Below are 138015 nucleotides of genomic sequence, written 5' to 3'. Positions count from 1 at the left end.
ACCTCCATTGGCCCGAATACCAGGAAGATGATCGAACCGGTGAACAATGGATCCTGATATATTCAGGGAGTGTTCAGGTCGGAGGTGTGTCTCCTGTAGACATAAAATAGCAGGGTTCTCATGATAGATCCATTGTTGTATTTCTGTATATCTGCTGCATACACCGTTCACATTCCGAGTAAATTATGAGTCATTATGTCGAACTAAATCATCATGATGGCTTTACAGGTGATTTTCTCTTGTTATCTTTTCTATGATTTGGTGCCGTTGACTGAGACTGCTTTGCCTTCGACCGGAGGGACTCACTCGCAGATCGTCGCACACCTGATCGTGATCATGATCGAGGACGTGATCGAGACCGTGATCTCGACCCGTCACCCGAACAAGGAGTGCGACTTCGCGGCGATCTACCAGGACTTGAATCTTTCTCTGTCGCCACGGTAGTCATCTTTTTTGGAATGCAAGGCCTAATATCAAGGCCACACGAGTCGTCTGACTTAGCAGTCTGAGTGGCAACATCTACATATGTTTGAATTGCGGTCTCAAAACCCTTCCCTCGTATACTTGCAAGAGGTGGCGTTTGCGTTGATGCATCAATTGCCTCTGTTGCCTTCTACAATACTGCTGCATAGGACTTTTTCGTCGCCTTTTTCTGTTGATATAAAATACGCTTACGCGCCTCGAAAAACGTAATGTTTTCTTGGACTCTTAGTTCTTGAATATCCTTCTCTACCATATACTTGAAGGCAATTTTTAGAGTATGCGGCGTGGTCCCCAGAACAATTCACACAGTGCTCGGCGTCGGTATACATGGGGAATCACTATGGTCGGCACCGCCGCACTTTGCACATATAATATTGTTAGTGCAACGTTTTTGCGTATGTCCGCACCGTTGGCACCTAAAGCACCGCATTGGGTTCGGCACATACGAACGAACTGGGACACGCCCGACAAGAATGTATTCTGGTAGGACAGGCTTTTCGAAGGTCAAAAAGACAGTGCTCAGGGGAACAGCCTGTCCGTCCCACTTACGTAATAAACGGTAAGCCTTGGACACAGACTGCTCCGCCAGTTCTAGTTGGATCTCTTCATCAGTCATATCGTCCAGAGATTCCATATGCGCTACTGCCGCGTGGTGTTCAGCGAGGAGTGCCGTTCATTTTAAAAGGGTAAGACCCTAGCAACTTCGCTTTCAACAGCGTCTCACTCTGCTTTGGAGATATAGTCTCGATGAGGAGACTACCTTTGCGTAGTCGATTTGCATTTTCGACCTTGCCGATCCGTCGAGTGCATGTCTCACTTAAAATGGACTGACGTTCTTCATTGTCTTTTCTTTTCCCTCCAAGGTGATACTAATAAACTTTGGAGGCGGCACTTTAACAGTTACTTTCTCAGGGTCCAATTCAATTGCAATGTTCGTCATATGACCATTAGTCGTGTCTATTCCTGCCTTTTGTTTTTTGTTATTTTTTCTGGGGGAGGGGGATAAGAGCGAGAGGACATTTAAACTGCCCCCCCACCTACGGAACCGTCGACGTCAGCCTGCCACCGGGGAGCGAAAGAAAAAGACACCTAAAAAATTCTCCACGGTCTGTGCCAGCTATGAGGACCCCCCCCCCCCAGTCCTATCCCAAGCAACCCACCTCACGCAAGTTACCATTAAAACTGGACATTACCCACCAAATGGCAGGTCTAACACCAGAGGCGTGTCGCAGTTTCATGCCCCTACCACGGGAATAACCGCCCGTGGCTCCCCACTACGCTGAACAATCCCAGGACTATCCAGCTTCAGGGGACTTGTGGTTGATTACACTGCGTCACCCATAATTCAGCGGTAACACATCGGAGCGAAATATCCGCCCCAGCGAGGAGAGTCGGTCACCGGGACGTCTAAATCGCCCCGGGGCCCCATTGGGGCTCTACGTGAGTGTACTTGACGTCTGGTCCGGGCTCGCCACCTAAACTTACATATAGGGGCAGTATGAATGTTCCAATATTGCTTCGTTGCTGGGTGCCCTAACGGGCTACACAATGCGGAAGTCGCGCTCGAAACCGTGGGACAGGGCCACGGAGGTAGGAAAGATCCTCGCTGGTGAGACGGGAGTTATAAGCCTAAGAACCTTAACCTAACAATGAATATAATGAACTAGAAGAGGAAGAATAATGTAGCCTCACCAGGCATTCTTATCAAATCCCGTCATGTAGGCGGACGTGGCAAGAACAAAACAGCGGGGATGGAGAGTTGAAAATGGCTGCGATGATGTGGTTGGCGTTCCGCATGCAATGGTGGCCGGCGAGGAGAAGTAGAGGGATGAAAAAGACGAGAGAACGAAAAGGGCTAGGTGGTGATAAGTCGATTAATGTTCGATAAGGAAAGCACGAGAGCCACCATTGCATCCCCCAGTCACCAACTTGGCGGAACCGACTTCGACCGGGAAACCGAGGATCTTCCAAGGGAAGTCACTCAAGCCAGGAAAACTAATACGATAGGAAATTTCGCGAAAGAATGTTCCACGCCAGTATGTGACTATTGCAAGCGTATAGGGCACAATACAATGGATTGTAGAGCAAATTGGGGTGAATAAGAGGAAACCGAGGATCTTCCAAGGGAAGTCACTCAAGTCAGGGAAACTAGATATCGACACACCTGAGCAGTCGAGGTTATGTTGTTGTACTACCCAAGGCTGTCAACAACAACACGAATTTCTAATGAAGTTAGCAAATAAGGACATAAAGGAGATATGCACTGCATTAATTGATACAGGATCTGGCCTTTCATTCATACTAGCTGTCAAAGTACATTCACATATTTCAATTAACGTTGAATTCATAGAAGTGAAAGGTATTACGGGTAGAACTATGAAAATAAAATGATGGGTTAGTATGGAAATAGCGGGAGTTGAGACAAAATTATATGTTATACCAAAATTACCAAATTCAAACATTCATATGATATTAGGTAAAGATTGGAAAGAATTCCACAAACATTCCTAGTACCTAAACTGAGTGAAACTATTATCGTATTTGCTACCCAAGAAATAGGAAACACATGTTGTCCAAAACAACAATTAAATGAAAGAGTGTATGTCGCGGAAGGTAAAGCATCTTATATGGATAATAAACTTAGGGTATCTGTAATTAAATTGTCACAAAGTCATGAAACAGTAACGGTTGTTCCAGTACTAGAGAAATTATTGCGTAATACTCGTCTTAAATCGCTATATGGAAATGACCGACTAAAACATTTACAGCGAACTATCAGACTACGTAGCACACGTGAAAGAAGGAAAGGAAGAATATTATATTTATGTCAAGAGTATAATGATATATTTAAATTGCCAGGAGATAGAATAACTGAAGTAAAAGGTTTGGCACATACTATTCCAACTCCTCATATTAATCCGCATAAACCTCTAATATTAAATAATTATAGATTACCAAAAGCCTATCAGGATGAAGTACAAAAACAAGTAGAAGTTATGTTAGAAAAGGACATAATCCAACCAAGTCAAAGTCCATGGAATTTTCCACTGTTAGTAGTACCGAAGAAAGTAGATGCGTCGGGAGAAAGAAAATGGCGTATCTGTGTTGACTTTAGACAATTAAATAATTAAATAATATGGGATAGTTTCCCACTGCAAAATATTCAAGTTATATTAGGGCACGATACTTTTCTGCCTTAGATTGTGCTAACAGATATTGGCAAATTCCTTTAGCAGAACAAGATCAGTGCAAATTAGCATTTAGTACAACTAGAGGACACTTTGAATTTAAGAGAATGCCATTTGGATTAAAATCAGCTTCAGCCATATTATAATGCTTTATGAACAGTATTCTCTCACATGATAGGGACACGCTGTTTTGTTTATTCATATTACGTAATTATATTTGGAGAAACATTAGAGGAACACCATACACGATTGCGATCTGTATTTGACCTATTTCGACAGCATCAAGTTCAGAGAGAACCAGAGAAATGCGAATTTCTGAAAGAAGAATAAGAAATATTTGCAACATATTATAAATAAGGAAGGGATTGGCTCCGATAATGATAAAGTAAAAGCAATTCAAGAATTCCCTACACTTAAAAATGGTAAAGATGTAAAGTCATTCTTAGGACTAGCTGGATATTATGGAAAATTTATAGTTAATTTTAGTAACATTTCCAAACCTTTAAATGATCTATTAAAGAAAAACAAATCATGGCAATGGTCTGAAGAAGAATACAAAATTTTTCAAAGACTGAAACAAGCACTATCAGAAGACCCAGTTCTTCAATTTCCTAATTTTACAAATCCATTTGCAGTAACTACAGGTGCTAGTAACATGGCAATAGGTGCTATATTAAGTCAAGGAATAATTGGAAAAGATAAACCGATAGCTTATGCATCTAGGACTTTGAATGGAGCAGAATTAAATTACAGTACAATAGATAAAGAGTTATTAGCCATAATATGGGCTTGTAAAGATCCAGGTTCAAGAATATTACGATGGAGACTTTTGTTAGAGTAATAGTAGAATAACTTTCAATGTAGACATAGAAAAGATAATTTTGGAAATTGATGAGGACAGAAAATACAGAATAATGAAATGAATGCACGAATGTCCGATTGGAGGTCATCAAGGAGTTCAAAGAGGTTATGAACGATTTAAGTTATATTGTAATTGGTCTGATATGTTAATAGATATTACTAACTATATCAGAAATTGTAAAACATGTCAAGTTAATAAATAAAACGCAACAGGTTTTCCTAAGGCACCAATGCAAATAACAAACACTTCAGAAAACGTTGGGGATAACATAGCACTAGATATTGTGGGTCCTTTAACACAATCACTGGATGGTAATAAATATACATTAACATGTAAGGACATGTTAATTAGATATATTATAGCAGTACCAGTACCCATGATAGACTTGACAGTAGAATCTGTAACTCAAGCTTTTGTAAATAATATAATTTTACAATTTGGAATATGTCATGTAATTTTAACAGATCAAGGAAGCCAGTTTATGAATAAAGTCTTTATGAAATATGTAACCTCCTTAACATTGATAAAATTCATACCAGTGCATATCACCCTGAGACAAATGGAAGTCTGGAAAGAGCTCACAAAGTGATGGTCGAATATTTGAGACGCTACTGTACTAAGAAGATTAATGAGACAAGTGGTCGCAGTATTTACTTATAACACTACGCCCCATAGTAGTACGAAATATACCTTCTATAAATTAATGTATGGAAGAGTAGCAAATATCCCAGGAAAGTTACAGAAAAAACAGGAATTCTGTACAACTATGATGACTTGTTGGAACATTTAAACAGAGAATGAGAATAACATGGAAAGAAATCAGAGAGTTATTAATACAGAATAAAGAACATAGAGTTCAAGAATTCAATGAGAAACTAAAGGAAATAAAGATAAAAGTAGGCATGAAGGCCTACGTTAGGAAAGAAACAGGAAAAAATTGGATCCTTTATGGGAGAGACCATATGAAATATTGAGTTTAACTTACAAGAAGTAAACGTGGAACTATATAAAGTACGTGGAATAAACCACACCTGTGGAGTAACGGTCAGCGCGTCTGGCTGCGAAACCAGGTGGCCCGGGTTCGAATCCCGGTTGGGGCAAGTTACCTGGTTGAGGTTTTTTCCGGGGTTTTCCCTCAACCCAATACGAGCAAATGCTGGGTAACTTTCGGTGCTGGACCCCGGACTCATTTCACCGGCATTATCACCTTCATATCATTCAGACGTTAAATAACCTAGATGTTGATACAGCGTCGTAAAATAACCCAATTAAAATAAAAAAATAATAAAAAAATACGTGGAATATGTCGTAATAAAGAACACAGAGTTCAAGAATTCAAGAGAAACTAAAGGAAATAAAGATAAAAGTAGGCATAAAGGCCTACATTAGGAAAGAAAACAGGAAAAAAATTAATCCTTTGTCGGAGGGACCATGAAGTAATGGGTTTACAAGGAGTAAACGTGAAACTATGTAAAATAGGTGGAATATGTCGTAATCAAAGACGTAATATAGTATACGGTCGTAATAAAGGACATAGAGTTCAAGAACTCAATGAGAAACAAAAGAAAACAAAGATAAAAGTAGGCATAAAGGTCTATGTTAGGAAAGAAAACAGGAAAAAATTAGATCCTTTGTGGGATGGACCATATGAAGTAATGGGTTTACAAGGAGTAAACGTAAAACTATGTAAAAATATGTGGAATAGGTCGTAAGAGATCTACGTCATATTAACAGAATAAAAATATGTAAAGAATAAAACAATGTTGTTTTGTTGTTGGAGAGCATCATGCAGATGACTCTCTATATACCTACAGTATTAATGATTCAAAGATACATAGGAACAAGTGAAAGTATTCTAATACAGAATGATCAGATTTCAGGGTAAGCAGGATTATATTTTGATCATGTAAATGATATGTGGTTTACGCCATATTCTTTGGATGTAGTCACGTATGTAGATTTAAAACCTGTACAACATTTGTATGACACATGCGAAAAGGTATTGTAAGATTAGAACAAGAATGTAAAGCCATACAGGATTTTACATGGTTTCATAAGACCGATTGTGAACAAGGGTTAACTTACATAAGATCGAGGAAATTTGGAGTCCAACGATTGAAAGCCACTTTAGATTAAATTATTGGTACTAATAACCAGCAGAGACGCAAGAGATCAGTGTTAGGTTTTGTAAGCGAAATATCTTGTATTTTGTTTGGAACCGCAATAGAAGCTGAAATTGAAACCTATAAATAGAAAATGGATCAACTGCAGAAGAAACAATTAAAGTTTTTGTAATTAAACTGAGAACAATTACCAATATTGAAGTCTAGTTTGAGCAGTATGAATGAAAGAGTCACGAAAGTAACGTTAAATAAAAAAGAGATAATAAAAATGTTTTGAGACATTTACTAATACGTGGCGAAAGGAATGGAAAGAAAAATTGCATGGAAATAATATGATACCTAAAATCAATTTGATAATAAAACATATAGCATTAGGATATCATGATTGCTATGTATATTACACAGTGGTGATAAGAATGGTAGTAAATGGTAGACAAGGAATAATTCAGTCGCAAATAATAACTTACGTAAAAATTAAAAATCTTTTGACTAATGCAATTCCCCATAATTGCAATTACCACCTTTTCCAAACGATCAAGTTCACCAAACTCTCAACTGCAACAATTTTCAAATCTTCTACGTCGTTTGTTTATAGAATAAAGGTAGCGTTTGTACAAAGAGAAAAATTCAGTCTATATGATATGATTCAATTTCGAATAAAATTACCAAATAAGCAAACTTCAAAATTTATTTAACCCCAGACGGAATACATAGGTACAAACGCTATAAAGACAAAATATGCTTACCTAAATTAACGACAAATAGATCAATGTAAGAAGGCAGGATTAAAATGAACTATGCACTCAAAATATATCCATTAACTTATTTAATACACCAGACTATATTACAGGCCTCATACATCCCTCGACTCAAATTTATCCTCAGGAATGTATAAATCTAGAACAATATATGGCGTTAAGCAAAACCATTTGGGTTCCTTTGGCACAAAGTAATGAATGTTTGTATGTACCTCACAAGTATTGATATAGGCTAACATTTGTGTGTGACGATGAAGTGAAGGAAAAAGTGAAATTGTATAGCAAATTCGTATACTTCCCATACAGTGTAAAGGAATAACTTCAGTTGGAATGCTATTTCCATTAAAACATGAAGTAATGAACCACTCAACAACAGACATTATTCCTCTTGTACCAATGGATATAGATTGTCTTACGAAAACGGAAGAAGAGGTTATTACAAAAATAAAAAGTCACTTCTTTATCCAAATATCCTTTCATCAACATCAGAATTTAAGTATATGGGAATAAGAATAGATGACATTCAACAGCAAATTAAAAAGGAGGAAGATAAAATAGAATATCAATCATTCTGGTACTCATATTCTACTTGACTTTACTTTAGTATTGTGTTTGGAATTGCTATTGCATTATGCTTGTGGTGTTGTTGTTATTGTTCTAGTTGCCGTAAATATGGTTTATGGATATTAAGACAATGTAATTGTCAAGATACATTAGAGATTGTAAGAAAGGTTGTTCGTCATGCTGTAGGCCTATTATAATTAAAAATCAACAGTATGGACAAAAACTATTGTTCGTAAGAATTATTCAGATAGTAGTTCGGAAGATGAACATGAAAATATAAAATTAGGACTAACACCAAAATAAAAAAGGCCAGATCCCGTACTAATGCAACCAATTCGAAACGAAGAAGTATCAGAAATATTAGAACAGATTAAAGCTCAATCATTAGAATCACTGTCTTCAAAAACTCGGTCACGTAGGATGATAAAATCACTTCAAGATCCAATTCACTGGACAAAAAGAGAAGATTAACTTCACAAAGATTGTAAAACTTTTAATAAGGAAGGGCGCGTTATATATAAAGGGATACCCAGGTATGGTTTACCTATATTTCGAATTAAAATTATATTATATTAATGTGTATTATATTCCTGGATGAAGTTGAGACTATTTGTATCAATATCACGAGAAAATGAAATCGCCTGAATGAGTAGTCTGTAGTGCACGTGCATAATCAACCTCAAATTACGCGCATAGGGTCACCATAACATGAACTCTCACATCACAAGTAAGATGGTCATGAGTAAATAGCACACATGTGACAAAATTATAAGACGTAATTTATACACATTATTGGATATTAATGACCGCATGGTTCAAAGTACATCTGCACCTAATTGGATGCTAATGACCACATGGTTCTGCATCTAATTGGCTGCTGATAAACTTATACGGTAGAGTTTTCATTTCCTCGGGTAATATAATCCTGAAATTCATTACCAGGAACGTCTTTTTTAGTACTGGAAGCTCTACAGTTATTATCTTCCATCAGCATTAATACACTTTTGCCAGTGACTTTAAATAATACTATAATACCATTCAGTACTACTGTTAAAACCTTAGATTCCCATTTCAACTCGAATCTCAGCTGGAATGCACAGGTAAAATATGTCTGTAAGAAAACTTTCTCAATCTTGCATTCCCTGAAAAGACTGAAAAATTTATTTCCTTCTAAACTGAAACAGATCTTGATACAGACCCTGGTGATGCCTTACTTTGACTATTGCAACGTTTTGTATAGTGATCTTAGTGTTGAATTGTCATTGAGGCTTCTGCGTGTTCATAATGCTTGTGATCGTTTCATTTTTAACAGCCGTCGCTATGATCATGTCTCCGAGTATTTCTTTCAATTATCTTGGCTTCGTTTACGGGAGAGACGTTCAGTTCATTCACTCTGTTTGCTGTATCAGATTTTAAATAATTCCACACCTATTTACCTAGTTCCTCGCTTCACACTTTTAGCATCCCACCACAACTGTGATACACGTTCACAGCATAACCATGTTCTATCAATTCCATTCCATCAAACATCTCTCTACTCTGCTTCCTTCACAATACATACAGCTCGTTCCTGGAATTCCTTGTCACAGGAAATCAGGAGCAGTCGGAGTCTAAAATCTTTTAAGTACACTCTACACTGGTGGCCATAATTCTGGAAACTTTTTGTTTTTGTACAGAATTATTATAACATCTGCATTGATTCACAGACTTGTACAATTGAAAATGTTACTCGTGACTGATTCGTTAATTATGGGGTTATAATAAAGGTATTATATTAAATCCTGAATATTTTAACAATAAATAATCATTACTGTGTGGGAAATTATGTTCTTGTCGTTTAAGATCTAAATATTAATTTCAGATTTCATTATAATTTTCCATTATTTACTGCAATAAAATCTAGTCCATTGTTGATTTTAAGATTATTGTTGATTGGTAGAAGCATTGTTGAGCACTGTTAGCATAAAATGTGGACATTATTAGTGTGTTTCTATCATTTGTCTGACTTAAGATTTCGTTAGGTTAACACTTGATTGCTTTACAACAAACTGTATTGATCATTTATCATAGTAATGATTATTTATTGTTAAAATATTCAGGATTTCATATAATACCTTTATTATAATTAACGAATCAGTCACGAGTAACATTTTCAATTGTACAAATCTGTGAATCAATGCAGATGTTATAATAATTCAGTACAAAAGCAAAAAGTTTCCAGAATTATGGCCACCAGTGTACTTAGAAATGTTTTTAATGAACAGAACTAGACTCTTGCGGAAGTTTCTAAATAGTCTTAAATGACCAAGTTGTTATTTTTTTCTCCTCTCTCCCTTCTTATTTTTTTTCTCTTTTTTCTTTTTTATTATCTTGATATATTACTTAATCATTTGTGTTTGTATGCCATTTAGTACGACTTTGCTAATCAACATTTTATGTATTGTAACCCATATGTATTCTTCTATTAGTATATTAATTGTATAATATATCTCAAGTGAATTAATCGTCGAATTTATCTCGGGCATTTTAGGTCTTATAAATTGTGTGTTTGTGTGTGTGTGTGTGTATTCCCCTTATGTTATGTAACTGATTTTGATTATGTGTAATTTTATACTTTATTTTATATATTATGCAACCGATCTTGACTATTTGTAATTTTATATTATGTAACTGATCTTGACTATTGTAATTTTCTACTATATTTTATGTAATTTCTAAGGTATTTTGTTTTGTGTTGTTTTGTAATCTAATTTTGTATTTCATGTATATTATTGAAACCTGGTTGAGTGGAAGAGAAGGCCTCATGGCCTTAACTCTGCCAGGCAAAATAAACCTACTACTACTACTACTACTACTACTACTACTACTACTACTACTACAGTTGAGTTCGGTATTTGTATTCTGTATATAGGCTATTATAATAAATATATTCTACAATTTCTTCGACTCATCATTTTGGGACTTAGGACCCGAACGAACCCGAACATTTACAGTTTATGTGACTACACCACAATATAGACTGTATATCAGCCAGAACCTGAATCAGAGGATCCTATCCAGATTAACATATTTTTTAAGTGCGAAATTGGTTTCGTTGATCAAATCTGATATTTTATTTTATACTCGATTTCCCAAGACATTGCAGACTCGTATAATTCTAGCGAGATGATGAGCAGACATAATGATCACCATAGAATGTCTAATGCACAAAAATGTCCACACCAATTATTGTCCTGCACTATATCGTCCAACCCAAAAGGTCCATTGCCGGAAACGTCCACAAGGCAAGTAGTCCATGTCCACATAGTAATGCAATTCCAAACAGTGTTGCCAACCAAGGAACAGGAAATGCCGCTATATCATATTAAAAATCCCCCTAAAATTCAGAGAAGCCACCTATTTTTTTTAATTTGTACTTTGAAAAATGAAACATAAAAATTAGCAAATGTGATTATACAACACAATTGAATAGAAAAAATATTCACACATCATGACATTGACATACAACAGAACAGAATAGAATAGAATAGAATAGAATAGAATACTCACAGCACAATCCTGAATGTAATTGCACTGGAAGACGATTTGATGAGAATTTGATTTTTAAGTGTTTCGTTTGCATTAGTTGCATAGGTATTGTGTTCAAATATGGCTTTGAAGGAAAAGAGGAAGATATGTTCAAAAATATTCAAAGCTCTGGGAGACAAATCCAACATTGAAAGGTAAGTTAATATTTTGTATCGACTTATGTTAACAGAGTTGATACAAAAAAAAATTCTTATGTGCAAAGATTTTTAATTATTAAAATAAGATATTTATTCCAAAGGTACATATCCTTGAAATTGCTTTATAAATAAATGCATAGTCCAAAAAATACTAATATAAAAACATATATTAATTTTAATATTTTATTATTCATAGCTCACGTGCGTGACTGGCAATTGTTGCGTATAATATTTAATGTAAAATGAATTCTAATCAAGAAATAATAAATGTAGAATGTAAAAGAAATGAAAATCAGTTGTATCAAAAGCATATATTTAGATTGGGGAAATTGTTTTACTGCAGACACTATTGTTATGTAGGTCATGACTTAAGCAAGACTAGGAGAATACGTGTGCAATGCGAAGACGAGGGGAAGAGAGCATTATAATATAATATGAGTAATAGAGCAAATGATAAAACAAGCTTACAAGATATTGTGATATTGGCCGAGGAGAGGATTCATGATCATATTCATTGTTCAATTACACAAAGCAATAGTTTCACTATAATTAATTTTAAAAATAGATCCTAAAGACGTAGACCCCCTCTGAATTTTATCTTTCTCCTGAAAATCCCCCTAAAATTGTTATCCCACCCAAACCTCCCCCTGTAAAAGTGTTTTCCTCCAAATACCACCAAGTTGGCAACACTGATACCAGTATGATACCACCAACGAGTTAGAAAGAAAATATAGAGCAGGGGGGGTTTAACTTGAATGATAAATGTTGGATGCTCATAGCTCATAGATGTTCCTTAGTTTGCCGCAGTGGTCGGGACAGCGCTACCTGTGTTTCGATCAAAGAATTTGTAAGGTTAGAAATACAAAACTCTTTGGTTTCGTAAGTTCCGTGGTTATAAATTTCGCCGAGATGTAAAATTCCATCTAGTTGGTGCTATTTTTGGGAGTTTCTTTTTCATAAATTCCTTGAGTTTTTCTGATCTTTTAGGAGATGATGAGAAAAATGCAGCTAAACCCGACAGTGTTTTGAAAAAAATGCGGCATTCTGGAATGGATGAAGTAGTTTGTTGCAAAACTAAATTGAGAACATGGCTGTAACAATGGACAAATAGTGCTTGAGGATACTTTTCTTGAACTTTTGTTTTTAACCCATTAATATTTCCCGCCATAACTGAAGCACCATCGTATGTCTGTGCAATTAACTTATTGCCGACATTGTATTCCGCTATAACACCTTCCACATGCTGAAACAAAGCAGCAGCAGTTTTGTCCGAACTGACATTTGTGAATCCTATAAACCATTCTTGAACATTGGCAGTACTGTCGACGTATCTTAAAACAGTGGACAATTGACTCTGATCACTTGTCAATCAACAACAATGGCCACAAAAGGTGCTTCTTCTATTTCAGATTTTATGTTCTTTATCATAACCCCACTTATAGCAAATATTAAGTCATTCTGAATTGCGGGAGAAGTACCACGAAATACTGTTGAACTCTCAAGATGATTGGCCAATAAATGGTCAAATTCACTTAAGGAACTTGAATATTCAATATAATTTCCTCTATTGTCTGATTCCACACTCTCATTATGATCCCGAAAAGCCAATTCTTGTTTTCCTAGAAAGCAGACTGCGTTAATAAGACGCAGTAAAATCTCCCAATATTTTTTTTTTTTTTTCACAAGAGCATTGTGTTGGTTGATGTGTAGAGCTTTTTGTTTATCTAGCTGTAAATCAATTCTTGTCTTCCCAAAGTTTGGAAAGTTCATGCTACTACAAATATGAGCTTTTGATTTGTCGTGTTTTAGGACTGCCGTTCGAAGGGAGTTCATATTAGGAAACCCCTCTTTTGACCACACATTAGTTTCGCGGCTAAATAACAAACATGGCCAGCAAAATAGTTTAGACAGTTTAGAACTACCTCACAACCAATTCCACTTACCATATGATGTTGAAGTGAAATGGCGTGTGTACTCACGCTGTTTTTCTTTTACGTTCATGGACAAATTTAACTCAGGAGTTGGTCTTTCCATTTTCACAATTTCAACTTTCTCGTTGTTATGTACGACGGTTAAAAGGCACTTTTAATAAACCTTCTATTACACTGTCATTTTCAACACAAACCTCTCCAGAAACTTGTTCTGCCATATTTTTCACAATATCACTTAATTGGGAAATTAAAAACTTAATAATTCACAATTAATATAACTCTTAGACACTCGAACAAATCACAAATTTAAAATACTGAACTGCAAGAACACAATCACATTCATGAGCTAGCGTACTAAGCGTATTGTTGCTTCGCGCCTTCGAAGAAACCGATCACGAGAGCGGCAACTCACCCGGCCTACATGCACGATAGAAACAGAAGGGAGCGGGGGACGGGCAGTTGTGCGACAGGACAGCGTGAGCGGAACGGTCATAGGCTACCCCTCGTAGCAGCGGTTTCTCCAGCGATGCCGCCTTGACAACTTGTTTCTTTTCGAGAGCAGAGAGCGCATATAAATCTAACAATTAGTTTAATTTTAATTACTGTGGTAAAACTAATAGGATAATACAAAATTATTACATTATGTTATATTATAAACTTTTTCTTTTGTAATTTCCTTGGGCTACCGCCGGTAGCCCCGGTAGTCCGCAAAATACGCCCCTGATATACTTAGTCTTTTCGGGATTTACTTCCAACCCTATCTCTTTACTTGCTTCAAGTAGAATTTCCGCGTTTTCCCTAATCGTTTGTGGATTTTCTCCTAACATATTCATGTCATCTGCATAGACAAGAAGCTGATGTAACCCGTTCAATTCCAAACCCTCTGTGTTATTCTAAACTTTCCTAATGGCATATTCTAGAGCGAAGTTAAAAAGTAAAGGTGATAGTGCATCTCCCTGCTTTAGCCCGCAGTGAATTGGAAAAGCATCAGATAGAAACTGGCCTATACGGACTCTGCTGTAAGTTTCACTAAGACACATTTTAATTAATCGAACTAGTTTCTTGAGAATACCAAATTCAATGAAAATATTATATAAAACTTCTCTCTTAACCGAGTCATACACCTTTTTGAAATCTATGAATAACTGATGTACTGTACCCTTATACTCCCATTTTTTCTCCAATATCTGTCAAATACAAAAAATCTTATTATATTATTATTATTATTATTATTATTATTATTATTATTATTATTGTATAGCCGATTTACATTTTTAGGAATCAATGATCATTAATTATCCCAGTGGGGTTAAAATTATGTGCAAGTGAAGATATTTTCTTTAAGTATTATTTTTGTGGTGCAAGCAGACCTTTTCGGAAAACAAATGTAAAAGTGGCGGCAAACATTTTTTGAACTAGACCTATACAAAAATGAATTTCCAGTGTAAGTGCAGGAAAAAAGAAACAAAATTACAGACTTGCAACTAGGCAGAAATGCAGAAAATTCGTAAGGAATTTCCATTTGTATTTTTTTAAATAATTCGATTAGGGAAAATTATTTCCGATTTAGAAACTATCATTGAATGAAACCATTATCATATGCTAGACGGAATAACATTATATATATATTCCAATATTTTAAGTACCGGTAAGAAATAGTTGTATTTAAAAATAATTAATAGTTTCGATTATTTTAATGTAATAAATGATCAATTTGAATGTATTTGAGTGACAATTTGCTTCTTATCCTCTTGTAATTGCGAAATGGCAACTATTACGTTCGGCAGTGTGTTGTGACGTCACCAATTAAGCCTTCGGGCTTGTTAGATACTGAGGGCCTGGGTTGAATCCAATACTTTTCCTGTTAATCGCTTTTAACTCTTAGCAGCCTCAACTGAGAGCGTTAACATCATTTCTTTCCAACATTTCGCCATCCCAGAAGTCTATCCTGTAAATGTGGAATTAACATAGATGCTATTGGTTTGTTGTTAGTCCTGGAAATAGTACATTTTGAATTTTAGTTACAGAATTCTTGTTTATGTCTGTTATTTTGCAATGGTTGCACGTAATAAATGCGAATATCCCGAGTGCAGAAATAGTAGGAGTAGTAACCCCATAAAATATTTCTTCAAAATACCGGGAGATAGTGAAAGGTGAATTTTCATTTACAGTAGTACATAGCAATATTATTACATAAAAATAATTAGTTATACTGGTAGATTTTCCTAGTCACGTGCATCATTATAAATCATATGTTACCGGAAATAGGAAACAGTTAATTGCAATAAAGATATTTGTATGCTTATGTACGAAATAAAATATTGTTACTAAATAAACTGATCCATTGAAACACAACAGAATTGGTTGGTCATGTCTAAATCACTTCAAATAACACAGCCCATTTCCTATCTCTCCTTTTTGGGATATCACCACAGTCTACTATATACAGTCGCGAAGCTTGAGGTGTTTTTTTGCAAATCTCGTGATAAAGCGCTCCAAGCGGTTAGCAACTAGAAACAATACACTGTCCATGGTCGACTTTGGACTGTGTCGTATTTCTATCGAGTGCTAGCTCGTTGCGTATTTCACATTGATGCTTGTGAAATGTTCGTTATTGGTTGTAATGAAAATGTTAATGGCTAAAATATAATAATTTGAATAATAATATGGGACAAGGAGGAGACGTTTGTAGTGCTATAAATTGTAGCAACAGTAAGAGAAAGAGGCCAGAGTTATCCTTTTTCCGATTTCCGAAAGATTCAGATAGGTTCCTGGGTTTCCACAAGAATGCTGTGCAGAAACAAAACTCTTAATTTTGAAGTTCTTTGCGACTGTAGAATACATTATATCCTTAAATTTCACAATGAAATGTTTCAGTCTAACCGAAAGGACATTAGATACCGGTTAAAGTTCTGTCACTTGGTCTGCTAAATTTCAAGAGAAATAAAGGTTAGGTCTACTTTTTTTTTTTTCAGAGGATATATTTTTAATTGTACCCATTAATTTTGTTATTATTTTTATGTGTTATTTTACTAAAGACGCAGAAAAATTAAGTTTGTTTTAATGAAATTTATCACGTTTTATTTTCAATTCTGGTGGGATTATTATTGCTTAGGCCTACTTTTTTTTTTCAAAGGACATGTTTTTAATTATAGCTGTTAATTTTGTTGTTATTTTTATTTGTTGCTTTACTAGAGACGTAGAAAAAGTCTGTTACAATAACATTTATTGATCACGTTTTATTTCCAATTCTGGTGTGATTATTATTGCTTAACCTCATCCCACTTTGTTAACTACTTAAGCCTACACTACAAGTACCGGTACACGTAAGTTACTCCATTAATTCATATTTCCATTATTATTGTTGTAAAGGGAAATGCAAATTAATATCTATTGGTTTCATAGTTAATTATCGCTATAATCTTGTATGAGTGAAGCTATTATAGTAAATTTCAGTTCGTTTTGCACAAACAAAAATTATATTAACTTATTTCTTGCAGGTATCTTCGAGTTTATGGTGGAATTTAATATACTTCTTTAAAATAATAAGTTAACTTTATGCATTTAATATTTCAATAATGGAAGGAAGATGTTAATTTTTACAAAAGAACACGACAACGAAAGTGTAACATATTTTGTCGTCTACTAGGAGAGAGATCTGCGATGATGAGGCGATAGCAGCGATCCTAGTGGTGGGCAACTACCCATGTTTGCATTTTTACTGCATATTGAGCTTCGCGACTGTATATAGTAGACTGTGATATCACGTTCTGGAAATGCTGATGGTATTGGCTCATAATTTTTTTTTGCAAGAAAGGGAGAAGAAGGCAAAAAATTATAATAGGGATGGTTACATTGATAGAAAATGAATATAACAGGGACGTGTAGAGAAATCGTTTGAAATTCCCGCAATTTTTTGTGCATATGGGGCTCCAATCGTGGCTGCGAGAAACTTCATGACAGATTACACTTAATCCGGCTCATGAGCCCCTCTCTCCTATTATAGACTTCTTTTTCAAAGGTATGTATTGTAATGGATGAAGCCACAACTATATCCAAGAAGAGTGCTCTGGTGTTATTTCTAGGATGTGAAATAAACACAGTAAAAAAACCAGTATTTGTTTTTATTGATCTGGTGGTACTGCAATCTCCTACATCAACTAACAAACTCAATGTTACTGTTGATACAATGATATCTCATGGATTTATTGATGAATATATACAACAAAATTTGACTGGAGCAGCACTATGTTTGGAAGAAAGTATGGAGTGTCAAGAAGGCTGTTAGAAAAGTACCTTGATATAGATGTATGGCACTGCTTGAGCCATAGGCTTGAGCTTGCCTTGGATGTTGCGATAAAATCATAACATCAATCACAAACACAGCTTAATCTTTAATGTGAACAATGGAGCTGGTTATGAAAAATTATCTCTGCAATGTTGGGTTTAATATTTGTTAATTTCAACAGTAAGTCACTCCCAACTCGAAGTTTAGATGAAAGATGAGTGGAACAGAGAAAAATTCTCTCCAGCACCGGGATTTGAACCTAGGTTTTCAGCTCTACGTGCTGATGCTCTATCCACTAAGCCACACCGGAGTCCTACCCCGATGTCGGATCGAATCCTCTAAGTTTAAGTTCCACCTCTTGGGTTCCCTCTAGTGGCCTAGCCTCATGCACTACGTTATAGATGTATGACAGTGGGACAATGTCCACATCCCGGTGCCAGAGAGAATTTTTCTCTGTTCCACTCATCTTTCATCACATGATGACGCAGAATATCTGCACGGAAATATCATGTGTACTTCAGTACATCATCATAATATAATAATATATAAAACATATCGAAGTTTAGAATTTAACTTTGATTTCAAATACATGAGATGGGAAAATGCGTTTCACACAAATAAATAGTGAGGAGCATTATTAAGCACTTCAAAACCAGAGTTCAGGATAGTCAGTCAGGACATATAACCGAAAGTCAGTTGTAATTGTGAAAACTGTAATTTCAATAAACTGTTAATTGAAAGTTCTACCAAGAATCTTCTTCTTGTGGCATGGGAGACAGATTGGTTGATAGCTCTCGAACCTGGAAAATAATGATACTGGAGTCTTGCAGGCTTTAAATTTAGTGTATTCAGAAGCTTGAAGATATGAGGAAAGCATGATAGCTTCAAAATCCAGTTAAAGTCATGGAATCTGTCTTTCAGGTCGGACTTCAAATAATACAAAAAGAGCTTCACTTCATCTTTCAGTTCAACTAATCTGCTCAGTACCCTCTTACTTCACAGTGTATTAATAGTTGCTTATGACCAATCTCCATTTGTTCACAGAATATACCAAATATCCGAGAATTCAACGGGCGTGATTTAATAAAATTCAAACCTGAACCACTTAAGTCAAGGAAATTCTTTAATTAAGGTGGCATTTTTTTTTTTCCTTTTGCTGCGAAGACCTCTCTGTGGATACAGCAATGACTCCACACTATAAAATAGTACTATAGCTTTCATCATAGTAATCAGTCCACTTTTTATTTCACATATCGCTCTTGTTCCATCAGTCTAACACCCACACAATTATTGCAATTAATACCACTGTCAACTATGAACTTGTTCATAATGCTGAACAGTTCTTCTGATGTGTAATGCGTTGGTAGACTTTCACAAAAAAGAAAATCCTCGTGCAATTTATTTTCATAATCATAGCGGATGAAAGCAATTAAATTTGCATTATTCTCAAAGTCAGTGCTTTCATCTAACTGCATAGCATAAAATGTAAAATTTTTAATAGCATTATTTGATAACGAAACTGAACTTAAAGACTAGCCCAGAACTGCCGAGGCCATCAGTTGAGCAGCAGGTTTTATTAATTCCTCGCCAATAGCAGATGGTTTTCCCTTTTCAGCGATGAGTAGACACTCTTCATAAGAACGATCAACACTTTCAATACTGCCACGACCAAAGGAATACATACTCTTTCGTTCCTAATGCAACACGTCAGCTCTTGCTTAAAAAAAATTGGTGGATTTATTAACACGATCTGGGTGTTTTATCTGCATATTTCGAGAGAGTTTTGCCGGTTTCATGCTTCCATTGGATAGAACTTGGTAACAATTAAGGCATTACGGACACAATACTTCTTCTTTTGGAATGGAAATAAACCCGAGATTGATGTACGTATCAGAATATTTACGAATCTTACTTCTGTTACCTCCATTGAGGGCTTGGAACATTTTCAATACTTGAAGAACTTACCTTTGTGATACTGGTGCCACTACTTTAAACATTTTCAGTTTCAGTTGAACTACAATGTTGCTGTACTTCCACAATATGCAGCCGCGCTCAGGCAGTCCATTAATGAAAACATTCTCAACGTACATGTGTACTGATATTATAACTTCCTAATTTTCCAGCAAAAAGGTATATTCAAGAAATATAAATTTACATAGATCTGAGTGTAAATACATGCCTTATTAGCTTATTTTTACACGTGAAACATTTTCCGGATTTCCCGGTGTCTGTCCTGCGTCCGGCCAGGCATTGTAGAAAGTCGTACATTGTCCTGATTTTTAATGCTACTGGACATAAAAGTACAAATTTTCGCGCGATGTACCTTATAACGTAAGTGATGCACTTTATCACTTATCACACTCGAATCTACAGAATGACCAAAGAACATCAAGTGATAACCGTAATCTAGCAGGCGGTGGTGGTTCGATCATGGAAAAATATCCATTACAGGATGCAGAAACAGATTTCGATTATCGCTTAATGTACTTCCTGAACTTTCGTTTCATCTAAGCATGTGTTTCATTTGATGCAGCGAATCTCTGTAGTGTATGTGTTTAAATTATCCTTGTAATATTGTGCAATCTTCAACTCTTTTAATATGTCGTAGTCAGCTGAAATTATATCTTTGAGCAACAATAACAAATATAAATGACACTCGGGAGGAAATTAAACGCAGAATAAATATGGGAAATGCCGGGTATTATTCGGTTGAGAAGCTTTCGTCATCTAGTCTGCTGTCAAACAATCTGAAAGTTACAATTTATAAAACAGTTATATTACCGGTTGTTCTGTATGGTTGTGAAACTTGGACTCTTACTTTGAGAGAGGAACAGAGATTAAGGGTGTTTGAGAATAAGGTTCTCAGGAAAATATTTGGGGCTAAGAGGGGTGAAGTTACAGGACAATGGAGAAAGTTACACAACGGAGAACTTCATGCATTGTATTCTTCACCTGACATAATTAGGAACATTAAATCCAGACGTTTGAGATGGGCAGGGCATGTAGCACGTATGGGCGAATCCAGAAATGCATATAGAGTGTTAGTTGGGAGGCCGGAGGGAAAAAGACCTTTTGGGAGGCCGAGACGTAGATGGGAGGATATTAAAACGGATTTGAGGGAGATGGGATATGATGATAGTGGATTAATCTTGCACAGGATAAGGACCGATGGCGGCCTTATGTGAGGGCGGCAATGAACCTTCGGGTAGCTTAAAATCCATTTGTAGGTAAGTCAGCTGAAATTAGTAAAAGAAAATGTAAATTTTCTGAAAATTTAAAATTTAATTATCCTTATTTTTTCGAGGGGAGGGCTGAAAATGAAGCAAAATGTACAAACTGTGATTGTTCTGTGAATTTTGGACACAAGGGTGCCGGAGATTTGCAGAGACATATCACATAGATACAAAAGAATGCGATAAAAATTCGTAATAAAAAAATTAATGAATTTCTTAGTCCGAAAGTTACCTAACTGGACAAGAAGTTTAAGGCAGGCGAGGAAACTTCCGCACTTCACACGATTTCGCATAATCAATTATACAGTTGCATGGACTATACCCGGAAAGTGATCTAAACTATATATCCTGATTCTGACATTGCCAGAAATATTAAGTGCATCTGGAGTAAAACAGGAGATATTTTTAACAGTGTTCTTGCCCCTCATGCTTTGGATATATTGACTGAAAATTTTCCAAGAGGTGCCTTGTTTTGGAATCGTCACAGATGTTAGCAATCATGGAATATTAAAACTATTTCTGTTAATAGTGCAGTACTTCGATAAGGATGAGGGAATTCAAGTAAAGTTACTTGAACTAAAAACCTGTGCCAACGAAACTGCAGGGACAGTCTCATCTGATCTAATATACACATTAGAAAAACATGACTTATCCAATAAATGTAATACATGTTCTGCAGATAACGCCAAGGTGAATTTTGGAGATCTGTGACGCAATATAGCGATTTTATATACGATGTCTTCATCATCGTGCAGAGTGTCTAAATGTTTACATACAAAGTGTAGTATTGAAAATATTTCAGTTTTCCATATTAATACCATGATGACGGAAAAGTTGAAAGAATTCTATCTTCGTTAAAATACAATATGAAGAATTTCGTCACACAAAAACAAGATGATTGACACACTTCCTTGCTATTGAGCAGGTCAAAAAATGTTTCCTGCATTGAAAGCATATTTCCTTACACAAAAAAAAAAGTGTTTTGTCAACAATAAATAATTTTTCTGAAGACGAACTAGCAGGATTGAACTTGTGGTTTCTACAGTTTAATATGTTTAATTTACATGTTAATATATATATATATATATATATATATATATATATATATATATATATATATATATATGAACTTGAAAGGGAGAACGTCTACCACAGAAGTTATTGAAATAACTGATTTTGTATCAACGTCACTGAGGAATAGACTTGAGAAAGAGTTCTTGCATATGAATGTTGAAGAGGTATAGAAATCCGTGGAAGGAAAATGCATAGGCTTTAAAGAAAAGAGTAACAAATTTTACAACACTTGCAATGAATATCTGCACAAATTGACTTTACCACTGGCAGAACTGAAACGTTTCCAGTGAATGAAATTGTAAAATATTGACACTAATAAGTTTGATTTCATCCGTGTGTAAAATACTTGCAATGCAAACACGTGGATATTCAAGATTCTAAACTGTTTTATCAGTTCTGCAAACTAAAATTTTATGTAGTTAATGAGATGTAGAGCATAAATATCCCTTAGACAGAAAATGGCTAACTTCCTCAAGAAGCATTGAAATTCCGAGTTGAGATGAGAAAATTTTGAGATTCACAATTTTTAATTTGCTATAACAAGCCACAATGTACGTGGGGAAAGTATATTCGCCAATCAATTCTCAGTGCTCCAGGGAGAGAAACCATCTTTATGTGGAGACCATCAAGGATTTGTATAATTGTGAAGTGTAATAATTTGAAATATCACTATGGAAAGATTTTCAGTAATTTACTGGACGACAAACAACACTCATTGTTGTAGCAACCAACTAATTAAAAAAGGTAAATTCATAATCTACATACTTTTAGTAAGTCTTGTATGAATTCTAGTGTACACCAAATTCAACAATTTACATTGGTATCAGTACTACTGAAAATTACTGTCACTTTTTTTTTATGGAGAATCCTGCTTCTTTTTTTTAAACCAAAAATGACCTGCTTTTCATTTCTTAACATCTTATAACTCTATGTATGTAGTTCATTTATTGTATACCTCCTCATTCACAATAATACTTTCCATGTTTATCTCATTTCAGTGGTTCCTTCACTGTGTGTAGACGGGAGTGAATCTTGAGATTATGGGATTCTGAGAAACGCTTTCCACAGATATCACATTTGAATGGCCTTTCGCCCAAGTGTTTGAGTATATGCCTTTTTAAAACTACTTTCATTGCGAACCACATTCCACATTCTTCGCAATTAAAGGGCCTCTCTCCCGTGTGAAGACGGGAGTGAATCTTAAGGTGCCCCGAAAGTAAAAAAGACTTTCCACAGACATTACATTTGAATGGCCTTTCGCCTGTGTGTATACGTACGTGACTCTTTAAAACTGCCTTCTTTGCAAAACACTTTCCACAATCATCACATTTAAATGGTCTCTCGCCTGTGTGTATGCGAACGTGAATCTTGAGGTTAGCGGATTCTGAGAAACGCTTTCCACAGACATCACATTTGAATGGCTTCTCACCTGTATGTATAAGGGCATGTCTTTGTAAAACCGCCTTCTTTGAGAAACACTTTTCACATTCATCACACTTAAATGGTCTCTCGCCCGTGTGTAGCCGAGAGTGAATCTTGAGGTTACCCGCTTCTGAGAAACACTTTCCACAAACATTGCATTTGAATGGCCTTTCGCCTGTGTGTATGCGTGCATGTCTGTTTAAAACTGAAGATTCTGTGAAACACCTACCACAGAGATCACATTTGAATGGCCTTTCGTCTTTGTGTATAAGCGCATGTCTTTTTAAAATTGCCTTCTTTGAGAAACATTTTCCACATTCATCACATTTAAATGGTCTATTGTCCGTGTGTAGCCGAGAGTGAATCTTGAGGTTACTCGATACTGAAAAACATTTTCCACAAACACTGCATTTGAATGGCCTTTCGCCTGTGTGTATGCGTGCATGTATCTTCAAATTCCATGATTTTGTGAAAGACTTCCCACACACGTTGCAATGAAAAGGTATTTCGTCTGTGTGTAGGAGTTCATGTTTCTTTATATCACTCAAATTCAAGAAACACTTCCCACAGACGTCGCATTTAAATGACTTTTTGGTTGTGCGTATATGGAAATGATGTTTCAAAGATTCCGGTGTTACGAAAACTTCGTTGCATATATTACACTTGAAAGAATTAGATCTTCGGTCACTAATATTTGAACCGTGTGATCTGTGGCTACCACACTGTGTCAATGCGTCCTCTTCACAATCAGTGCTGGTGCACTCTTCTGATACAATCTTCTGAAAACCATTCCCGATGCTGAAATGAATATAACAATGTATTAGTCTCTACAAGCGTCTATATAGTCAGATAAAAATATAATAAGCGTTATATGTATTTACAAACATATTTATAAAATTATATTTATATATTATTTTTTACTTGGCTATTTAACGACGCTGTATTAACTACAAGGTTATTTAGCGTCAATGACATTGGTGATAGCGAGATATCTGGCAAGACGAGGCCGATGATTCGCCATTTGCTTCATTATAGCTGCAGCACTAAAAGATAATGACTTCAAGGTTTTCGAAGTCCACGGCCTAGAGGAAAATGGAAACCACAGAAGAATCGATATAATTGCCATTAATAACAAAAGCAGAGGTTACATTACTGACCCAACCATCAGGTTTGAAAGCCATCAGTCCCAGACTTCAAAAGTCCACCAAGAAAAGCAGAGCAATTATACACCTACCATTCCATATTATAAAGAAAAATACGAACTCGAAGATATACAGACAGTGGGTCTACTCATTGGTGCTGGAGGAACAATTCCAGGATGCCTAGCAAAATTTTGGAAATCTCTTGCTCTTCCAAGATCTATTTTGAAAGAAATACCTATTGCCACTATCAGGGGCCCCTAAAAAATAAAAAAAGATTAAAAAAAAATAAAAATTGCTACTATCTACCTTAATTATTTAACTTTTCAGGATTTTTCACTGTTGCATACTTGAAGAATTTTTTTTAACTGAACATTATATTTAATGCATTATATACATTTATTATTACCTGGTATGCTTTGTCTACGGGCAACCTCAAAGTTTGAGGAAGCAATAAAATAAATAAATAAACCAAGGCCACGAAGATTCTTCCGAGAACATAGCGTATCATTCGGACAATCATGCGGTAAACTCATAATTTCCTTAGTTCCTGTTAGGATAATTTTATAAATATCATGTAAGAAAGATTTTGGAATCTTATTCAATGGTGTACTTTGGTGCGAATAAATGATCTTGGACTATACATACAGGTCATAATATTCGGTTTTTCATCAGCTTTGAGTAAATTAATGGTGATTAACTTGTCAATATTCTTACCAAAAGTTCGAATAATACTTGGCTGATAAAATACAATTTCTGCAGAACATATAATTCTTAAATACTGTATTTGACGATATCACCTGGTACAATATAATTAATTGTATTTCCAAAATTCGACGATAGTGAGAGATCCATGTTTAATGTGAATGAGTATACACTTTTTGGGGGTTAATATTCAAACAAATTGTTTATAAATTTTGATTCGTCAAATCTATTAATATAGAAACTGACTCAAGATCGTTACTAATGAGGGCCAAATCATCGGCAAAGGCAAGAATTTGAGACATGACTAACAGTAGGAGATAATTGTTAATAGTATTTCTGGGCTATTTCAGGTTCAGTAAATTATTTAAGAATATTATTAATAGCCAAATTAAGAGAACTGGGGATAAAGGAGAACTCTGACCTGCTCCTTTATAAAAGTATATGTCACCACTTTTATTTAAGCCTGTTTCTATTTTGACAACGTTATTTTATATCAAATGCACTAATATGTCTCTAAGATTGTATAGCATATCCGTATGGTAGAGAGACCGTTTTAAATGCTCATCTGCTATAATATCATATGCTTTACTTATATCAAGGAAAGCTACGCAACAGTTTTTCTTCTCTGAATTTTGCATCCTGAATACATCCATTAATAAGTGATGAATTTATATGAGTGGCGGGTATAGATATAAACCTCTGGTTGCAGATTTCAGAGGTTAACGAAACTGTGGAAATATTTATCAAGAAGTTTCTCTTTAGTTCCTTGATTGGTCTCATGATTACACTATCGAAGCCAGAAGATGTATCAACTTTAATCTTTGAAACAGCCATATTTATATCATGTTCAGATATCTCAATATCCTCTTTTGAAGATACAGGTTCAATAAGTTCTGGTGGTATTAAATCATTTTTTTTACCAAACCTATTTGTAAAATATTCAGAAATATTACGAATAGAAATATTAAAAATTTCATTGACTATTCATTGATCTCCACTACTTTACGCCATTGCGCAGTGGTCCAAAATCCATATTTAGGAGGACAAAAGTAGAAAAAGGACATAACAAAAATGAAATAAACCCCTAAAATTGCTCCTATAAAGCTGAGTAACACTCAGTTGATTATCTTAATCAGCGGAAGTGGCTGCAGAGCGAGATAAGAGGCTGGTAACATGCCACATTTTGCCATCCAGCATTCTTACTCTGCAAGTGCCGTGAGTCTTCCGTTTTCTTTGTGCTATAACTCTGTTGTAAGTGGTCGATCCTCTTCATATTTGGTATCAACATGTCAAGTAGTTCTTTAAGTATGTAACACTGTTTGTTTTTGTTACTTTAATGTTGTTATAGCATGTCAAATTAGCATGAATGGGCATGGAACAAAATATGAATATAACCACTGAGTGCAGACTTGGGTAAGGTAAAGAAAAAAACACCCTTTGTTCCGTCCCAAAATGATTTTCTTTCACTTTCTCGAGTTTTATTTCTATTTTAAATGAAGCTTTAAGATGCGCAGATTTGCGGAAGTAATAAATTATGCGCACTATTCTGTCCAGAGACAGTAGTGCAATTTTTCTCGACTGCAGTCATTTAAATATCTGGGAACCGAATCTGCTTCCGAAGTACAATTCAGGGAATACAAGGTGACAGTTTGTTGATTATTTATCAAAAAAGCTTCCCGAGTGGCCAAAAGGTGCAATAGTAGCTACCTAAAATGTTACATTTTCCCGCAAGATAATTTATCGTTGGACAGCAAGAGAATAAAGAATATAACTTTTCTTAACGAAATGAACATTGGCTTACTGAGCTACTTATTAAATTAAGTTCTCACCTTGATATTAATGGAAATTTAGAAAAACTTACCCCTCGAATAAGTCGTGGCTGTCCAAGAAAGCTTTTCCATTACAGCAAATATGAGGTCGAAACAAAGACAATCCAGAGAATTAGAGCTTGTATACAAAACAAATGTACTACCTGTAACTACTGTGTAAAGTTTCATGAAAATCTGTTAGACAGGAGAAAAGTTACTAATTTTGTCCAAATGAATCCCCCTATAAGGGGCAATTTCCCTTATACCAACGTAATCAGAGTTTGAATACAAAACAAATGTAATACCTGTACTTACTGTATAACATTTCATGAAAATCTGTTAGATAGGAGAAAAGTTACTAATTTTGTTTAACTGAACCCCCCTATAAGGATTAGTTTGCTTTATACCAACGTAATAAAAGTTTTTACACAAAACAATGTACTACCTGTAAATACTGTATAAGATTCCTTGAATATCAGTTATATAGGAGAAAAGTTACTAATTTTGTCTAAATACGCCCCTGTAAGTGTAGTTACCCATATACAAACGTAATGAGAGCTTGTATACAAAACATATGAGGGGTTCAAAGCAACAGTGGCGTAAGTCAGTTTTTTTTTTTATTTTGACCTACACCTCACATAATATAGTGGAACCTCGTCTCTTTCATTTGCAACATCGGCATATGTCATATTTCTTAAGGTTACATGTAGATGGCAGTTGAAAGCAGAGGCATATGCAGGAATCTCTGGCATAAGTCAGCGCGTCAAGTGAGCCATTGTCCACGTGCTCACGCATAAGAGCAGTATCTGTTTCGTTCATTAATGTTCGTGATAATGGACAGTGATTGTGATGATCCAGACTATTACGTTAATGGCGAATCTTTTACACCATCAGGTGAGTCCTAGAGCAAAGGTAAACTTATAGTTACTACTACTTTTACCGTAATAATAATATATTTTACAATGAAAAATAATGCACAATGTGGGAAGGATACCGTTGATGAATACCATGTTTTTTCAGTTGATCTACAAAAAGCACTTGAATTTCCAATATTCATGGCCTCAGTCGCATACTACAAACGTAACTTGTACTATTTCAATTTCGGTTGTCATGATTTATCCAGTGGCGGATCTTTCATGTATGTTTGGGATGAAATCCAAGGATCCAGAGGATCTCAAGAGATATCTTCGATCATCTGCTTGGTACAATACAATTAAACAAGTTCGAAAAAGAAATGTATTTATGGTCTATGAGATGAACCAGGATGATTTCAAGACAACTAAAGAATTCGAAAAGAGTATCACATGAAGGAAGAGGAATACAGATGGAGAAAACATAAATTGGTTTAAAATTCAGTGAATCAGCTTTGACCATTCCAAACCATATACTATATTTTACAAGACTACCTTAAATGGTGACATACCAATCAGTCAGCTCGACTTGAAACCAGTAAGGAAGGAGTGCCCAAAATATTTCTCGACTGTGATAGTCACAATTATACGGTAACAGGAGTTCCATTAGTGTCCAAAAGAAGAAATATATGCTGGATTTTTTGAAGTTCATATCACCCCAACACCACCAATATTTCACTTTATTATAGACGAATAACAGGGAACACTAGGGTTCATTTGAATCACTGTCTGATGATGATAATGAATAGTCTGGATCTTTAACAGTTCTTTGCTCATTTGAAAACTATTGTAATGATAATGTTAACGAGTATCAGAGGTTTTCAATATTTTGCTTATTCATATAAAGTGTTTATTTGTCTATTGCCAGTAAGTTTTTATTTATTTAAGGTCATTTTGTTTAATTTTAATGTGTGTTTGAACTCGTCTTTATACCTCATAGTAACATTGATGACAATTTTTAATACGACTTTCACATTCTAGGTCCAGTTACAAAAAGCAAAGTTTACAATATCTAGGGTGACCAGACGTCCTCTTTTGTCCGGACATGTACTCCTTCTTAGGCCTTTGTTCGGGGTCTGGGCGGATTCTAAAAAATCTAGAAATGCCCTCCTTTTCATAACTTGTATGCCTCATAATTTGAAATTATCTGATTTGAGGCCTTTTTCAAGTAATTTGCCTGTAGATGGCAGCAGCATCGACGGAATATACTCTTTTTGTTCTCTTTAATTTGACTTTCATATATAGCTAACTGTAAAATCATAATTATTAAGTTTTATTATAATTATTGTTTCTTCTGAGAATGAAGAGTAAGTAAAATCTCCTCAGAATCTCCTTGTTTATTTAATATATATATTAATGCACTTATTAAGGAATGGGAAATTGATTTGGCCACACATTTTATGATCGATAACAAACCCCTTAACACTCTGCTCTACGCAGATGATGTAATTATATTAGCTAACACCGAATACAACTTACAAATGGCAATTCATAGGTTATATCAAAAAGCAAAAGAGTACAATTTAGAAATTTCTATACACAAAACAAAAACCATGGCCTTTATTGGTAAAAATTCTATAAGAACTAAAATAGTTATCAATAACTCTGGAGTAGAGCAAGTAAATGCTTTTACTTACCTTGGCTGTAATCTCTCCTATATTCATTCTCGAGATATAGATAATAAATTAGCCAAATTTCAACAGCTGCTAAGAACAATTAGAAATACACTGTTTAAGAAGGTCCGGGAAGACACAATTTTGAAATTCTACAAAACAATGGCCATTCCAACTTTGCTATATGGATCAGAAACTTGGACTCTAACAACTAGTCAACTGAAGAGAATAGAAGCAGCTGAGATGAGATTACTAAGACCACTAACAGGCTACACTCTCTATGACCATAAATATAATGAAGACATCCGACAAGAACTAAATATCGCAGCCATTACAGAGACAATCCACAAGTATCGGAGCAACTGGCATGAGCGTGTTCTACGGATGCCAAATGATAGACTACCCAGGAGATTATTAAATTACAGACCCCTTGGATACCGAGATCGTGGACGCCCAAAGAAGCGATGGAGGGACCAGCTTTTCACCTGAGACGGAATAGGCCAAATGGCCTAAACCCTGATAGCTATTGATGATGATGATGATGATCATAATTATTTTGTAATGAAATAGATATTAACATACTTTGAAGTATGGTATAAGCCTAAATCTGTACTGTAAATATTTTGTAATAAAATAGATACTGACTTAATTTAAAATACAATATAGGCCTAAGCCTAAATCTAAATAGCCACCAGCGTAGCTCAGTCGGTTAAGGCGCAGGTTCGATCCCCACTTGGGTTGATTACCTGGTTGGGTATTTTTCGAGGTTTTTTCTAACCGTAAGACAAATGTCAGGTAATCTATGGCGAATCCTGAGCCTCATGTCGCCAAATATCATCTCGTTATCACCAATCTCATCGACGCTAAATAGTCTAGTAGTTGATACAGCATCGTTAAATAACCAAGTGTCCCCACCTGTGGAGTAACGGTCAGCACGTCTGGCCGCGAAACCAGGTGGCCTGGGTTCGAATCCCGGTCAGGGCAAGTTACCTGGTTGAGGTTTTTTCCGGGGTTTTCCCTCAACACAATACGAGCAAATTCTGGGTAACTTTCGGTGCTGGACCCCGGACTCATTTCACTGGCATTATCACCTTCATATTATTCAGACGCTAAATAACCTAGATGTTGATACAGCGTCGTAAAATAAAATAAAAACAAAAAAAAAACAAATAACCAAGTAAAAATAAGTAAATAAATAAAAGTACATAACATCTTCTGTTCTCTTTTTTCGAACAATGTCCTGGTTTTTGAACCTTTGTGTCCTCTTTTTATCGATGTGAATCTGGTCACCCTAACATCATATTTTGTTCTTTATTAATTTCATTATGTATGAAGTTTCCGATAAGCAAGTTATAATCTTTAGTATATTGAATAAATTAAACAGTCTATGCTTATCTAGTATTACAATTTATAGCATTAACGTTTTCAGTACGTGTGTACCATTTTCAAATGCGAATGCCTGTTACATTTAAATAGATCTGCTTAACTGTGGAATTGGAACATTCATGAACATCATTGATACTGTTAATAAACTACATAAAATACAACTTAAGGATAAAATAGATAAAATACATATGTTAAACATAGTTCACATGATCACTTCAATGACATGTTGTTAGAGTAGTCTTCTCTTAATGTGGATCATCGTGGTTAAATATTATAAAATATCCAATAAAATGGTAAATGTTAAAATTAACTTGCACTGATAATCACTATAAAATACTGTAGTCATGTTGAGTTGTTTTAATATTCATTTATGTTCATATATGCTATATGTTGCACTATGTCCCATTAGATACGTCGTACATAATGTAGGTGTTGTATTACCTGGTTGTAGCTTGGTGGGAGAGTTGTTAAACAAGTACAGAATTCTTAGTGACCTCGTGCGGTTTTCAGTCTAGCCATTGTGCGCTGTGAGCATTAAATTTGATATTGCAATTTACATTTAATAAATGCTAATGTTGAAATGCAAAGATAGAGTTGATGACTTACGTGCATGGTCTGGGTATGATGTTTGTTTCCCGATGGCTTGGTTATGACTGAGAAGCGCTCAAGGTGTACATTAGCTCTTAACCTAATGTGTGTCCGGCAGAACCGGAAGTGACACAGGGGTGGGGGGACCTGCCGTCGGAAGTGGAGGTGGTATGGTTCGATTGTTCGATATTAATTTGAATAGATTAAATAACGGGTTATTAGGATTGATTATTTGTTCATTTAGTAATTTGTTCCCTTGATTAAAACTTTTTGCAATGTGGTACTGTTCTATTATATCTATTGCGGGGCTATTGGTGGCTTTTATAATCTTTAGTGTATCTTTTATATTGTGTAACTCATGACCTTCCTCAATAAGATGATAGGCAAACTTTGATTTATTCCTGTTATATTTGAAGTCTGTGGCATGTTCCTTATATCTTATTTTGAAATTGCGGCGAGTTTGACCAATGTATATTTTAGGACAGTTGTTGCATTGTAGTTGATATATACCACTATTTAAATATGGTTCATTATTGTTTGTTTTGTTGGGGATTATATTGTGTAATTTATTATTAGTTTTAAAGGCAATGTTGATGTTTATTTTTTTGAAAAAATTATTAATTTGGTTGGAGATTTTTCCATAGTAAGTCATGGTTTTCCATTTTATGTTTGGTTTTTCTCTTTCTGGTTCCAGTGTGGTTTGTTTTCTCTTGGATAATTTAACTTTCCTGTTTTTCAATAATTTATGGATTAAGTGTTTGTCATAACCGTTTTCTATGGCAAGGTTTTCGATATAATTTAATTCTTTTTTATAATTCTCTTTACTTAATGGTTTCATGATTAACCGGTCTATTAAATATCTGAATTTATTAAATTCTTCAAGAATTAATGTATCCTGGTTGGTTCTATTTTCGTAAATGATTAGAGTGTCGTCAACATATCTGGTGTATGCGGCGAACGTACGACGTATCTAATGGGACATAGTGCAACATATAGCATATATGAACATAAATGAATATTAAAACAACTCAACATGACTACAGTGTTTTATAGTGATTATCAGTGCAAGTTAATTTTAAAATTTACCATTTTATTGGATATTTTATAATATTTAACCACGATGATCCACATTAAGAGAAGACTACTCTAACAACATGTCATCGAAGTGATCATGTGAACTATGTTTGACATATGTATTTTATCTATTTTATCCTTAAGTTGTATTTTATGTAGTTTATTAACAGTATCAATGATGTTCATGAATGTTCCAATTCCACAGTTAAGCAGACCTATTTAAATGTAACAGGCATTCGCATTTGAAAATGGTACACACGTACTGAAAACGTTAATGCTATAAATTGTAATACTAAGCATAGACTGTTTAATTTATTCAATATACTAAAGATTGTTCTTTATTGTATTAGTGAATTATTATAATGTAATATAAATGTGAAATATAATACCAGAATTATATAATAAAGCCTTTCTTTCATTTCTTATATGAAAGTTCATTCCTTTATTCATTTGTTAACACAGAGAACATTCCGTCATAATGTATCTAGATTTTTCAGTACTATGAAACTCAAACATTTCAATATCACAGTTCTTACAATTAGTGACTTACGCCACTGTTGCTTTGAACCCCTCATATATACTACCTGTAACTACTGTGTAAAATTTCATAAAAATCTGTTAGGTAGGCGAAAAGTTACTAATTTTGTCTAATTGGGCCCCCCTGTAAGGAGTAGTTTCACTTATACTAACGTAATGAGAGCTTGTATACAAAACATATATGCTACCTGTAACTACAGTGTAAAATTTCATCAAAATCTCTTGGGTAGTTATTAATTTATCCTGCTAAATTTTTTCATTTTGGACAACTGTGCACTGGTTAAAATGCTGGTACTGACTGTCACGTCATACTGATATCGTTCTTTATTTCGTTTTCGTTTCCTTGCAGATAATCTACAAGGATTTTTCCTAGATAAGTAGGTAATATGCCTTGTTTCCTTATGGGCTTTACATTTGTTGTAATAGCATACCACAGGATTTCTAGGACCTGGCAAGGTGTTAGCAGCATTTGTCAAATATGGCAATGAAATCAACGACGATTTTCTCAAATTCCTCTCCGTCACCATTATTTATAACACCAGCAAATTTATTTTCAAATTCTACAATACGTTGAGATTTACCATCTGTTGGACTTCTGTGTGGAGATTATGAATCAGAATTCCATTTTCCACCCTCCCAGGAATAGACTGAAATGCCTCTTCAATTGGTAAATACTTTTGTTCAGATCACTTTTAGATATCACAGAGTTAACTCTGTGGCAGCGTGTTCACTTTCCGACTAGCTGATTCGGGTTCAATTCCCAGCCCTCTAGTCACTAAATTGTGCACTAATATGCCTGGGTTAAATCCCAAATTTCTCTGCAGTGCTTATGAAGAGAAGGCATGGGTCACCACTGATACAGATTCGTCTGTCAGAAGGGGATGTTAAGCCTGGTGGCCTCCATGGTGCTATTCGACAGGAGTAGGCCATGTGCCAGCATCGGGTTTCCCCTTCTTCTCACTCAGCTTCATCATCATCCCCACCCAGTTCCTACACTACACTCATCCTAGTATACGACATAACTCTCCACCAATGCACATCTTGCATAGTGTGGCCCGCTGAAGTGGTGTGCAACTTGAAAATGGGTCACAATCCTGCTAACTAATGTGTGGGACCCGAATCACGTAAGTGAAGTGGGTAGGCATTAGACACGCATATTTAGATATAATGACCTTGTGATCAACATCAGGGTGCGCTATACTTATACCAATGGTTACACATTGGAAAAATTTACCACAATATTCACAGTGCTGAGTATTTTGACTAATATTCATTAGTATGAATGTGCAGGGTATGTAACATGTATGGGTAACACAAAACTGCATAATTATAAAGTGCTAGTTGAAAGGCCTGAGGGAAAAAAACCTTTGGGAAGGCCCAGAAGTATATGGGAAGATAATATTAAAATGGATTTGAGGGAGATGGGATATGATACTAGGGACTGGATTAATCTTGCTCAGGATAGGGACCAATGGCGGGCTTTTGTGAGGACGGAAATCAACTTCTGGGTTCCTTAAAAACCATTTCCAAGTAAGTATTCATTAGTATGATTTATATGGTTGATAATAAGTTCTGAAACTTGGACTCTCATTTTGAGAGAGGAACAGAAGAGAAGAGAATAAGGTGCTTAGGAAAATAATTGGGGCTAAGAGGTATGAAGTTACAGGACAATGGAGAAAGTTACACAACGATGAACTGCACGCATTGTATTAATCACCTGACATAATTAGGAACATTAAATCCAGATGTTTGAGATGGGCAGGGCATGTAGAATGTATGAAAGAATCCAGAAGTGCATATACAGTGTTAGTTGGGAGGCTGGAGGGAGAAAGACCTTTGGGGAGGGCGAGACTAGATGGAAGGATAATATAAAAATTGATTTGAGAGAACTGGGATATGATGGTAGAGAGTGGATAATCTTGCTCAGGACAGGGACCGATGGCGGACTTATGTGAGGGTGGTAATGAACCTCCAGGTTCTTTAAAGCCATTTGTAAGTAAGTACGTAAACTGTTTACAAATAAATTAAAGTTATCTATGAAGCCTGTCACACTATAAAATTTCACATTTAGTATCTTGGTGAGTAAAAAGTTTTGATTCATACATAGGCTAACTGTATATGTGGAAACAAAATAAACAAATAACTAGGCGTCATAAGAACCATTATTTCTGTCATAAATTTTATTCCGAAACAAACGTTAAATTTCTTTATATTAAAATTACGTAGTTAACTCTTTAAGCAAATACAGAAATATATTACTCCCGAGAATGTCAGTTGTACTAAAAATAACATGCTTGTACATGTATTACATAATTTTACTCTCAAGGCCTCCTATTAGTCTCAAAAAAAAAAAAAAAAAAAAAAAAAAGTAAGATAAGGTAACATAAAAGCTCACCAGCATTATGGCGACAAAGGGAATCAGTGGTGCAGCATATATATATATATATATATATATATATATATATATATACGCTACTGTCTGTGTAAAATAGTGCAACACTATGAAGTAATATAGATAGGCATGTGAAAATTATACTAAATGTAACGCAGGGTATGACAACCAAGTAATAAGAATTTCAAAATGATTTTGCACCCCTGAACCCAGCAGTGCCCTCTGAATTGTCTTAGTAGGCGCATAAATCGAGGACTATAATGGAGCCAGACGAGCAGTGTATTAGAGTCAAGAGGCAGTAAACCTTTCTCTAAGAGTCATTATGCTCATCGTGCTAGAAGGGCGCAGTATAAACAACAACAGAGTTTGAACGGGGATGAACGATTGGCCTGCGTGACGGTGGATTTTCTTAACGCGATACTGCTGCTCGTGTGGGACATCATGTCACTGCAATGATGCGAGTGTGGAAGCAGTGGACCGAAGAGAATCGGACACTTCGAAAATCCGGCAGTGGATCACGATCTGTGACGACACCATGGGATGACAGACATCTCATCCGCATTGTAGTAACGGATCATTCAGCTTTACCACAAGTGTTAGCACAACGGTGAATTTGTGTCGATTACAATAAAATTATTATTTAAATTTTTAATTTGAACATTAAAGTTATTTAGATAAATCAAGGAAGTGTTCTTAGTTAAGTTCCCAATCAAGTAATATGCTTGACTATATGAAAGTAAGATGAAAGAGGAGTGGAACGGAGAAAAATTCTCTCCGGCACTGGGATTTGATCTCGGGTTTTCAGCTCTACGTGCTGATGCTTTATCCACTAAGCCACACCGGATTCCTATCGCGATGTCGGATCGAATCCTCTCAGTTTAAGTTCCACCTCTTTTTTTAATAATAATAATAATAATAATAATAATAATAAAATCTATTTATTTATTCTGGCGAAGTTAAGGCCATCAGGCCTTCTCTTCCACTTAGCCAGAAACAAAAGAAGCTGATACAATTTTACAGATTAATATTTAAAGAACACTAATAAAAATTTATATAGTTATACAAGCACAAGTCGAGTAAAATAATGCGAACATACTAAATAATAATTACAAAATACGGTAATATAAGGCTAGAAGTTACACTCAATGAATAGGCAAGCGGTAAGTGAACCAATATTACAAATTACAAGAATAACAAATTCAAATGTAAATTATAACTATACAACACTGAGGAAAACTACATATATATACACATATACACACAAAGGAGAATTAAACCTGAATACTGGTCACGTGTTTAAACAATTCACTTTTAAATTGCAATATCGTTCGACAGTTCCTTTGGGAGCTGGGTAGGGAGTTCCAGAAACGAATTGCTGATACTGTGAAAGAGGAAGAATAGTGAGCTGTTTTATGACAAGGTATAGATAATAGGAACCTCTTGGGTTCCCTCTAGTGGCCTACCCTCTGCACTATGTCATAGATGTAGCCTATGACAGTGGGACAATGTCCACATATGTGCGGAGGTGCACTCGTTATAAGTGACTAATTGGCTGGGATCCGACGGAATAAGAGTTATCTTAAATCACTAAGTGATTTTACGCATATCATATATTATATATTCGATCCGATATCGGGATAGGAATCTGGTGTGGCTTAGTGGATAAAGCATCAGCACGTAGAGCTGAAAACCCGGGTTCAAATCCTGGTGCCGGAGAGAATTTTTCTCCATTCCACTCCTCTTTTATCTTACAATGACGCAGAATATCTGCATGGAAATATCATATGTACTTCAGTACATTAAAATAATATATAATATATACGAAAGTAGTTAGACCTTCCTCCCCTAGAACGAATTTCTGGTTGTGCTACTGGTATTGATGCATTGGGTGCTACATTTGAAATTATACAGCAAGCATCATCTATGACCACAATAACATTTGTTTACACAACTTATGTAGATGTGTGAATATTTTCGCTATGAGACTATGGAGGTAATTTAGACTTATGAAAGATAAGCTATTTTTGCATATCACGATAGCAATAGACCTATTGTGGCTCACAATCTGACCCATTTCTGGAAGATATTTATATCTGAAACAGCAAAAGAAACCTTTTCCCAAAGTTATCACCTCTTATCGTGAATAAATCTATAAATTCTCGAAGGTGTCCCACATCCACATTATCATTTTGAACCTTGATCTGAAACACTCTCTATAATGTTAAACAACACACGGAAACCGTGATAAATATAGTGAATAATTCAACAGAAATATGTTGACAGACCAACAAACATTGTGGACATTATGGTGATGTTTATAATAATGCTGAACAAGTTGAACACAGTTTTGAAGTGAAGGGGAAAAATGTATATATGACGCTAATGAAATGAGGATACAAGTGAAGTTCTGCTTATTGTATTTGAATTAAATATCACATATTTTTCATTCTAGAAGGTAGGTGTAAATAAATTATTTAGAGAGTTTAACAACTAAAAGTATAAAATAAGTGAAAAATGAATATAGGGACGTAATTGATACAATAAAAATAAAAATTTACCAATATATTCCTGGTGAATAAAGACGAAATGATTTTATCTGCAAAAATATATTAAAGGGCTCTAGCTGTAACAAAAATCTAAAAAGAACACTGGAATAGGTCAGTAAAGTGGTATGGTTTGAGAAAACGTAAATTTAAAACAGATGGGAAATAGCCAATCAGATGATCAAGCAAGGTGATTAGAAATAAAAGCTGTACAAATCGAAAGAAATGATGCAGATATCTAACAAAATTGCATATCGCAATGTGTGGACAATAGTGAAACTCGGAAAGTACCAGCTAATATTGTCATGTATGCTGCACAAAAGTAAAGTTATGGGATTAATTTTTATACTTTCTTTTAAAGGCATGTTGGTCCGTTAAGTACAATATCAATTAATGGATGAGTTTAATACAGTCAATACTTAACAGTAAGGAATACATTAAATCTTTATGTTACAACAAGAGGTAACATTTATATATGACAAACGTTTTTGCCAAATGGATTGGCATCTTCAGATTAAAATTTACAGGGCTTTATTCTTTTATCCATACTCAGCAACACGACCGTCCTATTTTGTAGCATCTTCCATCTTGTTTTGGAACTGTACCTGCAATACTAGAAGAGATCTTGCTTTCTCCCTTCATCATGCATACTTCTATCAATACATTGTTCCCTATATACGCCATGATATCTGGATTATTCTATTTTACCACCTGTTTTAATGGCATATTATTTGATCCATATTATAACTTTTTAACTTTTAACGATTGTTTTAACTAGATATGTCTAAGTGTTCATTTATGTTAACATGTTTCACTTAACCTGAAGATGCAAATCCATTTGGCTAAAACGTTTGTCATTATATATAAATGTTATCTCTTGTTGTAACATAAAGATTTAATGTATTCCTTACTGTTAAGTATTGACTGTATTAAACTCATCCATTAATTTTTATACTTTCGATAGCATAATTTCAAACAGGAAAGTCGCCAACATTGCTTAGGGATATAATGCCACTGGTCATTAATACATTATATCAGCATTATATTAAAACTGTAAAAATTCACTACTAGTCAGAACATAAAGATGGATAATAAACCAACTTGAACCAAGGAGCTTTTATGGAATTCCTGCAAATTAATGTTGATTGCCGCAGAAAAAATAAAAGGCTTTCGCAGAATTTGCTAATGCAATGAAATTATTAAATGATATTGCTAAAAATAAATTTCACACTCTTTGTGCTCAATAGAATAAAGGGCTGTAAAAATAAAAACATAAATCTTGATAACAATCTGAAGATTTTGCATCTTCGTAATAGTTGTTAAAGGCGATTGTAACTTCACACTGTTCTATATCGTTATTCAGTTCTTGACCAACCCACTTCTCATCTCATCCTTCCAAATTTTGTTCTCCGTTTCATAATAAAATGCAGCTATAAAATATATTAACGTGAAACTCTGACAGGGAACACAACCTAACAATGCAATGAAGTATGAACAGGAAGATGAAAAGCTACAGCTATGCTGCAACTGCAAATGTAACACAATCTGTAAGTACAGGCCCGCAAAAACTTGTCGCAACTTTTGCAGCACTCGAATTGCACAGCATGAAAAGCAGTGGACTATCACAATGCACAGGGATTGCAGCCACAGTAGTAATGTCTCCTATCAAAGTTGTGACATGTGATCCGTACACTAAAAGAGATCATGTTTTCAAGTACAGAGAGAGGCTGCTAAAAGTTACCACACTATGCCAGGGATGTTCAGAACAGATTGCTCGACTCACCAGTAAGCTGTAGCAGCACAGGCGGATGTTCAGTTTCATTACGATAGGCATAAAATTCCCGAGTGGTGGGGATAGAGTGAGCGGACAGCTGGAAGTGCATGGAGTATTTAGTTGATGAGTGGAGTGTTTTTTGAGCGCACATTATTACATAGTACCTTGCATTACTACACTGTTACTGAACATTATTTGTGTTCGCTATCAGTATAATGACGTATAGTATTGCACAACAGATATTTCTAGTTGAGACATTTCTCTTAAAGAAGAAATCATATGACGGTACCGTTTGTAAGTTTCTGCGTCAGTTCCGTGATGCTTCAATGCCAATAAGACAATACATAACCAAGTTAATCAGAAAATGGCGAGAAACAGGTCTATTTTAAACAAAAAGAGAGAACCACAGAAGAGGGTACTTACAGAGGACAAGCTTGCAGATATTCAAGCAAGAATTGAAACCAGCCTGAGGAAATCTTCACGCTGATTGGCACAGAAATATGGTATTACAGGGACTGAAAATGCTACATTTTCATTCTCACAAAGTGTCAGTAGTTTATCAGTTAACACAACGGGATCCAGCTGCCCACGTAAATTTCTGATGGTGGATCTGCAGTCTGTCCATGATGGTACTGTCGATTCTTCTCTTTTAATTATGAAGAACGAAGCTAATTTCCGTTTAAGAGAGTATATGAATTCTTAGAATTCAAGGTATTGGGACACTGACAATCCTTACGTAGTGCATGAAACTCCTCTTCACAATCAGAAAGTCTGAAATTTCAGAGGTGGATATACAAGTGTTTCGGAATTTTTTAACACGATGCAACATTTGTATCGGGAACAATGGACATCATTTTCAACAACTACTTTGATGAAAGGTATCTGTTTTCAACTTAATTCATTCATTCATTAGGTAACTCTTAACTAATAATTTAGGCCTACGTAATGGAAATGAACACCTGCCTGTGCTGCTACAGCTTACTGTTAACTTTTTGCTGCCACTCTCTGTAGTATCTTAATTGCCATGTTAATTTAGTGAATCTTATGTCATTTCAGTACCAAAATATAGTAAGACGTCAAAATGAATAATCACAAAAATACCTCAGAAACAAACTGTATTTACATTATAAAATTTGTCCGATGTAATCATTAAATGAAGCTGTGAAAGAATGAAAGAGAAAGCAAAACCAGCACACTACACTCACCTCTCAGTCAACACTTCATCTTCCTCTGAAGATACTTCCACTTTCTGTTCCTGCTGAACTCCATCCAGGTGGAACAAATCCTGAAAAGTGAGTAAATAATGAAGAGAGCTTTAGTTGACCATCATCTGGGCCATTGGTTTCTTGCGTCAGATACATGATTTTTCAAACCTATGAATCCAATTTTCATTAAACCTGTAATGACTTTTATACAAAATCGAATTGATTCTCACACATTGTTTTCATTTACAACCTTCATAATATATCCTTATTTAAATGCAGGCTATTTGCTTGTATTGAAACGCACAGGATTCATGTTTCAACCTTCAAGAAATATGCATGTGATGTATAAAAGTTGTGCAAAATGTATAACCAGTATTTGCTAAAATATTTGACGTAAATAAACAGTAAACAGTTATATATTGATACTGAAACAATATATTTCGTTGTATATATATCACTGTTAAAAGTTTTTATTTCTTCAAAATGCAGACAGTCTAATATGAACTGTTTCCAGATAAGATAGCAGAAAATAAAGGTTTTGCCTCCAAACATACAAATTGGGTTTAATCATTGTCACTATAAAATAATATTTAACACAGATTATTCCAGGGGATTGAGAAGATACGTAATTCAAAATGGATTAAGTTATAACCTGAAATATGATCTCATGGTGGAAGCTTGTGAAATATTTGAGGAGACTAGTTTAATGGAAGATAAAGAATATTATGGCAGATCACAGTCCTAGTAAACAGTGCAAATGCTCATTTTATAACTGTAAATTATAAAAAAAGTTGCAATATAGAACATGCAGAATACAGAGTGAATCAAATTATGAGAGGACAGCAGATGAGCTACTCAACAGTGTGGCGTATTTTCAGTGTTTTCTTTATAGTGGGGGGGGGGGGGAAACATTTCTTCTATAAGCAAAACACTATTGTTACTATTATTCTTTTTCTATAAACTCACTTCTTATCACAGTCACAGAACTTGCAAATGTTTATAAGTTCTGAATAAATCTACGTAAAAGTTTGAACATATCATTCAATGTCTAACAATGTAATTCTAGGTAATGAAGTACAAAATAAAAATCTGTAAAGGTAAATGATATCATCTCCTAGGCATAACTTTCTCTATGCATTCGATACAATTCTGTATTAACTACCAAAAATATATATTTGCGAATTATTATTCTATTTCAAATAAAAAAATGAAGGGCGTCAGTATTTAGGTAATAAAAAAGGGATAACAGCTAATATTCTTCCTGATTATTAATGGCTCTGATATACATAAAATGCTCTGCTGGTATATCTGTATATTCATAGTGAACCACTTACATCAACTTCCGACTTCACCTCAGGAAAGCTACCAGGCACTGGAGTGTCGTCAACCTTTATCTCTGTTTTTATATCACAGCTGTGGCCAAGGAATTCTGTCTTCATGCCTGTCACTTCCAGATGGGAAAAATTTTCATCCTACAGAACATAAGGACACCATGGATAGGTTTATTAAGCTATTTTAAAGCTGACTTCATGTGCGATAGTCGTCAATCTGGTTTTGCATGGCAGTCATTGGCTAACTCTTAAAAACAGAGGGAAAAAAATAAAGAAGAAAGTTTAAGGTGGAATAGAACGAGAAATTAAAACAGCAGGAAATGACTGATAATAGGCCAGGTGTCACTTTTATGAATATAATTTGGGTACTGTAATGTTTACTTACTTACAATGGCTTTTAAAGAACACGGAGGTTCATTGTTGGCCTCACATAAGCCCGCCATCGGTCCTTATTCTGAACAAGATTAATCCAGTCTCTACCACCATATTCCCTTAAATCCATTTTAATATTATCCTCCCATCTATGTCTCGGACTTCTCAAAGGACTTACTCCTTCACGTCTTCTAACACTCTACATGCATTTTTGAATTCACCCATATGTTGCACATGTCCTGACCATCTCAAACATCTGAATTTAATGTTCCTATTTATGTCAGGTGAAGAATACAATGAGTGCAGTTCTGTTATGTGTAACTTTCTCCATTCTCCTGTAACTTCATTCGTCTTAGCCCCAAATATTTTTCTAAGCACCTGATTTTCAAACAGCCTTAATATCCGTTCCTTTCTTAAAGTGAGAGTCCATGTTTCACAACCTTACAGAACAACCAGTAACTGTTTTATAAATTCTAAATTTCAGGTATTTTGAAAGCAAACTGGATAACAAAAGCTTTTCAAGTAAACAACAGGAGGCATTTCCCATATTTATTCTGCTTTTAATTTCCTCTTCAGTGTCATTTATACCTCTTACCTGTGCTCCAAGGTATTTGAACTTTTCAACCTATTCCAAGGATAAAATTCTAATTATTATATTTCCATTTCGTACTATGTTCTGGTCACGAGACAAAGTTATACTTTGTTTTTTTCGGGGTTTACTTCCAAACCTATCTACTTATTTGCTTCAAGTAAACTTCCCGGGTTTTCTCTAATAGTTTGTGGATTACCTTCTAACACATTCACGTCGTCTGTATAAAGAAGCTGCTGATGTAATCGCTTCCTACCCTCTTACATTAATTTTCCTGAAATTTGGTCGATACCTGGTACTTTTTCAGCGTTTCTATCGCAATTTCGACTTCAGAAAGTGTGATTAGGGTGTTTTTAGTAGGTTATTTTACGACGCTTTATCAACATCTTAGGTTATTTAGCGTCTGAATGAGGTGAAGGTGATAATGCTGGTGAAATGAATCTGGGGTCCAGCACCGATAGTTACCCAACATTTGCTCATATTGGGTTGAGAGAAAATCCCGGAAAAAATCTCAACCAGGTAACTTGTCCTGACAGGGAATCGAACCCGGCCTGAACCGTTACTCCACAGGTGTGGACGTGGATTCGGGTGTATATGGTTCAGTAGTTTGTACTTGAATTGCTGATCATTTCTTGTGTACTGTAATATATGTAAAGGTTTTTTTCCGAAGTTTTCGCCAACCATAAGGTGAATCCTCGGCCTCATTTTGCAAATACTATCTCGCTGTCACCAATCTCATCGACGCTAAATAACCGAGTAGTTGATACAGCGTCGTTTAAATAACCAACTAAAATAAAATAAATGTGTGAAAAAAAAAAAGTAGTGGAGGGAGGCAGCAGCAGCAATAGCAGTAATAGTCTTGTTCTTATAATATAAAGTGTGTTTCAATTGTTTCACTATACTGGTATGGCAAATCAAACAAACAGCAACAGAAGCTTTTTTTTTTTAGTAAATAAGTTTCTATTTTTTTTTTAATTCGTACAAGAAAGTACTGCTTTGTCACTACACAACGAAGTTCGCTTTACTCAGTGTTACTACGAACATAACAAAGATCGCTAAGATTCAGAACTCAAAATTGATTGAGGTATGAACCCTGCAATTTACAGTCATTGACAGTCATTGACACACAAAACAATTTTATGGTAGATGATAGTCTGCAGAGAATGATGTAAAAACTGATTTTATTAGAAGTTTAGAAATTATAAAAAAAAATAAGACTATGAGACATGCAGTATGAATCGAGTTGGGAGGCACGAGCAGATGAGCTATTCCATTCAGGGTCAAAATCTAGGATCTAAAATGCCAAAGACCAAAACTTGAAAAGCAAAAATCATGAAAAGACAAATACCCGAAATATACATTCCCACACGTATTTATCCAGAAAACTCAAAATCCCGTGTAAGTTATCCTGGAACAAAAAGACATTCCGGAAAAAAAAAGAAAATTCATAAAGGAAATATATCGAAAAAAACAAAACTCCAGAAGCAAATATCCTCAAATATAAATATTATAGTTTATTCAACAAATCAAATTTCTGATATGTAAATATTTACTGTGTATAATGGTTACAGCAATAAAACATTAAGAAAATTTGCTATCGTGAAAAATTACGTATATCCCAATGTTCGTAGGTAATCTAATTGTCGATCATCAACTTTATAGGTATCGTATCCCATGACCACAGATTTTGTTCTGTTTTGCAGTCTCAACCACTGTGCTTTGGGCATTAAGCATATGTTTTGCCCCAATTAAATTCCCACAACTTCACTTCTGTGTTTGCTTGATCTTTAATAATCCCTTGTAGGGTTCCATAAAAATGCAGGTGATGTTTCCCAATGACATCCTGAGAATGGTTAAAATGACTTTCCGAAATACATTTTGCCCGTTGTCGATCTTGGAGATTAGAATGACACAATCTTATCACAGGCATCTTCATGCAGTTGCTGAGAACAGGTGGGGACATCACCAATACGAACAAAAGCTAGTGACAGCAACATGTGAGGTATAACTCCCTGTAAAGTTGAAATCTTGATTTGCATAATACATGTCACTGTTTGTTAACAGAAAACCACAATTTAAGTCACACAGAGTTAGTGTGCACTCAAAGTTGGTTGCTTGATGGTTGTCAGCCCACTTTAAGGTCTGTGGATATAGAGGGAAAAATTGGATCAATGTCTGGTAGAGTTCCCGGGTAGCTCAGTTTGTAGAGCGTTGGTACGTTTAACCAAGGTCCCGGGTTCGATACCCGGCCCCGGAACAATTATTCCCTCGAAATTATTCAAATCAACTTTACAGGGAGTTATACCTGAAAGCTTGATTTGCACAGATATATCCTCCCTACCACATTTTACGTCAGGCAAAAAAAGCACGTTACCCTCCAGATCACAGAAGATCTCTCGATCACAGAAGTAAATGCAGAAATTAAATTACAGTCATTACTGGACTATAAAGTTCATCGATTAGCAAGTGTGCAAGAGGATGCTCTAAATACTATCAAGACACCAAATCAAAATAAATTAACTTTGATCAGCAAGTGGGGATGTGATAGGAGTCTGGACATAGTCAATATAAACAAGCTTTTAAGGAGGAAAGGTTCTCAGATGAATATTTATTTATTATATTTTTTGTGCCTATACAGTTGTAGGGTCAGTGTTCTGACAGAAAGTAATTCCGTGACAAAACCCTGGGACTTCCTCGCCAAAATTTTGTTGTTCCAAAAAATTGATGTTTGCAAAGGAGTCTACCTCCCTCACTGAGGAAGTAAGGAGAGTAGAGGAACAATTAACATCGGCACAGGAGATATATTTGTTACCCATAATTTATTGTTAACTATGATTGACGGCAAGATGTGTAACGAAGTTTCAAAATATGTTTCATCTCAGAAGTGTTATTTATGTGAAACAGGTCCAAAATATATGAACTGCGAAACAAGTCTCAATCGTCCCTTGAATCCATACAATTACTCCCTTGGAATATCATTCCTACACACCTTGATAAGGTTTTTCGAATGTTTGATTCATATTAGCTATAAACTTGATTTGAAAACATGGCAGATTAGAGGAAATGAAGAGAAAAACAATTGTCGAATGAAGAAAGAAGCCGATTCAGTTAAATTTGCGAAAGAATGGTCTGATCGTACATCAACCAAAGCCAGAATATGGGGTCCACAAACGATGGTAATACTGCAAGACGATTTTTTCAAGATGAAGACAAGAATGCGCAGATTACCAGTGTAGATCAAAATCTAATTCACAGGTTTTACATCATTCTCCAAGCAATATCATGTGGGTATGAAATCAATGTACAGATATTCAAAGATTATTTAAAATCAAACAAGAGAGCTGTACATTAGTCTATACCCATGGTATTATGCGCCATTATCTGTTCATATGATCCTGGTCCATGGCCCAGAAATTGTAAGTAATTTCATGCTGCCAATAGGGCAACTATCGCAAGAGGCTCGCAACAATAACTGTAGAAGATACAGGCAGAATCATACTAGAAAGATATAAAGAATCCATACTAACAGAGATATACTTTCTATGTTGTTGATGTCAAGTGATCTTGTAATCTCCAATCTCAGAAAGCTTCGGCACTCAGCACATGATGATTTAGCACCAGATACTAAAAAGTTGCTTATGGACCCTAACATTACCCTTAATGCTATAGATAGTGAGAGTGATAATGAGTTTTAAGTATTTGTTGATATGAAAACGTTCTCCTGCTTATGTATTACCTGTTTTTATTTAAATGTCAGTCAGAATTGAGGGCTTAGCTGGAAGAAGGACGTAATTCGAATTACGGCGTTTATCCATAAAATTGCTGTATGCATTCTTTGGTGGCATTTCTACCAACCACACAATCTTATGCCCCTACTCCCAACAGATTGCAATAGAGAGGTATTATTAAATTGCGTCCGTCTTCCATCTCACTACTGTGGTTCGAGGACAGGCAAAGGAAACTGCAAGGGTGTTCGCGTTGTCTGACGAATGTTCTGATCTATTCTATCTTTCGCCTAATGAAAGCAAATACACATATAACCTTTCTGATGATGAAAGTATCAGTGAAAATGAATTACATACAGGAAGGTAGAAACGGAAACAATTTAACAAACTATGAAAGAATAATCTATCAAGCAGTGACAAAATTAAGGAAAAGCTTACACAAGTAGGTCAGGAAAAATGGTGAAAGAAATGCAGTATTGCTATTTACTTTTGTCAATGGAGAATGAATATAAGGTACTAATAATATAGACGTATGCAGTGCTATAAAATGTTAGATGCTGGCTAGCAGTCAGTCATTTAGGAACAACCATATTTCTGCAGGTTGGCAGCAAAACATTTAAGCTAGGTGCTGCCTGAAGAAATATGAGATGTCTACAGAGAAACAAGCCATTTTCGATTGAGGATTTTGGGAAATTGGAATCACAAACCAACAGGATACATTCCTTATGGGATATTTGGAGAGGAGGACCATTAAGCAACGTCAAACAACTGTACAACCACAGCATCGAGAATATTCTTGGGTATACAGTATCATGACTGAGAAGAATTTTTATGCAAGTCCTTTATTCTGTCATATTATCTACGAAATGAGTGGTACAAAATAGAGTGAAACTACGTGATACTGTAATGACAATATGAGAGGCAAACACTCCAATAGGTCTCAAAAGATTCTAGATGTTGTTATGTTAGGTTATTAGATAATTTAAAGTGGTATAGTGTTTGTAACCTATATTATAGACACTTTCAGTTAAAATGATAATGTTAAATAAGTGGGTTTAATTATTTTTAATGTTGTGATAACAATTTAGTAAACGAACATCCCATATGGCTATATATCCCCATATATATATATATATATATATATATATATATATATATATATATATATATATATATATTTGTAGAACATACATTGTAATTATCTTCATTATTGTAGTATAGACCTATTAGTAGCCTCTCCTATAGAAATATAGAAAAGTTAACAGTATTGCAATATTTTCAACCCTCTTCTATGGAAGAAGGGCATAATAAAAAAACTGAATACTTCGTTCTCGTACAATATTTAAACGTTAACCACGGAACTCATTGTAATCACAAGAGAACGTATTACTCTATAATATATGTGAATAGTGTCTTATTCCAGCAAGAGATGCAGGGTACAGACAGTTTTTGTTGATTATCTCAAAACTATATTTTCTGAGTTACGCCCTTCTTTCAGCTAACCCCTCAATTTTAATATATTCCTTCTTTCTTATGTTAAAATTTTATTATTAATTTTATTTTGAGTTAGTATTATTACCTGTTTACTATTTTCATTCTCTTTTGAATATATTTTCTATTTCGTATCATGTTGTGTTTGTGTGCTTCAGTCTGCTCTATCATCCTTAATTTACATAAGAGTATTTATTTTCTGTTTACTCAATTATTATGTTTAGTATGCTATTATTATTATTATTATTATTATTATTATTATTATTATATTACTATTACAGTTACTTTTAAGTGTACCCAGTAATTTCATTGACTTATAAATTAAGGCTAACGTGTTTTGCATTTCTCCACTGCTGGGAAATATTATTTTATATATTTTATTATGTTCCAAAGTATGATGTATTGTGAAAATGTTTAAGATTCTAGATGTCAGATACAATATATGTAAGTGAAAATGTAGTAGATTTTCCCATATCTGCTAAGACAGTGATTAAAATGTGTACATATAAATATTATAATTGTCTGATAATTATCCCTCCAACACTTAAAGCAAAATAATTGAATACCCCCCGGAATAAGAGTATATGTCTCATGGTTTCTCTACATATTTATACCCTTATTCTGGAATTATTTCTGGTTGAAGTAATAAAATTATTTTTAAAATATTGAACATTACCTACAGTAATATATGTTTTCTAATTGACCAATTTAAGAATACTCTATGCTAACTCCATAATGTAACAATTTTTGTAATCCGTAGAAATTCGAACAGAGTTCATAAATCTCGCGCATCTGAAATTGTCGTCAAATGATAGAATAAGGGTAATATTATGTTATTGCAACACAAAACATTACTATACGTGCTTATAGAAGCGACAAACATTTTTGGCCAGCTAGATGTATGCACTTCTCCTACTGTTAGAAAAAAAAGAAAAGAAATAAAGAAAGAAATCAAGAAACACATAGTAATGTTTTCAGCTCACCTCTGATAAAGTCTTATTCTCTTCAGTTTCATGTGTGTTATCATGGTACAACGGGTCGACCTTAGGTTCTATCTTGATCTCATCCATCACAACTGAGAAAAGTGTTCTGTAATTGAAAGTGATTTAAACAAACAGAACAGTTGGGAAACACTTATTACAAGCTGCTATGAACTACTGCTTCTCCAATTTCTAAACACGTCTGGAACTAATAATATCTTACACGAAAAGTTTGAACATATTTAGTACAGGTGATATTATGACGAAAAATTTAGCTACTGTATTTATTTTCGTTAGGACAATATACTAATCTCATACTGTATATCGAAGGTGGACAACCATCTCACAAAGACACTCAGGATAAGCATAAACTGTATTTTAAACATAAAAGGAGAAACCTCAGTAGTAAACGGGATATTGGATGGAGAATCGTTTTTAGTGCCTAATGCTATGAAATGGGATATGCTTGCCAAACTGCACACAGGTCATCCAGGAATTAACAATACAATGTTGAGCCAAACAAAGACACGATGTTTTGGATAGGGATCAATCAAGATATAAAAAAATTGTTGAAAGTTGCAAGGCTTGCCTGAAGTTTCAGGACAACAAAACTAAAATGGTATTAAAAATACAGATATACCCGCTTACCATGGATGCATGTTGGTTGTGATATATTTGACCTTTATCAAAAGCATTATACGGTATTGGTTGATGCGTTAAGTGATTATATTGAAGTACTTGATCTTCCAGGTCTGAGAAGTGTCACAGTCATTCAAAAAATCAAATGTGTGTTTGCCAGGCATGGCATACCACTGACGCTCTACACTCATGGACCTCTTTGCTTTGATTCTGAATTACTCAAAAAATTCTATGAGGGGTGGGCTTTTGTGCATATTATGTCTAGTCCAAATTTTTCGCAGTCCAATGGACTAGCAGATTTAGCCTTAATCATCTTCTGTAACACACCACGTGAAAGTATCCATTCTCCTGCCTCAAATATTATGGGTAGGAATCTTCGTACTAATATTCCTAGTTCATTCAATTATTTCAAATCCAAACTTAATTATAATAGGGACTGAGAGTTGCTTGTTGCAAAAGGACAGAAAATGAAACAATGCTATGGTAAATCGGCTACCCATTCAAAACTGGCCAGTCAATTATGTTTAAATGATGGCAAAGCTTATCTTGGCTACCAGGAGGAGAGGTTTAAGTTACTGAAAATCCTCGTAAGGGGATAATGGTTTGGAGTATACTAGGAATGAAATACATTTATATCCGAGATTGTTTGACAGACTAACTGTAGCTGAAAGTGATGCCAGTGCACGATTAATTAGGTAACTCATGGACTATTATACATAAGCTTTAATTTTACCTTGAAGTTTAATCTGTTTCTTATTTCATTTTGTTTAGTTGTTGTTATAATATAATATGATTCATGGAGAAGAATCTTTGCTGATATAGTGTTCAGATAAGTTAGTAACTAACATACATAAACTTTAATTTTACTTCGAAGTTTAATCTGTTTCTTATTTCATTTTGTCTAGTTTTTGTTATAATAATATAATATGCTTTATGGAGAAGAATCTTTGCTGACATAGCGTTTCCGATAAGTTAGTAAATAATATATATAAACCATTTGAGTTCCGTCTGTAATTTATCCAACATTAATTCATTAAAATACAAAATACTGTCACACGTTATGAAAAGACAAACGTTTTAGACATATATAAAGTCATCTTCAGGTTGAACAAAATCATTTAAGAATACAATGTTATGGCAGAATATAGCTAGTAACGGTATTTTACATTTTGCATGATGGTTATGTATACTACTGTTTGCGAAAAGTGCAACACCCAGAAAGAATGGCATGAACAACTCCAAACTCGGGAGATGTGTAGAACAGTGTACCACTAATAATTGATTACGTTTTCAGAGAGATGGCGTACACATAGCCCCAAGAGTGACGTCCCTTGTGTCACCAGCAAGGTCAGTGTTATGCCTTGCTCAGTCTGTGCAAAGCTTCCAAAAATGTGAAAGCTAGTGCACGTACGCCTCGTCGATGTGGAAGGGCGCAATATCAGCATGTGAGTGAGTTCGAACGGGGCAGAATGGTTGGTCTCAGGGAAGCAAGTTTGTCATACCATGACATTTCGGCTCATACAGGTCAGTGGCTCGCATGCTGTGGCGTCAGCTTCCATTGTCCAGAAACCACCTGCCTCAGGCTGCAATTGGCACGTGAACGCCGTCACTGGCGTATTGAGTGGCAAAGTGTTTTCGGACGAGTCCCACTTCAACTTGTCCTACAATGATGGCCGCATACGTGTTAGACACTACTGTGGTGAACACAATCTGAGAGCCTGCATTGTTGAGCGGCATAGCTGACAAATACCTAGTGTGATGGTTTGGGGTACCATTGGATACAATATGCGATCTCGCCTCCTACGTATTCAGGGAAATCTGAACAGCAACCACTAAATTAGGGAGGTTTTAGAGCCCGAGGTACTGCACCTCCTTCAGGCAACTCCACATGCCATATTTCAGCAAGACAATGCCAAGTCATATGTGGCGAGGATTGTGCAAGCCTTCTTCGAAGAACGACGGGTATCACTGCTTCCCAGGCCTGCACATTCGCCAGACATGTCGCCCATCGAACATGTCTGGAATATGGTTGGTCGGCAACTTGTTCGTCATAGTCCTCCAGCACTCACTCTTGACGCTTTGTGGACTCGTATACAAACTGTGTGGAGGGAGATTCCCCAGGAACATATCCATGTCCTCTTTGATTCCATGCCACGACGCTTAGAGGCTTTGATTGCATCACATGGAGGCTTCAAACCATACTGAAATCTCAAGGTCACCAATCAGGTACAGTTCTGTAATTCTAATCATTTGTGTGTTGTCATGTACCTAATCTGCAGTATCAATTTCATTTCAGTCACATGTATTCTTCTTGGTGTTGCAATTTCCATCAATATTAGTGTATTTTTTACGCATCTGAAAAGCATGTATCATGAGCAGCTTAATAGACATATTATGTAGCCTACATACTGATGCACTAACAAAACTGAAGTTCAATATTAAAAACAATAAAATTACAGTGATGCTGCAGTGGAACATTTTAAATATAAAATAGAGCCTATATGAGCAGACGAACAATGCTGAAATACAAAATTCAAATTAAAATTAAAATGTAAGTGCTTTTCCTGGTGTAAAATATGCTACATAATTATATGTCTACATCTATGCTTGTGCATTAAACGGAGCTTGTAGCACGAACCAATCAGTGACGTGAAAATGTTTATATATCTGAAAAGAATAAGATTTGTATGTTTAAAAAAAATCTGAGAATATATTGATTTATATGATAGAAAGATCTGAGGATACTTACTTTTGCTCGAACGGAAGAATGTAGCAGCTGTAGAAAGGTTAATCACACACTGATCGTTTATGCTCAACATGGAATGGATTTCAATAGCGGAACGGACTTTTACCAAGAGGGACTGCTCTTTAATTACCATATTTATTTAACCAATATACGTCAGTTAAGGCGCTTGCCTGCCGGTCTGAAGTTGCGTTCGGGCGCGGGTTCGATCCCAGCATGGGCTGATTACCTGGTTGGGTTTTTTCCGAGGCTTTCCCCAACCGTAATGTGAATGCAAGGTAATCTATGGCGAATCCTAGGCCTCATCTCGCTATCACCAATCTCATCGACGCTAAATAACCTAGTAGTTGATACAACGTCGTTAAATAACCAACTAAAATAAAATAAATAAAATTAACCAATATAAAGGGTTATTTTTATTTCGAATAATTTCATTATATATTCGGACTTTTCAATTATAATACAGTGACACTGTTTTGTTTAGCCATGCAGTTTTCATTTTCCCGTTGCCCATTGCTAGAAGCTTATTTTCGGCCAAGCAGCTACCCAGTCTGTTGGCATTGAAACATTTAGTATAGGAATTTGTACTTACCCAGCTCAAAGTAGATGTTGAAAATGTCCCCCATTAATTACTCGTACTACACAATGTTGACACCTTCTTATGAAATTGTTAATTATTTTAACTAGTTCTGCTTCACTGATTAACTCGATTTCAGCTCTTATACACATATAGTCTTTAAGCTCACTAATTGTATGCGAGGTTTTAGTACAAACCTTATTTTAAGTTCCTCCCCATAAATAGAAATCGCATGGTGTTAAATCTGAACTTCGCGGGGCCCACAAATTTTTACTGATAATTCTCTCTCCGAAAATTCGACGCAATTCTCTCATGGATTCTCCAGCAGTATGAGCAGTGGCAGAGTCTTGTTGGAAATATACTGAGGAATGTTCTCCATAAGTCAGTTCATCTAAAAATGAGTCAAGGATCTCATTCACACAACGCTCGCTGGTAATTGTGCCCTGAGTGAAAATAGGTCCAATAATTCTGTGTCCACTCATTGCACACCGCACGCCTATTTTTTCATCGTACAAAGGTGTTTCGAGTACAAGATTGGGTTTCTCCTGACTGTAAATCCAATCATTTTGTGAGGATATGTGTCCATTTAAATGAAAATATGCCTCATCAGAAAAATAAATTAATGTCAGATCAAAACCCGCATACAATAAATGAGCTTAAGGACTATATAAAAGATCAAATCGAGTCAATAAGTGAAGCAGAACTTCTTAAAGTAATTAACAATTTCTTAAGAAGGTGTCAAAAGTGTGTAGCAGTTGGTGGGGGACATTTTCAACATCTACTTTGAGCTGGGTAAGTACAAATTCCTATACTAAATGTTTCGATGCGGCAGGCCGGGTGGGCACTTGGCCACAGATAAGTTCCTAGTGGTGGGTGACAGGAAAATTAAAACCCAGCAGCGTAACAAACGTGTCACTATACTTAGCAAAGTATTATTCCCCTGCAATAGCTTTTATAATTTTATTTTGGTGTTGATTATTTCCAGGATTCTAAGGTGTCATTAATATTAGTTATTTCATGACCTTCTCTATGAGATGGATGGTGAATTTTGACTTTTTTCCGATTGTTCTTCAAATTGGCAACATATTCTCTATATCTGCTCTTAAAATTTCTTTTAGTTTGGCCAATATATGTTTTTCTCCACGATTTTTGCTTGAAGTTTGTATATCCCTCCTTTTCAGAATCCGTTCATGCCTTGTAATTTATTAGGCATCAGATTATTTACTTGGTTGTTTGTTTTGAAGGCAGTGATAACTTTTTTATTGCAATTTTTCAAAAATAAGTCATTGAAAGGAGGAAAGTGGAAGCAAAAGTAGAATTCGTTCTGTCTCTCCATGCTCTCTCTCACTCGCCATCTCTCTCTTTTTCTTCTTATTTCTTTGCTTATGGTCGGACGTGATCTGTCGAAGTTGCCTACCGAACACACAGTGTGGGTAACGAGTAACCCTACCACAAGATATCCTGAAAATAGGGAAGATGAATGTACTTATGTTCAATGGGCAAATAAAGTCTGAGAGTGAAGAAGCGAGTTTGGGTCTCCGATAGTGTTACCACAGTTTAGTACATACAGTTGCGAAGCTCAATAACTACTAAATATGCAAACATAGACAGTTGAAATATGCATCCATAGATAGTTGCTAGCCACCAGGATCGCTACTATCGCCTCATCCCAGCCTCTTTCCCTAGCAGACGATAAAATGTATTGTACTTTTGATATCGTGTTCTTTTGAAAAATTAACACCTTCCTTCCACTATTGAAATACGAAATACATAAGGTTTATATATTATTTTCATAAAGTATATATTATATTTTACAAACTCACCTTCCTCGATCTTTCAGAAGAAGGATAACTCTGACCGCTATTTCTTAGAATTTATAGTGCTACAAACGTCTCCTTGTCCCATATTATTATTCAAATTATTGTATTTTAGTCATTTACAGTTATTACACCCGATAACGAACATTTCACAGTTTACACAACTTTTCACAACAATGCGAAATACGGCACAGTCAATGCCTTTTCGATCTAGACCAGGCCGTAATACATGTTCGGATTTTCTATTTCAGTGTATGGAGCTCAGTGAATTATTATATTATAACTTTATTGCGTATCATAGCTAAGTTTTATTTAGTGTAATGTATCCATAAGTTCCCTTTACTTCTTGTTGCATAATAGCCTATGTGGAAGAAATAATTACAAAACTGTGTTATTTTAATGTGAAGAGAATTTTACATGTTAACATAATCTCTTCGCATCAACATTTTAAGTTTAGAATGGAAGCTATTTTGAGGCTTAATAAAAAAGAATTGATATTGTGATTTAATATAGCACATCTACCTTCCTTAATAAAGACAGAAAATTTATCATACCACTCATATGAAATTAGTGTACGTACGATTGTTACTTTGTCACTTAGGTAGTAGATAAATACAATAATTCAATACTCAATTGTAGTATTAAAATACACACACATTGAATGTGCGGAGTATCATACATGACATTATGCTTAATTATAATGTATAATTGCGAATTTAGGAATATAAGATATAGTAAACATAACCTATAATAATTCCATATGAATGGCAAGGGATTGGAGACCACTAAAACTAGACAGAAAGGGGCAATGGGACAGTAAACATAACCTATAATTTCAACATATCTAAATATCCGTGTGGTGCAACTGAAAATTATTGAATCGTGCATAAGTGAATGTACAAGAATTTCGCAATATTTAATCGAAATAAAGGCAAGTATTATACGTACGAATAACATAATTTTCACACCAAAAATAATATTTCATCTTAACTCGCAGTGTCTGAAGTGTCTCATAATCATTGTTTTAAATTTTATTAATGCAATTACACTACATTTTAGAGAAATATATGTTACTCTTTATGCATTCCAACTAATTTTTATGGTTGAAACCACAGCTAATATATACAGTCGCGCAACTTCAACACTCTTATTGCCAACATTCACGACACTAGCGCTCAAGCGGCAGGCAAGGCACTGGTCATAGGGTTGATACAGCCAGCAAGTGCTTTGAAGGTATGCGAGATGTTATAATAACGTTTTAATCATGCGTCGGAATAAAGACAATGTGTGCAATGACGAACATTGCAGTAACAACAAGTTTAAATCTCCGAATTTGTCGTTCTTCAGATTCCCTAAAGACCAAGAGAAAATCATAACTCAGTCATAACCTACAATCCACGCTGTAGGTAGCCTACGTATTGTGTTCTATAAAACATTTATTAGTTATCAGTTACCTATTTGTATGTCAGGAAATTGAGTTTAAATAAAAACAAAGTAAATACCTGTTACAGTATATTATTGTTTTGCAGAGATCATGTGTAAATGTGTAACCATTCCGATTTTGGATAATGTATCTACAGTTTTTAATGCAAGTAATTCCATAATTGTTGTATTCGTGTTTTTTCTTTATATTTTTCAAAAGTTGAATGTTATATTGCATTCAAGCAGGGATTATGGTGTTAATTTTTCAAGAATTCATGGCGTATTATAACCCTTTTGCAAAATATTCACTTCTTGAATAAATCCAGACTGTGTCGATAAATTTCTGATGTGTTGGTGTAGATTCATGTGACGACGTATTAGGTTCTCAAGAAATAAAAGAACCTTTTTAAATTTAATATAAAAAGCAATCTTTTCTGTAATAATTTGCATGACTGTTATTGGTGTTGATTTTACATTACCAGTGATTATTTGAGCTGTACAGAGCAGAAGTGGTATAAGTCAAAATTAGGTAATAAGGTTTAAAGTAAAAATTCTGTAAAATACAGCGCAAAGTAGCAATCAATATATCCTCCGTGCTATTCACTGACTCCTAATAATTTAAATAAATTCAATATTAACTGCTACTTTGCGCTGTATTTTACAGAATGTTTACTTTAACCCTCATTACCCATTTTTGACTTACACCACTTCTGCCTTGAAAATAAAATTAGGTCTACATTTTCTGAGTTAATTGAAGTTACAATTTTTTCAACAAAATTGTGTATTCATTTGTTCTCACCTACGTCATAATAACAGTAAGTGGATGTAAATACGTAATTATTACGTATTATATAGGTAGGGTAAGTTAAAATTAAGCTTATGTGTGAAAACGGGAAATGTAATGTAAAATGCGGCAAACTTTCCATACAAATTTAAACCATAATATCAGCACTATTAGCGACTCAAAATAATAAAAAAAAATAATGAACTTCATAAATCAATGTCTGTCAAATTAAGGTTTAAATCTTCCCCTTTTTCATTTTTAAGTATACCTCAGCGGCCGAGTTTACCCCAATTTGCGGTATGGAAAATAGTTCATTTCTCAGGAAATAGAGAGAGGAAATCACCACGCGATGTACCCTACGAGATATGCCCTACAATTTTGACTCTTCTCACAGGAAATATAGAGTTCCAATGGTTTATAAATATATTTAGGAATGAATTGAATTAACCGTCCACGTACAAACAATTATATTATTTCAAACCATGATACGTGATCAGGGCCATGATTCAGCTGTAAGGAGCAGAAAGAATTACGTTTATTCCCAGCTTCTGAAACTTATAGATTAACTGCGTGTGAAATTCTACCAGGATTCTAAAGAAGAATTAGTTAGAACCATATACACTTATTGTATAGCATAAAAATATAAAATAAATTACGCAAAACCCGTTTTCTGATGTGTTATCATATGTCGTGTGCACACTTTTAACTTGCCTGCCGCCAGAGGGCTACTGTCGCGCCAGCTGTCAAATGTTGGCATATTTTATACGTATGAGTTGCGTGACTGTATCTATTAGACTGTAGTTGAAACGCCGCCCTTCGTGATCAGATTAAGCGAGTTACATGGTCTGCCTTACGCCCTGTATTAGATCACGATGGCAGTGACACAGTCTATTGTTCCTAGTACTCACAGCGCTCCAAGCGTCTAGCAACTATCACGAGATTTGCAAAAAATCATCCCAAGCTTCGCAACTGTATATACCAAACTGTGGTGCTACTTTCAGAGGTGTGTGTTGTATTGTGCTAAGTCGGTCATTTTAAATTTGTTATTGGTATAATTGCTACGACTTGAGGACTGTCGAATGCACACCTATTTTTGCGGAAGTAAGCTAGTTAGTACGTGTAATTTTTATCATATGAGTATCGATTGAACATTTAATTTTGGCGGAATTGAGCTAGTTAGTAGGCGTAATTTAGGTTTGTTGTGTTGTGTTATGCTAAATACGTGAGTATCGAATGCACATTTCACTATGGTTAGCTTGGAAGTGAACCACTGGGGCGGAGAGTAGACAGAAAGAGCACCTGTCGTATGGCGAGTGTGCGTCGAGAGTGGGGATAACTTCCCCTACTGGCGGTCCGTTCTTTCAGATTTAGCCCTAGTTTTAAAATGTAATTATATTCTTCTTTATAATTGTTTTTGGAAAGGGTTATATTCAGCAATATGTGAATACAAAATTAAACTTACAGAGTAGTTATGAAAAACGGCGCAGAGATTCTTAATGTATCGTGTGCACACTAGTAATAACTTTATGGTATAGGCTATATTGAATAAGTTCTTTTAACTTTTGGTTGAAACGTTTAGATCTAAGAAATTTATAAAATTATTTATTCTATTTTCAATGGTAAATTTCAAATTAGGATGTAAGAAGCTGAACTGTTGCTTACGAGATTATACAGTCTGGTGCATTGCATGATCAAGAGTGGGTCTCAGAGCGTTATGACAATTTCTGCCGCTAGGTTCGCCTCGCAATTATTCTATTAACCCTGCTGTTGTTAGATTTTACTATACGAATGTGCTGTTCGGGTCAATATGACCCGACCTATTATAATTGCATATAAAATTACAAAATCATGTGTGTGAACATTTTCATGACTACAATACCATAGTTTATCATTATTGTTACTGTGAATATTACTGTTATTTATTTTGTTTATTTTATTATAATCTCACATATTTACTTTTTTTTTACTATTATTCGTTTGTGATATTTTATTTTTCTATATTATTCATCTGTTTTTTTCTACATTCTTATTAAAAATTAATAACAACAAATTGAAGAAACATACTTGTTTGAATGAAATGTTTAACTTATAATACAACAATAGGCCTTGAAAAATTATAGACTGAACTAAATGCTTGTGCTATATTATAATGATTAACTTCTGTCTTATGTTTTGTGTAACACACATGATATACATAATCACAATTCTTTCTCATTGCTTACAATTATGTGACACAAATATGCGACATGACCTTTACAATATGTTAGCTGTAGTTTCTATACAACATGTTCGTTTTATTGTCATTGCTTGATGGACAGAACTTACAGCGTTCACGTTTTACAGTTTTTCCTCTTGTAGACTCTGATACCGGTACTGTAGTCACAATTTTATGTTTTTGAATGTTCTTGACAATTCTGATTGCTTCCTCTGTTCTTGAAAAGTGCTTTCTTGATGATTTGTCAGTGATTTTTCAAGTTCCTCTAAGAATAATCTCCTTCTAGTCAATTTATTTGCATTCCAATTTGGGTCTATCGAAGTCCACAAGACATACACATTGTAAGCAGATACATCAAGAATGTTGCAGAAAAATATCACTGGCCATCTGTTTGTTTTTCTTTTGCAAGTATATGTATATTATGTTACTTGGTCAAATGTGTCTACAGCCACTTTGGATGCATTGTAATCTAAAATCATTTGAGGCTTCTTATCATTCCTGTTGCTGACTTCATTTTCATGATGCAGTGTACTCATTAGCATAACATTTTTGTTTTTCTTTGGGACACAATTGACCACAGTAGTATCATTTGTGAAGTAAAATGAAGAACTATGTATTTCCTTTTTGTTCATTTGCTGTGGAAGTTCTGGCTTATTTTTCCGTATAGTCCCCAACATTGTCATTGTTTTCAAAAGTATTGTTCAAAATTGTAAGAAGTGAAAAATTTGTCACACATTACATTTTGACCCCTTAGGTTACTGGAAAGATCACACACTACCCTCATACCCTGACTTTTTTCTGATGGTCCATATTGTTTCCCTGTATAAACTTCTGCTACCAATGCATATGAAGTTTTGGTGTCACAAAGCGTCCATATTTTTATTCCGTATTTCGATGGTTTGCTGGGAATATACACCTTGAATGGACAGCGACTGCAAAATCCTACTAACTGTTAGACAGTTATATTTTCGCCAGGATTGAAGAATTTAGGAAAGACTTCCAGACATTTCTCCCAAATGCAACGAATAGCAGCAAGTTTATCAGTGCATCTTCGTTATTCTCTAGTAGATTTCTTATCAAATCGAAAGACACGCGATATCTTGCAAAAGGTTTCAAGTGACATAGTTGCCTGCAAGATGTTTCTGCCCGTTTTCTGATCCCACAAACTTTTTGTTGACTCCCCATGAGATCGAGTAACACCAGCAAGAAGCAAGAGTCCTACAAAGCCTGGAAAACAATACAGACGATATTTGCCCATTGCTGGCCATAAATTCGCCTATCTTCCATGTTTGGCATCTATATTATTTCATTATGGTGGCATACCTTGTAAATCCTGGTGTAGTCTTGATGAGGGCCGAGGCAGAAAGATGGCCCTGTTATGGAGGTCGATTCAACTTCCATTCTATAGCTTTATTCTTGAAAGAATTGACTGAACAATATTGACTGGTTGTTGACTGTCAAAATCGTCATCATTTTCACTTTCAGATTCATAACTTACATTATCTTCAAATTCTGAAACAAACTCTTCACTGTCGGAGGAATTCACAATTGATACTAACTGAGCATTACTCAATGGTCTTTTCGTCATGGTGTGTGAATTCAAACTGAGAAACAACATTGAAATATTTATCCAGATCAAATGTAAGAGTTTAGAAGGAATTCATTCAGAAAAACAACAGGATACCAGTCCATTGTTGTAAATTAGTGTATCTGATTGTTGGCAATAATTCAATTTCTACTCATTATAATAAAAGCATGATACACATTCTTGAAAAATGTTAATACTGCATTAGAAAATAATAAAATCTTATGATGGGTCATACTGACCCGAACGTTACATAAGTAACAATTACAGATTATGACAAATCTATTTGAAAAATTTATATTACTTTTAAATCACAAATGCATATTGCATTATTAGAAAAAGTCACTGAGTCTCATAAGCATATATCACTATTTCAAGAAAATATTAAGAAAACAATATTCACTTCGGGTCATATAGACCCGAACAGAACAGCAGGGTTAAATGATGACTAGTTCCATTGCTAAGCATTGCGTATCGTGAAAATTCTTTTGCATTACTGAAAGAGTACGAAGATTATAAACATGCCAAGCATATTACAGTCTTATTTGAGATTTTTTGATGACTTGTTAAATAACAGTATGCAGATTTTCAGTGTGATTTAATGGATTTCACTATTTTGTTTCCCGAAAGTTTGGATTTGTTCAATTAAAAATTTTGCTTTCATTTGGTTTATTTACTTTGGTGAGTTCATTGTTTTCAGTTCCGTATTTTTCTTCAGATTTCGTTCCCTCTAATTCGTTTTAATTCCTGAAAGTGAACTACTGGTGTCTTCTAATTTCAGACATTATTATTATTATTATTATTATTATTATTATTATTATTATTATTATTATTATTATTATTATTAAACTAGGGTTCTTAGTTTGTAATGGCGAAATATTCCACGATAACGGTTAATTATTGTTTAATATTGACACATATACGATTTACATTATTTAGGATACAACATACGCAGCAATGCGATTTTAATGTTGCGCGTGCCGAGTTTAGTGTAACGTACTCCCCTCATACTCCAAGCCAAATCAAATATTATTATGATATTATGAGTAATAAATAAATAATACTACAATTATTCGTTGTGATAAAGTACAACTATCATAGTATGGTGTACCAAAGATTTTTCTTCATGTTTTCATTAAACTGACATGTCATGAGTGACGACAGAAAACACCCCAGGGAAGCGAAATGCAGACATTGCTAAAAGAGAAATGAGGATCGGGGAGAGCAGATGCGGATGTGCCTATGGGCTGCAAAATTCTAAGAAAAAGTCGTCCCTGAGAATCCTGAAATATTTGTTTATGTTTTGCGAAATCGTCAAATGCGGAAACCATTTCTAATCACATATATTGCAGACTAACTTCCTAATTTAATTTAATGCTAATTCCTAATTAAAAATTGTTTACACACATTAAAATATCACAGCATTTGCTATTATTATCCACTGCAGATTGATCAGCAGGCGTATTAGATATTTATTTCAGCACTGCAAGGTGTGCAAGAAAAATCGCACAATTGTACTAATCATGTATTTTGACTGCAGTTTGCATTAGTAAAAATCATAACACTACAATGTCAATATATTTTTAAGAAAACAAAGGGAAAAGTTAGGCACACTTACAAATGATTAAATCATGAATTCAGGGAAATGGAAGATAATGCAGTACCTTAATAATAATAATAATAATAATAATAATAATAATAATAATAATAATAATAATAATACATGAAAGGGTAGAATACAGTGTTCATGTAAAATGTATTAAGTTCCTTTCATTATTTCCGAAAAGGTAGGGCTATGGTGTATGAATTGAACAACAGGAAGGCAGTGCCTTAGTTTATAATAATATGTAATATCTTTTAATGTCAAGAATGACAGCCATTCATTTTAATACAATTGAGACGTAGAAGTTTTGAAATTACGTCTATCGACAATAAAATATTGTACGAAGCAACGGGGAGTCCTTTAAATGTCCCATATGTCAATGTCATTTAAGTGTTCTGCTATGAATCTCGAGAACCGAACAGCGCTCCGAGCGGAGGAAATTGGCATACGCGGAAACTACTTTAGTCCCGTATTTCAAGAGCTATGCGCCACCTTGTATAATTTCGTAAGCAACGAGTTGAACGTATAAATACGTGAGAGGTAAAAACTGCCGATAAATTTCAGAACATGGATTCCTTCCCTTCCCGCTTACTTCAAAATTCCAACCTTGTTCACACAAAATAAATTATTGGCACTCAAAAGTACCTTTTCGTAAGCATGGTGATGCCCATTCGACAAACACAGACAAATCTACTCTTTTTAGTGTTTTAAGATATAACTGTCAGTGAGGAATCCCTATGCTGAAATTTTCTGAAACTGCAACTTACCTCTTCACAATTGTAATCCTACCAAACCAAATATGGAACTACGTAGCCTATTATACGTATACACGCACTGAAAGTGAAATCTTTACTGCCTCTGCCCGGAGTCATAGGAATGAAAGAGATCCATGCTGCCGTGAAAGTGACAACAGTATTTCCTGTTACGAGATATATAAGCTAGCGCAGAAGTCTATGGCTAGCGCATGGCATGATCGAGAGTGGGTCTCTGAGCGTTATGACAATTTCTGCCGTTAAGTTCGCCTCGCAGTTCTATTAAATGATGAATAGTTCCATTACTAAGCATTGTCCATCGTGAAAATTCTTTGATTAATTTTGCATTACTGATCGAGTACGATGATTATTAATTGTGAAGCTTGGGCACGCCATTTCGAATTGCTCCGAAAATTCACCAGGACTTAAGATTACCATTATACACTACCTTCACAGCACACAAAGCACTTATAACACTTCTTATATTATTGAAGAAGATTTTTTTTTTTCCATTACGTCTATGAATTTTATGACTAATAAACATAACAAAGGGATTTTTGGATATTAGACATAAATGTTGAGTAATTGGATCGAATTTGCAGACAACCATATTGTAAGCGATTGTCATCTTCACACGAGTTCCAAAATTTTACACTAGGATACCATACCAGTGATGGCAACATATGAAAGGCTTAAAGAGCGAAACTGCTCATGATGTAACTATAATAATCCGTGTAGGGCTGTAGGCTTATATGGATTAGGGCATTGTTGCATAAATCCACGGACGATTGTATAATGCCTAAACGCATATCCTCTGCATACGTTTGCATTCAAAATACGAAAGTACTTTCGTAAAAGACAAATTTCCAACTACGAAAGTATTTTCATAAAAAAGAGAATTTTCCTATACTAAAAATACGGAAGTGCTTTCTTAAAAGACTAGTATTTTCTTTGCACTATAAACAAAATTCGTACAGAGAAAGTTATTTCGTAAAAGACGAGTTTTAGACTTCCGTAAAAAAATATTTTCGTGCACTAAAAATACGGAAGTGCTTTCTTGAAAGACGAGTACTTTCGTTGTAGGATATATTATTTAACATATATGCTACAATATGCTACATTATTGCAGCGAGAGTGATTTCGTAGCAGACGAGTTTTAGATCAAGTAAAATGCGAAAGTAGTCTCTTAAAAAAAGTATTCGCTATAGTTCAGAATACCGCGTAAGTAGCTACTTATGTACAAAAAATATTGAAATTAAAAATAATTAAAATGCATGTTTTTTTTTTTACTGGAGGCACAAGGGTAGATAAATAAATAAAGGACAAGGTAGAGTGTGCACACTTTTATCACTGCCAATGTGGCTCTATAAACCAATTTTCAATACTTTTATCATAGCCACGATACATGTTAGATTAATTATATATTATGTGACAGGTTAGGTTAGGTTACATTAGGTGTTAGTGTACTATGTGACAGGACAGGTTAGGTTAGATTAAGTGTATATTATGTGACAGGTTAGGTTAGGTGTATAGTATTATGTGAGAGGTTAGGTTTGTTTAGGTGTGTAGTATTATGTGAGAGGTTAAGTTAGGTTTGATTAGGTGTGTAGTGTTATGTGAGAGGTTAGGTTAGATTAGGTGTGTATTATGTGACATGCTGGGTTAGGTTTGATTAGGTGTGTAGTATTATATGAGGTTAGGTTGGGTATGATTAGGTATGTAGCATTATGTGACAGGTTAGGCTAGGTTTTTTAGGTGTGTAGTATTATGTGACTGGTTAGGTTAGGTTTATTATGTGTGTAGTATTATGTGACAGGTTAGGTTAGGTTTGATTGGGTGTGTAGTATTATGTGGCAGGTTAGGATAGGTTTGATTAGGTGTGTAGTGTTATGTGAGAGGTTAGGTTAGGTTTGATTGGGTGTGTAGTATTATGTTAGAGGTTAGGTTGGGTTTGATTAGGTGTGTAGTATTATGTGACAGGTTAGGTTAGGTTTATTAGGTGTGTAGTATTATGTGACAGGTTAGGTTAGGTTTGGTGTGTAGTATTGTGACAGGTTAGGTTAGGTTTGATTAGGTGTGTAGTATTATGTGACAGGTTAGGTTAGGTTGGGTTTGATTAGGTGTGTAGTATTATGTGACAGGTTAGGATAGGTTTGATTAGGTGTGTAGTATTATGCGACAGGTTAGGATAGGTTTGATTAGGTGTGTAGTGTTATGTGAGAGGCTAGGTTAGGTTTGATTAGGTGTGTAGTATTATGTTAGAGGTTAGTTTGGGTTTGATTAGGTGTGTAGTATTATGTGACAGGTTAGGTTAGGTTTATTAGGTGTGTAGTATTATGTGACAGGTTAGGTTAGGTTTGATTAGGTGTGTAGTATTATATGACAGGTTAGGTTAGGTTTGATTAGGTGTGTAGTACTATGTGACAGGTTAGCTTAGGTTTGATTAGGAGGTGTAGTGTTATGTGACAGGTTAGGTTAGATTTATTAGGTGTGTAGTATTATGTGACAGGTTAGGTTAGGTTTGATTAGGTGTGTAGTATTATGTGACAGGTTAGGTTACGTCTATTAGATGTGTAGTACTATGTGACAGGTTAGGTTAGGTGTGATTAGGTGTGTAGTATTATGTGACAGGTTAGGTTAGGTTTGATTAGGTGTGTAGTATTATGTGACTGGTTAGGTTAGGTTTATTAGGTGTGTAGTATTATGTGACAGGTTAGGTTAGGTTTGATTAGGTGTGTAGTATTATGTGACAGGTTAGGATAGGTTTGATTAGGTGTTATTGTTATGTGAGAGGTTAGGTTAGGTTTGATTAGGTGTGTAGTATTATGTTAGAGGTTAGGTTGGGTTTGATTATGTGTGTAGTATTATGTGACAGGTTAGGTTAGGTTTGATCAGGTGTGTAGTATTATGTGAGAGGTTAGGTTAGGTTAGATTAGGTGTTTATTATGTGACAGGTTAGGTTAGATAAGGTGTGTAATATTGTGTAACAGATTAGATTAGCCTAGATTATATTACGTGTGTATTATGTGACAGGTTAGATTAGGTTTGATTAGGTGTGTAGTATTATTACTATGTTTGCGACACTGAAACCGTTTGTCACATTAACGAAATATGGGAGTACTGTTCATTCACGCATGGCGATTTTCGTATATAAGATACGCATTTAGGGCGGAATAGGTGGGCATCTAACTCTGTCAGTGATCACTAATCAATATTATAAATACAAAGCATATTTTCAAGGTATTTTAGCAAATACCTATAGGAGCTGTGACATAAGTACCCTTCACTTAAATAAATAAGTACAATATAAGATATTTCCCCTGGACCAATAATAAATAATTGAATAAAACAAAAACGACATATGTACTTACGCTGTATTCTGAAGTCTCTCCAAAGTATTTTCCTGCACTAAAAATAAGTGCTTTCTTAAAAGATGGGTATTTTCGTTGCGGCATAAATAACATATAATTTACAATATACTACATTATTGCAGCGAAAGTGATTTCGTAGAGGACGAGTGTTTGAGATGACATAAAAATACGAAAGTACTTTGGTAAAGGAGGATTTTCCAGGACTAGAAAGTATGGAAGTCTTTATTAAAATACTAGTATTTCCCTTGCACCAATAATACAAAACAATGGAATGCAAGAGCGAAAATAGTTTCGTGTAAGACAAGTAAAAATACTAAAGTACTTTCGTAAAAAATATTTTTCATGGACTGAAAATATGGAAGTACTTTCTTAAAATACGAGTATTTCTCTTGCACCAAAAACAAAACACAAAAGGCGTTACTGTGGTTTTCATATAACTAAGTGGTTTATTTTTTGTAAAATAATTCCACATTGAAAGCATGTAATTACTCTTCACTTACATTATGACTGGGAACCAAAGCTACGCATTCAATTAGCTGCAACAATAGTATAACACAACTCGAGACAAAATAGAAGAAAAAGATGCAGTACTGTACGTTTGTGGATATGCTTGTTACACATTCATACTGCACAATACAAACATAAATGAGGTTTTTAATTCATTATTTAGCATTTAGGCTCTAAGTCTACTTTTTCAAATTAGATATTTCGAACCGTGATTTCAACATTTTTTGTAAGTGGCCTGGAATTCAGCAAATTACTGTGGAGGTGGGTACAGCAGAGCGGCTCTCTTGAAGAATTCGCATATGAGACGAGAACGGGAAAAGTTGGACTTGAATATGTACTTCGCAAAATAACCCTCAAAGTGTTGTTTCCGGCGTCCGAAGGCTGGTATAGAGTACTTCACAGAGCGCCACTTCCTCTCGATATTTTGCGTGTGTATAGTTACATGTTCGCCAGCAAGTCTTCTGAGATTTTCTATGTGGATTTCTCCACTATCTGCTGTATCCACAAATTCCACCGAGTGGTTTACCCGCAGATGGAGAAAGCCTTGATTCTGTAGAGTGTTGTACGCCTTCCAGCAATCGGATACAATTGTAGTACCTGGGAGAATCCACTCCTGTATTAAATTGACTAGAGTTTCTGTGTCTCTGTTTTGTACTGGTACCATAAAAAAATTCGTCGGGTCACCACGTTCCACCCCACCAAATACCCACTGGCCCTCAATGAGACGTCCGCGGTTGTATTTTCGCCGCCCGAACTTGCTTTCATCGATCTCCAAAATTGTCCCTGGACCACCAATTGCTTGCCTGTGTTCATACACCCAGTCTAAGCAAACTTCACGACAAAAGTTGGACCAGTCTACAACCGTGTGGCGTGATACTTCTACTTCTTCACTGAGGGTCACATGTCTAGGATTGGGAAGTAGGCACCAGAATGCACAAAATTGCAAAATCTGGTCTATCGATAATTTTGAATCTCCTATGAAAGTATCTTTCCTACCACTTTTAATGAAGTTGCATCGCCGTTGTTGCCCATGGCGTTTGCTGCACCTAAATTCCAGTCTTTGTCGTCCTGTAATTTTCAAATGGCAGACATTACGACATGACGGACAGTTTATAGTGTTTCTTATAATTCCGTGAGATACTAGGAAGTCTTTCATTGACTGTAAAGTGTTGACATTGCGCAGAAAAGTACGTAATTTGAAATCACAACCGACACATGTCATTGCTATGATAACTAGTATTACAGTCCGCGTATAACAATGGCGGCATTGTTGCGTAATTCTCATTAGGATTGTATTAATACGTTTTCGCGTTTTCGCTTATCATCTACATATGTTGGCAGCGCTGAAAAATTGACGTCAAACCAGACAAGATAGCAATGGAGTCTCTCTCGTTTTGCAAAATTATGATATAAAAGGAAGATAATTATTTGGGTGGGTTGGGTGGGCATATCGCCAACACAGCATTTACATCGCGTTTTTAAATGTGCTCCTTCATTTTATGGGTTATTTGAGTGATTTTCAAAAAGGTAAGAAGTGGCGTTCCTGTAATTCACAATTACCCGATGATTATAAACATAACAGGCATATTACAGTCTTATTTGAGATTTATTAATGACTTGTTAAATGTCAGTAACTTATGCAGATTTTCAGAGTCATTTAATGGAATTTACAATTTTGTTTCCCGAAAGTCTGAATTTGTTCAATTAAAATTTTTGCTTTCAAACTACATTGTTCATCTGGTTCATTTACTTTGGCAAGTTGATTGTTTTCAGTTCCGTGTTTTTCCTTCAGATTTCGTTCCCTCTAGCTTGTTATAATTGCTGAAAGTGAACTACCGGTGTCTTCTATTTTCAGACATTATTATTATTATTATCATTATCAACATCATCATTAAACTAGTATAATTGAAGACCTCCCTCAAAGAAGGTTGTATATAATATGCTTTTTCATATGATATACAACCTTCTTTGAGGGAGGTTTTCAATTTTTAGTTTGTCTTGCCTCAAGACAATCAGTAGCGTTATTCGAGGAAAAGAGTCTGATTTATCATCATCATTTAAAGTGGCGAAATATTCCACGACAATGGTGAATTATTACTGCTGAATATACAGAGTGTTTAAAAAATACGAGGCATAATTTCAGGTATGTATTTCCCACATGTAGACAATCAAAATAGTTCATTACAACATGTGTTTGGAAATGCTTCATTTCCGAGTTATGGCCTTCATAACATTGCAATTCACCGGAACGTTTTTCTTTCCGCAGGTCGTTGTCATTACAGAAGTTGTTCAAAATGTCCACCTCCTGCTTCAATACAGACCTCACATCGATGTCTCATTGACCTGCGAACACGATCCCAAACTCCAGGAGTATTGCGTATGTCCTCAGAACATGCCACAATTAGATTCCGAAGGGATTCCAAATCAGGCACCGGAGACGAATAAACCAATGATTTTAAATGGCCCCACAAGTAGAAATCGAGAGGGTTCAGATCAGGTGAGCGTGGAGGCCAAGCAATTGGGACACCTCTACCTATCCATCGATGAAGAAACCTTCGATCCAAGTAGGCCTACCGGCGAGCCGTACGACTGAAGTGTGCAGGAGCGCCATCATGCAAGAAGTGAATGTGTTGACGATTGATCAATGGAGTGTCTTCTAAAATATGAGGTATGGTGTTTTCCAGGAGTAAGTCTGTTTACAAGTACATGGGGTCCAACTAATCGATCACCAATGATACCGGCCCACATGTTTAGGGAGAACCGCACCTGGTGATGAGATGGAACAGTTGCACGTGGGTTTTCATACGCCCACACATGCTGATTGTGGAAATTTGTTATGCCATCTCGTGTGAACTGTGCTTCATCTGTAAATAATACTAAGGCAGGAAAGTTCGGATTTACACCACACTGCTGCAAGAACCACTGACAGAACCTAACTCGTGCAGGGTAATCTGCTGGTGACAGGGCCTGTAAACGTTGCAAATGATAAGGATACAATTGATAATCTTTCAACTGTCTCCAGACAGTCGTATGAAGAACATTGACTTGCAACGCTACCCTTCGTATGTTGATAGAAGGAGTCATGTTCACAGCCTCCAGAATCTCCTCCTCGTACTTCTGGAGTTGTAGATCTTGGTCGTCCCCTTCCCAAACCAGGAGAGTTAAATTTTCCATACTCGCACAGACGGTAATGGAGACATACAAATGTCTTCCGATCTGGACATTGTCGCTGTGGGTACCTCTCCTGGTACAAACGACGAGCTAGCGCAGCATTGCCGTCCGCTGTACCGTACATGAAGTGTATCTCTGCCAGCTCTTGATTTGAATACATGTCGCACAGTCTAACGCCTACACAACACTGAATGTAACCTTCGCCTCGGAATGAACTGCCAGAGTGCCCTCTTAATGTCTCCTTTGACGGCAAAGACCTGCGGAAAGAAAAACGTTCCAGTGAATTTCAATGTTGTGAAGGCCATAACTCAGAAATAAAGCATTTCCGGACACATGTTGTAATGAACTATTTTGATTGTCTACATGTGGGAAATACATACCTGAAATTATGCCCCGTAGTTTTGAAACACTCTGTATATATATATATATATATATATATATATATATATATATATACGATTTGCATTATTCAGGATACAACATACGCAGCAATGCGATTTTAATGTTGAGCATGCCGAGTCTAGTGTAACGTACTCCCCTCATCCTCCAAGCCAAATCAAATGTATTACGACATTACGAGTAATAAATAATATTTACTACAATTATTCGTTGTGATAAAGTACAATTATCACTGCATGGTGTACCGAAGATTTTACTTTATGTTTTCATTAAATTGACATGTCATGAGTGACGACAGAAAACAGCTCGCAAGGGAAGTATCACACCCCACATGCCGAAACTTGCCTCGAAACTTTAGTGACATAACCGATGTGCTACGAGAAGACCACGTGCAAAATATTAGCTGCCTGTTGTCACTGCAAGGCCCCGAAATCGAAGCTGGAATCCTTCTGTGGTCACACGATAACGCAACGCAGTTGGGCATCCCTTTCTCACTGGCGAGCAGAGTGGAGTGCGCTTGTGAAATGGAGCAAACTTTCTCGCGTCACGTGGTGTCAATAAAGCATAAACAGAAGAGAGAAATGACTCGTATTGATTGAATATTGAAAACAATTCTTTTCGGTGACATTGTTTTTTCATCGTTTCAAGACAATATTTCACGGGTAGGGCCTACTACAAATTCAGGAGGTCGTTCTGTGGTGTATCTCCTTGCAAACTAAGAATACCTTATTATATCCGGGATCGTGAGAAGTGAGAAATATGTTTCCAGATTGAAGCAGCGCAAAGCCGCCATTTGTTTGGAAGAATATGCGCGGGATTTCGAAACCACTGTTTGAATACGAATTGTATTGCGTAACCGAAAGCTAAATGTTTTTATTTACAGGAACAATACTTCCTTTCCGATGTACCTTTAATAACGTGTTTCTGCTGACAGCAGAGTTGCTACGTTTTCTGCGAGGAAAATCGGGATATCAGAAGCTAATATAAGACATTAGACTTATCAACACTTTATCATAAGATTTAGGCCCGATTGTATAAACAATTTAATCTTAGATCAGAGGTTAAATTAATCCTTGTTTCTGCTGAACTTGGAATTTTGTGTTGTATAAAGTCTAATCTGAGATTAATTTGTCTCAAACTAAAGTCAACTTTGACTGAAGAAATTTCTCCGATTAAGTTAGATGATCCAAGTTCAGTTATTTCTTTTCTGTTTGAAATATACGAGTGACAGATTGTGCAAATAAAATATCCATTATTATTAATATTAATAGATATGATAGGTACATTTAATATATTTCTTTCAATTTCTTGCCTTAATACACAAACATTCTTATATTTATAAGGCTCTATCGTGTTCAGCAGTATCAAATAACATAACCTATAATTATATTATGTTTATAACAACCATTAATTATTAATGGATATGATAGGTACATTCATAAATGTTCAATTAACTGTATTACTAAACGAAAATTGTCGTTTTATAAAGCTTTATTATGTTTAGCAGTATCTAACACCATAACATGGTAACAACTCGGAGAACAGTCAACCTTCTTCTTATTGTCCGCCATTATTTACATTGCAGAAAAAAACCAGTGTCTCCAACAGAGTGTACGGAAAGTCGCCAAAAAGTAGTTGTAAAGTCGCTAGATTTCTCACTATCAACAAAGAAAGATTAAATTTTGTCACTATGGGGTGCTAAAAAGGTCACTAAATCCCTATTTAAGCAATATAAAAGTTAAAAGAAATTGTTGTTGAAAAAGAGTTAAAGTCGCTGGATTGACAACACTAAACAAACCTGTCCGCGCATTACGTATTTCACCTGTTTATGCGATGTTGCCAATCCTTTTCACGTGAACTTAGAATGCATTTGAACCAAGGTAATTTGATCGCAGAAAAGTTTTATACAATAGAAGAAGTGTCTGAACTCGGTTCACTTTTCGATCTTCGATCAAAGTTTGATCTTTGGTCAGGGAGTTTTATACAATTGGGCCTTATAGTTTTTTTCTGCAAAATAGTGTTCGCGTGCTTTTAATGTAATATTTGCCTCCTTGAGAAACACTAAAATACGAAGGACACACAGTACAGTGAAATACTATAGGCTAATCCTTTTTTCTTTTATTAATCACGAAAATGTTTTAACCATTCGCTACTAAATTAACTTTGCAACTTTCCTTTTTCGTAACCGGTACTGCAACAGTCTATCTGACGATGAATCCATGTTTAAACATAGTTCACTAAACTATAAAACGCAGGAATCGTATGTGTCTCTTATGAGTGTAAAATACGATATCTAAACGCTATCTTTTCTGCCACTCAACGCACCTAAAATACACAATGGTTATTAATTGCAAGAGCACAGCGGCGGATTTTCAGGGGAGGCAAGGGAGGCCGAGCATCCCTAATATTTTACCAGAACACAATATGGCAGTAATAATTTTAGCTGAATTAAGATCACAGACAAGTTACAGCAAATGACGAACATTTTTTACCTTTGTATTAATTTTACTATTCACTACGACTAAGATGTAAGTTACGTAAAGTCAACCACATTGAGTTGGTGATGGCCGCTCGCTATACTGTAGATAGTACAAATAATTGGTACTGAAAAATAACAGATAGCGCTGTAACCTGTATAGTCGATATCTAGCAGCCTGCAGTGTCTATGCGAGAGCGGGAGAGAGGAGTCGGCTACATGACGCTACTCCCCGGTAACCATGACAACAGCAGTTCAACCAATAAGATAGCTGGTTAGAAGAGTGTTTAAACTTGACTAGAACGCGCGAAGGGAGCCGATTTGGAGACGTCCTACCCACCGCTGACAACTGTACTGCCGGTTTCGGCTGTATTGGGAAGCTCTCTCTCTTTTTCTCTTCTTGGTTTTAGAAAATTGAGTCACGTGTTGTTAGTTTTCTCTCCATGCGTAAAAGTTTTCATTTATGTTGTTAGATTTTCTCTCGTTTGCGGGTGTTCTTGTTTTTATTTTTTTTTATTTTAGTGGGTTATTTTACGACGCTTTATCAACATCTACGGTTATTTAGCGTCTGAATGAGATAAAGGTGATAATGCCGTTGGAATGAGTCAGGGTCCAACACCGAAAGTTACCCAGCATTTGCTCATACAGGGTTGAGGGAAAACCCCGGAAAAAACCTCAACCAGGTAACTTGCCCCGACCTGGATTGTATTCTTGTTATTTTGTTTTTTTGTGTTTCGAGATGTATTTACTTATACAGTATTATAAATACATCGAGAGTTTAGAAACAAATTCAGATTTGTCTCTAGCTTCTTCTTGTAGCAGTTATTCAGTATGTTGTGACCTATTTGATCGGTTTGCGAAGAAAGATGACGTCGAGTTAATTTGCTGTAAAATTAGACTATGTAATAGTAATGAGCAAGCCCCGGATTCTTAGGTTCGAATCAATTTTGTTGCCATCTCGTTACCAGTACTCTCGAAATACTGCTTTTCTTGTTCGTTTCATGTAGCAAAGAGTAACATTTTTTAAAAAAGACCTAATTCGTAGGTTAGTACTTAGTGTCCCAAAAAGTAGCAATCTTTACCAAGCCGTTGTAATATATTAACAGTATGTTGTTTATTTTTCTTTTTTCCCGTAAAATCATATAAATTCCTAAACAGAAGATTTAAAAGCCTAAAACATAAATTGGAAAACCTAATTTTAATTTCTTAAAACCTATAAATTCTGCGCTTGGTAATGAGGTACGTCACAGGCCTTATATTTTTGTATTCTCATCATTCACGTCTTGGCCTCCTCAACTTTCAAACCCACCATCTGCTACTGCAAGAGCAGCAACTAGGTACCGAAACGGATTAATCAACATTGAGGTAGAACTAGGGAGACTATTATCTTGTGAATAATAGTTGCCTTACGGCAATCAGCTGGGTTACCTCACAGATTACTAAATTTCCGTGGGTTACCTCTATATTTACAATGTTACCATTTGAATCAATATATAAATAAAAATATCGGATAATAGGAAATGCAGACTAACTTGTTTAAATTACGTTCCACGCTATTATCCCTAAAATCGGGATTTTTAACAATCTCGACTCACTTTATTTGGATTCAACCAGGCTGTCAGGCTTGCATCATTTTCATAGGAACTCTGAATGTGAATATTCATAACTATGGTTAATAAAATAATTAATGTCTACTTTTTAATTTAATCTGTAGGTTAAACTACTGAATGAAATCAAAGAGCATTATTATTATTATTATTAGCAATAAGTAGTAGTAGTAGTAGTAGTACAAAAAAATTGGTTCATTAATCCGTAACTAAGTCAAGAGTTAATTTCAAATCAGTCATATTAAAAAATTAACCTTTTGTAATTTATAGAGTATGTGTATCATCAAATTCGGAGAATAATTATTCATATATGCACTGAAACAACAGCTGTTGAAGAAAAGGAAGGATATGGAGTCGATGAAGGACAATAACAATGTATCCGGTAATAACGTAGTTCAAAAGGTAACAACTATCTTTTAAATGAGTTGAACATACTGAATGATTCAATGTAGGGTAGAAATTCTCTCTGCGGATTGCACCTATCCAGTTTCGGTTAAGGAACTCTTTACTCATAGGAAACCTGAAGCACAAACAATCGTATAAGTACAATAGTTTGTCTTCTGTAACATAATATGGAACAAAAGTCATTGTAGAAATTAAAGATTAACTAATAAGTGAAATCTAACATTCCTTCCTTCTTTATCTTTACATCCGTGTGCATTGCTGCAATTAAAAACAGCACACGAACGAACCATACTTATTGAGCTCAACCAAACAAATGGCCGCCCGTCGACTGTTTAATTTGGGAGCATAACACTAGCGCCAGTGAGCGGTCTAGCGGTTATTTATTTAGTAAGTCTATGATTTCACGACCGACTTGATGTTCCCTTCGCTGTTTTGTATACGGCCTTCACAATAGTAACATTTCCTTGAAATTGGATAATTTCTCTATTCCACCACGAGGCGCTGTCTGCCAAGCTCTGGTGTCCACAGAAGAAATACTCAATATCAATTAAAATAAATGATTAAAGAGTAATAATAACACTTATAAATAATAAATAAGAATATAATACGTATTATTATGTTTAGTTCTGTTAATTATGGTAAACACGTGAGTTTAAAAGCAGGGAAGATAACACATAGTAACCTTTTCAGTTTAAGTAATATGATGACGGAGGAGTAATTTTGTAGTTTATCCTCTGGGTAGCACCCCTAGGCTAAACTGTGATGTTTCTAAGTAATCACTTAGGGTAAATATTTACCATAACTTGTACTAAGTTTTATAATTTCACTCACTGCACTGGTACATTCCACTTGATATTGCAGATTCAAGAATCATAGTTTCAAGATTTTGCGACTCAGTGGATTATAAGCCACATTCTTCAAAGGAACAAGCTTTTCAGTTAAAGCTGCTGCAATGTTATCTAGAAGCGGCCTAACAAATTTCACAGTAATGATATTAGCAAGACGTTTTTGGCCGTCTTCGTCACAAATTGGGCATTGCAATAGAGGGCATCTACACAGTAACGGCTCAATTTCCGAACATACATTTTCTAATATATTCTTGTTTGGTATGAATGGTACTGCCCATTCAACAAAACGATGAATGACTGATAACACTGAAACAAAGGTAGATTTCAGATATCGCAGAGCTCCTAAATCTTGATTTGCAATAAGACTCATCAATGGAGAGCTATTAGTGTTCTGAGCTATACAATCTAAGCATCCCATGCAGGAGACCCTTTCTTCCACTGTTCGTACTATATAGCCACCAATATATGTCAAACTTGCTGTTTTCATTGGTGGTAATGGAATGTCTGTAAAAAAAAATACATTCCTGGTTTACAAAAAAATAGTAATAATGAATAATAAAAACCACAGAAAATTTTAATTAAACACTGTAACAATTACTAGTAAATCAAATGACTAATTGTCATTGAATATGCCTATAGCTTACCTGATTGGATTAGTAGCTGTTGCAGGATGTTTAAAACTAACTTAGGAATACTATATGTTGCAGCAGCGGTGTCTGGCATATCTAGTTCTTGAATAGGTAGTCCATCTGTGATGTCAGATGCATGGTTCTCTACACTGCTGAAGTTTGACATGCACAAAATACCCGTTTTCAATATCTTTTGTAAACTGAAGTTCACTGCCCTTGCATCCAACATGTCATTTGATCCGGACATACGGCGCAATGTACTAAAGAGTGACTCAACAGGATCACTTGAAAATGCTCTAGTAAGAACATAATGGTACACATTTTCTAAAAGATATTTAATGCAGAAAACAATTGATTTTGTTGTCAACTGATAGCTTCATATGTCTCGTTAGTTATGAAATCTTTTTGACGTGTGTTACTTGCACACTTCGTTGTATGGAGATAAGAAAGGAAATAATTTTCTAGCCAGTCTAGACGATAATCATCCAAATAGAAGAAATGTTGCTTATCATTACTTCTACTTTCCACATGATAATGTGTATTGCTAAAATCATGGATTGCTAACCAATTGTTGATATTTTCCATAAAAGTCAATGTCGCATCAGAATCTTTGAATTTGTGGGCTTCAGGGTGTGAGCTTGCATTTTCTTTCAATGATCTGATAGCAGCAATTAATTACACATGGAAAAAATATTTCTTTTGCCCTTCGAACGTTCATTTTTTCAAATGCAGTAGGTTCAACGTGTTTTTTCTTGAGATATCTGACAGGTTTCACTGTATCATGTTTTTGGAGTTTGTGTAACAATTTCACATATTTCCCTGAGATTGTTCCAGTACCATCAGACATTTCACGTTCCAGGAATTGGGTTCTGATGTTTTTCAATATGTGGCACTGGTCAAAACTTAGAAATAACTTTCTGTTTCCATCACAAGGGTGTGTAGTCACGGGTTTCAATGAACCCCTGAAAGATGCTTCATCATTGTAGTATAGCTTTTATGGTTGTCAGAAACAATTCTAATGAATATAAAACCACATTTCTCGAATTCACTAATCACTTGCAATGTTAGTGTATGTAACTCTTGCCCTGATAATTGTTTTGTGAAGAAAAATGCACATGGTATACGGTAGTGTAAAATTGGCGTAAGGCACGTTTGCGGTCTCGGATTGCATCTTTGAAGGCATCCGTCCACCAGGGGACAGAGAAGCGTTTTGGCCTGCAGGAAGACGGGAGGAAAGATAATTCTGCTAACTTTATAACCACATTTGAGAAATGGTCTATTACGGAGTCCACATTTTCATGTCCATTATCATCGAATGATATGGACTGCGAAAATCCGACCCAGTCCGCCTTTTTAATAACCCAGTTTGGAGAGCGAGATTCCGCAGGACGTAAAGCGGACATACGCATTCGGATGGAGTAGTGGTCACTACAATGTAGGTCGTGAATCACAGACCATTAGAAATGCGTGGACAAAACTGGGCTACAAATGGAGATATCTATCATGGAGTATGTACCATATGACAAGGAGAGGTGCGTTGCTTCCCTTGAATTGAGGGTAACGAGATTTAGACGGGTACATACCTCTGCAATTTTATATCCTCTGTCATCATCGGAATTTCAGCTCCAAGAGTGCTGGGATGCATTGAAATCCCCCACTACCAGATATGGAGCAGGTACCTGTGAGAGAATATGTGCAATTGCATGCAGTATCAAAGGTGTGGCTGGGGGCATATAGACAGAGACTATTGAAAACTGTATGGTAGGTAAAGTTAACTAGCGGCTATGCATTGATGTGGACTGTTAATTTTTATAACAGACGAAAAGATACTTTGGCGGAGTAGCAGGGTACAACCTCCGTTGGCACATATAACAGCAAGATGATCGCACTGGTGAACATAGTATCCTGAGATACGGAGTTTCCGGGCTGTGTCTCCTGGAGACATAAAATAGCAGGGTTCTCATGATAGATCAATTGTTGTAGTTCTGTATATCTGGTGCTTACACCGTTCACATTCCATTGTAAATATCAGTCATCTCAAGTAGCTATATCATGTTGGTGACTTCACAGGGGATCATCTCTTCTTTTCCTTTTCATGGGTTGATGCTTTTGCCTGCGACTGCTTAGTCTTCGACTGTGGCGACTCACTTGCAGTTCGTCGAACTACTGATTGTGATCTTGATCTAGGTCGTGACCGATTGCGTGATCTCGACCCGCCACCCGAACTAGGAGTGCGACGTTGTCGCGTTTTACCAGGGCTAGAATCCTTCTCTGCTGTCAGGGGAGCGATCTTTCTAGAGGCGTAATGCCTGATATCAAGCTCACGCGAGTCGTCTGACTCAGCAGTCTGTGTCGCAGCGTCCACATATGTCTGGGTTGCGGTCTCAATTCGCTTCCCAGGCATACTTGCAACAGGTGGCGTCTGCGTAGATGCATCAAATCCCTCTGTTGCCTTATGCAATACTGATGAATAAGACTTTCCTGTAGCCTTATTTGTTGATCGAAAATACGCTTACGCGGCTCGAAAAAAGTAATATTTTCTCGGACTCGAAGTTCTTGAATAGCCTCCTCTACCATATACATCGGTAAATTTTTAGAATGGAGGTGTGATCCCCAGAAGTATTCACACATTGCTCGACAAATGGGGAATCACCATGGTCAGCACCGCCGCACTTTGCACATATGATGTTGTTAGTGCAACGTTTTTGCGTATGTCCGAACCGTTGGCACCTAAGCCCCGCATTGGGTTCTGCACATACGCACGAACTGGGACACGCTCGTAGCCGACAAGAATGTATTCTGGTAGGACAGGCTTTTCGAAGGCCAAAAAGACAGTGTTCAGGGGAACAGTCTGTCTGTCCCGCTTACGTAATAAACGGTAAGCCTTGGACACGGACTGCTCCGCCAGATCAAGTTGGATCTCTTCATCAGACATACTGTCCAGAGAATCCGTATGCACTACTCCCCGCGTGGTGTTCAGGGAGGAGTACCGTTCGACTTTAATAAATGTTAAATGTTATGTTTTATTTAACGACGCTCGCAACTGCAGAGGTTATATCAGCGTCGCCGGATGTGCCAGAATTTTGTCCCGCAGGAGTTCTTTTACATGCCAGTAAATCTACTGACATCAGCCTGTCGCATTTAAGCACACTCACTCTGTTTTGGAAATATAGTCTCGATGAGGAGACTACCGTTGCGTAGTCGATTTGCATTTTCGACCTTGCCGAGTCCGTCGAGTGCCCGTCTCACGTAAAATGGACTGATGTTCTTCACTGTCTTTTCTGTTCCGTCCAAGGTGATACTAATAAACTTTCGAGGCGGCACTTTAACAGTTACTGTATAAGGGTCCAATTCCATTGCAATTTTCGTCATATGACCACCAGTCGTGTCTATTCCTATCTTGTTATTTTTTCTAAGGGAAGGGGAGAAGAGCGCGAGGACATTTAATGACCCCCCCCCCAATAGAGCTGTCGTCGTCAGCCTGTTACGGGGGGGGGGGAAGAAAAAGACATCTAAAAAATTCTCCGCGATCTACTCCCTAGGAGACGAAGTAACAAACTTACGTACACTAATTTCATAGGAGTGCGTGGTATGGTAAATTGTCTATCTACAATTAAGGAAGCTAGATGTGCTAAATTAAAATTACAATATAAATTATTTTATTAAACCTCAAAATAGCTTCCATTCTAAACTGAAAATGTTGATGCGAACAGATTGTTAACATTTAAATTATCTTCACATTAAAATTACACAGTTTTGTAATTATTTCTGCAACATATTATGCAACAAGAAGTAAACGGAACTTATGGACACATTACACTAAATAAAACTTAGTAATGATGCGCAATAAAGTTATAATATAATATTTCACTGAGCTCCATACACTGAAATAGAAAACCCGAACATACATTATCGTCTGCTATGGAATGAGGTCTATAATAAAATAGAAACGCGCACGAAAGTACATAAGTTCGTTGGGTGCACTACGGTTCTTTACTATATTCGCTCAATGGGTCTATGATGAGACGATAGTAGCGATCCTGGTGGTCACTACTATCTGTGGATGCATATTTATTAAGTATTGAGCTTCGTGACTGTATATACTAGACTGTGCTTATATGTCATGGAAGGCGATAAGCAATGCCAAAGCCGTTGAGGCACGTATCATCAGATGAGTCACCAATACCCATGGCTGGATCTCTTTCTAGCCGATCTGACTACATAAAATACCTACCACAAACATCTCTTTCGAATGGTTTGTCACCAGTTTAAAGGCGGCCATGCCTTCAAAGGTTACTGCACCGGGTAAACACTTTCCACAGACATCGTATATTAATACATTCTCACCACTATGCAAGAATTATTTTTCTTAGATTACTCAGCTGCGGAAAGCCTATTCCATAAATTTTGCATTTGGATACACATAGCAATGCGCTGGCGCCCAGGTCTGTTTACGTTACTAGAGTGCAATAAATACTTATTACAAAATTCGCATTTCAATAGTTTCTTACTTATATGCTGGGGTACATCTTTTTTTTTTAGGCAACTTGACAGCGTGAAGCACTTTCTCTACTGGGCTGGTTTCATTTTCTTTTTTTTTTTTTAGTACTCTGCGGGAAGTACTTTCAATATATATCGAGTTTGAATTGTTTCTCATCGGTATGCCGGGCTTCATGTCGTTTTAGACTTTTCGGGTGCCTAAAAGACTTTCCACAAACAGCGCATGTGAAAGATTTCTCGCCAGTATGCCGAAGTCCATGACTTTTAAGGTTACTGGATTCCGTAAAACACTTTCCACAAATATCACATTGAAAAGGTTTCTCATCAGTATGCCGACGTCTGTGAATTTTTAGATTATGCCATAGCAAAAAGCACTTTCCACATACATCGCACATGAATTTTTTCTCACCAATATGGAAACGTCTATGCACTTTCAAATGTCTCGAATGTGCAAAACACTTTCCGCAATCATCACAGGAGAATGGTTTCTCAACGCTATGTCGCACTAGATGAAGTTTTAGGTTGCTCTGCTCTGCGAAGCACATTCCACAAGTAACACATTTGAATGGTTTCTCACCAGTATGCAAACGTTTATGCCTGTTTAGAAGATATAACTGTGTAAAAGACTTCGAACAAATATCACATTTGAATGGTTTCTCGCTATGCTGGAGTTCATGTTTTTTTAGGTTAGAAGTGTGCAGAAAGCACTTTCCACATACCATGCACTTGAAAGTTTTTTCACCAGTATGGAGGAGCCCATGCCTTTTGAGATCGTTCGACCGTGTAAAACCCTTTCCACAATCCTTGCATTTGAATGGTTTCTCACCACTATGGAGGAGTACATGAGTTTTCAAGTCATTCGAACGTGAAAAACACCTTCCACAGACACAACATTTGAACGGTTTCTCACCAGTATGTTGGAGTTTATGAAGTTTTAGTCTACTCGGCTGAGAATAGCACTTTCCACAAACATCGCATTTAATTGGTTTTTGACTAGTACGCTGACACTTGTGCGTTTTTAGGTAAGCTGACTGCGAAAAACATTTTCCACAGACAGTGCATTGAAATGGTTTCTCACCAGTATGAAGGCGTTCATGCCTTTTAAAATCACTGGAATACGTAAAACACTTTCCACAGACTTCACATTTGAAAGGTTTCTCACCAGTATGCTGGCGATGATGGATTTTCAGTTTATGCGCCTCATAGAAGCTCTTACCACAAACATCGCATTTAAATTGTTTCTCACCAGTATGGTAGAGAGCATGCCTTTTTAGATGCTTCCGCTGAGCAAAACATTTTTCACAGACATCACATTTGAAAGCTTTCTCACTACTATGCTGCAATAGATGCACTTTCAGTTTACTCCGCTGCTGAAAGCACACCCCACAAACAACACATTTGAAGGGTTTTCCACTATTCTCCTGGAATTCATGCTTATTTAGATTATTTGATTGCGTAAAACTTTTTCCAAGACCAACACATTTGAATTGATTCTGATTAGTATCCTCGCATTCGTGGATTTTTACATTATTCGATAGAGAGTAACTCTTCCCACAAACACCGTATCTGTCACATTCATGGTAATGTTCATGGGTTTTTGGGTTGCAGGGCTGCGAAAAACATTTTCCACAGACATTGCACTTAAATGATTCCTCGCCACTGCGCACAAGTTCGTGGTGTTCTGTATGTCCTTGATCAAGGAAACATTTTCCACTGATATCGCATTGGAAGGGCTTTTCGTCTGTATGCTGAAGGATGTGGCTTCTCAGATTACCGGAATTCGAAGAATATCTTTCATCAACATCGCATCTGAATCGTTTATCAGTATGAGCCCTAAAAGTATTTGCTGACGAAACAGATTGCTTCGCTGCCTCACAAATAGTTATGTGTTCTTCGTCTGCGAAACCTTCACACTCTGACGGTACTCTTTTGTCATTGGAGTCTCCGAAACTATCATAAAAATATATAATCAGTCAGGAGAAATTACAAGCAATAAGTATTCACCAAAAATAAAATTATCTCAGCAATAACGTTTAAACTCAGCTGCATGTTATAAGGTCACACTCATATTATTTCTAAAGGATTTAGTTTTGCGTACCTATATTAAATGTAACTTGTGACATATACAGCGCATACATTTTATGTTCCCGCACTCGCGTATGTAGAGCGGAGAGAGCAGCTGCAAATATGCCAGCGAAGGAAGATTAAATGTACGCATTGTATGTATCCACTATCAACCTATATGTGTAGCATAAATGGCCCAACACGGTTTGAGGGCAAGGAACAGAGATTGAAAATCCTAAATGGAAGAACTGGGTCATACAAACCCTAGGATGCATGAATTTTTTTCTTGATGCTGATTATTTCTTATTTTACAAGTGTACCTTTGACGCAATGTATGTTGGAGAAGGAAGTGACAATTGTGGGAACTATCTGACAAAACAAGAGAGACATTCCAAAAGAAATTAAACCTAATGCAAACCGATCAGTGAACACAAATGTATTTGTATTTCACAAGGCCATCATAATGATTGGTTTTTACCCAAAGAAAAACAAATGCGCTATTCTACTAACTACCATGCTCCATAACGATGCTGTTGACGAACAGCACCCAAAAATTCTACAATCGCAGTAAGGGTGGTGTTGATGTAATGGATCAAAATGTGCACAATTATACTTATAAAAGGCAAATCAAACGCTGGCCCATGACACTTTGGTGTAACATTTCGGGAGTTTCTGCTCTAAAAGCATTTCATTTATTCTATATTGTACTCAGCACCCCATGTACCATAAAGGATTTCTAACAAGAAGAGACTATTCATCAAAGAGATGTCAATGGAAGTAATCCTACCATACATGATTAGAAGATCATCCAATCCCCATCTCCATAAGTCCATTTATGTGGACATAGAAAATTTCATCACTAATCTAGATAGTAGTGTGCAAAACAGTGGTAACAGTAGTGGCAACTATGAAAACAAGAAGACGAGATGTTTCCTATGTCCTACAGCCAGAGATAGAAAGACCAAATCTATCTGCTACGAGCGTGCAAATAATGTTTGTAGAGTCGTGTGCAATACTGATAAGATATACTTATGTGGGTTTTCCTTACTATTTTTCTTCTATTTTTTTATTTTATTGGGTTATTTTACGACGCTGTATCAACATCTAGGTTATTTAGCGTCTGAATGATATGAAGGTGATAATGGCGGTGAAATGTGTCCAAGGTCCAGCACCGAAAGTTACCCAGCATTTGCTCGTATTGGGTTGAGGGAAAACCCCGGAAAAAAGAGTCAACCAGGTAACTTACCCCGACCGGGATTCGAACCCGGGCCACCTGGTTTCGCGGCAAGACACGCTGACCGTTACTCCACAGGTATGGACTTTTTCTTCTATCTCGTGGATCATTACATTATTATCTCATATAAATAAATATATATGTCTTAGTGTTGTAACAAGAATTTATTTTTACTTGCTACTTAATTATAAGACTGTATTATTTTGTTTGCCCAAAGAAAAATATTAGGAGTCTACAATTATCTTGTAGAAATAAACAAATATACATGTCTGTATTTTCACTTGTTACTTAGTTATATAATTGTATTATTTGTCACAATGAAAGCTCCTAAAATTAAATTAAATAATAAATTAATATTATTCCATGTTTATGTCTAATTCATCATTAAATAGCGTAAGGTGCAACAGACCCATTTTATGTAAATGTGTAGGAAAAGTAACTCATGCTAGGATGCTAGTCACGGAACTGTATTCTGCATATGAATAATACAATCCTGAGGTTAATGATTATGATCCATGACACCAGAGAAGTAAAACCTAAACACACAGAATGAATACTTTCAAAATTATGAATAAACATTGTGACATTCTGAATATGGTAATATGGATCTGATATCTTTCGATGTACAAAAGAAAGTGACATGCAAATTGAAACAAGAGGACTCTCAAAACAGAATATCTCGAAAAAAATGTATTCCTTGAATATAAATTGGTATGGGAGCGCCTATTTCATAATGTGAATTTCTTGTCAGAATGCAGTAATTTCCACAGTCTTATACACCAGGTATGAAGCTTATCTGGACATTCTGCTATTTATTCAACTGCTGATGAGCAATCAAAATGCACTGGTTTATACTGTCGCTCAGAACAATGGGTAGGCCTACACACCAATGACAAGAATATTAATTTTCAACCTTGACCAAAAGATATTGAATTTAACCCCTTGTCGTTGATGCTGGCGCATTGTATAGGTGGGACTTCCTGTTGTATGTCACCGGTGTCTATGCACTGCACTGCTTAGCGAATTTCATAATTTGAATCGCTGTGACGGCTACAAATGATAAGATAATTTCGATCTCGTGGCATATCTTTGTAAATGAAGGTTAGACATACCCATTTCTATACACAATATCATATTTATTATGTTTTTTCCATATTACTTAGTGTCATTTATATTTGTGAGTGGAATACTGACATTAGCAATTTCAATTCTGACACATATTTCATAGAATTTCGAAGTATGTTCTCTTTTCCTTCTTATGTGAATTGTATGTATTTGAAGGTGAAGTTCTTTGTTATCTACCTGTATATGCATCGTATCTCTAACTCGATCTTATTCACTTTCTAAGACCTCGACTTTAGGTCTAGTTTGCGTCTGCTTCTTATTTGTGCTGCCAACATAAATTAATTCATACTACTACCAAGATGGGCACAGACGAAAATGAAACAGCTCATTCATAGCAACTCATTAATGTTTTGATTTTCTTTTCCACCGTAGTGTGTTGACATAATCAGTATGGCCAAGAGCTCTCTTGAGTCTGACGTGCAGATCAGTTCAGCCTTCAGATTGGAGTATGAGCAAGCTAGCACAAGTGCTGAGCATCCTTAGAAAAGTTATGAAATCGGAAAGATTTTACTAAAAACAACTACGAATCTAGTGACAATTGACAATGAAGGTGACATTGTTGAAGACTTGACTCTTACTGATGCCATAAGGGATGTTGTAGAAGAAGAGAAGGAACTGATAATGACGACGTTGCATTTGCTGATGATACAAAAAGTGAACATTATTTTACAAGTGGAAAAATACTGACAATTATATTACCCACTGTAAGGTTTTCTCTGATAACAATGATCTCCGAAATAGAAATATACAAAACATTGTGGGCGTGCTTTTGTTGTTTTCAGTAGCGTTGATCGATACCATTGTTGCTAAAAAAATTTTCAAGTGCAATAATTTATCGCCTCCTGTGATTGTGAATGAAATGTACGTTACAATTGCGTGCATGACGATTTGAAACTGAATAAAATTTGTGCTCAGTGGGTGGCCCACAGGCTCACTGATCTGCAGAAACGTGTGACAATGTACCAGGAATTGTTGCATCTATCCAATAAAGACTGTAAATTTTATGGTGATGCGAACAGTGAACATACTGGTAATAATATTATATTTCTAAGCAATAAGAATAATAGCTACTCCAGTGTTTGAAGATATTATTTCCCAGAACAGATTCGAACTAAGATGTAAACTCCTTCATTTTGCTGACAACTGTAGGAAGAAAAGTTGCACAGAGGCTGCTAAACTATACGACATTTTCCCCATATTGTCACATCCGAATAACACATTCCAAAGTCTCTATCTCCCAAGACAAAGCATATCCACTGACGAATCTCCGATAATATTTATCTTTCAAACAGTACTTGCAGCTAAAAGGATCAAAATTTGCCATAAAAATGTATGAATTGTGTGAATCTGCAACTGGATAACTGTGGTTCTTTATGGTTTAGTCTGGCAATACAACGAAATTTGAATCATCATTGATTACACCAAACACATTTAGTAGAACATATTCTAAATAAAGGCAGAACTGTTTGGATACACCTGGCAGCAATGCTGAAAGACAGAGGAACCGATTATATTGGCATACTGATCAATTAGAGATAAGATTTAAAAAATGGGTGAATTATTTGCTCAGCATTCAGGGCCCACCTCTATAATGAAATGCAGTGCCAAGAAGTAAGTCATACTGATCTCTACATTTCACAGTGACGAAGCTCAAAAAGAAAATGCCCGTGTGTGTTTTGGACTATAATAAACAAATGGGAGGCGTCGACCTCAAGGATCAGCTGTGGCAGACGTATCTACTATCTTGTAGAGATGAAACATATGAGTGATATACGAAGCTCTTCAGAGAACTTCTAAATGCCACAGTGGTCAATTCCATGATAATTTAAAAACAAACTAATGAACAGCAAATTGATCTCTTATTATTCATAATTCTGCTAGCACCTTCAGTTCGGAGTTTTGGAACAGAAAATGCGCCAAAGATTAGATGACGCCACAATTCTATTGAAAGAGAGGCACTTTTCCAGAAGAATTCCACATAGGGGGAGTAAGACGAGACCGTAAAGAAGGTGCGTTGTGTGTTCTAAACATGGAAAGAAAAAAACACATTGTGTTTCCTGCCATATTTGAGATTTTGGACCCTGAGTCGAAGAATGTTTTGAGGTGTATCACACCAAGGAAAATTTTTAAGGTAATGTGGACTTCATAATACTGTTTGACGAAGCTTAGTAAGTATTACTTGAAATTTTCAGAACTTTGTAACTTTTTTCAAGTGAGTTAAGGCCATTTTAATAAACTGCTGCATTTAAATTTCCACCATCACTGCACTAGCGCCAAGTTTAATGGCCACTGTCAGCAAAGAGTTAAAGCAGTTTTGTAATTGTACAGAAAGGAAACTGAAAAAGGATCTTCAATGGCAACATTAATTGGTGAACCAGGAAAAATTTAGATGGACCACAAAAAGGAAAATGTGAAAGAAATCTATTTTGTCATTATTCAATAATTAGAGAAACTGGTTTAATAATAATAATAATAATAATAATAATAATAATAATAATAATAATTGTACCTGGATATAAATTGTTTAGTTGCTACATAATTTTGAACTAAAACAAATTTTGTAAAATATGTAGTCATTCAAAACCACTCAAGAACAGAAAAAGCAACGAAGCAAAGTGGCCTCTTTTGTCATTAGAATGAAATTATTTCAGACATATTACAACATTTAGATAGTTTCTATACTTGTGTCTGTTGAGAAAAAAAAAAAAAAAAAGAAAGAACAGCACTTCAGTTTTTAGCAGTCATATTTTCCTACTCCAAACTTGATAAGGAGAGTGTTTACGCATCTCTTCCTTCATAATACAAGTATGAGGAGCACAGCTGTACAAGAACAAGACTAAGATATGTACTGATTAGTGAAACTGATAATTGTATCTACATCCACACCATAAGCTGGTATGAAGGAATATGTGATATGATACGATACACAACATTGCACATATAGAGTATTATTCAAAGGGCAATATATTAAAAAGATGAAGGCAATGTTGCGCCTTGTGGGAAATTTGGTGACGCATAGAAGATTGGTAAAAGAAAGATTACATTGGCCAACAAATTTTTTGTTGCATTTCTATCAACAGCTGTTATTAACTAATTTGTGGGTGCTGATTTCAGACCTGAGGTTAGTTCTTTTCTGAAAGCTCTGCTTTTTCTGCAATCGACATATGTCAAAATTTCAGTTTTCATTTTTTCTCATTTATCTCATAGCGTATGTGGAAATATATTTGATTGAACTATCTTAAAATTAGCTGGGCAATAAAAATGAAATTGCAACATGCTCTAAATTCCTTCAGTAATACAAACTGAAACACATACAGTCATAAACTCTCTTAAAATTAGTTGATTAATAAACATTAAACTGCAATATAGTCTAAATTTCTTCAGTGGTACAAACGTAAACACATACAGTCCTAAACTGATTGCTATATTACACACTGTTACTATGCCATTATGTAATAGAACACACTTCAAACTGCACTTGTAATTGTCTACAAATAAACGCGAATTATTTGCACTGTATAATGTAACCTGTAATTCCTATAGAAGACCTGAGACATTATGACAATAAATTCTCTTCTGTAAAATATGAAAGAAAAGCCTCCTCCTGTTTTCGGAAGTATGAAACTTTTGTGTTGGGCTCAGTAATCCTTTTTCTTGCAATCTAGAGGCTAATGTTTGAGTTGCATGTTTGGAGAGACTCAAATCACGCACAAGGTCATTCAGCTCAGACTGTTAAACTTCTGAGTACTTACAGACACTTCAATACTAGAAGAATATTCGTCCTGTGCTATTCCTTCAGTCTCATCACTTGTCTCCGAATTTCTATCCTCATCTTCAGATATAGTAAATCCTTTAAAAACTTGAACTGGTAGCTCATCAATCGAATTGCTGAGAGGATACTGGGATATAAGGTATTGTGTCTATTTTTCTTGCCAATAATCTTTCTTAATGAGATTGTTGGATATTATTAATTATAGTAAGAATCAATTGACACTGATGACTAGAGCCCGGATGTTTAGGAATTTATAACAGTTAAAATAGGCAGGCAAAAAATGCAATAAAACTTAAAAAAAAAATGGCACAATAATCTTTGAAAAAGGCACTATAAATTTTAAAAAGGCATAATATATTTTAGCAATAAATTTAAATTATATCAACGTAACTCACATATTTACTTTGCAGGTGACACACATTGACTTATAAAATACTTCTTTTTTTTTTTTTTCGTGATTAACTGTCTTTTCACAAAACTTACATAACAAAACTGTTCCATTGGTTGAAAACACATGGGCAGCAAATTCACTAACGTAAGCATGAAGTTTACTTTTCAATGGTTTACTGAATTTAGGCATTATAGCTTCTGTCACCCGACAATAACTGACTGTTCCTCACTCAAATTTCTTTTGCTTACAATAATAAACACGTGTAGCACAAAATTGTAACAGTCAGATTTGAAAATACAAAAGCAAACAATTGGAAATGCTACGTGACCACTTCTATGAGAACGAACTTAATATTTAAAATTATAAAGCTGATTGTTGGTATCGTGAAGACATGACAATACTATATTTGTAACTGTGGATTGTCGTTCATTATTCATATTACACCAATAATATTAAAGCACGATTATGAGCAGATTAAGCACCGAATAAATTACTTTTATTTACTATTGTTAGTAAAGTTAGCCATTTCTTCAATATTTCAATTTCATACACATTACATTACAATTAATTAGAAAATTCCAAATAAAAAAAAATATATATTGGTTTAAAATGGCAAACAAAAAGGCATTTATTAGTAAGAAACAACTTAAAATGGCAAAATAAAAATTGCCTCTATCACTTTGATTTACGTTCATATCTATAGAGTAACAGCTAGCGTGTCTGGCCGCGAAACCAGGTGGCTCGGGTTCGATTCCCGGTCAGGGCAAGTTACCTGGTTGAGGTTTTTTCCGGGATTTTCCCTCAACCCAATACGAGCAAATGCTGGGTAACTTCCGATACTGGACCCCGGACTCATTCCACCAGCATTATCATCTTCATCTCATTCCAATGCTAAATAACCTAAGATGTTGATAAAGCGTTGTAAAATAACCTACTAAAATAAAAAATAAAAACTCTGATTTACTCCAAATCACATTTATATCTGGGCCATTCCATGTCAAATCAACACAAAAAAGTGGACTTTTCAACCCGACCACCTCAGATTTTCATTAAATTTGGTGGGATGGTAAAGAACCTTAAGTTAATTAATTATGTAAAATTTTAGCCCTCAATAATGCACGATATCCATACAGCAATTCTGTCAATATGAGAAAAAATGTAAAAATGTCGCATACTACGTCAACAAAAATAATTCATAACTTCTCTTCTAATTGAGGTAGAATCTTAAACTTGGGCTTATTTTAAAGCTAAGGGATCATATGTTTCAATAAAAATAGGTTTGCATCAAAGTAATGAATTCTTTATTGAATGGTCACGTGAAACACATTTTAACATTGAATATTTATAAATGGAGGGTCATAAATTATTTCGCGAAAAATGTATGTTATAGAGGAAAGAGTATTCTCCCTTTGGTGTAAGTTTCATTTTGGAAACGTTTCAGGAATATCAGTAAAAAAAATATATCAATGTATTGGTTTGTAGCACTTAAACCCATCTTACACCAACACTGCATGCGCGTGAGTTCGTACTTGTCTGATTATCTGCGTCGTCGATCTGTCAGGCCGTCATGAGTAGCAGTTTATACAGTCTTCAATTTCTACAAAACGTGCGATCTGTTTCAAGTGCAGTGTCGTTAGTTTTTGTAGTATGTGATAGTTTTGTGCAATGTAATGGAGTCGCGTTTTAAGTTATAGGCCTATGTTTGCTGCAATCCCGTCGAGAAATCAGGGCATTATAACTAGAGGAACAATTTAAAAAGTGTTATATCGTGGATACTTAATGTATTTGCTGATTTAAAACAGGAAAAAAGGTGTGCCCTATGTGTCGCAAAGAAAAAATATATATATAATATGATGCTATTACGCAGAATCCTCAGAATGGCTCTAGTAATGAAGAATACATTGATTCTGCAGGAAATGTAATACAAGTCTTTTTGACCAAGGTGTGTTCCTTATTAAACAAAAAAGTCTACAATAAGAGAAATATAAGAGACAGAAATTTGAAAATATTGTAAAAGATATTTAGTCTTCGATATTAAAGACGCCGAGGAACCAGGACCTTTCTGATTCTGAAATTTTGTCTCAGTTGCAGGAAAATTTTCAAAATTCAGGTAAAAGTGAGAAAATCACCATTTTAACACTACTACCTAAAAGCTGGAGCGTAAATAATATGAAAAACAGTTTCTTTCAGCTTTCGAATATATAATTCGGAAAGCAGAAGTCCTGGCAAAGGGAAAGGGAATTTTGTGTTCACCAAATCCGAAACCTGGAAAACCCTTGCTCGCGGCTGTTGCCGGTAAAGTTAAAGAATTCTGTTGTTCTGACGAGATAAGCAGAATGATACCGGTACCTGGTAAGAAATATTTGTTATGATTAAAGAATCAGGGAGTAAATCACATGAGCAGGAATGAATTATATGCAGTGTTTAAAAATTCTAACCCTGAAATGAAGGTAATATTCTCCAAATTTTCAGCTCTTAGACAAAGAAATTGTATTCTAGCTGGAGTTAGTGGAACTATACTGTCTGTGTTTGTGTCCTTATCAGAATGTAAAACTTTTGCCGGAAGCAATTTATTAAAGTTTCAGGTCTACGTGGATTTCTAGAAAATTTTTCTTTATACCTTCCAACTTATCAACATTTCTTGGCTACTATGGTGTGCAATCCTCCTCATATACATTTCTTGTTCAGGAAATGTACAGAATGTCCTGAACCATTCAAAATAAGAGAGGGTTTAGAGAAATGTTTCGAATAAAACTTCAGTGAATCAGTGACCTACAAGCTGTGGATGACGACTGACCGATCAACACTTGAGACCATAATGAAACCCACAGACAAATTTTTCGACTGTCTCTTGGAGAAACGTGATGATTTACTGACTCACTCATTTATATCATCTGAACAAAGTAAGTTTCTACGTGATATGAAATCATTTCTACAGCCATGCCAGCTTCTTGTGTTATGCAACTTCGCTGAAAACTATTTCGTAATCGAAGATGAAATTCAGTCATATCACAGGACTAATGTGCAGACAACCATTCTTACTTTCGTAATATATTATAGCGAATCGTCATCCTATACGGACTCTATTAAAAATCTGGTAATAATTTCACACTGCCCGAAATATGACACTACAGCTGTCCATCTGTTTCAAAAATATCTAATGGAGTCATTAAAACAAACATGTGTAATTCACCACAAAAATTATGTATTTCTCCAATGGATTCTCTGCTCAGTATAAAAATAGGAAAAAATTTCCTGAACCTCACATTACATGAAGAAGATTTTGGATTTCCAACAGAATTGCATTATTTTTGCATATCGCATGGCAAAAGAGCATGCAACGTTGTAGGTGGGACACTTACAAGGTTTGCGGCTTGTGCTAGTTTGCGGAGACCATCCGATAAACAAATAACTACACCTAGGGAATTGTACGACTGGACAAGGGATCATCTCCCAAACAATAATACCGTTTATGTGACTGAAAAATGCTACAGTGAAGAGGAAAAAATGCTTGCTCTTCTATTTGCAAAATTCACCGCAGTGCCTGCAACACAAGTTTCATACAATCCTGCTGTTTAGGATGGGTATTATACTTGCTAAGCAGTTTTAAAATGCAGCTGAATCAACGCAGCATCCTGTCTGGAAAGATGATCAGGCTATTTCATCTCAGCAATGAAAGATAAGCATTTCTTACAGAACTTGAGGTTTAACAAAATCCATGTGACAATTTATTTGAGGTAATAATTAAAAAAAAAATCGAATTATGTACTACATGTTAAATTACATAGTGACATTCAAGAATATGATCAAATATAATTAAATACAACGAATGTGTGGGACATAATTATCGCGACTTATACGGTTAGCTTACGCTTGCAGTGACATAATAATTTTTATCTTTGTAACCTATGATGATTCCAAGTTGAAACTTATCAGTTCATTATATCACTAATTGAGGCGTACTATATATTTTTTTCCTTAAAATAGAACTCCCGCATTTTTAAATATGAATATATGAAAATTGTTTCACCATGTTTTTTAGTATAATTGAATACATGCAGAAAACAAGATAAGCAATAAAAACTATCACATATTAAGAATGTAACACCCAATTTTTGTAAATTTATCTGGAGACGTTGTTCAGATATATAATTTTAATTGAAGCGGCGTGCTTACAAAAATATGATTTTTCTTCATGTTTGAAACGCCACTGACAGAAAACGAAAAGCACAGGACATATGAAACTCGGCAGTTTTAGTTAGCGTGGCAGGTAAACAAACCCTCAAATTTTGAAAGAAATCTGAGTCGGTCGGGTTGAGCGCCTTGTTGATTTGATATGGAATGACCCATCTATGCAAATAATGATTAACTTCCACCCAGTGAAAAAAGGCATTTCGCCAAACATCCGGCCTCTACTGGATGATATATACAAAAAGTATGTAGAAAAAAAGACAAAAGTTTCCAGCCAAACCTCTTCACTACGTTACCAATACTTCACAACTTTAATCATTATATAAATTCTTCAAGGGAAGATACACACATCATTATTAGGTCCCCTAGAGAAGATGAACTGGAAGTAGCAAAGCTAGTAGACCTAGATCCAACTCAGGAAGAACATGTTTAAGATTGTATTGGAGACTACTTGTGCTTGCACAATTTTCCGTATTCCTTACAACACATGTTTTTCTGTCAGTCTCCTTTCCACAATCGTTTAATTTAAATCCGAAACTATTACAAAGTTTTCCACGTAATGGCTCGTAAGTTACATTTGAAAGTAAAGTTCACAAATATAGAAAACTGACCACTGATCTCTGAATAACCAGCAATCATGCACAATCTTTGAAACTGAACTGACCTAGGACTGCCGAAAGGTGATCTTTGATAGTTTCATAAACAACCAATGGACAAACTGAGGTGCATGTGAAAGAAACAGAAGCATTCAATTTGAAGAAATTCCATTACTAGAATCATTAACCTTCTTTCAATTGCAAACTTTCAAGTATCTTCAGGTGGTTATTTTGACAAAGAATAAGTTGTCCACAAAAACAACAAGAAAAAAAGAAATGAATATATGGGACAACCTTCCATAGTTTGTGAATGTAAACGATTGCATAAGCTGAGTTCTCATAGAAAAAACTATTAAGGAGGGATTAGTGTGTAGATACACTTACAGGATTACTGCCTTTAGCTTTCTGAAGGAAAATAACCAGAACTTGTCAATCACAGCTTAAGACTACCGCACAAAATAATATATTTACACATTTTATGCTAAAAAGGCTTTCCAACGCAGTTATGTTTTCTTTACGACACGACAATTTATAATAGGTTCGGTTACTCGCTTGATCATATTTGATTGGTTACTTGGATTTCAAAATTGATCGATAACTGATTACATCAACAGCTCTAATTATATGTTAATACAGATGAAACTATTTTTAGTAGGTAGTTTCGTTAACTTTATTAAGATATGATATGATATATATTTGATGTCGACATTTACATCCATGTAATGAGGACCTCACAATTTGTATCCAGTGCCACAATTACATTTGTTACAGTTATACCTTTTGTAGACGCTCTTATAATTTAACTTTCGACCCCATTTACATCATTCAAAATTGACACTTTTACGACTCTGTTCTTGATTTTCAGTACACTTATATCGAACACACTGTTTCTAATAATACTTGTTACTAAAACATATTACATCATTGTCCAATATGTTCGTTATTATGTCTGTTTCTTGTGCACATTTCATTTACAGATCTCACTAATTTTCTACATATTATACTTCGCTATCCTAGCTAGCCACATCCACCATACTCCTTACCTATTTTCATTACCTCTATCGTCTTATCTAACTTCCTATTATACTCCTCTAATTCATATTTCAATTTATTTACTAAGTCCTTAGTCATCTCCTCCTTAGCCGTCTCTGTAACAGAAATATCCATTTCACTATTTTCTGTTATAAACTCGCCATTCTTTTTCTTCACTTCACTTCCTACCATTTCAGCTCTTGCTCTCACAGAAACAGTTTCACTTCTCCTCTTGGCACTGACCTTCCCTCCTGCTAACCTAGTTAAATCACTTGAATTTTTACTTGTGTCACTAAACTTCATTGCATTTGTGGTACTTAAGCTGCTCTTATCTGATTTCTTCATATATGTTTTCTTCTTCTGTATTCTTGATCTCAGCATTTCCTGGTCTGTCTCGCTTCCTCTGGCACAATCTGCAATTCAGCTAATTCTCTGTCGTCTACACTTACCTGGTCAACGATCTTGTTATGATAGTTACTTTTCACCACAATTGCTGATTGAGCAGACTGTCCATCATCTGTCACGTTTATTTTGTCCCAGTTCAAATTCTGATCTTCGCTTAACATCTGTTTAGTTGGGCTGGTCGGTATTAATCTATGCCAATGATTTTCTTCAATTTCCCTACTTTCTAGTTTGTGTGATAACTACGGTTGCTTCATTTTCTTTTACTCTTGACCATTCTTCTTCCTCACGATTGTAATTCCAGCAGTTTGCCCATTCCTACCTTGTGACCTCGTGTCTTCAGATCTCCTCTGCTCTTTTGTATATTGATGTACTCGCTTCTTCGTACTTAATCCAAACATTGGATGATCTTCATTTGTCTTACAGAATTCTACATCATAGAATTTCCCAGTGATTTTTAATTTGTCTTCATATAATTTTGCAAAGTGACCATTCATTCACTCTTGCCGCATTCAGCAGTAGCTTCCTTTTACATTTGATCTCATAGCTGAGGTCTTTTTCAACTCTCATTCCCATTTCTCGCACTCTGTGTAAGTTTCTTAATATTTTTTGTTTGGTTACTACATTTGAGAATCTTATCACAATAGGCCTTTTACATCCTAATCTGATTCTATAAGTCTCCTCGATGTCTTCTGCCCTTACCTTCAGTTTGAAGATCTCGTAGCATACTCTGGGTACTGCCTCCCCGGTTTCTATTGCGAATTTAGTCCCTTTTCCTCTACTCCGAAGAATAACAATGTTCTTTTTCTTTGACCTATTTCGTACTGTTTAATTTTCCTTTTCATTTGTTCTATTTCTTGTCTCAGCCATTCAATCTTCTCACTGTGTCCCTGTATGTTTATCTTAACTCTTTCAATATCCTGTATGTAGTCACTTGATACATTATTATTTGTTCTTTCTTCATTATTTAGATCTACTATATTCCGATCTACTAATTCTTTCGAGCATTTCCTGAGGACAATGCCTCTCTACTTGCAACATTAGAGCCACACTCACCTTGCATCCGTTCACTACCAGTACTTATTGAAAATTGTTATTAATATATATTACTTCATAATTCGGAATAAGCGACTTCAAGTAATTTGAGACAATAGCAACTAAATGCATAAAATTTAGGTAACACTGAAAGCCACAGAAACATTCTTGACATTATAATTATAATATAAGTACAGTATCATGTTTGGAGAATGAATGTACGGGTATATAATGGACTGAATAAAATATTTAAAGAGACTGTAATAACAATTAAAAAGAAGACTGGTATGGGTTGGTAATTTGGTAAGAGACGAAATGTGACGTGATCAATAGATAGAACAGAGAAAAATCCTCTCAGGCACCGAGACTCGAACCACGGTTTTCAGCTCTATGTGCTGACGTTTTATCCACTAAGCCACACCGGATTCCAGTTCCGATGCTGGATCGAAACCAACTCAGTTTAAGTTCTACCTCTAGTTTTCCCTTTGGAGGCCTAACCTCATGCACTGTATCACAGAATATGTGACAGTGGCACAATGTCCAATGTACTATGTATAGAGGTGCACTTATTACGAGTGACTAGGTGGCCAGGATCCGACAGGATGAGCGCTGTCTTGAAAAATTAAAATTAAATTATGGTTTATTTAACGACACTCGCAACTGCAGAGGTTATCTCAGCATTGCCGGTGCGCTGGAATTTTGTCCCGCAGGAGTTCTTTTACATACCAGTAAATCTACCGACATAAGCCTATCACATTTAAACACAATTAAATGCCATCGACCTCTGCTGGGATCGAACCCGCAACCTTGAGCATAGAAGCCCAGCGCTATACCAACTATGCTACTGAGGGCGACGCTGTCTTGAATCACTAAGTGATTGCTTACACATATATTATTGTGATGTACCGAAGTACATATGATATTTCAGTGCAGGAATTCTGCGTTATCATATGATGAAGAATGGGTAGAACAGGGAAATGATAACGCAAAATTCCTGCAAGGAAATATCATATGTACTTCGGTGCATCATAATAACAAATATGATTGGCATAGTAGAAAGAAAAAACAGCAGGAAAGGATGAGTAGAAGACACTGTAATACATAGACAACAAATGAAGGCTAAAGAAGCAGCATCAACAGTGGCAGTATTAGTGATAGCGTTAGTAGTAGTGGTGATAATTTAAATGTCACTAACGTCTCTCCAATATCAAAATATCTTCAGTTTTTCTCATGAATAACAATCATATATACTGGTACATCCAACCATCTTTATATTACAACAGCCACATCGACAATCCCAATCCTCAGCCATTTCGATGTCGTGTATCTCCTATATATAAATCTATCCCACATTTTCTTCATAATGTCTTCCTCCTTTCATAATTTCCGTGATCTACCATTTCTCAATCGTCCTGGTGCTTCCAATTAGTAGATGGTTTTTGGCCTTCTTTCAAAATAGGTCTTGGTTATGACCAAACCACCCCATGTCATAATGCATTGCAAATTAATGTTGCATGTGATAATATTAATGAAGCAATGAAACAAAGGATAGTACGAAGACTCGCAGACACACTCACCTATCGGTCAGAATCTCATTCTCCTCTGTTGTAACTTCCAGTTTCAGCTCGTCCTTTACTGTATCCAGGTCACACAACTCTTCCTAAAACATACAGCGGGAATAGAACAGAAAGATGGCGCAATTTTTCACTTGCAGTAAATCGATTTTCATGACATACACTTACATTTTTTTAGTTGGTTATTTTACGACGCTTTATCAACTGCTGTCGTTATCTAGCATCTTAATGAGATGAAGGTGATAATGTTAGTGAAATGAGTTGGGGTCCAGCGCCGAAAGTTACCCAGCCAGCATTTGCTCTGAAAGGGTTGAGGGAAAACCCTGGGAAAAACCTCAACCAGATAACTTGTTTCAACGAGAATTTGAATCCGGACCCGCTCATTTCACGGTCAGACATTACTCCACAGTGGTAAACTGCTTATTTTTAAATCCAATTGAAATTTCAGTAAGAGAAGGAAACACAGTTATGTGAAAGTCAAACTTTGTTTCATTTTATGCAATTTGACGTGGAGTGACGCAAATGCAAAATTCACATGTCTGACCAAAGAAAATCCCCATAAGATGCGGTACACAAGTTCCAGCACCGTTTAGTTGCAACGTGCAGTGTGGTTTGGTGAAAAATAATTTGACTGATCAATACATTTTCGGGGATCATCTTATGAGGTAAAGTACTTACAATTTTTGTGAGATTTCCATTAGTGGAGCAAATGCCGTACCACATGCGAGGAATAATGTATTTCCATCATGACAGCCTGCTGCCTCATTTTTCAGGGAAAGTAAAGCAATATATATTGACTCCCAGGACGTTAGATAGGTGGACTCTTGCCTTTGTCAGCTACATTTTCCGATTTTACTCCATTAGAATATTGTTTGTGGGGATGGTTTAAATACATTGTGTATAGTGTGGAAGTGAATACCTGAGAAGACTTGGCACAATATATCTGCGTAGTAGCCGAGGAGATTTTTAGCCTACAACAGAAGACAGGGAATGCAGCATGTGCAGTTCACACTCGGTAACTGTGTGAACTGCTGCAGAAGGTGGGATCTTTAAAAACCGGTTTTAACACAGATTCCGCAAGTGTATAACAACGTGAATGTTCTGCAATAAGTTTATAATACACCCAGTACCATCTTTGTAGATAATTTAAATGCTTCAACCTTAAAAGCTTCCATGTTTATGGTTAACATTTAGGGAGATATAGCGCACCCAAGTTTAAAAGTAGGTATGACATACACTATGTGATCAAAATTATCCCGAACCCACCTCAAAATGAAATACAAGTTTGGGCAGCCCTTCACTGGGAACAGTCGTTGTCAGTACGGTGTTGGCCCAACCTTAGCCTTCATGACAGCCTTCACTCTCGCAGGCATACTTTCAATCAGGCAGTGAAAGGTTTCCTGGAGAATGGAAGCTCATTCGTCCCCGAGCACCGAAATGAGAAGAGGTATTGATGTGGGTCAGTGTGGTCTAGCACGATGTTGGTGTTCCAAAACATCCCAGAGATGTTCTATCGGATACAAATCAGGACTCTGCACAGATCAGTCCATTAGTGCGACGTTGCCGTCGTCGTCAAACCACTCCCCAAGCCCTACAGCATGGACAGGTGCTTGGTTGAGTTGAAAGCCACAATGGTCATCCCTGAACTGGTCTTTGACGGTAGGGAATATGAAAGTGGTTAAAATGTCAACATACACTTGTGCCGTGACAATACCACGTAAAACAACTAGGGGACCAAGCTCCCTATAGAAGAAACATGATAACACTGAAACCCCACCAGCCCTGAATTTCACAGTCGGCATTATAAAGGCTGGTAGATGTCGTTCACCAGGCATTCGCCACTTCCAAATCCTACCATCGGGTCGTCACCTTGTATATCATCACTCCACAAAATGGTTTTCCACTCTTCTAGGGTCTAGTTTCGATGCTCCTTACTGTATACCATGCGAGGTGGCATTTGACATTTGCCTGTGTGATATGTGAATATGGGCAACTGCTCGGCCATGAGAACCAAGTTTACGCACAGTCATGGTGCTTGAAGATCCTGTTGCAGTTTGGAATTCCTGTCATGGTGGCAGTGGATGGTTGACGATTATGTGACGACTACGCTATACGACTCTTAATGGTCTCTAGAAATCATGCATGGTCGGCCTGCATGCTTTTGAGTTGTACACATCCCTTCATGTTTCCACTTCAGTATAACATTACTAGCAATGGACCTAGGGATGCTTAGGAGAGTGGAAATCTCGCGCACAGACTTCTTACCACCAAACCACGTTGAAAGTCCACGAGTTCCTCAGACTGTCCCATTATAATGTCACCTGACAGCTGTCTGATGTCTGTTGACTACTGTGTCGCCTTCTGTGATAAAAACACGTTTTTCGGAGTGTCCGGATACTTTTGATCACATAGTGCATGTTTATATGAAATTTTTAATCAGGATGAAGTCAGAAATCAGAGCCTAGAGTAATGCGAAATGTTCGTGAATTACCAGAGAAAGAGCGAGAGAGGGAGAGGGGGATGGAGAGAGGAAGAGGGGGAATGAGGATGGGGTGGGGAGGGGGAGTGACAGGGAGAGGGGGAGGTGGAGAAGGGAGTGGAGGGGAGAGGGAGATGGGGAGGAGAGAGAGAGTGAGTGTGAGAGTGTGTGAGAGAGAGAGAGTGTGTGTGTGTGTGTGTGTGTGCGTGCGTGCGTGTGTGTCAGAGTCAGTGTATAGAGGAGAGTACTGCATTCCTTTGACGTGACAAATGCCAATGCAGAGGTCATATTTACTCGAGGAAACTCAGTACAATGCAGAACTTGCAAAGAAACACAGGTTTCTGGTGTAATATCCCATAGCTATCTTGAAGAATGCTGTGTTATTGTGCAGTTAACTACTCTCAAAGGTCAGAGAAAAATGACAGTTTTGTAATTGCTAAAGACAGGAAACGTGAACTGGCACCTCTTCTTCAAGATAAAATTGTAAACCGGGGCCATTTTGATAAAATGTATGTAGGTTATGCTCTAGCATTTCTAAACCGAGATATTTCAGCAGCCATCAAATTTTACATTTAACAAAAAAAGTTTATGGTAAACATTTCACAACAGCTTGGTTTTTTTGAGGTAATGCATAAAAATGGTCCTGTTTAATGAATTATCGTTGTACAAAATTAATATTAAGTCACAAACTCGAGGAGAATATACCACAACGATTAATTTTCTCAATGACATAATGTTTATAATTCAAAATATCAAGGTGGGCAAAAGTGGATGTTGGAAACCATTCCAAACTGAAAATACTGGCAACAAAAACAGTTCTTGACATTCAAGAAAGTTGTCTTAATAAAGCGAACTTCAAGTATCTTATGCAAGGTAGATGCACACAGGATGCGTTAGAAAATTTATTTTCTACTGTTCATTCCACAAATTCAATCCCGGATGCAAAAGAATTCAAAACTGCATTATGATTAATATCGATCTGTCAAATTTTCTCATTAATGAAATAAGAAAGTTAAGCAGTCTGCGATTCTGAGCAATTAGTTGAGTTTCTAGATACAGATGTAAGTAAACCCCACAGAGAAAGGCATAGTCAAGATGAATGTGAGCAAAAGGAAATTGATATAAATTGTAATTTAACTGAAAATGGAAATGACTTGAGTGAACAAGTGCTTTACTATTTGTTGGGATCAGTTTTGTTGAAAATAAAACAAAATAAGTCAAATAGTATTTGTGGAAACTGTTTTTCATCTGTAATAACTTGTAACAGGGATGAATCTATAAATTTTACGAGCACATCAGTGACTTTCAAGTTTTACAAGGAAATGTCACTTGTATACTGTACCCTTGTAAATTGTTTCATATAATCCTGAATGTGAATGAATGAATGAATGAATGAATGAATGAATGAATGAATGAATGAATGAATGTTAGCCATGATGTCCCATGTTGGGCACAGGCCTCCTGTGATGGGGTTAGAACCCCCTCTACAGGGATGCTTCAAGTGTACTCACTTGGCGAGCCAATCCAGGCGAGCTTGTCATGTACACTACTTTTGTGACACGGTTAATAATTCTATTCATATAATCCTAAATACAGAAAAATTTTTTAGAAACAAAAGTGAAACACTGGTAGAAAATGAGGTGACACTAAAGACTTTGACGTCTTTATTCATTAACACTTCAACTCATACATTCTCAACTTGTATTTATTGTTAACAAAATTGTCTGTTACAGCAAATGCACTACAACTATGTGCTAAATGTGGCAGTTAAAGTGTTGCTATGAGAATTGCAATAGAAAATCGATGATTTTATTCCTATTGAAGTGGATAGGACATAAATAATAAAATGTTATCTCTAATGAGTCACTTCACTATGACAATTACAATTACAATTAGCCCATGTACATTCCTATTGGGAAAGGGCCTCTTTTGTTTGAAAGGAAGCTAGTTTCTGCAGTCCCAATTAGCCCATCCAGGAAAGATCGGCCTAATTTGTTGTCCTGATAGCTGTTTGCACTAGTTGGTGCCAGGTTCTTCTCTCTTTTGCTATCACAATTCACTTGCTGCCAAAGGTTCTCCTGAGTTCATTTGTCCAGCAGGTTCCCTGCTCTGCCAGTGTTCCTCTGTCCAGTCCTGGGGTCCCAAACAGTCACTCTGTGTGTTCATCTGATGGGGTGTTGTCTCACGATGGGTCCTGCCTACCTCCATTTTAAGGAGCTTCCTGTAGTCACAACGGCTTTTAATCATGTTCTCTTTCTTATTTCGTGGTTTTGCATTCTGTCTTTCAATGTTTTGCCCAAACGTTTTCTTTCCAACTTTCTTTGACAGATTCTTCTTGCTTGTCTGTGCTTCTTTGTTAAATTCCATGTTTGAGGGCCATATAATTGGGCTGGTAGAATGCACATGTTCATTATTTGGCCTTTCAAATTTATATTTTAGGATTTGTCCAAGAGTATAAATCCTGAAGACCAGAATTTGGACCTTGCTGATGAGATGCATCGGGCTATTACTTTATCCATCGTGTTCTCAAAACAAGTGCTTTGACTCAAGTATGCAATTTCTTGGACGTATTCCAGAGGTCCGTTATCTGCTAATGTGATGTCTACAAATACCTTACTATAATAATACCGGACAGCTAGCAGTTCTGCGCGCGAACAATGCTGGTGCTGCTACCTAGGCGACCGGTGTGGCGATACTCGCGAAACAAGCTGTAATCAACTGCAATGAATATTGTTGCTGGGCTGGTTAATAGTTTTATTAATTAGTGCTGTGTTAAAATGTCAGGGTGATGTGATGTTTATAACTGCAACAAAATTACAGTATTACAAATTGCTCCAAATCGTACTTTCGATTTCTGAGGGATCGTAAAACATGAGTCAACAACATTCTTTAGTAGACCTATTTCCTTCGTCTTTGTGTTGATAGATAAATACAAATTAGGTTTTTTATTTAGACTTAATAAATGAATAGACGTTAAAATGTATTAGAAATTTTAAGGTTTTATCAAATTAAGTTTTATTGTTGTCCACATGGCTTTACTAATTATTACAAGCATCAGATTACTATCAATTTTATCTTCGCAGTTCTCAGCAATACGTATATAAAGCATTACTGTAAATTCATTCTTAATGTCAGAATTGATTTTGTCTCACTAAACCAAAGAAAAAAATATGTAACAATTAATTACGGGAAGTAATATGCAGCTTTGATATAAGATAATAATTTTACATTAAATATTATTCAACATTTCTTAAGTGTTTCATTTATTATTCAACATTAGTAAGTCACGGTTTAAACAACAGTCCGAAACCTGCTATTTGTATTTGTGGACGTAATTCCACGCCACTCTGCTAGATGTCAAGTCCGCGATATTTCGCACTCACGTCAATGCTGCTAGTATACAGCTGTCCGGTATTATTACATAAGGTATTTGATGTCTACTTCTTTGTTATTTGTCATCAACTTTGTCTTTGTGGAGTTAGGCCTACTTTTGATCTCAGGATTTTTAGCTCTGTAATATGTGTCTTCTTCAATTGATCTGGTGTTGTGGCTATGAGTACTATGTCATCTGCACACCTCACGATTACGACAATATTGTTTATTATTCCATATCTCCTATACTCAATAAACCACAACAACATGTATGATATTGCCTTTAATGACTACCAGTATCTCTTAAACACTGATTCTGGTGTGTGTGTGTCTGTGTCTGGGTGTGTGTGTGTCTGTCTGTCTGTGTCTGTGTGTGCGTGTATGTGCACGCGCATGTAGCCATAGTTTAAATTTACGGTACACTGAATAAAGGAATAAATAATTTTACATAGAAAATATTAAAGGCTTTCCCATATGCTCATCTAGAGGTTCATTGATACGGTAACCATCTGTAAGAAAAAGATTACAAATTCAATATTGAAAGAAGAACAGCCAGAAAACCCTATGGGATCAACATACCTCAACTTTACACTTTGTTCTAAGAAAATCAGTAGGCACTGCAGTTTCCTCAGCTTTAATATCTGATGTAAGATCATAGCTGTGGTCCACGCATTCTGTCTTTATTCCAGTGACATGGAGATCTAATAAATTTCCATCCTGCAGAAGACAGAACATAATGAATAAGTAAAATATAACAGCTTATATGGATTTGAATCCAAGTGCTACATGATGCACTCTGACCCTCATACTGGGACCTCACAGCTAATTAAGGCACATACTAAAAACAGTACAAAGAAAATAATCGATAGTAAAATAAGAACAAGATAATAGGTGCATACAATACACAAAATGGAAAATGTTTACTTATAGAAGTGAGAAATATATTGTAATTACGTGTCTGAAGTAGACAACTGAAGGGTAAGAAAATCACTATACTGATAGCTATTTCGTCTGTAAATACTTTTTACGAATCGAAATAACTCAAGAGACATTTAGGAAACACATTTGAACTGGAAAAAAAAAATTGTGCTACTGACACTGATAACATAATTATTCTAGTTCAATATCAGTTTCAGAATAATTCAGTGTAGGTCATCCACGACGAAGTTTTTAACGACCCTCAAGACATGACCAACGGCAATTTTACAAATAGCCAGTAAGACTTCCACTTTTGATAGGATGAGAAGACAGGAATCAACAAGTACGAGTCTGTCGGAATCCAATAGTGCATTAGGATTGTTATTTATGTCTCAATCATTCCTAGTTTAATAGAGTTGTGGAAATAATCTTCTAAGTCTGAAGTTGGAATATTACATTGCAGTCTCTCATTGACGAGTACGCAATGGTCAGCTTTCTCTTGGTTATAAAATTGAAATCGTGTCGCTTAGTAAAGGAACTTGACTTGTCTTTTAGTTATATCATGTTTTATTTCCTTTCTGAATTAGTGGATTACGAACATTGTCGATGAATATAAGAAAAATTTATTACTTTCTCCTAGTTCATAATATTGTCTTGCAGGTTGTTTAGGACCAGGAGAAACGTCGACAGTAGTATTAGCCAGGAATTGAGTGAAATTGGCAACAGCTCCAACAAAACTATTTCTATTTAATTAAAGAGAATGAAACTGCAATTACTTTAATCTTCCGTACTATAAGTGTTTTATGTTGGTGCCCATGGAGTCCGTATCCAAAGTTGCTAGTTTAGGATCCTTCTACATATTCAGTGAAAATATTTCGGCTTTGTTTAAAGAACTGTTATCTCCACAGGGACATCATCAGTATACTCTGCAGAAAATATGTCACCTTCGAATCCGATCATTTGTCAGTGTTCCATGGTGTGGACAGTATCAGATATTGAATGTTACCACAGACGGTATTTGCTGCTATTTCCCCCTCCTCAGCATCTGCTAATATACATATATGCAAATAAATACGATAGCGCTGTATCACTTAGCAGCATTCCTATGCCTTAGTAATATGTATGCATGTTTGTATGTATTTATAAATATGAATCTATGTATGTTATATTTTTGTAAATAACAAGCACATTTATCTGACTATGTCCTTTTGCCCTCACAGGACTCGGAATTTGAAGATAACTATCAGTCGTGGAGTGTTGTGGAATAATGTGTTATATATCATAAATATTTACAATAGAACATCTTTTCATAAAACATCCGTTGCAATAATGACGAATACATTGTAATGTAAAAGGTTACAAAACTGTAGATCGAAATAGGGCAATGTTTCACACAGAAAGGATGACAACATGATAGGTTCTTTGTAATCCTGTACAGGCGCAATAAAAACAAATAATGACAAATTATACAAAATTGTTTTACCTCCTATTATATGGGACATATTATGACAGTTTTTATTTGGGAATGATATCTCGAATAGATTCATCTTAATTATTGTAATTTTGACCATTATTTGATTCCCATTCTTTTATTTTGGATATTTTCCTTTCAATTATCCATTCCAAAAAAAAAAGTTGAATGCTTACCAAATAGAGTTCAGGTGCCATACTATTTATTCCTTGCCAACACAGTAATATGGTAATACATATCAACTTACTGTCCTTCGATAATAAAAGCAGAACACTATGACATACAGGCCTACATACTATCAAGCAAGGTAACAAACTTTATTATTACTACTATTTCAGCTTAAAATAATTGGTTACATATTTTGTATTAACATCGATTTATATTGCATGTAGATCACACACTTGATCAGCAAAGTAAATATGGATTTGGAATATCTGCTAATCTTAATTAATTACTAGAAGTTAGAATTAAATTATCTGGTACACAGAAATTATTGTAAAAACGTGCCATATTTTCGTAATGCAGTAAAATCTCTCGTATCCAGCACCCAAATACCCGGCAATACCAAAACAACGTCACTTTTGGCTAGGCCAAAAAAAAAATAGTCATTCATGCAGAAGGGAAGAGTGGGACGAAGATGTGAGTGGTTTTCATGGATCGCACACGTCGCATATCGTGTTTACTCTTTACATTGTTCACGTGTGAAAACAGAAACAAAAAAACCGTTATGTCCCTGGAGTATATCGGTTAGCATCGGTAAGCTGCCACTTGGACCTTGCAAACAATGCACAGAGACCATATCTTTAAATTGACCACTTGAACTTGCCCGTTTTGAAGGGGTGTTGGATGAGTCTAAATAGGAAATTGTGAAATTCTCTGTTTCTATAGAGCGCAAAAATTTCGAGTGATAGTATCATGGCTATTACCGCTAAGTGCTGCTGTTTCGCAATGGGTTCCACAAAACGCAAGCAAAATATTCTTGCGCTCAAATCATTGAGCGTTACTTCGTCTTCACATTTGCCACGTTGGCTACAATGCTCTTCACGTTACATGACTCACATGACCGCCATTTAAAATTGTCATAAGGTTAGGAAAACTTTTAGTATTTTTCACGCTTTTATGTATTACTGTATTACAATAATTACTAACTGATTAATGTACACTACCGTATTCAATATCTATATCTATATGAAAAATACTAAATTTCAACATGGAAAAAAAATGTTTGTGCAGCACAGTGTGTCTTTACATAACCTATAAACGTATTTTACAGTTATCCGGTAAAATCAGTTATCTGGCAATGACTTTGTCCCACAGTTGCCGGATACAAGGAATTCTATTGTACTTGACTGACACCACCACAAGTGCTCAAGAATATTTGTTGCGATGGTGCTACTCTGGAAGTATATCTGTTCTACCATATGTATTTTAAAATTATGCAAGTAGCTACTCAGTTGTACCCGAATTCATCTTTTTGATCTTACATACTCACTGATCTACATCAATTTTTCTGACTGCAAAAGAACATCTGATCTTTATTAATTTGAGGGTGTTGAATCCATAAACCATATATATTTTTCACCATCACGTCAAGATTTTTCTCAAATGGCAACATCATGTACTTTCTCTTTTGCGGATTTCTGTGAGAGTGGCCGCTGTTTATGGAAAATGTAAAAACAACTTAAACTTATCCTGCCACATTTGTGGCTTTTTTACAACGCCAAAGTGAAGGAAAAGTGAAGATATCATACATATTTCGGGTTAAACTAGGCAACCAGGACATATGCTGGGCACCACATATACTGTGTGGAACATGTGTTGAATATCTCAGACAGTGGACTATGGGAGAGAGAAAAACCTCGCTTTTGGAGTTCCACTGGTGTGGTGGGAACAGCGAGATCACATGGAAATCTGCTACTTTAGTATGGTTGATGTATCAGGCTTTAACAAAAGTGAAAACACTCCATTCAATATCCTCACCTACGGTCAACTATAAGACCCACACTACACAGCAATGACTTTCTTATTCCTACATTTACCACATCTGAAAGTTCCAGTTCTAGTGATGAATCTAATGTACTAGCAAAACCAGATACTGATGATTATGATGAAGAAAGAACACTAGGAAAGGAAAGAGTGGCCTACCTGAGTTGAGTTTCACGTTGGTGATCAGAATATCCAGCATGAGCCTCGTCTTGATCCCAAAAAGATATTATTACCCCCACTCCATATATAATTAGGCCTTATGAAGCAGTATGTGAAGGCTCTGGATAAAGACGGTACTTGCGTCAATTATATGTGCTCTAAATTTCTTGTACCTACACACGAGTAGCTGAAAACTGGAGTATTCGATGGACGACAAATAATATAAGATGAAGAATTCTTGGAGACCATGAACACCTTGGAAATGGATGCTTGGTGTGCTTTTTCTGATTTTGTGAGAAACGTTCTTGGCAACATCAGGACAGACTACGAGGTTCTAATTCAGATTTTGTTGACAGCATTTCAGAGATTAGTGTTAAGATGCATTTCCCGCTCAGCCACATAAATGTCTTTCCCTCAAATCTTAGTGCAGTAAGTGAGAAACAGTGTCAGCGTTTCCACCAAGAAATAAAGATTATGGAACAGAGATATCAAAGCAGATGGGACATAAATATGATAGATGAGCCACTGCAGAAGATCAAAGAAGCGAAAGTTTCTTAGTAATTGTGATACTTAAAAGTTCCAGCCACTCTGCATATTGTGTAAATTAATTTACACCCATCACTACTAACTATTTTGCCTAAAGAAAACATAGTATGGATTAGCATGCGGTTTAAACTCATGAAAAGAAGGAAATTCTGTAATAATTGCATTTTGTGAAAAATGGTGATATGATTGGCACTTTCTGACTGCATATTTGAAATCAGAGAACTCGAATGATATAAATTCAGTCAAAACATCCAAGTCAGCAGAAAAAAAAATGTTCATATGTACCGGTATACTAGTGTAATAATTAAAAAATAAAACACATTAACAAATTAAGAGGATTTATGAAAAGAATTTTGATTTAAGGCTATTTTAAAACTCAGTTTCAACCAGCGCCCTTTATCAGCTCTTAAAATAACATGAAAAAGTAAAAAAGAAGCATGTGATACGTAACATGAAGACAAACACAACAAACTCTAGATACGAAATTCCTTAGACTATGCTGAAAATCTGTTAATTATAAACTGGGAGATATATAACTTCATGAATATTCTACAATGTTAAACATGTCGGACATAAAAATTATAACCAGACATTTTCAATTTACCTCTGATAAGGGCTTCTTCTCAGCTGTATAGGTATCATCACTCCATTGTATAGCCAAAGGGTCAACCTCAGGTTCCTTCTTGATTACATCCATTGCGACTGTAAGCTGCTGAAAGAGGCTTAATTATCCTCAATGGTTACAACATATTATATGTACAATATATTATTTCCTCGAACATGCGAATTTGTTCCGATTAATTAGGCCTATATTCCACACAAAAATATAGAATACCTTTAGTACTAGTGATTATGAGAGTATGAATCCAATTATGCACATAACTCGTGTATAGAATAAGATACAGGGTTGCCAGATTATCTCGTCAGAAATCCTATGCAGGTGATAATATTGCATACCTTAATGTGGCTACACATTTGAATTCATTCAATTCGTAATATAACTGATTTGATTCATTTTATGTTATTTCAAGTAATTGCATAGGCCCTAAACTTTTAATTTTGTTACCATTTTTGCTAGATTATGAAATTATTGATAAAGTCTGGAAAAATAATGTCATATTACAGACTGATCTATACGGAAAAACCGAGGTTGTGGGTTCAATCCCGGTCCAGGTCAATGGTATTTGTGTGCTTAATTGCGACAAGCTCATGACAGTAGATTTATTGGCATGTAAAAGAATTACCGCGGGACAAAATTCCAGTACACCAGCGATGCTGATATAACCTCGGGAGTTGCGAGCGTCGTTAAATAGAACAATTTTTTATCCGGAAAAAATGCACGACACTGTTTGAATCCTACCCAGTAAAGAATTAAGATACTGTATAAAATATCTCATTACATACTACAGTATTATCGTTTTTATTTCAATATAACTGAATAGGAAGTGCCAGGCGGCATTGATGACGACATTGAACTTAGGTTGGACAGGTTCTTGAAAATTTGAATACGGAATTTTAAAAATAATTGTATAGAAATTAGCAAAAAATTGTACTTTCCTGGCTTCTTGACATTCCGAAACAAAGATAACTCAATCCAGGATACAGGACACCATTAAATCCAGAACAAGCCTGAGAAATTCAGGACGTCTAGCAACCTTGATAAGATCCCAGTCCCCAGTCCTTCATGTGTGCCTTTATCTAGACATGCGCCTGAGAGTATCTGTAAATATTCAAAGTCAATATTACTAGGAATACGTAACTTTACTCATACCTGCCAACCCTCCCGCACATCTAACCAAACCTAACCTAACCTGTCACGTAATATACACATAATGTAATCTAACGTAACATTATACTACACACCTCTTGTAACATTTCTCACGTTTAGTTTCATTTCGTTTGTAGATATTGACATCCCTGTCGTCTTTGGAAGTGGATTGTCATCTAATGGACGTGAAGTGAAACTGGGTGGATCGTGATGGCGGGAAAGGAATATGGCGACTCTGATAATTACATTTACTACGTTGATTCTGTGTTTTCTCCAACAATTTTATTATTGTATCATTGCAGTGGTAACTGCAAATATATAGTACAATAAAAATTGAAATGTGTCGTGGCTGTGATAAAAGTGTTCAAAATTGATTTCCAGCGCTACAATCCCAGTGATAAATGTGTTCACTATTCGTTCACAGTCCATTGGAAGTGGTTGGTAGATGCTCTAGATTGACCCATTAGAAACTAGCGTGGAAGTTTCGTAATGTCACTAGTGTTGCCAATTCAGCGGTTTTCCCGCTAAATCTAGCTTTTTTGGATAACCGTCTCGCGGGTAAAATTATATTATCCCGCGGTTTTTAATCTTTGAAGTTTTTGAAAAGAAAATATTCATATTAGCGTTATTGTTGTTTTTGCAAGTTTAATACCGGTCGATTCTTACAATCGGACAGTAAAAAAATGTAAGTGTGGTGGCATTATAATTAAACATTAAACATCGAACATCTGCTGTCGCCGTGCACTAGCACTTCACATGATCAACAAAGACTTTAATAATATAATATATTAGAAATTACATACAGACTAAATTCAATTGCTTAAAGAATATTATTTGTGTAAGACGTGTACCGTAACAGTGTTAACTATTACACAATATCGTTAAACCTTTCTCTGTGCCATTTATCCGTAAATAATTGAGATGTGGGGCCTCACGATCAGCAACGGTTTCGTAAAGAGTGTCTACGTGAAGTGTAACATAAAGACAATTGAATTCTGGAGCGAAGTAGCCATTTACAGGGACGCATCTAATATAAATCCTTTTCAAGAAATGCTTGATCTTATTGTGTTCTTGGTCTAATGCTCAAGTGAAGAGAATATTTTATTAGTATGATGAACGTCGTGAAGTCTACGAAAAGGGATGGGGACAGAATTAATGGATGCAATTCTGACAATATGCGCAGGTCTGGATCATGTGAACAAGTGTTGCAAGAATTATCTGGTACCACCAGAGGTTTTCGAGAAAATAGGTACCTTGACTACGTACAAAAATGAAAGTGGACAGGCTAGGAATAACTTACTACGCCGGGGACCTCACAGTCACAGTTTTATATTTCTGCGTTAAAAGGTTCAGTTGGAGATGATCCAGAGGAGCTGCTAATTTGAGTGAGTGATTTTTAAATTACGTGTTTCTTATCAATACTAATTGCAAGCGTATAAAATTGAATGTCTTACATTGTGCCGAAACGAAAGCTTCATTGACCAGCATCTGCGAAAGTTAAACTTGTGCACTATACCACTTATTTTATTATTATTATAAAATTGAATAATATATACGCATTAAATCTAGAGATTTTTGTTAGAAAATCGCGGGTTTCGAAAGCCATCTAGCGGGATTATTAGAACAACTGTTGGCAACACTGAATGTCACGTAAGTTATGTTGGTTCGACCACAGTATAGAGAACATACAGTAGGGACATATAAGCTGTTTCGTGGGAACAAATTCTGAGTGCGCATGTCACAAAACCGGGTGTATTATCTGAAACCTCCACCAGATGGATCTGCATGTACGACAGTGCTGGCATAATTTAATATTAACTGAAAACATTACATTACTCATCTTTTAACAATTTGAAAGACATAAGGCAAAGGAATGGCAATATAACCATAATAATAATTACTTCCGTATGCAATCATCATGAAAATATTCACTAATTGACGCTAACGTTCAAGTCACTGTTTGAGGCTTATGTTGGTAGAATTGATCCAAGTACAACGTAGTACATCATGGCGTCCGTTGCGGTGAAGTGCGAACATGAACGTCAACAATAAGTATTTTGACTTCCTAGCGACATAATATTAATGATAGATAATGATAATGGCTAAGAGCACAAAGATTGTATGTACAAAAAGAATGTAAAAAAAGTGTGTGTTATTGGTACTGCCTGATTTGTCTTGGTGTAACTTACTCTTCATCGCAAACTGAAACCGTTAAATTCGGAGTTGCGCTTGGGCGTGGGTTCGATCCCCGCTTGGACTGATTACCTTGTTGGGTTTTTTTCTGAGGTTTCCGTACTGCAACGCGAATTCAGGTAATAAATGGCGAATTCTTGTCTTCGTCTTGTCAAATGCCACCTCGCTATCACCAATCCCATCGATGCTAAAAAAAACCTAGTAGTTGAAACAGCGTCGTTAAATAACTTCAAAAACACTCTTCATAAAAACTACAGAGCATTGTGACAAGATAAAACCCATTTCGCCACTTCACAACATTTGTTTTTCATTGACATACAACCTTTGTATTCTTACTCACTGCTGTCTAATAATGAAACGAAATTAACCTAAGCTACATTATTTCCCGATTATCTCTGATCACAGGTATTAAGTGGCAGCAATCTCAAAGAAAATGGATACTCAGAAAACAACAACACGAGGTGGTATTTGCGCTGTGAAATTTTGTTGCAATAATAAAAGGAACCTAAGTCAAAATATAAGCTTATTTCGTTTTCCAAAAGACAGAGATAGGTAAGTACAATGAGATGATCACATATCTTAAAAAAATTACGAACTTCTTCTTCACTCAAAAAAAAAAAAATTCTGATACATACTCAATTTAATTTCAGATGTAAAATATGGGTTCAAGCATGTGGCTGTGAACACTTATTCCGGATTATGAGGGATCTTAATGGCTCAATGTATAGGGTATGCAGTTTACATTTTCCACAAGAAATGATTACAAAAAAAAGCACTTCCAAAGTATCCCGATTAACTGCAGATGCTGTTCCAGTGCTAAACATACCTGAATTTCGAAATAATTCAGTACAACATGCACGTTCAGGTTAGTATTAATTTTTGGCAATTGTGAAAGTTTTAACAAAGATGCCAGTGAAAACTATTCCATTTCTGTGAGTTAACCTAAATAACAATTAATTCATCTCTTATTTCTAGATGGAGGACCGCATACTGGCCCATTCCACATTGTACCAGAATTTCAAGAGAGTGCAGTACAACCTACACGTTCTGGTCAGTATAAATTTTTGGCAATTGTGAAAGTTTTAACAAAGATGCCAGTGAAAACAATTCCATTTCTGTGAGTTAACCTAAATAACAATTAATTCATCTCTTATTTCTAGATGGAGGACCGCATACTGGCCCATTCCACATTGTACCAGAATTTCAAGAGAGTGCAGTACAACCTACACGTTCTGGTTAGTATAAATTTTTGGCAATTGTGAAAGTTTTTACAAAGATGCCGGTGAAAACAATTCCATTTCTGTGAGTTAACCTAAATAACAATTAATTCATCTCTTATTTCTAGATGTAGATCTACCTGGACCTTCGAATGTATACAACAAAGGGAGTAGATCTGAAGAATGTTCATTATCAGTGACAAATGTAAACACACAAACACCAACTGTGCTCAGTTCCAATACCCCTAGAAAGCGAAAACTAAAACGTAGCATCTGTACTTGAAAGAGAAAAAATAGGAAAATGGAAAAACAAATTGAAACCAATAACGAGAAATCTGTATTGTCAGATGTTACATGTGAAGACTTTAAAGTGTTATGCGAGAAATTCCTCCCTAAAAAATGTATTGATTTTGTTAAACAGCAGGCCGATCTTCATAACAAGACACCCCATCAAAGAAGATACTCCGAAGAATTTTTGAACACTTGTTTGAAAATATATTTTATGGGTCCTAAAGCTTACAGGGGTATGTCCAAAATATTTACATTGCCAACGAAAAGAACCTTGAACAGGATCACAGAAAGTATAGATTTTAAAGCTGGCTTAAACAATTTCATCTTTGAAGCTCTCAAAGAAAAGATTCTTACATTTTGTGACGCTGATAAAAATTGTTGCCTTTGTTTAGATGAAATGTCCATAAAATCTAATTTGTTTTATTGCATAGGGAAAGATGAGGTGGTAGGATTTGAAGATTTGGGGGAAGGAAAAAGTTTTAGGCCAGCTTTAAATGTTTTGGTGTTCATGCTGAAAGGTATATATTACAACTGGCATCAGCCTCTTGCCTATTTCTTTGTTCATAATACATGTTCAGCCTCAAAACTGAAAGATTTGCTGTACACGGTTATTTCAAAAGTGAATGCTATTGGTTTGAAAGTTAGAATAGTTATTAGTGACATGGGAGCCTCAAACATTAAGCTAGCTAATACCTTATTCAAGGATGAACCAGTATTTCTAGTTCAGAATGAAGAAATAATTTATATGTTTGACACTCCACATCTTATGAAGGCGACAAGAAATAATCTTCTAACCAACACTTTTCACTTCAGAGGGGAGACGACCTCTTGGCAATATATTGTGGAATTTTTTAACAAAGACCAAGCATTGCCAAACAGATTGGCTCCTAAATTAACGGATTCACATATGCATCCCACAAATCCAGAAAAAATGAAAGTGAAATTAGCAGTTCAGGTTTTAAGTTCGACAGTTGTAGCTGCAATGTCAACATACATTGCACTGGAAAAGCTCTCCCCTAAAGCAGCTGCAACGATAGAATTCTTAGATAGATTTGATAAACTTTTTGATATGTTAAATTCGATGTCAGAAAAAAATGTAAAAGAATTTAAAGAGGCATTCAGTGGCAAGGCATATCAAATTGATTTTCTGAAAGATATGTTAATCTTCTTAGAGGAGGTTAAAGTGTTGACCAATCAAAATGTTGACATTACAAAGAAAATAAAATCACTTAAATGTTGGAAACTGACAATCAGAGCACTACTTTTGTTGTGGGAAAAATTGAAATTTGAAGGATTTCGATATATTCTCACAAGAAGACTGAACCAAGATTGTTTGGAAAACTTTTTTGGAGCAGTGAGGCAACAAGGTGGGAATGCAGCAAACCCAACTGCTGTTCAGTTTAAAAGAACATTTAAGAAGATGTTCAGGATCGAATTTTTTAAGTCAAATAACCAGAACTGCGAACCAGATTTCCATAAAATTCTAAATATCAGCATGGAAACTGTGAAGAAATTTCAAGAGCCCTTTCCTGAAGTATAATGTGTTGAGAAACTTAACATAAAAGACTGTGACTATCACTACCATGATGTAGAAAAAAATTCTGTAAGGTACATATGTGGTTACTTAATGAAAAAATGCTTGAAAGTCCACTGTTGTCAAATATGTGAAGATTTTGCGAACCACCACACTGACCTAGATGAAACAAGCTATTATAGTCATTTCCGCAGCTATAAAAATGATGTCAACAATTTTGGAAGTCTTTGCATGCCCAGTGACATTTTTTTTTAATACATTTCAAAACTTGAATTAATTTTTAAAGATACTTTTGAACGTATTGTGATTAATGAAAGACCACTTTCGAATTTCATCACCTGTTACGAGGAAGTTACACTTCATCACCCTTGTAATAGTTTTCCTCACAAGTATTTAATCCATTTGTATGCAAGGATGAGGCTTTTTTACATACTGAAATTTATAAATTCAAAATTCAGGGAAACTAATTTAAAAGGAGAGAAATCTGCTAGGAAGGAAATTATCTGGAAGCATATATAGCGTGTATTATTATCCAGAATTGCAAACAACTAACTACTGCTACTACTATTACTACAACCACCTACAACGAGTACTACAACCACCACCACCACCACCACCACTACTATTGTATTATGTTTTTTGATGACAGTAATTGTTAATAAATTGGCACATGTAGTATAGTATAGTGAATGGAAAACTAGAGTACTCGTCTACTGGAATGAACAGATATTTGTTTTCTGACACTATAATAAGCCTCTCGAACAGTGCTATAGCTTTGAATGTCGACAAAAGAAGTAATAAAGGGGAAGATGATTCTTAAAATGTCCAAGATATAAAAATGACAATGAAATGAAAAGAAACCGTTGTGGAAAGCCACAAGTCGAGATATTTCACTTCGGCTGCGGCCTATTAAATAATGGAAAAGAAGAATCTTGTTGATAGTAGTCGATGAAAATTTCTCTTAGAGGTAGTGTTACAGAAGATTATAAATATGGTGATAAAAAAACAAATCATTCACTGTCACAAAACACCTTAACAGGATTAGCAAGCAAAGCAGTATTATGAGAGAATCAGTACATGTATCAAAACCTAAAAGAGATTTAATTGAAATGTATAATAAAATTATTATTAGTATTTATCTTGTATGTAGAGAAGTTTCCATGGTGTGTTTTCTGGCCTGTATGCAATATTACATTATAATTTTTGAAAGAAGATGCAGTCTTGTGTGTATTTATATTTTCATATGTTAGCGCGATGTATTTTTTTGTGTTCTTGTGTGGTGTTTGTTTCTTGTGGTCATAGTATTAATAGTGGTAATGTTTCGTCTTTTTTTTTATGATGTAGTCTGTTATGTTGAAGTGTATCCATTCTCTTATGCTGTGTATTTGATAATGTAAATTTCCTCATTGTTGGGTCATTTGTATGTTGATTAATTTGTATACCATGGACCAAAATGCTGCACGTTTGTGTTCTATTGGATAATTAGATGTGTTGTGGATTCCCTATAAAACTGTCAGCACTTGTTTAATGAAGTATTTCATTTCAATGATGAACATTGAAACTGTCGTATGTATTTTGGTATTAGTACTGTAATTGTGTTTTGGATACATAGTTATGTGTTATAATAGTTGAAGTAAATAATTACTATCATACATCAACCCCTATCAACATCTATGGATTGTAACATATACCTGAAAATTCACTTCCTTCACTCCCATCTTGACTTTTTCCCCGAGAATTATGACGATTTCAGTGATGAGCATGATGAGCGCTTTCATCAAGAAATTTCAACTACGGAGAAAAAGAAAATACCAAGGACAGTGGAGTACCAATATGCTAGCAGACTATTGTTGAACTTTATCTCGTGATTTACTTCATGTCCAGTATAAAAGAAAATGCAGAAAAAGAAAGCTGTAATCTTCTAAACAGTGAATATTTAACCTTATTATTATATAAAGCAGTATTTTGAATAGATATAAATTCTAAAATTTCTCAAAAACCGTAAGCAACAACGGTTTTTGTCATTTTCGTATTCAGGAGGCTCAAATTATATAAAAAAACATGTATCACATGATCAGCGCAGAAAAAAAAAGTTAAAATTTGTTCGCAGTGTTATTAGGCCCACTTTGTACACCCAGGTAGTTAGGCCTACAATTCTGCAATGCTTGGGGAAAGTGGCATTAGTTTCCACAAACATTTTGTAATAATTTATTGACAATTTACGGAACATCTGCTCGCTTGGGAAAAGAGACACAAGTATTTCTCCCATTACAATAATTCATACAGAATAAAATCAAATCGACATAAACCAGTGTAAAGACAGTTTCCCTGGTGTATGTGTTTTGCAACATATGATCCAAGACGAAATGCAATGGATATGAAGATACAGAATAAAACATAAGCACTTAGCTAAAAGTTTATTTCATTTCGTTGATGAACACTGAAATTGTCGTGTGTATTTTGGTATTATTACTGTAAATTGTGTTTTGGACTAAATATTATGTAGTTACATATAATAGTTAAGGTAGATAATTATTAGGCCCACTTTGTATATCTAGGTACGTAGTTTGGCCTACAATCAGGTACTGGTATACAGTGAACATACATTTTTAATTGCTACAAGCTACCCGAATTCTTGTTTATTTATTGAATGTTTCCCTGGTGTATGTATTTTACAACATAGTGTGATCCAAGACAAAATGCAATGAATATTGTGATACAGAATAAAACAGCACGCACTTCGCTAATAGTATATTATTTTATTTCAATCATGAACACTGGAATTTTATATGTAACTTGAAAAGAAAAAGTAAATTTTCATTAGACGTACATTATAAAACAAATATCGCTATACAACGAAGGAGTACAACAGTTATTACATATGAAAGTTTAACCACAATAGTTTAACATGTCTAAATGTGATCTGAACAGTTGAACGTTAGCTCAGCTGTCAGCTCTGCCGATACTAGCGACATAGTTGGATTCATTGAGAACTAGACCTTGCTGAGCTCGATTTTAGTACCAACAACATCAAAGGTGCCGACAAGAATTGTCCCTACTGTATGTTCTCTATACTGTGGTTCGACATGTAAGACGGTTGAAAGTGGATATAAGCACTGCCATCGTGATCTAGACCAGGCCGTAACGCAGGTTGTGTGACGTCACTCGATGAGTCGGGCTTTTCTATTTGAGTATACGGAGCTGAGTGAAATATATTACTTTATAGCGTGTCGGCGCTCAATTTTATTTAGTGTAATGTGTGTATAAGACCCCTTCACACTTCTTATTGCATAATATGTTGCAGAAATAATTACAAAACTGTGTTATTTTAATGTGAACGGAGTTTTACATGTTAACATAACCTGGTTGCATCAACATTTTAAGTTTGGAATGGAAGCTATTTTGAGATTTAATAAAGAAGAATTATTTATATTGCGATTTTAATTTAGCACATCTACCTTCCTTACTTGTAGGTACAAAATTTACCACAGTCTCTCCTATGAAATTAGTGTATGTACAGTTGTGTGTTAACCTGGTAGATTAGATAAATACAATTCATTACAACCCAGTATAGTAGGGAACAAATAAATAATACAATTAAATTTTTATTCAATGTAATATGTGCATAAGTTCCATTTATGTGTTGCATAATGTGGCAGGAATAATAAATAAAACTGTGTTATTTTTATGTGAAGAGAATTTACCATGTTAACATAACCTATCTGCGTCAACATTTTAGGTTAAAGTTGAGAACGAAAACTGTTTTGAGATTTAATAAAGAAGAATATATTTTAGGATAAACTTCAGAACACGGTTACCGTCCTTACTTATAGGTAGAAAATTCACACAGTCCCTCCTATGATATGTACATACGTTGTATTACTTAGTAGCGCTGAGGTATAGTTCCGGTAATTTCTGAACTGAAAACAGTTGAATTTATTTTTTGTGGAGATGCATTTGATCCTATAAGCAAGGCATATTAAAATCCTGAACGAACCGAACTAATTTGTATATGCAAGATGTATGAATACGAAGGGAACTACCTCAGCGCTAGTTTAGCCCTAGTAACATATTACACTAATCAGATTTCAGACTGGAGTACCGTCTGAAACGAATAAATACAATTGAAGTGTAGACAAATTGCATTTATAAGTTATACGTAGCGTTATGCTTAATTATAATGCATAATTGCGAATATTACTGATAGAATAAACATAACCTATAACTTCAACACATTAAAATATGCGTGCGATGCAACTGAAAATTGTTGAAACGTGCATAAATGAATGTGCAAGAATTTCGTAATGAAGCATGAGTGCTTTATTTCAACTAATTACAATTCTAGATACTGTAACAGTAATGAAAACTATAGGGTATAATTTTTCGTAATATACTATATGTATCTCGTTTTTAGTTCAAATTGTGTATATTATCAAACGTCGTATTATTTACTCGTATAATGTAGGTTGTTCACAAATAAAAAGGGCGCAATAATTTAAATTTAATAAGACAAATACGGTAAACTAGCAATAATGGATTAGACAAGAGTAACATCGGTAACGCTGCACTTAGGCCTAATCACAACTTACTTCACATGCCAGTCAATGTTTCACTTTCACGTATATATTATTACACATATTTAGCCTACTGTTTATAAGACCAAAAATTCACTTAACCACATAAGGACGCAATATTTAATCGAAATAAAGGCAGGTATTACACATACGAACTTTACCTGCAACAACGTAATTTTCACACCAAAAATAATATTATACCTTAAATTGCAAGTAAATTGTGTCTCAAGTGTCTCACAATCACTGTTTAAAATTTTACTGACGCAATTACACTGCATTTCAGAGAAATATATGTTATTCTTTATGCACTGCAACTAATTCATATGGTTGAAAGACCGCCTTTCGCGATCAGCTGTTAAGCGAGTCACGTGGTCTGCCTTACGGCCTGTATTAGATCACGATGGCAGTGATATAAGCAATGGCAAGGGAAGTAGCTCAACGCTCGTTCAACACAAACAACTGTTCTGCCTCTGACACATATCGTTAAGTGAGATGTATCTACTGACTGATAATAGAAGGAGAACTCCATTTCATGCAAATAATACATTAATCTTCCAAAGTAGCATGAATTATAAGAATGTGATGTAATAAGGGAAAAACTCGTAGACTTTGAAATTCGACCATTTTCTATTGCAAAATCGTCGGAAGTCCCTCAACTCTCGTTTCACTAAGTTGCCTATTACAGTAAAAATGAACTACAAATTTGCGGTAACCACAATTTCCAGTTCCCATCCAAGGATGAATAGCTTCCAGTACGATCAACGGAGCTGTGAGCAACGGTACGAAACCCAGACAGACTAAAAGGATAAAACGCTATTAAAATATAAGTGGCAGGGGATTTACAATCTTCTGGTCACTGGATCAAGACATGTACGATTAATTTATTTTTCTTAGTTGATTATTTAACGACGCTGTATCAACTATTGGATTTTTTAGCGTCGATGGAGTTGGTGAGGGCGAGATGAAGCGAGACCGGGAATTCGCCATAGATTACCTGACATTCGCCTTACGGCTGGACAAAAACCTAGGAAAAAACCCAACAAGGGAATCAACCCAAGTGGGAATTGAACCCACGCCCGAGAGCAATTCGGATTTCACAATCAAGCGCCTTAGCCGACAGAGATACACTGGTGGCTCTGCGATTTATTGAAAAGCATTTCATTGTTATATTATGTTATCTTTAGGTCACGGCTATTTTATTTTGATTTTTCGACTTCATTATATAAATTATATTTATTTAGTGGATGTTGCATTACAGCTGCCATCAATTAACTCTGAATCTCAAGTTGTCTCTAGATCAGGGGCGTATTGTGCGGGCTACCGGCGGTAGCCCAAGGAAATTACAAAAGAAAAAGTTTATAATATAACATAATGTAATAATTTTGTATTATTAGTTTTACCATAGTAATTAAAATTAAAGTAATTGTTAGATATATTTTGTGTAATAATAGGGTCAGCGGTAGCCCAAACCCTTTAACCAGTATACGCCTCTGCTCTAGATTGAGCCTTTTCTGAAAATGTCGTAACGTTTGGAAAGGATTACATACATAGTATTAAATAATCATTTTAAAAATTAGCTTATTCGTTCTCATTCAATATTTAGAATAGTTCTACTTACGTGTTCTGGTCCATTATCCAACATTTCAGAACTGATGGTGCAGACCTCCATTTCATTCACTTCAGAACGAACCAATTTTCTTCTACAAGTGTGCTTCTTCTGCAATTGTGGAGAAAAACTGAACACACTTGGAATGGCATCTTTCTTCAATTTCTTGAATTGACATCCTGGCCTCTCTTCATAATCACTTTCTAAGAAGTGATCACTGCATATCTTGCTAGTTGCAGATGGTTTCCAGTTTTCCCTTCGTATTGCTGAGATCCACTGATTTGTATCTCTGGCCGAGAAAATGGAAACCTGTAAAGGGAATGTAATAGAGTTGTGTTACAAATTGACTAGATGTACTGTAACTGTATTTTAGAATGACTAAACTTTTAGATTAACTGATTTATGGGAGGGGGGTTAGTTAGTTAGAATAGGTTGGTCATAATATTTCTGTACTTTATTGCAATTATTCCTAATTAATTATTTTAAAAACACATAAATTAATGCTAACCTAACCTACTAGCCAAGTGAGAACAGGTGCCAGATCCGTCACTGAAGTTGAAACCTGATAGAGACGGGTTCTTTAAACACGTTTCCGTATGTTTATATATATATACCGTATTTTTTCTTTGTTCTCAGGATATAAAGATATAAAGAAATTCGCAAGTTTAAATCTTCTAAGGAAGGATCAGTTAATATGAAGTTTACTTAGAATATCCAATGACGAATATTTGACATGATAAAGCATCAATGCTATGCAATAGAACAAAAAAAACATTTACATATATCAAAATAATAGGTTGTGTATGTTTTGCTATACAATTAAGGTGACCACAGTCCTCAGAGTCGAAGTTGGGAGCAAATGCGTAACTACCGCAAGAATTGTCCCCCCCCCCCTCCATCTAGATAATTTTGACGATCAGGTGCAAATATTATTCTACACGCGGCCATAACGGCTTCTTGCTTCCTCTATGCTTCTGCAATTACAGGGACCAGTTCATGAGCCATGAAAACGCGAATAATTTATGATTGTGAAAATTATCCAACAATGTCATATATTATTATATGTAAGAGGGATATATTTAACATGCTAGGAATGTTACTAGTAACTCATTTTTGTAATTGGGTTTACTTCAAGAATGATCAAAAACACTGTTACGTCATGATACGATTTCTTTTTGTGTGTATGAGTCTATACTCTCAAGTAATTATTTCCTAGAGTTCAAAGTTAAGCAGTTTTCTTTACAATCCCAAATCATTGGTAATTTCATTTGTCTTGGGAACCTTGGCCCAAAGTGACGGACACAATGGGACATGACTCTGAAAACTGGAATTGTCCCGGCCAAATCGGGACATCTGGTCACCTTAAATTAGAGATTAATTTTACTTAATATAATGTCACAACAGTGTTCCGATATATTAAATTCGATATAAATAATATGTAGTCCTATACGGTAGATGTTAAGCATCACAAGTAACATAACAATAAATTTTACTTAGGGGTTTTCTTTTTTAACAAAATAATCTGCCCTGAATGAGGGCGACTATAGAGATCCAGAATAAAAGCACTACAGAATAATTTGAAAGACGAAAATGATTAAATAAAGAAATTGTTAAGTAAACAAATCCAGAGAAATGTGAAACCAATAGAATCATTAATAACCAAAATATAAATGGTAATGTAATATTTTGATTGAATCTTTAAGAATAATCAATAACATGTTTTGAATTTCAAAAAGTCGGAGACCGAGTGCTTTTAAAATATTCCATGTGAATTCAGGAAGTGTGCCACAAGCACCAAACAAAAGACCAGAAACACTCAATTGACTAGTGGGAATGTTATATTTCTCACTTAGGTATGGGATGCAGGACCCATAAATGGATTTCTTCTCATCAATGTGCTGTGCGTACAGGGCATCTCTCTCAAACCGGATTGTAGGATCAAGAACTATTCCCTTAGATTGAGTCCTGTGGATGGGTACATTGTCAGATGTTCTGTTCGAATCCAAAAGTGCAACGCAGTGGATCTCCTCCTGTACCTCCTATCCACGATGCTTGAAGACATCAGCATACCGATCCTGGCCTTATGGTGTCGATTCTTAGAGCATCTAGAGCATTCTTATCTTCCTTTCCCTCTTACCCCAAAATTCCAATCTTGTGTATACAAAATAAATTACTGACACTGAAAAGTGCCTTTTCGTAACCATGATGATGCGCATTCGACAAACACAGACAAATCTGCCCTTTTTAATGTTTTGGTGAAACTTTACTTTGGTATTGTCAGTATAGGGAATTAAAAAGAAACACTGAAAATACCTTAGTTTTGTAGTGTGGAGTAGTAGAAACTTGATGTGATCACTGGGAGCTGTGGTATACATAGGTTCCTTACTTATATAGGAAAATCGTCCTGCTTGAATGGAGAAGGCGGCCAAATTTCATCTTGTGACGTAATTTGAGGTGGAGTGGGAGAATGACTGCAGTGTCGCCAACTGTGGTAACCATTCATATAATCTTACAAACCTAACCTAACGTACTACACACCTATTGTAACATTCCTCACGTTTAGCACACCTGTTGTAACATTCTTCGCATTAGTTTCATTTCGTTTGCCGATATTGGCATCCCTGCTACACCCATAGCATGTCGTCTGCTGGAAATCGAGAGTCATGAAGTGGCAGTGAGGTGAAAGTGTGTGGATTGTCATGCCGGGAGAGACATATTCTGTGTTACCTGCAAGAATTATTGTGTCATCGCAGTGATAATTGCATATGTATTGTACAATAAAAATTGATATGTGTCGTGGCTGTGATAAAAGTGTTCAAAATTGATTTCCAGCGCCACAATCCCAGTGGTAAATGTGTGAATATTCGTTAGGAGTCCGTTGGAAGTGGCAAGAGGAAAATGAAGGTTGACCAATGTTTTAGTTATTTAAGATAAATTGTTGACAGTGAGGTAGCCATATACACTAATGCGTACTTACGTGTGGAACCCGCGTTTAATCCTTTTATCATGCAAGTTGTTGCAACCAAATGCTATGCATGAAGTCACCATTCTCAAACTTCATTAAACTAGCGCTAAAGTACAGTAATTCCCTTCCTTCTCTTAGATATGCACCTTGAATTGTCTAACCAGGATAACTCTGTATTTTAATATCCAAAATCATCTGGAGTGCCGTGGTAGTCAATAAACAACATGTGATCAAACAAGCACTGCCATTGCAGCGAACCAAAGAGTTTGTAATACCACGGCCGACTTGATGTCCCTTCGCTTTTTTGTAAAGGAGAAGTGAAGCGAGCATCAAGTCAGCCGTGGTAATACAAACTCTTGAATGTTTGATACTTGAAAGTTCATGAAAGAGTTAAGGCTGCTCACGGCCTACTGTGTGATATTTTGCAAATTACAAAGTGTAATAATTTATAATTATGCAGTGAATAGGACTTATAAAATAATATATTTTTTAATTAGGCCTACAATAATGTATGAAAATATTATTATTGCACGATATATTAATAAATATCGGGAATCCTGCATTTTAGCGTCCCAAATTATCTAGGCGTTAAAATACAGGATTACCATAAATATCTTATAACTGAATATATTGTATAGAACGTCCCGCGCCGTGGCGTCGTGGCCTAAGGCATTCTGCCTAGGACTCGTGTGCGTACATACATAGCGAACGAACGAATGATGAAGCGAAACTTCGTTGTTCGTTCGCAGTTTGGAGCAATGTACAAATCATCAGCAAATGGTCAGAAAACATTCACGTTCGTTGATTATCCGCAATAATGGCAGACGAAGATATAATTATAGCAAGTGCAGCCTTTGTTATTATAGGCAGTTTAACAAAAAGAAAGTTAAAAAAGAAAAGGCGATGATGGCAGACGCCACTCTACGAAAGTAGCAAACAATATAGACGCACTGACTTGCTTAATGATTTACGTGGAATGGAATCGGGACAGTTTCATAACTTCTGTCGCATTTCAGAAACAGACTTCGAAATATTACTGTGCAAAATAGGGCCGAAAATTTCCAAGAAGGACACAAGCTTGCGAGAAGCAATACCTATTCAGGAAAGGCTAGCATTAACATTTCGATACCTTGCTACAGGAGATTCGTATACAAGTTTAATGTATTTATTCAAAGTGTCGAAACAGCTGATTACCAGGATTGTTCCAGAAGTATGTACAGCTGTAAATTCAGGAACTGGAAGATTTCATTAAGGTACGACTGCAAGACAATAATTATCTTAAAATACTAAAAAGAGAGATTTGTCTTTCTTTGTCAAATGCTCATCATGCTTACGAAAAGGCACTTTTCAGTGCCAATAATTTATTTTTTGTGCACAAGGTTGGAACTTTGGAGTAAGAGGGAAAGGAAGGTATCCGTGTTCTGAAATTTAACCCAAGACAGTATAAGTAATAATAATGAAAATGTTGCTTATACAATCGTGTATTTTATTTGGGCAAATTTTAGAACACGGATTGCACCTACCAACTTATGTCTTAAAATACTAAAAAGAGCAGATTTGTCTGCGTTTGTCGAATGCGCATCATTATAGCTATTTACGAAAAGGCACTTTTCAATGCCAGTAATTTATTTTGTGTGCACAAGGTTGGAATTTTGAAGTAAGAGGGAAAGGGTGCAATCCATGTTCTGGAGTTTATCCTTTTATTTAATAACTTCGCATTATTTTTCAAATTTGTGTTTACAAAACTCCTGATTGTATGATAATGATTTTTGCAAGAGAAGTAATGCATCTAAATTGTAGCGGATCCTTTAAACTGAGCGAATTGTTTAAAGCAATTGAAGAGCACAGGGAAAAACGAAAGAAGTCCAAAATTAAAGATTTTTTGTTTTAGATGTCATGTAATAGCTCAGGTAGTGTAGATTTTTGTAGTTTAACTGCACAGAATAACAACCTCATTAGTCCAAAGAAATTGGAAGAATGATAACCCAAAGAAAATAGACTCTAGGGCTAATGTGTCTTGACACTTCTGCTTTCCTGTAAAAATAGTAAAACGTGACTTATCAGGTTTTTCTCCTGTACTCTTCAATTGAATAAGCCAAACAGGGAAACATGTAAGTAAGAACAAAGGAAAGATGCATACTAATTACACAAATCAACACATCTGTTATATTTCAAAGAAAAATATAGCCTACATTACAATATTAAAACCATGTTGTAAATGAATTGTTATTTGGACAATTCTAACTAACCATTATTATGCCTGAGCAGCAACTCTGAGTGTGGAGATGTCAGTTCTGTGACGTGTCTCTGACTACATCTTCAAAAGCATTTTTATTGTTATTTAGCAATTAAAAAAGTGAAACGAAATATATTTTAACAGGATAAAATTGTAGCATGCCCCTGCCATTTATTATTTTATTGCAAAAGAAAATCATTTGTTTCTTTAATGCTCCAAATATTATTTACATCAGTTCCTAATGGATAATATCATACATCTTGATTACACAACTTTTAACACTGTATCACTTCGGAATATGTATGATAAGAACTTTCTTGTGTTAAATATTATTAACGTACCTTGTTAACATGTTTCGACCTATTTTCGGTCATCTTCGGAACTGGTCGTTGTTGGTCTTGGCGCCTCTTGTTTCCTGTGTGGGTGTGTTCGATGTGTAGAGTCAAACCACACTTACAGAGACATCAACACAGACATGGAAATACTGCACATCCAACCAAAAAGCCAGAACCTCAACACACTAGAACAATATGAAATATACAGACACACGAAAACACACCCCAACGATATTCTCAACACACAACCCAATTTCAAAACACATGCACTCTTTGACTCTACACTTCGAACACACCCACACAGGAAACAAGAGGCGCCAAGACCAACAACGACCAGTTCCGAAGATGACCGAAAATAGGCCGAAACATGTTAACAAGGTACAGTTACCCTGAAAAAGAATGAGACGATTCTTGGTCGTCGGAAGTTAAAGTTCTACAGCGCGGTTCACTCGATATCGACGTAGGGATACATAACATGACAGATAGTACAAGAATTGTTACAAGGACCACAACAAGGACAAGGACCAGAATAAGGATCACGAAGAAGACTGCCATTTAAGGCCAGGATTTCACAACATAGCTCGAGTCCCAAAATATCATTGCTTCACTGTACCGAATGGCAAATGCCTGCTAAGAGATCTACACTCTGGACTGCTGCTATCACTGTCTTGTCTCGGTAGCTCATATAGTAGCGTGCCGGTTCCATTGTATAACCGAAACGTCTCGTGTTCGATCCCAGGTAAAACTTTTTTTTTATTGAGGTGTAATTAATTTGTTCAGAGTTCCTCGACTGTCTAATTTGTCGAAAAATATGGAATAATTTATGCCCAATTTCTGGGTCTTACAAGTGGGCTGAACCTCGTCAAAAAAAATAAATCTTACTTGGAAGTTAAAAGTATTCTTCCTCAAACAAAAATCATAAGAAACAAAAAGAGACCTGTTAACTTAAAATTTTGTCCACATGCCATCAGCTTCTATTACAGCTCTAAGTCGATTCGGCATGGATGTCCCGAGATTGTGGAATAAGTTCTGATCCCTGGCGAGATCTTCCCAGGTGTCAACAACTTGATCCCACAATTCGTCTCGATTTCGAGGGCGTCGGTGGGCATAGGTGGCTATCCTTCTCTTTTTCAATTCCGCCCATAAATTTTCAATGACATTCAAATCAGGTGACTTCGGAGGCCAATTAATGATTTCGATCTCGGGTCTCCTTTGAAACCATCTTTGAATGCTTGCAGCATAGTGCACGGGATGGTTATCCTGCTGGAACAGCAATGTTCCTTCGGGAAAACGTTCTTGGGCGGAGGGAAGGAATATATTTTCCAGAATGTGCTCGTAAGTTTCCGCATTAAACCAGCCATCGATGCGTTCTATAACGCCAGGTCCATCGTAAGACATCCACCCCCAACACGATATGCTAAAGCGCCCCGATCTTTCACGTCGGTGCACATAGCGGTGATCATGTCGGAGACCATCCTCACGATAGACACGGACAGGACCTTCGTAATCACTCGAGATGGTTGTTTCGTCGGAGAAAATTACATTTCTCCAATCGAAATCCACTCGATTGGTAGCGAAGGCAAGACGGTCGACAGCTTGTGCTTCCCCCAATATTTCCATTTGCGCAGCCCTCCGGCTCCTAATACCGCGGTTCCTCAACCTGCTGATCACAGTCTGTGAAGAGCCGGGAAAGTTAGATGCTGCTCTTATTTTGTTAGCAGTCAGAAAGGGGTCCTGTCGAACTGTCTCGAATAAAAGAGCATCCTCTTCCAATGAAGAAATCCGCGGACGCCCAGGAATAGGGCGATTTTCGACCTCCCCAAAATTTTGGTAACGATGAACCCATCTCGCGGCTGTACTTCCAGGAATACCGACCAAACGGCCAGCAGATCTAGCCCCATATCCAGCCTCAACTAGAGCTATAACTCGCTGTCTCATGTCACGTCGGTTCGCCATTACGATGAGAAATGAGAGATGACGATAATACTTTAGTGTAGACAATGACTATTTAACATGATATAGAATTATTGAAATAAGAGGCATCTTGCATAGTAAGAGTTAATAAATCAACCCTAAATTAAATATCTAAATAACAGGATATAACAGGAAGTCCAATTGTTGCGAAACTAATCAAATTAAATCTAATTACATTAAATAAACAAACCCCAAGTTATGACACCACATTGCTACAGCTAAATTGTATGTTATTAACATAAGCATTGAATAGGTCCGTGGTTGTGCGTTGGACGACAAAACCCAAACATCGAAAGCTCGAATCTTGCTGAGGAATGTAACTTCTTGCTTTTTATAATGTAAATCAGACTTATAACTACAATCATTCATATTTCTTACATTATTTATTAATATTTATAGCCAACATTGAATTTGTAAAGAAAAGACTTTAGAAATCTCATATGGAATTTGTGATCTGTAGTGACATAAACATAGATTATCTCTCGGAACTTTTCCGTAAAAGTAAATTAAATTCACTCCTTGAAACTGGAAACCTTATTCGTAGGGTCATTTTCCCATAGCATACAAGCTGAAGTAACACAGCCATTGATAAACGTTTTGTACACAGAATTAGACTGAATTCCTATTCGACAGAACCTATAATCAATGGCTTGTCTGACCATGATAAACAAATCCTATGTGTTTCCAATGTCACTGAACAATTTCAAAATATTAATTTAAAAACTAAGAAAGGATCGTAATTGCTGTATCTAGTGATTATTTACATTTATGTCTACAAAATGAATCTTGGAAAAACATATATGATACTGGTACTACTGATATTAAGAGTAAATATATTGAATTTTTCACTTAATTTCATAATCACTTCAGTGGATGTTCTCCACTCAATGTTGTGAAAAAATTCAAAAGTTAAAACATGTACATAACGCAGGGACTTCAAAATCTCATGTATTAAAAAGAAGAATCTATATGTAATGAGTTGCAATGTAATGATCTTCGTGTTCTTAAATACTGCAAGAAGTACAGTGTAATTTATCAAAAATTATGAAAGAGGGAAATAGAATATATTTGAGTAGAAAAGTACAAAATTCAGATAATGCAATTAAACCTATTCGTAATATTATTAAATTTAAACTTGTAGATATCCTAAGAAAGAAAATATTTTTTCATTAAAACCAATGATTATAAAGTAGAGGATCCCAAATCTATTGCAAATTCTTTTAACGTATTATAGTATATAGTACAGAAATATTATTGACAACTTAAACATTCAAGATTTTGCAAAAGATACTGCAATTGGTTACTTAACAGATGTATTTAATAATTATTATTAATATATGTAATTAGTCAATAACTGCAACAGTGGTTATACATTCAATCATAACATGAATAAAATTGAATGCAAACACGTAGATAAAATAGTTAAAATTAACTGCAGGGGTGAGAATGAAATAATCCAAAGCCATACTTTTAACAAAAATTGTTTTTTGCGAGTGCATTTCTTACACATATGGGAAAGCTATTAATAAATTATTGTAATAATTACTCAACAAATGACATAGCCTAAGGACTCTAAACCTTTGTAAAAGTTTGTCTATTATTATATATTTTTTTAATTTCATTTTAATTGTTAGTTTTTAATATATATGCATTTACATTGTATATATGTGTGTGTGTATAAATGCATTCATTAGATTAACGTTTATAATATTATAACTTGTAATTTTGTATTGTTTGCGATCATTAACACTTAATCTCAGGACTTTGTAAAACTATATTTCAACGTGACTTAGCTATTTCAACGTTATTTAGACAAAAAAAAATTGTTGTGTAGACTAAGAATCGAACTCGCACTCTTCTACACAACACGCAGAAGTCTTACCGTCTGAGCTATGGAAACGACATGAAAGCTTTCCTTTCTGTGCGGAGTGTCGATCTAGTCATGAAGGTCCATTGTCGATTTAACTACACGATTTATGTATATATTTATCTTTTATTTACGTAATATTATCATATTTTTTGCAGTTTTTTAATTGAATTTCGGAACGATGCTAGTAACAAACCAAATAGCCTGAATTTAAGTAACTCAATATTCGTTATCTTGTGTATCGGTGCTCTGGTCTCCGATCATGTGCAGTGTCTTACATCTGAGACTTAGGAATATTCAATCGTCTCATCCTTTTCCAGGGAAACTGTACGTTAATAATATTTAACATATGAAAGTTCTTATCATACATATTCCAAAGGATAATATCAGTTCTGTGACACTTACTACAAGCAATAAAACTATCCACTGGATGGTAGCACAGTTGTTTGGTATGGACCACAGTGTGGCAGTTTGCAGTGAAAGGGTGATTTGTAGTTTTTACATTAGAGAAGGGAAAACATAAGTACCTGTTTTCCTGAGAGTACCTTTATTACTAGTCAGTTCTGGGATGTCTAAAATATGTAAAGTATGTCTTGTAAATTTATGTTAACAGTCAGATGTGATGGTGTGCATATTCAACATAATCTTAAACCCAGTACTCAATATGAGATTAGAGGGATTACAAATTGAGAATGATTTTCGTCAGTTCTCAGACGTCACAGATAATTACACAGTGTCACAGAAATGACCATGTGTCTTACAAGTGACATTTCTATCACTGAAATGACCCGTTTGTAATAAGCCCACATTACAATGACACTTTCCACACTTCTTGATATCTGGACAATGAATTCTGTGCAAAAGGAAAGGTTAATTGCTAATTTGAAAAAAAGACAAGAAGGAAGCTATGGTAAAATATTAATTAAAGAAGGAAGAACAAAGGAAAGTGAGAAAGTTAAAGGAAATTATGTAAAGTGAAGAAAATACCCAAGATACATTACAAATCTCTAATGGAGGATAGCGGAAAGTATAAGTAAAATTGCAATGTAAAACAACAAGAGACATCGAAGGAAAGAAGAGATATACTAAGGCTCCGGCATGTAACATTATAAAAATAGAAGATAGGAAAACCAAGGAGACTTGAAAGCCTATAGAGATTTGTAAAAATTCACAAGAAGAATTGGAAAAACTGATATGTAGAAAAGAAAAGTACAAGAGGTTTTGAGATTAAAACAAGGATGAAAAAAATGTTCATAAAACGACAAAAATCGGAAGTAGTTGACAAGGTAATATAAATTAATCTACACAATGGAGGACACACTACATACTTCCAATGGACAACTCATACAGAGGAATGAACAGTGAAAGGTTATACTACAGGTATCAAAATATTGATCAAACATTGCATTAAATGCAGTTAACTAGATCTTGTGCAAGGGGGGGAGGGGATCTATCCAGTTTCATATTTGTCATTTATCGATTCTGTGACACCGGTCCTTTCTGTGGGAATTATTACAGTTCTTATTTCGTTATTTCTTTCTGAACAGATACAACCAATTGACTTAATATTGAAAGAGTTATGTCATATAAACTATTATAGGACTAAAATAAAAGAATGTTGTAGGATTTTTCATGTTGTTAGGGAAGGTTAATCATGAGTCACAGAACTGACATTTCTGTGGACATTATGATACAAATTGTACAATAAAATAAAATCATCTTTCAAATAATCGTGTGGCCATTTATGTAATACCAATCTGCACATTAACAATAATATAAAAAGATAATAATAATTAAATAAATACATAATGTAAATTATCTGGGAAACATAGGCCTATCTCATTTTGTCTGATTTTACTAATTTTAGCCTTAATCATTCCTGATATTTTATTACATAAATTACATTCCCAGAATCAGTTTCTACATGGTTGTCGATGTATTCCTGCAGAATATGGGCGTTGGAGCTAACTTGTTCCTATGTAGTTAGCTCGAACTGTCCCATATCTGCTTGGAACAGAATGTTGCCAATCATGTGTTCCACAATGCATCGCGTTCTTTCGCTGTATGGGCGATGTTTTGTGGCAGCAAAGTCTCCAAAGATGGTGCTTGTATCTTTAGCTTGTTGCTTTGCTACTGTTGCTTGCAAAATGGCATAGGCCTTTGATATTCTTGTGTCCTCTTTCGATTTTCATCTGGTTGACGAGTTGGTATAGCGCTGGCCTTCTATGCCCAAGGTTGCGAGTTCGATCCCGGGTCAGGTCGATTTAAGTGTCCATAAATGCGACAGGCTTATGTCAGTACATTTACTGACATGTAAAAGAACTCCTGCGGGACAAAATTCTGGCACATCCGGCGACGCTGATATAACCTCTGCAGTTGCGAGCGTTTTAAAATAAAACATAACATAACTTTCGATTTTGTTTTCCTCAACCCTCCAGATGTAAGAGGACTTGCAGTGGAACACACTGGAGTTGAGAATGATGTCAATCCCTCAGATGCAACAGGAATTGCAGTGGAAGGCACTTGAGTTGAGGATGAATCCATGTCATCAAAAAAATCTCGCGACGTTTCATCAGGCACATTGTTATTCTGGCCTTCATTCTCGTTCTCGTGACCTAAAACCTCCTAAGAAAAAAAAATATTATATATAATAACGAATTTCCAAATTTAAAAACGCAACTACAATATTTTCCCCTTAGAAATGCCTTTAATAACTCCTAAACATAAAAATAATTTCGGAATATATAGTTTATATTGCTTTCATTTGTTAAATACTAGGTTAGGGTACCTTGTTGTCTAGTTTCAGTCTGTGGGTTATCGTAACTTAGTATTTAAACATGTGAAAGCAATATAAACTATATATTCCGAAGTGATATAGTGTTAAAAGTTGTGTAATCAATATGTATAAAAATAATAGTAGTTAGAATTTCAAAAAACGTCATGTCTTTATGATGTCTTTCTCTCCCTCAGATCCCGTCTAGTCCTGAAGAATGGCGTGAAGTATCAAAACGCTACAATGAAGACTGGAATTTTCCACAATGCTTAGGAGCATTAGATGGTAAACAGTGCATTCTATAATCACCCATTAATAGTGCACCGAGTTTTTCAATTATAGTTTTCTTGGGAATTGTGGATGCTAACTATTCCTTTATATATGGTGATGTTGGATGCCAAGGAAGAATTTCAGACATGGTGTCTTAAGGAATACTTCATTCTACAGGAAACTGCATAATAATGAACTTAGAATTCCATCTGATGACTTTCTCCCAGGCAGAATGGAGAAAGCCCCATATGTATTCATTGGAGATGATGCATTCCCTCTACAGAATAATTTGTTGAAGCCTTTCCCAAGTGTACAAGAAAATGGAAGCAAAGAGTGAATATTTAATTACAGGCTATCAAGAGCACGTCGTGTAGTGGAGAATGCATTTGGAATCCTTTCTGCTGTATTTAGGGTTCTTCGCAAGCCAATGTTACTTCAGCCAGAAAAAGCATGCACAGTAGTACGGTGTTGCTTGTATTTGCACAATTTTATGCGTAGAAGTGACTCTTCTAGGAATCTGTGTACTCCTAATGGAGCACTGAATGCTGAAGTGGCAGGAAATGTCATTGAAGGGAACTGGAGGAATGATACTGCACTTACATCATTCCTGGCCTTTAGGAGGGTCCCAAGGAGGTCGGCAGTAAGTAGTCAGTCGATCAGAGATGAGTATGCTACTTATTTCACGACAGAATTGGGAGAAGTGCCATGGCAGCAAAAATATTCCTAAGAGAATGTCAAAGTGTTTGTTATACAAATATACTATCTGATACTTCGTAACTCACGAATAATTAGATTGACATGGGCATTACCTTAAGGGGTTAGGTACAGCTTACAGCAGTAAATTTTTTGGAAATATTCAATATTGAAATATTTAAAAAAATTATATATATATATATATTTTTTTTTTTTTTTTTCAAAATTCGTAATGGTGTAGTTCACTGTGCACTGATGAAGTGTTTCCCTCATAACTCATAAACTTGTTAACTTTTTCATGTTCTCTCTCTTTTATTTTAATGCTGAAACTCATGTTCACAATATCATGTTCTTTCAACTACATTCCTTAATAAATATTTTTTTTTGTGCTAGAAGAAAATACTGATATTTGACCATTTTTAAATTATTTTTTTAATCAGACAATCTATCAAAGATAGAGAAGTGATCTTGCATCATATCGTAGATACGACATGCATAAATACGCAAAAAAATTTTCATCACAGAATGTTGGAGAGTTTTTGAGTTATGTGGGAAATACTTCATCACTGCACAGTGAACTGAATTTTGAAAAAAAAAAAAAATGTAAATATTTTTTTTAAATCGTAAAAATATGTTTTACACATAGCAGAAGGACAGTGTTTTACACATACCAATTTTTATTAATGTACAGGATACAGTAATGGAGGAAAAAAATGTTGAATAGTTCCAAAATTTTATTGCTGTAAGCTGTACCTAACCCCTTAAAAGTGCCCATATTTGCCTGATTTCCCTATACAGTGCATTCAATTTCCAAATAACCCACATTGAGAATTATGTAACATACCAAAACTATCTGTGTATCTTGTTTATAAGTAGTAATAGATATGTGGCTAATGAGAAAGACAGGCTACAGCGTGACATCACATTCTTAGTCATAACAAGGCAACATTGAACAAGTTTATATATAAATGTACGTTTAACATGAATTTAATATAGCAATTCCTTTGTTTTTTAGAACTTTGAACATGTATTTTTATTAGGCGATTGTCACAGTCGCCATGTCTAGACCATGATAACCATGTGACTTGATTTGTGCTGTAGCCCATCTTTCTCGTTAGCCACGTAATAGATTTATGTTTTTGTATTGCAATTTATGTCACTATGTTATTTAGTATGTATTTTTTTCAAGTTCCTTTTACTGAAATAAGTTTTTTTGGTATTATTATTGTTATTATTTACTGAATTATCTTCTGTGTTCAACATATTTGCAAATGTATTACTTTTATATTTGTATTTATATTGTGTATGCCTATTTGAATAATTAAATAAATGGTATTTCTTCAATGGTTACCATAACAAATAAATTCTGTAAAACCAAAAATTAATCTTTACGAAGGTATTTTGTCATTAAAGCTACATCAAATCAGACACAATTTTCTTTTGCGTCATTGGTTTCTGTGAGATTTATATAGTGATAAACACGTGGTTTTAGTTTATAGCCACAAATA

General features: G+C 35.6%; 1 protein-coding gene and 1 long non-coding RNA gene across 12 annotated transcripts; one reads left to right on the top strand and one right to left on the bottom strand.

The window, feature by feature from the left end:
• Positions 1-22905: 22905 nt before the first annotated feature.
• LOC138692616 (zinc finger protein ZFP2-like) lies at positions 22906-126507 on the bottom strand. Of its 11 annotated transcripts, none has more exons than XM_069815648.1 (10): positions 126372-126507; positions 123407-123703; positions 110816-110923; positions 105711-105848; positions 99284-99366; positions 49818-49923; positions 42661-42798; positions 41327-41406; positions 27357-27387; positions 24252-24449 (listed from the first exon to the last, which is right to left on the bottom strand). In XM_069815648.1, exons 2-10 carry the CDS (start codon positions 123455-123457, stop codon positions 24399-24401), a joined length of 786 nt encoding a protein of 261 aa, XP_069671749.1. In that variant the 5' UTR covers positions 123458-123703; positions 126372-126507; the 3' UTR covers positions 24252-24398. The 11 variants fall into 11 exon arrangements, with proteins under 11 accessions (XP_069671744.1, XP_069671746.1, XP_069671747.1 ...); XM_069815647.1 differs by lacking the exon at positions 27357-27387 and adding an exon at positions 24573-24733 and having other exon boundaries at positions 24340-24449; XM_069815643.1 differs by lacking the exon at positions 27357-27387 and having other exon boundaries at positions 22906-24449.
• Positions 113650-115419, top strand: LOC138692618 (uncharacterized). Its single transcript, XR_011330090.1, has 4 exons — positions 113650-114724; positions 114823-115037; positions 115148-115222; positions 115333-115419. It is a non-coding gene; the product is annotated as an uncharacterized lncRNA (long non-coding RNA).
• Positions 126508-138015: the final 11508 nt, after the last annotated feature.

The sequence above is a fragment of the Periplaneta americana genome, chromosome 17, assembly GCF_040183065.1.
Source record: "Periplaneta americana isolate PAMFEO1 chromosome 17, P.americana_PAMFEO1_priV1, whole genome shotgun sequence".
NCBI classification, from domain to species: domain Eukaryota; kingdom Metazoa; phylum Arthropoda; class Insecta; order Blattodea; family Blattidae; genus Periplaneta; species Periplaneta americana.
This window is presented reverse-complemented; position numbering and strand designations above follow the sequence as displayed.

Coding starts and splice junctions, on each gene's coding strand:
- LOC138692616 (XM_069815639.1), bottom strand. CDS start 123,457: ATGGAGGTCTGCACCATCAGTTCTGAAATGTTGGATAATGGACCAGAA. Junction 105,849..110,815: donor AGAAGAAGCCCTTATCAGAG/GTAAATTGAAAA, acceptor TGTCTTCTGCAG/GATGGAAATTTATTAGATCT. Junction 99,367..105,710: donor GAACAAAGTGTAAAGTTGAG/GTATGTTGATCC, acceptor TGTATGTTTTAG/GAAGAGTTGTGTGACCTGGA.